Source organism: Spermophilus citellus (genome assembly GCF_964194105.1).
Source record: "Spermophilus citellus genome assembly, chromosome: 9".
NCBI classification, from domain to species: Eukaryota; Metazoa; Chordata; class Mammalia; order Rodentia; family Sciuridae; genus Spermophilus; species Spermophilus citellus.
Genome location: NC_138191.1, coordinates 56,423,373 through 56,539,593, shown reverse-complemented (window position 1 = coordinate 56,539,593; position 116,221 = coordinate 56,423,373). Strand labels below are relative to the sequence as shown.

Below are 116,221 nucleotides of genomic sequence, written 5' to 3'. Positions count from 1 at the left end.
CACCTGTCCTTTGCCATGTCTCAGAAGGAACATTTTCAAGTGCCTTGGAAATCATTCCACTCACTCTAAGACCCTGCATATTTCATGACAACAGCACTTTCCAAAGGAAAAAAAAATTTACCAGTGTTAATAGTTGTTACACACACACACACACACACAGACACACACACACACACACACACACACAGAGGTATACTGTGGTCAGGTCTCTAATGTATTAATGAATACCTCAAGACTAAGAGAGGGAAATAGAGAACAATATTTCCAAAACATATTAAGTGCAGGACATTTCTTTAAGGAGCACTTACAGCTCGGATGTTTCTCATGCATGACACACAAGAAGGATCAGGTCTCCAGAACCATCAAGAATCATTCTAAAGGTATTCAAAAACTAGACCTCTAGCTATTCACTTAAAGGCATAGAAAGAAGAAAATGGTTTCTCAAGAGTGCTACGGACTCTGAAGAACTTCAGCAAGAGGTGTCTGAGAGATGGGTACAAATACTTGGTGCTGGAAAGTAAAACATTTCTTGATGTCATTCATGGGCCTCTGCCCTCCACAAATGTAGGAGACGAGAGAAATGATTATGGTACAAAGGCTGCCCCCACTAATATGGAGCTAACTGTAAATGGTGGGACCAAAGAACCACAGCGAAGTAGACTGACCATTCTGCCCTAGCAGCTCCCGCATCTGATCTTCCACAAAATTTGAGAACTGTGCAATCAGACTGCTCCAAGCTTCTCCATTACATCCAGAAGTCAGCATTATCTTGTTTGATTCAGTTGATGAAGGACCAACCTCGGTTTTGAAACCACACATGAAAAAACAACGTTGAGTGGAAAAAATGTGAGCTGACTCTGCAAATACACCACTGTTGTTTTTTTTTTTTTGTTTTTTTTTGTAACATGCTCTAAAAAGCAAACTAGATTATGTTACTTAAGGAGTAAAATGACAGGAGATTCATATATTTAAGTGAGGGGATGGTGACTAATTTAGAACAGTGGTTAGGTGGAAGGTGTGGCAGAGGTTGTATCTGAGAAACAACATTATGGTCTCATTCTAGCTCTTATATTAGTTGGGGGTTCAGGGTGTTCCCATCACCAGGACTTTTAAACGTCATATATTACGCACAGAACATGCATGCATTACATACCACTTTTATTAAAATATTTCATATACACAAAAGAAATATTAACATAAATAATATAATTCGGTATATATAATCTCTTTAATTAAAAAAAAAAAAAGTAAAGCAAACCAAAGGTCCCTTAGGGCTAGATGAGAACTGTGTTCCAAGGAGCGCATTCAGGAAGGGTACCTGGTGGCTGTATGTCCCCAGTGCCTCACTTCCCCTGAGAGTTTTCTTCACTTGAATCTTGCTGCCCCACCCCAACTCAGCCCCCAAAGTCTCACTCCTGATTTGAGTTCTCTTGGGGCCCAAGGGGAACACAAACCCCTCTCCTGCCCTCTGAGCACAACCAGGGAATACACTTTCCAAATGCCATTCTCCAAAGAAAGGGAGGGTAATTGGGAAAGATGGAGTCACAGGCAAGCACTCCATGTGTGGCAGGCCAGGCCCTCCTCACCTTCCCACCGTCTTCCCTGGGGTTCATCTGCAGCGACACTATGTCACTTGGGGCTCTCCATGCAGCTCCAAGCATCTAGGCCTTTGTCTGTGCTGTTTCTCAGTCTCCTACTCATTCCCCACCACTCAGCTCAGGTGTCCTCTCTCAGGAAGGTTTCCAGAAGCCACGGTGCTGGGCAAAGAACCCTCATCAGTGCATCTTAAAATCAACCACTGAGCATGTCCTCCCTGAAGGGGACAGATGTTCCTTTTTGTTTGAGCCCTCAAGTTGATCCAAGCTCTAACACAAAGTAAGTGCTCAGTTAATCCTTTTTAAATGAAGATAAGCAAAAAAATAACCAAGGTTCCAGAGACCAGATTTCTAATCCAAACATATCAAGAAGAAAAGAAGGATTTTATGAAACTCCAGCTTCTTCATCCTGAAATGACCACAGTCTAGCTCCAGACAGCTGGGACCTGTCTGCACACAGACCCTGCTTGGATTCCTTCCCCCACCTCCTGCTCATCTCTGAGCCAAACAGCTCTTGATGCCACTGGATCTGCCTTATACACCTTGAAGTACTCCTGGACCAACCACAAAGGCCCAAGTTGCATCCTTCATCTCCCTTCTCACTTCTGGTCTGGTGGGTGGGTGGTGGTGGGGGGATGAGTCTTTTTGGCTGACAGGAAAAGCAAGTTGATGAAGAACAGAACCATCAAGCCAGAGTCAATGACCCTGCCCTCCTAGAACCTCTAATAATTGGCTCTTTGAGGCGAGCCTTTTCTTATTCCTGGAAGATAAACTGCTTTATCAGATTAGGGTATCACGGGATTTTAACCAGGAGCAAAGCATGCTGGGAACTCAGCCACAGGAGCTGGTGTGGAGAGGAAGGAAGCTTGAGGAAAGAGGGATGACAGGTGGGGGTCATACAAATATGCTCATAGCCACGTATTTCAAGGATGGGCTATTTCTAAGGTTTTTAGGGTCTGGTATGTGAGGGGCAGCTGATTGTTCTCTGGTTGGCTGGAGCTTTAGTCTGCACCTGAGAGACCTGCCTGAGCCAAAGGAGTAATGGTCAGACACTGGAAAGCAAGATCAGCAACCTGAGTGGTGCTAATTCCATCCTTGTGTGGAGAGATCGGGAGAGGAGTGAGATTCCAGCATCTGTGAAGAGCAGCTGGAAGTAAAAGAAGGTGCCCAAGGCCTTTGGAAGAAGTGAGAATCAGAATGTTAGTAAAGATGAACGGAATCATGAGAAGCTTAGGGGTAGATAGAAAGGACCCTGAGGGAGATGGCGAAGGGACACTGGGAGAGAGGAGAAAATGTCATGGTCCAAGTGCTCCCAAAGCACCAGGTCCTGGATGGGGGTTGTAGTGGGGAAACGGGGGTAGGGAGAGGTTGGCGCCTTGTCTGGAGACACAGGAAGCTAATACCTAGCCAGAGTGCCCTCTCAGTGAGGAATGCATGAAATCAGGCCCCAGTGGCGGATGGAATAAAAAAGGAAAGCAGGTTTGTTCAAGATGTCTGCAGACAGGAGCCTTATAGCATGTCCCTACCTCCTAAGAAGAGGCTGGGGAGGTGGTATGCCTTGCATTTTCTCTGTGTATCCATATACACAGAGAAAATACACATGCACACACACAAGCATGCATGCATACATAAACACGAGTCCACATACATGTGTGCATAAAGTTTTGAACATGCAAAAGTACAGAAAACAGCTTAATGAATCCTCTTGTATATTCCCTCAGCTTCAGCAATTATCCATGAGGGTGAATCTTGCCTGGATTTTTTTCTTTTTCTTTTTAAAGTAAATTCCAGGCCACATATCATTTTATAAGTTTTAGGTCTGAAAATCTTAAAGAGTCCCCCTCCTTTTTTTTTTCTTCCTTTTTGTCATGCTGGGGATCAAACCCAGGGCCTCAGTTTACAAGCAAGTGATCTACTACTGAGCTATACCCCCAGCCAGGACCTTCCCTTTTAAAACTTAACCTTGATGTCATTACCAGACCCTCAGATTCCTTCACAGGAGTTAGTTAACATCATCAAACATACAGTCCGAGCTCACATTTCCCAGAGTGGCCTCTAAAAGTTATTTCTTCCTCCAGTTCATTTAGTCTGGATCTAAACAGTATGCCTATATCATAATGAGTTAAAATCCCTTTCCTTTTTTCTTTTAATCCCTACCGCCACTACCCATTTTTTTCCGGTAATCTTACCACTATTTTGTTTATTGAAACATGGGTCAAGATAAAGACTTTCCCATTCTAGATTTTGCTGGTAGTGTCTCTGTGGGGTGAGTTGGCTTGTTCCTCATTCTCTACATTTCTTGTAAGCTCATAGTCAGATTCAGTTGGACTCTCCCTGCAGGCCAACTTCACAAGTATGGGTGTGCTCTTCACTGGGAGGAGGCTGATATCTGGTTGTCCTGCTTGGAAAACTATGATATCCTGCTTCTATCATTCCTTCTGCACCTATAGGCTGGAATGTGTTTATAAGGAGAAACCTCCCTCATTAAGTATTTGATTATCTCAAAGTATTATTCATGTAGGAGGCAGGAAATGTGTTTGTTTCTTTCCCTTTACTTTGAAATGATGAATTGGCCTCTAGAACTTTCTAGAGGTAGTCAATAAGAATTTATTTTCATTTAGGATTGTGAATTTATGAATATAAATATATTCAATGTATTTCAAGGATGGGCTATTTTTACAAGGTTTTTAGGGTCTGATGTAAGAACGGTTTCTCAATGCAGGGAAGCTGATTCGATTGGGCAGGTTTGTCATCTAGCAGTTGAGGATTGGTGGCCACATCAAGGAGTGGGTTTAGTGAGCCTGGAGGAGCAGAGTGGTGTGGTAACCCAGCCTAGAGAATTATGATTCTGAGGAGGAGTCATCGTCCTGATAAGAGCCATCTGAGTGGTCAATCTATTGCTCCAACAAATAGGTTTTTAGGAAATTCCTAAAACAATAAAAGTACTTGAAATGTCTTCCCAATTCACAAGTGAAATAGTGTGCTGGCTCTCCCTCCTTCCACCTACCTACCTACTTACCTCTCCCACCCCCTTCTTTCTTTCTCTAAGTTTTGAAATGGATTTTTTTTCTTTTTTTATTGTTGGTTGTTCAAAACATTACATAGTTCTTGATATATCATATTTCACAATTTGATTCAAGTGGGTTATGAACTCCCATTTTTACCCCGTATACAGATTGCTGAACCACATTATTTACACTTCCATTTTGATTTACATATTGCCATTCTAGTGTCTGTTGTATTCTGCTGCCTTTCTTATCCTGTACTATCCCCCCTCCCCTCCCCTCCCCTTCCCTCTACTCTCTCTACCCCCTATACTGTAAATCTTTTCTTCCACTTGTATTATTCTTCCCTTACCCCTCACTTCCTCTTGTATGTAATTTTGTATAACCCTGAGGATCACCTTTCATTTCCATGCAATTTCCCTTCTCTCTCCCTTTCCCTCGCACCTCTCATCCCTGTTTAATGTTAATCTTCTTCTCATGCTCTTCGTCCCTACTCTGTCCTTAGTTACTCCCCTTATATCAAAGAAGACATTTGGCATTTGTGTTTTAGGGATTGGCTAGCTTCACTTAGCATAATCTGCTCTAATGCCATCCATTTCCCTCCAAATTCTATGATTTTGTCATTTTTTTCATGCAGAGTAAATACTCCATTGTGTATAAATGCCACATTTTTTTTATCCATTCATCTATTGAAGGGCATCTAGGTTGGTTCCACAATCTTGCTATTGTGAATTGTGCTGCTATTAAACCAGTGACTCTTCATCTAACAGAAGAAAAAGTAGGCCCTAATCTTCATCATGGGGAATTAGGCCCCAACTTCCTTAATAAGACCCCTATAGCACAAAAGTTAAAACCAAGAACCAATAAATGGGATGGAATCAGACTAAAAAGTTTATTTTCAGCAAAACAAATAATCCATAGGGTTAATATGAGGCTGAAATAAGAAGCACTCAGAAAAGCATCTGAAACATAAGGCTCTGAGAATGTAAACTATTATTAGTATTTTTATTTCTGCTATATGTTTCACGTATTTCAACTATTATACTTTCTTTTAATTTCTTCCCTCACAGTCTTTTCTTGCCTTTATTGGATAGATTTTTCTTCTGCTGCTTTAAAAGTTAAGTGTTCTGCCAGACACGGTGGTGCATGCCTATAATCCCTGTTACTCAGGAGGCTGAGGCAGGAAGATCACAATTTCAAGGTCAGCCTCAACATTTCAAGGATGTCCTAAGCAACTTAACAAGACCCTGGCAAAAAAAAAAAGAAGAAGAAGAAGAAGAAGAAGAAGAAGAAGAAGAAGAAGAAGAAGAAGAAGAAGAAGAAGAGGGGAGGCTAAGAATCTGATTCAGTGGTTAAGTGTACCTGGGTTCAATCTCCAATACCAAAAATAAAACAAATAAACCTTAAAAAAAAAAGTTAAATATTCAAAAGTGGGCACAGTGGCACACACCTGTAATCCCAGCTACTTGGGAGACTGAGGCAGGAGAATTGCAAGTTCTAGGCCAGCCTGGTAAACTTAGTAGGTCTCTATCTCAAAACAAAATTTTCAAAAAGAGTTGGGGATATAGCTCAGAGGTAGTATACTCCTAGGTCCAATCCCCAGATTTCTCCCACAAGAAAACACACACACACACACATACACACTCTCACATTCTCCATATATAGATTATATATGTATATAGATTATATACATGTATACCCATATAGATTATATATAATCTATTTTTTCTTTTTATGGAGTTACCCTTAAAATCTAAATTTATAAATATTAAATATTCATTTCTATCAATGTTTTAAAATGATCTATAGTCTCATCTTCCTCCTAAATAAGATAGTAGTCTAACCTAGTACTAGTCAAAGAAAGTACCTTTCTAGGATGAAACAAGGGTTTGAGTGTGAATACAAATCAACACACCCTTTCTTCATAGCAAGAATGTATTGCTATAAAAATAACGTCCAGTGAACCGGAGTTTGCTATGACATAGCCGATTTGTGTCTGGTACCAGCTCCTTATCTCATGGAGAACCATTAACACATACCTGGTGAACCACCCTGTAAGTAGCACTTCTTTAAACCACTGAGGTGTTGCTGTGGCCTTCACTTCTCTCTGAATCCCATACCCTGCACAATATTAGTGCTGCCTAGGATTTTAGTTCTGGGTTGTTATGGATATACTCTTCTTTGTTTCTAAACAATTTTTTTTTTAGTTTAGAAAAGCCCATTCTAATAAAAACAGTGTACCTACAATAAAATGCACCCCTTATGGTGTCTAATTCTGTAAATTTTGACAGATACCACTGGGTAATCACTACATGATAGATTATTTCCATCACTTCAGAAAGTTCCCTCAGGCTCCTCACCCCAGCATCTGACAAGCACTGATCTATTTTCTATCCCTGTACTTTTGCCTTTTTCAGAATGTCACAAAAGTGGGAATCATAGAATTGTTTACTACACCTGGCTTCTTTCATTTGACATGCTTTTGAGACCTACCCGTTTCGCTGCCTATATGTTTGTTCCTTTCTTATGCTGAAAGGCATTCCATCCTACAGAGGTCTCACAGTCTGTGCCATTCACCAATTCCTGCATATTTGTGTTGTTCCTAGTTTTTTATATATATAACTATGAATAAAGCTCCTAGCCTTTCTTCTAAGACAACAGTAAATTTATCCTGAATATTGTGTCGCTCTCTTGCTATATCTATAGTTTCATCCCAAGTTTGTTTTTTCTTCTTGTCTGATTACTTCCTCCAAGAATATCCTCCAACTGGGTCTTCATATGAATATTTTTATTATGTCCTTACATTTCATAGTAGAAGATTATATGTATAATAGAAAATAATGCATTCAAAATTATCATTATTATGCATAAATATTTTTATATGTAAAATATATATGGGGGCTGGGGATGTGGCTCAAGGGTAGCGCCATGCGACGGGCGCTGGGTTCGATCCTCAGCACTACATAAAAATAAAATAAAGATGTTGTGTCCACAGAATATTAAAAAATAAGTATTAAAAAATTCTCTCTCTCTCTTAAAAAAAGATATGTGTGTGTGTGTGTGTGTAGATAGATAGATAGATAGAGTGTGCCCTTTCCATATGATACTGATTTCTTTCTTTCAACTTCAGAATTTATCTCCAGTATATATTCAAGTATTTTCTCCTCTTCACTTTCTTATCACTCCTTTTCTGTTCTACATCTATCCTGGATACATTGGAAAATTTTCAAATGAGCTACCTTATTCAAACTCTGAAGAGTTGTTGAAACTGTTCTTCCAATTACTAATTCATCTTCAGTTGCATCTATTCTACTATTTGTTCCACATTATTAATAAATCAAAGTAATAAACAGTCATTCTAATCATTATATTCTTCATGCCTAATATCTGTTTGGTTTAGTTTCCTGGTATTTTTTCCTGCCTCATATTGCTATTATCGTATGTCATCTCCTTAAAGATATTTATTGTGTATTTACAACTCTGGGTCCATTTGTTCAGTTTCTGGTAGATTAATGTTATTCAGCTGTGACATTTTAATAGTGGTGATCCTTGTCTACTTGTTTGTCCTGTGAATTTGTGTCCCCCTGGATGTTCAGCTACCTCTGTCTGATAAAATGCATCCAGGGACACCCATTGAGTTTGGAGGTGGAAGTGGCAATGAGCACAGAAAAAAGTTTCTGGATCTGCAGTTGGATTTCTTTTCTTTTCTTTTTTAACTTAGGTTTATTTATCTATTTTAACTCTGCTCCTTAATTTAAAAAAAAAAAGCTTGTACTAGAATATTCTAAACAACTGAGGGTGTGCTAAATTTTGTAAATTCAGTCTCATACCTAGTGATCCTCAGCTTGTATTAATTAGGAAAGTAAAACACAAATGAAATCATTGTCCTTGTATTATGCAAAAATATATACATTTTTCTTCACCTTCCCATGCAAATAACTTGTATAAACATTATGATAGATATACAGACAAGGAATCATACATTTCACCAAATCATTTTTGCATTTATTACTATAATCACTGACAATTTAGGGAATATCAGTTTAAATATTTGTAAATACTCAGGAATTTAGTATCTCTATGCTTTTTATTTTTTTCCATTCAGTTTGGCATTGTATAGATATTGTACAAGTCACATTTATATATTAATATTAATCAATATAACCCTTTTTTCCATACCATAGCAATACTGAGTACATTTTCAGTTTATAATGTTTAATTAAATAAGCACACTAACTCTTTAACAGTTAAATTTATACTTTATAGAAGACATGAATGGTGTACATATACTTTGTACACAACCAGAAATATGAAAAAATGTGCTCTCTATGTGTAATATGAATTGTAATGCATTGTGCTGTCATATATAACAAATTAGAATAAAAAATGAAATTAAAAAATAATAATACAAATAGCCAAAGAAAGCAAAATGACCTGAGGCCAGCAGTCAGTACCTTTATATGCAAAGTAATTAGTTAGCTTAGGAATGGGAAGAAAGAACTCAAGGCTCAATGAGTTTTTAATTATGAGAAAAACAAGGGTCATATTGGTAAAAAGACCTGGCCTTGGAGAGCTACTGAAACTGCCTTCCAGAGACTCGTCCACCATTTTTCTAAATTATAACTTTATTCAGCATTTTATATGTCTCATGTCTGTTCCATTTCTGGCTGAATACCAGAGCTATAGACAAATGAGCAAACTAAGTTTGAATGATCTACTAAGAAACTTTTGGTTTCTATAGATTTGACATTGGTTGTACCTGTTAGGTCGGTGGTGGCGACTTAATGGCGACTTAGTGGCAACTTAGAACAAAGCAGCCTGCACAGGAAAAGAACATCAATCAGATGCCAGCGGAAACACCTGTCAATCAGCCAGATCTCCTGACTAATGCCTGTCAATCAGCAGGACCCCCTGGCCAATCCTGGAGTTCAGCCAACTCCCCTGACCAACTCCAAGGGGGCAAGAGACCCTAGAAACACCTTTTCCTGTCCCAAGCCCTTCCCTTCCTGCTGTAAGCCCCATAAAAGTCCAGTCCCCTGGAGCTTCCATGTGGTTTCTCCTCACACCCTTCTCCTGTTCTCTCTGTGGGTCTGATCCAATTCCGCCTGGGAGTGATATCTCAATAAAGCCTCCCCCGCCTGATCTGACAGTAACCATTTATGACAAACCAAGACAAATATCTCTGATACAAATATATGTCAATGTGAAAAGCATACATCTTAAGAACTACAATTTACCTTTCAAGAATATATATTTACAACCCAGTAAAAATGGACACAAATTAAGTAAATATATTACTACAAGAATGTTTTAATAATAGCTGTCTTTAAATCTAATCTAGCTCAACTGGCAAGTTTTGAAAGAAGCACAATATAATAAGTCTCATATAATAAAAATAAAATTTGGACTGTAAGTTTATTTGAAGGAAAAAACTTCATTTCCAAGAAATGCAGTTAGATTTCTGATGCAGCTTAGTGGCAGGCCGCATGCTTAAAGTGTGTCAGGCCCTAGGTTCAATCCCCAGTGCTCGCTTGCTAGCATTCATTCTCTCTCTCTCTCTCTCTCTCTCTCACACACACACACACACACACACACACACTCGAAGAAGCCACACTGAAAGTAAACAATAATCTAGCAGCCCTGAGGGCTTGGAGGAAGGACACAAGTGTTGAGTGGAGAAAGGGGGACAGGGAGAGGCGATCATCTACAGTTGTTTTTATTAATCCTCACCCCAGCAGCACTTCTCTGCTGATCTGGATGTGACCCGGAAAACTGCCCTGCCCTCCCTTGCTTCAGGGGTTGCTGATATTTCAACTGTAAAGTCAGGCAAAGATCAACCCGATGCAATGCAGGGAGAGGTGAGGCCGGAATCTAAAATACTTGGTCCCAGCCGCCTCCCACACACTCAAGAATTAAGGCAGTCTCCAGGCTCTGCAGGTTCGGTTCTCACTGTAGTACTCGGAACCGGCGAATCTCTAGGGTGGACAGTGGGGAGACAGCCTGGCAGCCTCGGGATACACCGTCCTATAGAAACAGAAGCTGCAGGGGAGACACCGAAGTGTTGCTGGAGGAGCCACCTGGAGAGCCTGCCTCTTGGAGTGCTGAGTTCAGTTCTTGCCTCTCTACAACTTCCTAGCTGCATCTCCTCAAATTACAACACCGCTCTTCTGTGCCTCCGTTTTCCTCACCTGTAGATTGGGGGTAACAATAGCTTCCGCCTGGTGGTTATTGAAGAATGCCTGTAAAGCGGGCACAGCAGAATATGGCACACAGTAATTGCTGCTCACCTGTCACACACCGCTCTAACTTCCCCACCCCGCAGGACAATGAGGTGAGACTTCACTTCCTGCTCACTGCCGTGGCAGAGCACCTACATCAGGCCGCAGGAGGGCCCGCCCTGGGTCGTGGCGCGGCAGGCTCTGCCCCAGCCGTGGCGCTTGCAGAGGTTAGGCGACATCCTGGGCGCCGCTGCCGCGCAGGTGGTTGATCTGGCCGGCACGAGGTGTCCTGGACCTCTTCTCCAAACAGGGCAGGACGCCGGCCAACAGCGGAAAGAGCTAAGCAGGAAATCAAGGCAGAGAAAGGGCGGATCTCAACCCAGGGCCGCGGGGGAAGGCGCCCAGGGCCCAGCGCAGGGCGCGCGGAGGCGGCCGCTGTGCAGCACTGCGCCCTCCGCCCCTCCTCGGCGGACCGGCCGGGGCGTCGGGGCTCTGCGCGCACTGCGGCCGCGGCCGCTCGGAGTCCCCAACCCAGCCGCCGAAGACACGATGCAGTGCCTGGGTGCCGAGTACCTGGTGAGTGCCTGCAACTTTGGCTCTCGGCTTAGAACCCGGAGGGAGGAGTTGAGGCTGATTCCTGCAGGCACCTGCCACCTGCCCTGCCGGGACACTGCTGCCCCCAACCCTCGGGGATAAGCCTCTGGTCAGGCACCTCCAAACCCCGAGGGCCCCTGGCCAGGAGGACTCTGGGTCCCCACGCAGGTGCTGGGGCAGAGATGAAGGAGACTCTGGCCGCGGGGTGGGACAGGGGGACTGTGGTCAGGTGCACCTCCAGGTAAGAACTTGGCTGCTGGGGATTTAACATCCGCTCTGGGACGTTGGGTGTCTACCTGGTTGTTTATTCTTTTTCTCACCTCTCCTTTTTTTTTTTTTTTTTTTTTTTTTTTCTGGAAGGTTTCTGAAGAAAGAGCTCCCAGGCCAAGAGAGTGGCGACCCCAGATTTATAGGAAATGCACAGATACAGCATGGCTATTCCTGTTCTTTTTCTTCTGGACCGGTTTGGTAAGCGTAGCTGCTTGGCAGGGAAGAGGCCAATGTGTGTGTTCCGAAATAAAAGTGCCTCAAACGTTAATTGCTTAAAGTTTATGCTTCAATGAAAAACTTATGTCATTAGCCCAGAATGAACCTTAGTTCTGGGGAATTCTTGTCTGGCACTTGCTGTGAAATCTGTCTTGCTGCAGGCTCCACTGGTTAACTCCATTAGGAAACTGAGAATCAGAGTTTGCTCTGGGATCATTGTGTAGTAAGGCCAGTGAGAATTATCTGAGCTCTCTGGAAGTTCTCTTAGTGTCTGTCAAACCCCTAAATCAAATATTCCTCAAGCTTTTGCTAGCCTCTAACAAAGGCAAATCCAGAGAGAGCCTAGAAACTCTGAAATGCATACACACTCTTGGTATATTGTGTTTAGTATCTCAGAATGGGCCCTTTAGGTAAGTAGGTAATAACTGTTCCCACTCTAGTTTCCAGGTAGTTGCTGGTAGACCTTATCTGGCTGTGCCATGTTAGTCCTAAGAGAGTCTCTTGGAAGCTGAACCTTGACACATTTATACTTATTTTAGAGTTGTAAATGCAGCAGAAAAAGTCTCACTCAACTTTTTTTCAAAGGCCATGTTCTTGAAATTTTCCATGCCAGGTTGAGGCAGGCTATTTGCTGCATGGTAAATGATTAATTTATAAAACCTGATAATAACTACCAGTTAGTAACTATCTTTGTTGAAAGAGTTCAATTAGAATAGACCCTAAAATATCATGTTCATTGTTCTAAGTAAGTAAAGCGTTCATGTGTTCACTTGTTGACTTTGCAGACTGGTTTCACAGAGCCAGACTGGATTACAGGTACAGTGGCAGGTTGGCCTGAAAGGCATACCACTTTTATGTTGCTGCTGATGCTGTTTATACCATGGCCTTGAGGAGCTGAGAGAGGCAGTGCACCTACAACACATTCTGCCTCCCTTCCCCACAGATGGCAGGTGCTTTTATCTGGATCTGCTATTGTATCCGTGCAGGGAGCAGCTGCCCTGCCTTGTCCCTGGCAGCTTTGACCTTGGACTGCTATTGTCATTTAGCGATCTTCCCTAACCCCTCTATGGTTCAAAGCTAATACATCCCTTCCAAATCTCAGCCCAACAACTGTCTGTGGGAAGGATTTATAGATGGTCCACTACAGCCTGAAGAATTATGAACCAGCTGAAACATGACATGAAGCTGGAAAGTGCTTTAAAATTACACTGTATTTGCAGAATAAATCTGAAGGTTTCCATATATCCAAGTTCTCTTCACTGAGTTCAGATTTAATAGGGAGAGTCCTTTCTTAGTTGACTTTTTGTAGCTTCTGCAACATTTTTAGCCACAGAACATATTTAAAATACAGAAAAAGGGTCCCCCCCCCCCCGTCTTTGCGGATCTGCTTCTTGTCTTGTGACAGATGTTCTAACGGGTGATATACTGGACAGGATTATTATTGATAGTGCTGCCTTGAGTTTGGGCTAGACAATGAAGGCTTGGGGGAAGATGTCTGCATTACAACTATAGTCTCTTGCAGATAGGAAAAGCACCAGCTAGTGCTTATGTTTGCATAAAATACACAGAACAGAACATCTCAAACTCTGGGTCAACTCTGCTTCTACTTGCCTCCCCATGATACCCTCCAACCTTGTCCTTTTCTATTCATATTTCAAGTTTCCATTTCTCTAATATCCCCATCCACATTGACAGTAACCTCCTTGGTGGTCACAACCTCCTGTATCACCTCTCAAGTGCAATTGCACATGTATGTTTGCAATTAGAACAATGATGGTTTAGGGTACGAGTTGTGTTATGGCAGGGACTCAGGAAAACTCAAATCCTATTCCTACTTCCTCCTAAAAACTTTCCATTCCTCCCCACAAGCTTTCCAATGGAGAGATCACATACACCTTCATGGCAAATGAAAAATGTCACTTCGTAATTAGGTCTCTAGTGAGCTGTGTAGAAGTATAAAACCCTTCTCTTCCCCCTGAGCCCAAATGCAATCAGGACCTTATTTGCTGTGCTGCAAGTCAGAAGGACAGGAGGTGGGCATGTCATTGCTGGGTAAGCTTACCATGCCAGCTTTGTGGGCACAGAGTCATCTCTATATCCACAGCCTTTAAATGAGTGAGACCCTGTCTACTAGTAAGGGGACCTACTCATTCTCAATGAATGACCTATTCATTCTCAAATGTGGTCTCATAGATCATGGAGGACCCTGGAAAGTGGGGAGCAGGAAGCTCAAGGTTTGTAGTTGAAAAGTCCTACTCTTTTCTAGGCTGAGTTTCTTTTTACTTTATTTTTTATTACTTCTAATTCGTTTTACATGGCATAGAATGCATTTTGACCATCATACATAAATGGAGTATAACTTCTCATTCTTCTGGTTGTACATGATGTAGAGTTACACCTTTTCTGTGTAATCATATATGCACATAGGGTAATTATGTCCAGTTCATTCTACTGTCATTCCTACTCCCACACACCTCCCTCTTTTTACTCCCCTCTGTCTAATCCAAAGTATCTCTATTCTTCCCTAGCCGCCCCACTTTATTATGAATTAGCATCCACATATTAGAGAAAACATCTGACTTTTGGTTCTTTGGGATTGGCTTATTTTGCTTAGCATGATATTCTCCAGTCCCATCCATTTACTGGCGAGTGCCATAATTTCATTCTTCTTTAAGGCTGAGTAATATTCTATTGTGTATATGTACCACATTTTCTTTATCCATTCAAATATCTGTTGAAGGGCTCCTAGGCTAGTTCCATAGCTTAGCTATAGTGAATTGAGCTGCTATAAACATTGATATACTATAAATTGTATTACTGATGTTAAGTCCTTTGGGTATAAACCAAGGAGTGGGATAGTTGGGTCAAATGGTGGTTCCATTCCAAGTTTTCTGTAGAATCTTCATACTGCTTTCCAGAGTGGTTGCACCAATTTTCAGTCCCACTGGCAATGTAAGAGTGTACCTTTTCCCCCATATCCTCTAAGCTGAGTTTCTTGAGGACAGGGACTATGTTTTATTCATCCTTAGATACTCCAACAGAGTCTCTGGCACACACTTGACACTTAAAGAATGTTTGGTACTTTTACTTCCAAATTAGTATTGAAAGCAGAATATCTGAAATGTATTTGACTTTGGATGCCCCTTTGGAACATATCTCCATATGGTATGTTACTGAGTGGTATACTCTATACTCGGTCCCGCAATGAGCTTGTTTGCATCAAATACTAAACAGTATTCTAAATAGGTGTTGTATTTTGGGAAACTAGCAACACTAAATTTGTGTTCCAGGAAGAAACATATTCAATATTGGCAGAAGGCCTGGTAATGCATATCAATGAATAGTTTGAACTGAAATTTCAAATATTCCACATTCACTATAAAATTAGATAAAAATGAACATCAAGCCTGGCATGAAGGCCTCAAGCCTATAGTCCCAGCTATGGTAGGAGAACTTCAAGTTGGAAGTCACCCTTAGCAACTTAGTGAAACTCTCAGCAACTTTGCAAGACTCTGTCTTAAAATAAAATTTAAAAATTAAAGGACTGTGCATGTAGCTCAGTGGTCAAGTTCCCCTGGTTTCAATCCCCAGTACAAAAAAAAAAAAAAAAGACTATTGATTGCAAGATGTTGTGTCCAACAGAATTCCTGAAATTCTTTTTTTCTTAAGTTCTCTATTTTGTGAATTTAAGCAGTTACTCCAAAACACTTTTTTTAAGGCAGAGTCTTCTTGTAAATAATATTTTAATCTACTTCAACTGTAACCTTTACAGAGATCACTAAAAGACCCCCCACCACCACCAATTTGTTTTTAAGAAGAAAGGAAGAAAACTTGGGGGAAATAATGAGCCTGGCCTTGATGCACTTAGATAAACCAAAAATCTCGAGGAAAAAAAAAAATTTTTTTTTTTGTCCCAATGAAATGTGTCAGAAACCAAAAATTGACAGATTCCTGAAGAAAGTCAGAAGGTGAAGAGGTAAGAAAATGGAGAGGAATCCACATGTTTCAGGTTGCTACCCCCCCACACACACCTAACCTGCTAAAACCCAGATTCAAATGGCAGGATACTAAGCAGATTCAGTTGTTGCTTCTCAAAGAGGGAATTTCTGGGGAGCTGGAGAGATTTGTGTTTTACCTGGTTCCATCTTCAGGGACACAGGGACAGTGTCTTGCATCCTGTGGGCAGGCCCTCACGTACCCCTGGGCTTTTCTAGATGTTCATCATGGGCTACTCGGCAGTGGCTGGAGCCACAGCAAGACTCCTGTTCGGCTATGACAGCTTTGGCAACGTGTGCGGCAAGAGGAACTCCCCAGTGGAAGGGGCCCCTCTTTCAGGGCAAGACATGACCCTAAAAAAGTAAGTGTCGGAGTTAAGTCCCCAACCAGTAGAGGGACTGTGTTTCAAAGCTGTACACATTTGTCTGGGAAATTAGAGTTTGGAAACTGGTTTTCTGGTCAAAACTGTCAGCCCCTCTCATTAGCAGGAGGGTCGTGTGTGTGTGTGTGTGTGTGTGTGTGTGTGTGTGTGTGTGTGCAGCTGTGCCGTCCCAGGTGCAGCTTCAACCTCTGCTGCTTTTCAGCTCTGTGGCCTTGGGCAGAATCCTTAGCCTCTCTGAGCCCAGTTTGTAATTATTATACCCACCTCACAGCTTGTCTAAGGATAACTGCAATAGCTAGGGAACAATAAAGGTTGTTGCCGTTATTATCCATAATGTAATAGAATCACTAAAAGGAAGGGGATTCCACTTAAGAGGTAGCTAAAGTAGTCATTCTCAGAAACAGGAAAAGCATGGTTTCCAGGGGAGGAGAAGGGAGAATGGGGAGTTACTGTCTATTGGGAACAGAGTTTCCATTTTGCCAGAAGGAAAGAGGTCTGTGATGGACGGTGGGGATGGCAACACGTGGTGGCCACACAGTGAATGTACTTAATGCCACCCACCTGACTTAAAATGACCAAGATGGTAAATTCTATGTCTATTTTAACACAATTTAAAAATTTTTAAAAACAAAATATCTATTTTCCAAACACCCAGGAGATGGGTCCCCCTTCTCTTTGTGCACCACCTCCCTTCCTGCCATCCTTAGCTGGAGGGAAAGTGGCTTCTGAGACCCTTTCTCAAGGCCTCTCCCATAGCAGACAGACTACAGGGCTCTTCCTTTGACATTCCTGATTTCAGCAGCCTGGATATGTGTTAGACAGTGGCCCAAGAGCTGCCACTGCCTGCAAATGAACCATGAATGGTAATACCAGTTTTTTGTTGTTGTTTTGTTTTGTTTGGGGCTGGGGATTGAACCCAGGGGCACTTGACCAGTGAGCCACACCCCAGCTTTTTTTTTTCCTTAGTTTAGAGACAGGGTCTTTCTAAGTTGCTTAGAGCCCCCCTAAATTACTGAGGCTGACTTTGAACTTGTGATCTTCCTGCCTCAGCCTCTTGAGCCACTGAGATTACAGGTATGCACCAGATTGCTGGGCCTAATTTTGTTCTTTGCCCTATCTTACCCAGCCGCTGGGTAGCTGTAGGCAGGGTCTTCTAAATGTCCTGGCTCTTAAAATGCGCTTAGTTCCCAACATTGGCCACTTTCTCCTTTCCATTTGTCACTTCCCTGTATTCTGTGTTCAGCTGTTCTCTGGGGTTTATTTGAACACTCTTGGGCGGGATATAGTTGACAGGGATGCCAGTGAGTAATTTATGCATCCATATCTGGCAATCTATGGGCAGTTTAACTAATGCCTTCTCTCCCTCAGGTACCTCCCAGAATTATGCCATGAAAATGCTAAATCTGGAGAAGGAAAGTTTTGTTAACATTTGAGTATGGTTCACAAGCTGTGCTACTATGTAGATGACCCCTGATTGGCATAATATACATTCAGTGATGCTGAAGCATTTGATTAAAAGTTTGCCTTATTAATTCTCATAGTTGGCAGTATGTAGATACTTTTTAAAGTCTATAGTTAGATCCAATGAGAGGCCATGCTCTAAGACATGCTTCTGCTTCATTTGTCTCCTTAGACATGTGTTCTTTATGAATTCCTGCAAACCGGATATCAAAGATAGGAAGCTTGGTTCCACTGCCCTCTGCGTGTCCAGCTGTCCTGAAGAGCAGCTCAACACCTTGGAAGAGGTTCAGCTCTTTGCAAACACCAGTGGTAGGCACCAAGGGGCAAGTTTGCTCTCCCTGCCACACCTTCCCACAGTGGAGTAAACTGTGAGGACCTAGATGGGGTAATTTAGCCTGACCCTGCTTTCTCTGGAAAGCTACTTCTTTGGAGGTGCCTCATCTTGTGTGGAAAAGGACTTAAACATTTTCTCATGAGCTTATTCAATTTCATTCCAGCCTCTCTGGATTTATGAAACCTAGGCTGTTTGGCGCCTGCTCCCTGCTCCCTGCAGCAAAGTGGTCTTCCACAGAGAGCACAAAAGAGACAGCAGACTCTTTTTTTAAATTATATCTTTTATTAAAAGTTTTATTTTTCGTGGTACTGAGGATTGAACCCATAAGCACTCTCCCACAAAACTACATCCCCAGACTTTTTATTATGAGATGCAGTCTAAGTTGTTGAGGCTGACCTTGAGCTTGCAATCCTCCTGATGAACATCTAGAAACTTGCAAGCCTCTGGAGTTGCTGGGAGTATAAGCATGTACCACTACCACCTGAGAGACAGCAGATTCTTAAGGCCTGAGGCTTCAGGTCGAATTGACTACAAGTTGGTTCTTTGATGAAATTGTTAGGGCCGGTAGATACTTTTGTTGACTCGTTGAATAATCATAAACTGTACCAAAAGCATTCATGTAGCTGAAATACTTGCTCTGGACTCACTGGTTCAGATTTTTGTTTTAAGAATTAAACAAAGGAAGGAAAAGGAATGTGAGGCAGCCCACTGCAAATTTTATCTGCCTAAGAAATACAATGCCAGATTTTAAAAAAATTATTTGCAAAGCCAAATTAAAAATATCAAGCTCCTGCAATAAATTATCTTCAAATATCCTTCAAATCATTTTAGTACCAATCATTTAATGTTTAGTTTTAAATTTGTGGTTTTGAAGAGAGAGAGAAAAGAGGCCCTAACTCAATCTAAAATTGTGTTTATTCATTTTGTTTTTAAGTCACCTGGTTCCTAAATCCAGGTAATGTATTCCATCTCCTTCTGGCTTGGCAAAATGCTGTGATTTCTTTAGTGGTTTCAACCAGGAAAATGGGTCTAATATAGGAAAATAGTACTGTCTGTGTCTTCTGCTTTCAGGGTCTTTCCTGTGCATCTATAACTTGAATTCCTTCAACTACACCCGGAATCCAAATGCAAACTCACTATGCCCCAGGCTACCAGTTCCTCCAAGGTAAAATCTTCTGTACTTCTTTATGTATCAACAATAGCTATCAGGTACTTGTCTTCTACTCTTCTAGGCATGTTTTGTAGAAAACATGAAGGACATATTGAGTAAGCTCTTGCAGGGAGCTTAAGGTCCACAGAAGGCCAGGGACAAACAAGGAGGGATCATTTGCAACACACACAATGGACAATGTACTAGTAACCAGGATAAATAAGGAGAAAATTTAGCAAACAATAAAGATATATGTATATATAGTCTTCCAACAACACCCTACAGCTAGCCATATATATAATATAAATAATACGTAATTTATTACCAAATGAGTGATTTTTATGAAGTAGTTGGTATGTGTTGTTTCTTTTATTGCAAAGTAAAAACATGAACTTGTGCTTTTTCATGCAGCTACACATTGTTCATTTTGTTTTTTGTTTTGTTTTTTGGGGGGTGGTTTTTGGTAGTGGGGATTGAACCCAGAGGTGCTTAACCACTGAGCCCTTTTTATATTTAATTTTGAGACAGGGTCTTGCTAAGTTGCTTAGGGCCTCGCTAAATTGCTGAGGCTGGCTTTGAACTCACAATCCTGCCTCAGTCTCCCGAGCCTGTGCCACCACACCCAACTATTGTCGGTTTTTATAACTAGATTCCTCCACAAGAAACAGCCTGGGAGAGCAAGGCAGAGTGGGTTCCATATATTTCTTCTCAAGGATCTACTGGGTGAACTCCTTGCAGGTTTTATTCCTCCCTATCAACTGTGGCACATCGTAGGCAATTTACAAATATTTGTATAATCAAGTTGGTTGTAATGATGAAGTAGTGATTGCCAGGGCAAACCGGTTCACATTGACACCTTCACAAAGTCTAAAGGGGGAAATACAATTCATTATCACAGTTGGGCTACTGAGATTTGTTAATGGAGAACTTGGATTGGGTGTTGCTATCCTTTTGAAAAACATAAGTATATTTACAATGAGTAAGAACTGAGAAAAAATCCCTGAGAAATAATAATAATTTAAGTGAAGGACTTGTGCCAACTTTCCAGTAGTACAGTCTTTGTTAAACTCTTGGTTGGGACCCACATAAGTAAAATAATATATCACAACCCCAGTGTACCCATACCATCAAATTTACTTAGGTATAGAAAACAGAAATAGAGATCTTGCAGAATAAGACTTCCCCTGCATAGAATTCATAATAATAGTTTCTATTCTGCTGCACTTTAAAAAATAATTTATTGCATGATCTTATAAGTGTAAGTGAAGCTTGAAAAATGCTAATCTTGCAGGCATTCAAAAAATACTCAAATAGGTTTTAATTACATATGAGGCAGAATATAGTTAGCCATTTTGGTGACATTCTTTTCTTTTTATTTGTTCTTTTCAGGTATGCATGACAGTAGAGCGTATTTTGACATATTATACATACATGAAGTATAATTTCCCATTTCTATGGTTGTACTTGATCTGGAGTTACACTGGTTGTGTACTCATATATTATCATAGGAAAGTTATATCTGATTCATTCTACTCTCTTTCCTATTCTCATCCCCCATCCCTGCCCTTCATTCTCCTTTGTCTAATCCAATGAACTTCTATTCTTCTCCCCACCCCCTTATTTTGTATTAACATCCACATATCATAGAGAATATTCAGCCTTTGGTTTGTTGGGAATGGCTTATTTCACTTACCATGATATTCTCCAGTTCCATCCATCTACCATAATTTCATACCAAATGCCATAATTTCATTCTTATTTATGGCTGAGTAATATTCCATTGTGTAAATGTACCACGTTTTCCTTATCCATTCATCTGTTGAAGGGCACCTAGGTTGGTTCCATAGCTTAGCCATTGTGAGTTGTGCTGCTATAAACATTGATGTGGCTGTGTCACTGTAGTATGCTTATTGAAAGTCCTTTGGGTATAAACCAAGATGTAGGGTAACTGGGTTGAATGGTGGTTCCATTCTAAGTTTTCTAGGCAATCTCCATATTGCTTTCCATAGTGGTTGCACCAGTTTGCAGTCCCACCAGCAGTGTATGAGTGAACCTTTTTTCCTACATTCTTGCCAACATTTATTGTTACTTTTATTCTTGATAATTGCCATTCTGACTGGAGTGAGATGGGATCTCATCATTCTAAATGGAGAAAAATTAAAAGCATTTCCTCTAAAAACCAGAACTAGACCAGGATGCCCTCTTTCACCACTGCTGTTCAACATAGTCCTTGAAACCCTAGCCAGAGCAATTAGACAAAAGAAAGAAATTAAAGAGATACGAATAGGAAAAGAAGAGCCCAAATTATCCCTATTTGCCAATGACATAATTCTATATTTAGAAGACCCCCAAAAACTCCATCAGAAAGCTTCTAGAACTCATAAACAAATTCAGCAAAGTAGCAGGATATAAAATTAACACCTGTAAATCAATGATATTCACACACCAATGATGGATCAGCTGAAAGAGAAATCAGGAAAGCTATTGCATTCACAATAGCCTCAAAAAAAAAAAAAAGAAAAGAAAAGAAAAAAGAAAGAAAGAAAGAAGATACTTGGGAATCAACATCACAAAAGAGGTGAAAGACCTCTACAATGAAAACTACAGAACACTAAAGAAAGAAATTGAAGAAGACCTTAGACGATAGAAAGCTCTCCCATGTTCTTGGATAGGCAGAATTAATATTGTCAAAATGACCATACTAACAAAACATAATACAGATCAAATACAATTTCTCTTAAAATTCCAATGACATTCTTTAGAAAAAGTAGTCATGAAGTTCATTTGGAAAAATAAGAGGCACAGAATAACCAAAGCAAACCTTAGCAAGAAAAGTGGTGCAGGAGGCATCACAATACCAGACCTTAAATTATACTATAGAGCTATAGTAATAAAAAAGGCATGATATTGGCACCAAAACAGACATGAAGAAGACACAGAGACAAACCCACATAAATATGGTCATCTCATACTAGACAAAGGCACCATAAGTATACATTTGTGAAAAGATAGCCTCTTCAACAAATGGTGCTGGGAAAACTGGAAAGCTATATGTAATAGAATGGAATTGGTGGCATTCTTTTCTAAAATGAGTACTTGTGTTGTAGGTAACTGAAGGAAGCCATAATTATTTGCAGAAGAGAGTACTCCATCCATGTTTCAATGTTATCTTATTTTTAAAATTCTGGTTGTTGTCAGATATCATAAACACGTCTCAGTGAGACCTAACCCAGGAAAAAAAACTCAGTATATTTAAGTGGGTTGAAGAAAAATTATTTAGTACTTAAAGAGAGAGATTTTTTAGGAATCCCATTTGTACCTGGGCCTGCAGATGGAATCGAAGAGAATGAAATTGTTAAGGTTGCCACTTAAGCAGAGTTGGGTGAAGTCTCCTCCTACAGTAAATGGGATGACAACCCAAATTCCACAGCAAGCCTCTATCTTGATAGTGATGACAATCACAGAGAACATGTACTGAACTTTTGATACTTACCAGGTACTGAGTTCGTGATGTGTGTTAATTCTTTGGGCCTCACAAAGCTTGTGTGCCACGGGTATTTTTTTCATCCCTGTCCTAAAGCTGAGAAGACTGATCAGAGAGAGGGGAAGTCACCCATCCAGCCAGTGGGATGACTGGCATTCACACCCCAGCAGTTTCTGTGTTTGTTTCTAATCCAATCTAAATGTTCAAGGCCAGACTGAACCACCTGGCCAGCGGCCTCCTTAGGCTCCCACCAAGCTAGGAGGGAAACCATCCCTACCTTGTGTCCTTGGGTCACCATCTTTCTGCCTCTCCCGCCAGTCCTAGCCCTTTCCACTCTCAGATTCAGACCTTTCCAATACTAACTTTTCAAGTGAAGACAAAACTGTTGATTGACTGGCCTTTTCTTGGACAGAGTGAGGAAAACAGAAATAGGCTCCAGGGCTCCATTTCCTTCTCCTACACAAGTACGTGTTTGTTTAGGATGGAAATTATCATATTGATCATGGAAGAATGGTGCCAAGATTCAAAAGCTAGAAAACCTGAGAAGTGTGGCTATAGGGCCAAAGAACATTTTCCAAATACCTCTTTTTGACTACACCAATTGTTTCTTCTTCCTCTGTTGATCCTGTGAGGTATTAGCATCCCCTTTTTATGCAAAAGCTGAATATCAAGAAGGTTTGTGTACCTAGGTATGAGCTTTCAAGAGCAGCAAAAAAGTACTGCAGAAGATAACAAGCAGGCATATCTTTTTCCTTTTGGTGTTCAATATAACACTGTATTTTGAGTCTCCTGTGTATTTAAAAATCTAAAAGGTTTGAGACTCCCCCTCCAGCCCCAGTAAATTCTAGTTCTAGCCTCTCACATAGAGGTTCCAGCTGGGCGCTGCTATGTTTGCTCTGAGAATTCCACAGACAGGGTCACCTAAATATGCAGGCAGCTCTCCAGAGAACTTCCTGAAAGTCTGAGTGGCTTTGCTAGTGGTAGGAAGAAAAGGAGACATGGAGAAGAAACCTCAGGCTGTGTCCTAAAGACACTCCCCCGACCACCTCAGTTAATGATATACTCCAGGGGCAACTAGTCAACCACCCAACATGGGTGGCCCATACATCACATGCTTCTCTGTGTTGCCCTCAGGGTAGAGATGGGTCATTCTTTCCCAGTATATGGTCATTAAGTGCCTAAAATCACTATAGTGGACAAAATGAAGGTCTTATGAAGAATTGTGTTTGAGGAAAAAAAAAGTAGCATTAAAGCTGTATCTGAACTTAATGTTCACAAACACTGAATGAAAGCTCAGAAAACATTTGCTTTCATAACATTTCCGGGAGAGTGGGGCTCAGAAGTGTAGCTCAGCAGTAAGATGCTTGCCTAGTATGCATGAGGCCCTGGGTTCCATCCCAGCACCACCACCACCACCAAAACAAAAAAGAAAAGAAAAAGAAAAAAATGAGATTTATTGGTGTTAAGAATCTGTTTAGTGGTAGAAAAAGAAATCAGAGGTTTAAAAATTGAAAAGCAGAATGTAAAATTACTACTCTGCAAATGGTATGATTATAGACCTGGAAACCTAAGAGAATAACTGAAAAGCTCCTATGAACAATAAGAGAACTCATGTAGGTGGCATGCAACACGATTAACACACTGAAACCTGAACATTTGCGCTTTTACCAGAGCAAGAAAAAACACACAGAAAAACACAAAAGTGCCTCGAAGCCCATTTAACAAGGAATCTGCTAGATTCATAGGAAGAAAACCTGTACATGTTCTTCAGATACAAAGAAAACTTGAACAAATGGAAAGGCATACTGTGTTCTTAATAATACAGTTTGCTAATATAAAGAAAAAATGTCAGTTCTCCCTAAGTTGATCTATAAATTTATCATAATTAGAATAATAGAATTAGACCCAAATGCTTACAAAAATTTACTACATGATAAGATTATCTTCCTAAATAAAGAACTATTCAACAAATAGTATTCCACAACCAGTTAACATCCAGGAGGAAAGTACTGGAAGAAGTCAAGGGAAAATTCTTTTATAACCTAAGAGTAGGAAAGCTTCTATCTATGGCTTAAAACTCATAAGACATAAAAAATTCATTAATTTGACTATATAAAAAAGGAATCATTTCTGTCATGCAGAAACACTGGAAGCAAAGTTAATAGGAAAAATACTCATAATTCATATAAGAAAAGAAATTGATTTCTCTAATTTGTGAAAGATCTTGCAAATCGACTTTGAAAAGAACAAAATCTCAGTGTAAAAATGAGGTAGGGCCAGGCATGGTAGTGCATGCCTGTAATCCCAACAGCTCCAGAGGCTAAAGCAGGAGGGTTGCAAATTCAAAGCCAGCCTCAGAAAAAGTGAGGCATTAAGCAACTCAGTGAGACCTTGTCTCTAAATAAGATATGAAATAGGGCTGGGAATGTGGCCCAGTGCTCTAGAGGCCCTGAGTTCAATCCCTAGTAGTCCCTGCCAAAAAATGGGGTAGGAATCTGAATAAATGCTTCACAGAAAAAAATAAAATGTTTCTTAAAGATAAAAGAGGCTGGATCTCCTTGTGATAGAGGACATAGCATCTAAGTCTCCACTGTCTTCACCCAGCAGATGGTCAGCCTCTAAGGGTTTGATAATGCTGTTTTGGGCCAGGGTCTGGGGAGATGAGCAATTTCATAGATTGTTGAGGCAATGCCCCAGGGAGGGCATCCTTGGCCCTAACAAATGTCATGGCCCTTCACTCTGTTGCTAAAGCCACTCTCCCTCCACATTTCCCAGGGTGGTTCAGATCTTAATCTTTGGGCTTCCCTAAGCTCAGTGAGTTTCCCATGAAGCCCTTGTCTTCTGACTTAAGAGAGGTGCCCATGAGTCTCTTCCCCTTGGGGACAGGGATGGGGACACATGACAATTCTCCAGAAAAGAAAAACCTTCAGAATTGCTGTTCTAATGATATTCTGCACTTGTCAGCACCTGAACAGTAGTGAATTTCACTGTATACCAATAAAAAATAAAATCAGCCAAGGTGTTAGGAGCTCTCAGGATAGAACATAGACAATTAAGAATTTAACTCTATTACAAATATTTCACAGCCTCACTGAAGGAGGTGGAGAAGTTGTCCTAAGTGACTTTGGAAAACAGCTTTGTGACTGTATGCTATAAGCTAGAGACAAAAAGAGCCATACATAAACACTGCTTGAGTGAGTGAATTTATCACAGCAGTACCAACTAGCAATCCTTTTTTAAAAAAACTTTTAAAAATGATTTATTTATGGACTTATTTATTTGTTAGTGGGGATTGAACCCAGGTGTGGTCTACTTCAGAGTTAATCACCAATTCTCTTTTAACTTTTTATTTTGCTGGGCTCAGTAGCCCACACCTGTAATCCCAGTGACTCGGGAGGCTGAGGCAGGAGGATTGAAAGTTTGAGAGAAGCTTAGCAAGGTTCTCAGCAACTTAGAACCTGTGTCAAAAAAAAAAAAATAGCCATGGGGTGGGGGACTGGGAATGTAACTAAATGGTAAAGCATCCCTGGGTACAATACCCACTAACAAAAAGTAAAATACAATAAAATTTTGTTTTGAGATAGTTTCTAAAGCTGGTCTTGAACTTGCGATACTCCTGCTTTAGTCTCCCAAGTAGCAGGGATTAGAGGCATGGGCCAACATGCCTAACCTGTCTAGCAATTCTGAATGTGCCATATGGGGGTTGATTATAAGGGGACTTAGAATAGAGATACCTGAGTAACAATGAGCAGGTCCAATACTCATATTTTTGTTTCTAATTGCTATTCTCTAAAGGATCTGTGGAGAAATGAAGGATTCTACAGCTTGGATGAGGAAAATACCAGCTAAACCTGGGTCATTTTGTAGAGCCAGAAAGTAAAGAAGTACTCAAGGAAAAAAATATAAAAAGGACCAGGCATATCAGAAGGACACAGGGGACAACCTTAAATACCTGCTAGTGACTAATTAATGATCATATTATATTTTAACAAAAACAATAGAATAAATACCCATGAGCCTACACTGATGAAAATGAATAATTAAATAAGTAAATAAATGGAGAAAAGAGGCTAAATCTTTACAGAAGAATCCCCGTAAGATAAATACTTCTCCCTTTAGAAGATGGAGCTTAATTTCCCTCCTCTTAAGAGTGGGCAAGTCTTAGCAACTTACTTCCAAAGAATAGAGTATGGAAAGAGAAAAATGTCAACTCCACAGTGGAGAGACATGGCCATCCCACCTTAACCAAGCCACCAAGTTCAATAGTGATGGTAATCATGTTCCCTAACCATGCTTTTCTCTGATCTTTTCCAAAAACGCATAACTGTGGTCTAATTGCATGAGAATACATGACAGAATTCCTACAAATGGAAGGACATCTTACAAAATACCTGACCATAAATCTTCAGAAATGTCAAGGTCATGAGAAACAAGGACAGACCAAGAGATTATCACAGACCAAAGAAGAGATATAACAATTAAATGCACTGTGGGATCCTGTTTGGACCCCAGAACAGAAAAAAAGACATTAGTAGAACGTGATGAAGTCCAAATAAAGGTTGTGGTTTAGTTAATAGCATAGTGTCAATGTTAAGTCTTCATCCTCTCAAAAGCACTGTTTTGTGTAAGATGCTAACATTAGGGAGAAGCCCGTGAGGAGCACACAGGGACTCTCTTTCCATCTTTATACTTTTTCTGTAACTCTAAAATTATTTCAGTATTAAAAGTTTATTTTTTCAAAATGCTCTTCTAACCAACTCCCAGCCCTTTTTCTGTTGTTGGTGTGGGTGTGGGAGTTAAGAAAAATCTAACCCATTACCCCTTCCCCACCCACGCCCTCTTTTGGCAAGCTCAGCATGGCGGCATCTCACATTTTGTTTTTCGAGTATAATTTTTGTTATTTTTGAGCTCAGCTACAAAACTTCTATTTAAATTTCCTGTTACATTTGCATATGCTAAAAAGAATGTCTTTAGACTGATAGGCGAGAAACCAAAACCAAGGGTTCCTGTGAGGAAACAGACTCAATGACTCAGGAATGAGGATGGGTGATTTCTAAAGCTTCAGTCTAGTGTATTTTTTGGAATTTGAGCCAGGTGGCTGTTTTACCCCTTTCAAGACTTAAATTAAATTTTTCTACAGTGTTGCTTCTCTCTTAAATCACTATTTGGTGACTCAGGGACTATTGCTATAATATCGTCACCTCCTAAAGAAGCTCCTTCCACGTTGTGTTCATTGAAATTCCAGAAGCCTTTGCCTTCTTCATTGCATGGAGATGCTTGCATTTGGGTCCTCCTTTGTTTCATCTTCATACATTTCACAAAACAATTAGTGACTCCTTAGTTTTTTAGCAACTTGTTAGATAATTTGGCATTTCTTGGGTTGGTATTATTTCCTTTGTTTGGGAACCATGGAAAGAGAGCAAGCCAGGAGCCTATGAAGGTATTCATGGCCTCATTAAGATTCTTTAGAATTCTTTAAAATCTTCAGAATATATGTTCCCAGGCTATTTTCACATCTCAAGAAAGGATTCTAAAAGATTAGCTTTCTTGGGCTGGGGATATAGCTTGGTTGGTAGAGTACTTGCCTTGTATGGACAAGGCCCTGGGTTCAATCCCCAGCACCACCAAAAAAAAAAAAAAAAAAAGTTGCTTTCTCATTTACCCAAGGTGTCACTCATATGTTATTCTTCATTTTTTAAGCACTCACTCTGAGAGTGCTTCCTGGGAGGATATAATGAAGCTGGTACTGTCACTAACACAGCTTCAGGTTGGTCCAATGCATATCCCTACCAGGGCCTTAAAGAAATCTGATTCTCATGTTAGAGTTGGTATTAGTCCAGGAAGGACTGAGACATATCAGAGTCAAAAATATTGTTCCCCCAAAATAAAATGTGGTGTATATATATATATATATATATATATATATATATATAGAACAGGATTTATTCAATCTTTAAAAAAAAAAGAAGTATAAGGAGGAGGAGGAGAAAATCCTGCTATTTTCAGTATAGATAAACCTGGAGGACATTATATTAAGTAAAATAAGCCAGAAACAGGACAAATACTACATGATCTCACTTATAAAGAAAGTCTAAAAAAAATCAAGTTTATGGCAACAAAGAGTAGAATGGCAAAGAGTAGAATGGTGATTACCAGGACAGAGGAAGGGAAGATGTTGGTCTGGGGTATGTTTCACTTATTAGGAGGAGTACCTTCTAGAGATATAATGTGTAGCATGGAAACTATAGTTAATAATACTGTATTGTAAACTAGAGTTAAGAATAGATCTTACATGTTTCATCATAAAAAAAGAAACTGTAACTATGAGTTGATGGATATGTCAATTAGTTTGTGGTAATAATTTCACAATGTATATATCAAATCATCACATTATACACCTTAAATAATATATACTGTTTTCATTTTTAAAGTATTGTTCTGGCTGGGAGTGTTGCTCAGCAGGAGCACCTGCTTTGTATGCACAAGGCCCTGGGTTTGATGTCCAGCACCAGAAACAAAACAAAAATGTTGTTCCCCAAGTTCAGGTTTCAGGCTTCTGTGGGTCCCCATCACCTGCCTCCTGGCTTCCTAAGGTGTACAGATATCTAAACACCCTTTTAATACGACAGAGCTTAGCCTTTCTTGATTGTGCAGAATTTTAAATGAACATCTTTTTAAAAATGAATGATGAAATAAACATTTTTGCTATCACTTCTTTTACTTTTAGCAAGTCTTTCCCGTTGTTTAACCGGTGTGTGCCTCAAACACCTGAGTGCTATTCCCTGTTTGCATCTGTTTTGGTAAATGATGTTGACACCCTCCATCGAATTCTAAGTGGAATAATGTCAGCAAGAGATACAATCCTTGGCCTGTGTATCTTCGCATTAGGTAATTTTAATTTTATTTTAGCAACTATTTGTGGGATGCCAAAATTTCTACAGCTTAAATATGTAGTGTCTTGAAATTAACTTCTTAACTTAAATAAAAAACTTTATGTTTATTTTCTTTGAAGATATTTTCAACATTTCAGGTTAAATTTGGGAAAGGGACAGTGGGAATGGAAGAAGTCAGCTGGCTATCTGCCAGGAAGCCTCACTGGATTGTATTCACCAGTTTCTGGGAGTTTTTTGTTCTCAGCTCTGCATGAGGGATGGATGCATAAAGCAGAGAGTAAGTTTGTTCTTTGGCTCTGAAAAGTACAACCATCAGGGGATAAGAAAACACATCTTCTGGCCTACGTGCCTTCTACCTGTAGGTGAGCCAGATCAGAGGGCTGTCTGGTGAGCCCGGGAGGAGTGTGCATCCACATTAAGAGGGTCAGACTGCAGTGCCCGTGAATCCAGCTCTTCAAAGGAACATACCTGCTTTGGGTTGTAGGCAGAAGAAGTCCTTGGGCCAAGACATGCCTCTCTTGGGCATTTCTGGAGGCAGTGACCCACTCTTGATCCTTGACTTCCCACTCTCTCTCTTTCCACTTGCTGAGCCCCTGGAGCCAACTGTCTCTTTGAACAGGTTAACACCCTCTGCAACTTTAGACCATAGCAATAACCTATTATCTAGTCCCTTCCCAGTTGGTCATCCATTAACATATTTTGGCCAGTTCCACAAATTGAGTTTTCCTTAATTTCATTACCAAAAGGTTACTAATTCCCCAGGGCTTGGGGAAACTTAAGTAATCACCATATATAGGGTCCAAACATTTTACTTAGACTGAGAATAACTTCAAATGACCCAAATAGTATTTTCTGACTCTAAGACACTGACGTGGTAACCACAAATACCAAAAAAAAAAAAAAAAAAAAAAAAATCCAGGCTAGTCCTGATATCATATACCTCAACCTAATGTCCCCACAAGGGCTGTACTTGTTAGATTCATAATGGCATTAACAGCTGTTATTTCCCAAGCAATTCTCAGGTACCAGGCACTGTGCTTATTATCACATTAAGGCTTTAATGTGATAAACCCCATTCCGCTCAGAGTAGAGGAACCTGAGGCTTAGAGAGTTTAAGTGCCTTGGCCAGTAGTAGAATGGGTGGCAGCTAGTAGAATGGGTGACAGAGCTGAGACTCAAACCCAGGTCTGTCTAATTCCAAACTCCATGTTCTCAGCCACCACACTGAAATATCTTTATGTAATCCTGATTTTCTGTTTAGTAAAAAAAAATAAAATAGCATTTATAGATTCACTGAAATATTTAGAAAAATTCATAAGCATACAAGCTCAAATATTGGAAAGTGAAATGCAATGCTTTTTATACAGCTTACTTTATATACTTAGACTCAAAATTTTCATCTTAAAGGCATGATTCTTTTAGATTTAATAAAAGTACCTAAGGACATTTAAAGTCAGAACTTTACACACGCTCAGTATGAAACTTAGTATAGTAAAATTTTTAAACAGTTCAGTTAGACTTGTAAGGAAAAAAAATAACTTGAGCTTTTGGGAATAAAATACCTTCTTTTTAATTTTAACTCAGGAAGACTGGCTTTGTTACAGCCTACTAAACCCCACATGCTTCAGAGGGTGCCCTGATTATATCCTGTATTTTCCTTTAGCATTTAGCAGGTGTCCCAAGACATTTGGAGATGGAGTAAAACCCTGGGCCCTCACTTTTCCTGCTTCTGCTACCATCACTCTCACCCTTTGCTGCTGTTTGGGTTTATGTGTTTTTCTTGATTTTTCAGCCTTGTCCTTGACCATGATGTTCACCTTCCGATTCATCACCACTCTTCTGGTTCACATTTTCATTTCATTGGTTATTCTTGGATTGCTGTGTAAGTATGTCTTCTTGATGGATTTCTTTTTGATTAAATGAAAAGCCTTTCCATTAAGTACAGAACTTAAAAGTTGGTATTTGTGAGATGAATGGAGTCTCAGAGAGTGTCTCATCCAGCCCCATCATTTTGCACGTAAGAAAAGCCAAACCCAGGGAGATTGACAGGAGTTGCTCATGTCTCACAGATCATGGCAAAGTTAACGCCAAGTCTGTTGTCGCTTCTAGTATTTTTTGCGGGCCTGAGATGAGCCTGGTACCCATAATACTAAGAGAGAGTTCCAGTGTCATCACAAGCATTTTGGAGGATCTTTTCTGAACCTGCACCTCACTCATTGGCATGTTGGTGACCACAGTTGTCAGGCAAAGGCTCTGCAACCTGAAGAGCAGGCCTGAGTAGGCATAGGGTTCTGAAGGCCCCTGTGGGCCCATCATCAGTTGCTGGATTGTGGATCTTCCTAGGATCATTGGGAAAAGGGTATCAGTGTTTTTTAGTTTTAATGAGAGACAGTAGTGTTTCATTCCTCTGAACTATCAGCTCTGCCCTCAGCATCGGAGCACCCCAGAGCCCTGTGCTGGATGGCAGCACTGACTTGTGAGGGGTACTTTCCTCACCTACACTTAGTGGATGGCTGTGACCTCTATAGAGTTCCTGTGGAAGTGGCTTATTGTAGTGTTTTATAGCTAAATGCAAAGTATTTGCAATGTCAAGGTATCCTCAGAGTAGGCCTCTGATATACGTGAGTCCCACAGCCTGTGTAAATTGCCTGGCTTTGGTGGGTCAGAAGCCAGTGTCCAGGCTCCTGCAGCAGAGATCTCCAGCAGAGTTTGCCTGAACATTTTAGTCTTTGGACACTAACAGAGTTCCCCTCACTATCCTGTTGATGTAGCTACTTTCCTGTTCACACTAGACCAACCTGTGGGCTAGGCATCTGTATTCTGGGGCCACCTCCTGGGTCTCCCAAAACCAAAGGCTCTTATGGGTTGGGGGTACTCTGTGGGCTACCCTGGCTCTGCCCAGCTCCGCCAGAGGGCAGCTGCTGGCTATAAATGCCCCAGGAACTTGGGACCCACCTCCTAAGCAGGGCCACCCAGGGGGCTTACAGTGGGAGGACGTTACCCCAGGGCGTGTGTGCTGAGCCCTGCTGGTGTTGTTTTCTAGTTGTCTGCGGTATCTTATGGTGGCTGTATTATGACTATACCAACGACCTCAGCATAGAATTGGACACAGAAAGGGAAAATATGAAGTGTGTGCTGGGGTTTGCTATTGTGTCTACAGTCATCACGGTAAGAAACCCCCTTCTACTGGGTGTGGTGGTGCACACCTGTCATCCCAGTGATTTGTGAGGCAGGAGGATCACAAATTCAAAGCCAGACTCAGCAATTTATCGAGGCCTAAGCAACTCAGTGAGACCCTGTCTCAAACATAGAAAGGGCTGGGATAGGGCTCAGTGGTTAAGCACCATTGTGTAGAATCCCGATACTCACCCCTCACCCTTCCCCCCACAAAAAAAAAAGAAAAGAAAAAGAAAACCCTTTCAGCAGTGGGTTGAGTCACCAGTCAGAGCTCTGAAACCCAGATCATTGAATTTTAGTCAAAAACAACTAGCGTTTGTTTTTCTTTTACCTCAGAATGTGCCTACATGATGGGGTACCTTCTTTGGATTTGAGATACCTATGTAGGAATAAATCAAAATCTTCAAAAAAATAAATTCTTTCCAAGTCATTTCTGTTGTCCTCCAGAGGCTGATTCTATATCCTTGCTGTTAGACCATTCCTACCCAAGGGGCTCCAACAGTGGACCTTTGGGGAGGAGGAAGCAGTTTATGACAGCTCTCATTTCCTGTTTGTGAGCCAGTGGGTACTGAGCTCTCCCCGGGTGTGCCAGCTCTGCTGCCCTGAGCACACAGGGCCCTTTGTCTCCACACCTGCCAGCCACTGAGTTATTTTGGTTTGCAGACAACCTGCTGCCTCCTCAGTGAACTCCCTAGTTAAAAACAGGAGAACTGGGAATATTGAGGCAGGGGATAGTGGTTGTTGGAGGAGGGTGACTGGCAACCAAAAATCATTTCAGTCACTCCTCAGGTGGCATAGAGGTGCTAGAATCACCAGGCTCTGGGGTTGGGGGGTGTTGAACCTCTGGTAACCCCAGGTCAAGTGCTAGCTGTTGCTCACTCATCATTGAGCAGAAGAGAGGCAGCCAGGGCCTTCCACAGCCCATTAAACCTTTCTGCAAATGCAGATTCTCTCACCAGCTCCATTCTCTCTTCTGAGGAAATCCTTCAGGTCTCATATTGGTTATAGGCTTCACATTTTCTCCTTTTCACAGTGAGTTTTCAGGTTTATGTTCTTTACATAAGATGTGTCAGGGAGCAAGTGGCATCCAATAAAGCAGCTGACTCCTTCCTCAGTCAAGGTCCAGGCTCACTGCTAAGCAGGACTGTGAAGGAGGCTGTAGAGGAAAAGGCTCCCCAGCAGCCAGGCCTGGGCTTTGGGGCTCAGGGGAGGAGGAGCAGGGCCCAGAGCTGGAGAGAGAGCCAGTCCTCCCCAGCCCTCCACAGGGCCCCCTTTGTCCTCACACACTGCACTACTCATGGCCACCATATCTCAGGGTCAGGGTTGACTTCTTCTCTTCACCTAGTATGAGGTGAGGGAAAGGTGAGTCTGTATCACCTGTCCCTGAGTGTCACAGGTGGCTGTACAGAGGGCAGAATCCAGCCTTGGCTCATGTGCCCTCATTTGGCCTGGGTTTCTCTCCTGTGCTGGCCCGGCTGGGTCTACTCTTACCCTCACAGGAGCCCAGATCCTTTGTCTCCGTCATCAGTTACACGCAGCTTCTAACATACACAGGACTCAGCAGCAAACAGTGGAGCTAGAGAGGCACTGACACAAGCCAGCACAGCCTGTGACCAGGTGAAGTGCACAGCAGGCAGTGCCCTGGCACAGTGCACAGGAAAAGAGCCCAGTCTTGGTGGTCCCAGGCCTGTGCCCAAATCCAGGGCCCACCACTGAGACATGGGAAAAATGACTTGGCCTCTGAGGCCCTGGTCTCCTCATGCATCACATGGGAATGCTGTTGCAGAGGTGTGGACCCCACTCCTTGCTGAGAGGCAGATCTGCCATGGAGGCTCCGCATTCACCAGAGAGCCACCCCCATTACTGCCTGGCAGGTGACCTGCTCACATGCTCAGCTGAGAACTGTCTGGGTAAGCCACTGCCTGCCCTGCTTGGTCCCTACACTAACCAGCTCCCACAGACACCTGCAGACACCTCCCACAGATACCCTGGAGCTGATCTCCAGGGGTGGGGGGAGAAGTAATTAGAAGCCCCTCTTCCCTTCTCTGACTCTTCTTATCTCAGCTCTTCTCATTAAAGGAGAGAAAGGAGTAAACTGACATTATCAGGAAAGGAATAGATGGAGAAGGGGGGTCACTTCCCTCAAACCTTATCCCTTGTTGCTTACTTCAGAGCTCCTCCCCCTTTTGTGGTGGCCTTCGTTCCAGAAAAAAAGAGCCCAGCCTCTGTAGTCCCAGGCCTGTGCCCAAATCCAGGGCCCACTGCTGAGACCTGGGAGAGATGACTTGGCCTCTTAGGCCCTGGTCTCCTCATGCATCAAATGGGAATGCTGTTGAGAGGTATGGTCCCCGGGGACCACCGAGGACCTCCTAGGCAAGGATGTGTTCCTGTCTCCTGGAGTTCTTAGCAGGAGGCTTACAAATAAACTTGAGCACATGTTCTGGGAAGATAGGGGCCAACTGTGAATATCACTTAAGGAGTTTCAATATAATCATTTGCAACAATGAGGAAAATGGGGTGAGTGGCATTATATGTTCACTTCAGACAATACTCTAGGATGATTAGCAGAATGCAGCTCCCTGCCACTTAGGAGTGAAGCCTGTGTGGTGAGCTCTGCCCACCCACTCAGTCCATACCCGCAGCACTGGGTGGTGACACTGATCTCCATCCAGATTGGGGAAAGGAACAAATTAGAGTCAATCCTTTCCTTGTGATGGACATGCTCACAGTGTACTCTAAGTGTGAGCAGGGCATCACCTGGATATTTCTAATATAAGTTGTAACACACACACACACACACACACACACACACACATTTAAATACTTACCTATATTAAGGTTCCTCTTAGGAGCCAGAGCCAAATTTATTTGCCTAAAGATTATATCGCTTTGCTTCCTGAACAGTGAAACAGTCCCTTCCTTGTTGATTGTGTTAGGCATTGATAGCCCTTTGCAGTTTAAAGGTCTCTTCTGGGCTTGGCTTCTCAAGAACCCCCCACAGTAGGGGTGTGCTCGCAGATCCTGGAGTAGCTTCTGCACAATTTATCCTACTTTCCTCTGACGTCTTTCCTCCACTGTGTGTGAGATCTTTGAGGGCAGAAATACTCCAGTCCAGTTGGAAGAGAAAGGGCAGCTCAGGCAAGGAAACAGAGTACACAGGGTCACATGGAGAGGTGCCCTCCATGAAAGTCTGATGCAGGTACAGGGAGGGCTCATTTCTGGAAGGTCCGGATCTGTGATAATAATGAGTCTGATCTTTATCCAGATGTTCTGAAGAACCATTGATGGATTTTTAGCAAGGAGATGACACCCTAGACTTCACCCTTTAGAAAGGTCCCTTAGCTGTGAGCTAAGAGGAGAAGGGATTGAGGTGGGGGCATATCAGGAAAATTAAATGCAGACAACTAATGAGGAGACCATTGGGGGCCAGATAAGAGATGATGAGACTTGACCTGGGACATCATCCATGGTTTTAGAGAGGAGAGGATGACTTAAGGGATATTTAAGAAATTGAATCAGAGGTGACAGGGATTATGCTGTGTGCTAGCCTCAAGGAAATCAATCTAAGGGGAGATTCAGATATAAACATGTGCAGTGGAAAATGCCAAATACTGTGGTTAGGTAACCATAGGATAGAATGGGAACATACAAGAAAGGAATCTTGGAGTCCAGAAAAATTAGGACCACTAGAGGTAGGGAATACAGGGAAGAAGAGATTTTGGAATAAAGATAATGAATTTGGTTCAGGACAGGGTGAATTTGAGACATTTAAGATGTGTATGGCCTTTTTAATATCTAATATGCTTCGTCATCCATTGCTTAGAGAAAGGTGAGGCTGGGGTTTTTATTTGAAGGTCATCAGCATCTGGGAAGGATGCTAAAACCACAAAGGAGCAGAAGATTCCTTCCCCCCAAAGATCCTAAGAAGCAATAACTGAAATAGTAGAAGAGCCAGAGAGATTGTGGAAGGGACCAGAAAAGGGAGTGAACAGTAGATTCAAATGCTATGCTGTGGCCAAGCAAGACTTGGAGGGACTGGGGATGTGGCTCAGTGGTAGCGCAGTTGCCTGGGTCCTGGGTTCATTCCCAAACACAGCAAGGCAAAAAAATTAAAAAAAAAAAAAAGACTTGGAATGTAGAATATTTTATGGGATCTAGCAGACTTCACATGAAGTGACCTTAGGGGGAGAAGTTTCAGGAGAGTGGGGGGGGGGTCTAGGGGTTTGCAGGTGGTTGGAGATGAGTGTAGATGCCAGTGTAGACAAGCTAAGAAACTCAGCTATAGGGAAATGGCTGGACCAATGTGGGGTGAACGAGGATTATATCTTTACATGAAAGACTCAGAGGTACTTATATACAGGGCAGAAAAAAAGCAATAGAGGAGAAGGCACAGAGGCTGCCTTGGCACATACTCACTGTCCTTTTCCTTCACACTCAAGTTCCCTTGTCCTTTGCTGTCCTTCTTTGAGCACCTTGGGTTCTGGGTGGAGGGAGAGAAGATGGTTCCTGACTCTAGAGGACTTAATTCTCATTTGCCTTTGCTTTATGACCATACTGAAAGCTCCTTTGGGAAGGGACTAAGCAGTGTTCACTGTTCTAGCTACAGGATCTAGAAAAGGGACCAGTACATAGTAGGTGTTCAATTCATGCCTGGGAATTGACCTGTTCAGTTATAACAAAAGTCATGTATGACTATCTTAAAAGAGCTATTTGCTGAAATGTCAGTAAAATAATAGGGCTTGCTTTAAGCTGTACCCAGTTCCCCCATTATTTTGAAATAATTTACTCTGAACCCTTTCTCACCAGGCAATTCTGCTCGTCTTGATTTTTGTCCTCAGAAAGAGAATAAAATTGACAGTGGAGCTTTTCCAAGTCACAAATAAAGTCATCAGAAGCTCTCCTTTCCTGCTGTTCCAGCCACTATGGACATTTGCCATCCTCATTTTCTTCTGGATCCTTTGGGTGGCTGTGCTGCTGAGCCTGGGAACTGCCGGTAAGGGACAGTGGGTGCAGGTTCCTTCCCTAGGAGTCACACGCAGGAGACCTCACCATTGTGAGAACTCTGGCCTGCTTCTGTGGGCACCAAGCCTCTCATGCAACCAGCGGCATCTGATGACAGCAGTAATGGTGCCAGGGCTCTGTTATGGGAGTGGGGGACACGGAAGTTCCCTTCCCTCTTTTGTATTGACTTTGAAGAAGCTGGGCTTGTGTTTCATGAGAGAATAAATTCAGTCAGGACTGAAAGCGTTAGGAAAAATTACAATCTGAACGAAGGCTTGTAGAAAGAATATTATCAAATGTCTCCAAGTTTAAATTTTATCCAAGATAATTTGTCAACCCCTATCCAATCAGTAGGTGATAAAGAACCCAGGAAGACTGTCAAAAGTTTGTTGTGCCCAGCAGGGCCAGCTGAAGTTTAATATGGGTGCATGCAGAGGTTCACCCTTTGTGAGTTCTGAAAGATAATTCTGCATCCTCCCGTGGTACCCAAACACTGGTCTCCTCCAGGAGCACTCCTCAGAGTGGACTGTGGTGCTTTTTTATAATACGAATACATGAACCCCATTCTCAGAGATTCTAATTTTATTGCACTTGGGGTAAGATTGTATGTGTGTGTGTGTGTGTGTGTGTTTGTGTGTGTTTTAAATGTTCCATAACAGGGCCACCATATTCTAGAGCAGTGGTAGTCAAAGTGCTCTGAAACCAGACACAGAGCTTGTGCCTGGAATGTGTACCATTCCATTGCTATGAAAGAAAACAAGACTTGCTATGAAAGAAAAAAAAAAATCAGCTGAAGGAATCATTGTGCTCTTGATGCCATTGATCTTCATTCTGGCACAAGCCCGTCATCTCATTGCAGACTCATGACAAACAGTGTGAGGGCAGGCAGCTAATCTATGAGCCTCACTTTGAATGATCCTACTCTAACTCCTCTACTTGATTTGGTGACAGTCCAGAATCATGCCCTGATGTGAATACAAAATAGAAAGTTGTTTTCTAAGACTATCACCAGGCAGATAAGAACCACAGCACATGTCAAGTTAACAAGACTGATGCAATTCCTTAATGTTTTAGCAAACTTATTCTGCTCTTCATTCACTCCAGTGAAAGGAGCCAATATGTGTGATCTTGCATGTCAGAGCAACTGCTGTGGTTGTTTCTTAGTGAACCTGGTACCCTTCCCTCTCCTCTGGAGTGAACTGACCCTCAGAATCAAGGTGGTCAGCAGACCTGGGAAGCCCCTATTTCTGGCTTTAGAGATGCTGTAGGGATGGTGTCTTCTGCTGCAGGTCTCTGGAAGCTTCCTGAAGGCCTGCAGTGAACTTCTGATATCCAGGGAGGAACCTTGGTCAAACAGACTGACTAATCAGGATTAGGATTATCTGGAAGGTATAGAAAAACTCAAAGCAAACATTGGTTCAAACAAAGTGTCAAGTAATTTCCCTCCCACATAGATGATGTCCACAAGGAGGATTCCTTGCAAGCATAGTCTTCCAGATTTCAAGGACTCAGGTGCCTTCTTGTTCTGTACCTCTACTACTTGCTTCTACTTCATAGTTGAAGTGGCCACTTGGGCTCCAGCCACCATGTCTTATTCCGGCCTGTAGGAAGGTGGCAGGAAGGAGGATGAGCATGCACCCTCCTGGAAGTCATAGGCTGCATTTCTCCCTCCACCCCACTGGCCAAATCCTAGGTCGATGATAACTCATCTATCTGGAAAGGAGACCAGGAAATGTAGTTTCATTTTGGTCAGTCTTGCACAGTTTAAAACTTAGAGGTTCTATTTCCAAGAAAATGTGAATCAGTGCTAGGGATATAGCTCAGTGGTAGAGTGCTTGCCTAGTATGCGTGAAGTCCTGGGTTCAATCCTCAGTACCACCAAAAAAAAAAAAAAAAATAGGGAAGCAGTTATTATGGGACAGTTGGAAGTCTCCCCTAGCACAGAACTGAACAGCCTTTCTCTAGCTCACTGGCTTGAAGTGCTCTCAGTCCTGGTCAGAAGGGAGCATAGGGGTCTTGGTACATGCTGTTGAAAATGTTCTGGATTCTAAGCTCTGTACTAGGTTCTTCTTTGTGTGCTCCCCTTTGAGCATCTTAATTCTCTTGCAACTTAATGTGCTATTCTTAAATTATAGGCAAGAAAACTGAGTTCTGAGCTAGTCATTTGCTGAAGGCCACACAGCTAGGAGCCCAGTCTGAGACTTAGGGGACTGAAGTCAGAGGGGAACAGCCCCAAGGCTTGACTTGGGGTGAGCTACCAGCACTGTGCCTCTTAACTTCCTCCTGTTTGGACCCTAGTTGGGCCCAGGGCCTACAAGGCATCAGACAGCCTCAATCTCAGGATTGAAAGCAGGAGGGCCAGGAAACAGGAGGTTATTCCTCAGGGCCGAAGGTAGCAGGCATCTCAGAGGGTCATGTATTGAAGCGTGGCAGTTCCCTATCAGTGGGAGAAGCAAAAGGAGCAAGAATGAGAGGAGTAGAAGGCAGGAAAGAAAACAGGTGCCCAGGACCTACTGTAGAAGTCTACAAGCAAGACTATCTTAGGCTTTACAGGAGAGAAATTTCCTCACAGGACACGCCCAGCTCTCTCTGGAAACTTGTTATGGTTTGGATGTGAGGTGCCCACAAAAGCTCATGTGTGAGACAATGTGAGAGGGTTCGGAGGGAAAATGTTTGGGTTGGAAGAGGCTTAAGCCTATCAATGAATATATCACCTGATGGGATTAATTGGGTGGGCATTGAAAGCAGGTATGGTGTGACTAGAGGAGGTGGGGCATCGGGGGTGTGGCTTTGGGGTATGTATTTGTATCTAGCAAGTGGAGACTTTTGCTTCCTGATAATCACGTGAGCTGTTTCCCTCTGCCACATTCTCCCGCCATGTTGTTCAGCCTTACTGGAGACCTGAGGAATGGAGCCAGCTGTCAATGGCTTTGTACCTCTGAAACTGTAAGCCCTCAAATAAACTTCTCCTCCTCTAAAGTTGTTCCATTTGGGTCTTTTAGTCACAGCAGCAAAAAAAAAAAAAAAGCTGACTAAAACAGACCTGCATCATGGAAACCAGATTTTTAGCCCACTCCCTCACGACACCTGACTGCCCTTTCCACACACCTGTGGACTGGCCAAGTGCACAGAATCCCCTTTGTTCTCAAATGCCTTTTCAGTGCCAGAGTGACCCTGCTCTGGGCTGGGCAGGTCAGCAGCTGCATCACTTTTTGATCTTCAGAAGATGCCCCAGCTGTACTTGGGGGAGGCTGTGAGCAGCTTTCACTTCTTATGAAACCATACCCACCAGGTGATGAGAGCTGAGTGCCCTTTTCACAGAGCCGGAGGGTCTCACCTCTTGGGCAGCTACAATGAGGACAGGCTCACTCTTCAGTCTAGGGTCTAGTTGTGTATGTGGGGCTCCTCACTAGGTAAATAGTTGTGTTTTTTTTATGGGGGGGGAATAGGAGTGAAGTTAGGTGACATTTGTTAGGTCACATTTGTCCAGATGAGCTATTTCTCTAGTGACTGTTTATCAGTCTATTAAGAAGTTGACAAATTGTGGATTGGGTGCAGGTTATTTCAGCAGAGCATGTCAATCTCAGCCCCCACCCTATCCAGAAATGACATTTATTAGTCCACTGGGATTTGTCTATGACAAGCAATGTGACAGATATTTTTTAAAATTCAGTGGGGGTGCGGGGGGGGGGGGGACAAAAGCTATAGGAACCATTGGGAATCCAGCAGGTGCTATTGGTGAGTGGGAAAGAACCCAGATATTCTGAGCACCCCCTATGGTCACTAAAGTGGTCTGGAAGCCTCAGTCTATAAAATGGAGAAGTCCTGTGGGTGGAGGTGCCTCCCTCCAGGTCCTTGCTGCAGTTAGAAGAAGTAGCTGCAGGATGTACACAGCAGGCTTGGAACAGGCAACGGGCTGGAATCTGCTCCCCACTTTTACCCCAGCTTCCCACCCTGGCTGCTTCAGAAATCAGCCATTCTTCAAGATTCATTTTCATTATTAGATTTCTTAGAAAAGCTACAAATTTCTCAGGTGTACCTAGATATTTTTTCTTCATTTCTTAAATATTCTTCATTCACTCAACAAATATTCATTGCATGCCTATTATGTGCTCAGCACCAGAGTTGTATTGTGTGCCACCTACTGTGCGCTCTAGGTACTCAAAATACAACACGGAGCAAAAAAACAAAGGCCCTGTTTTCCAGGCACTTAGTTTCTGGTGGGTGGTGACAGTGGCATAAATAAGTTGGCTTCCCATGGTGATAAAGTGCCCTGAAGAACAATAAAGCAAGATGTGCTGTTACCCACAAGAGCAAGCAGGCCCAAGGGTAGAGACCATATCTTTCTCTTGTTCTCCCTGTTAGAGATGCTGGAGATATGGCTTTCCTTCTAGTTTGAGGGAGATAGGTATAAATAAAATAATTGAGTGAACTGTATAGAACTTTAAAAATCTACAAAAGTCTATAAAGTCTCTTGGCTTAGTGTGTCATGCTGGTGTGGGTCAACTGACTTGGAATTCAATTCACCTGTCATTGAGTATTGATTAGGTGTACAGGGAAGAACTTGATATTTTGTAGACTCTGTCAATGAGATACTTCTCTCTCTCTCTCTCTCTCTCTCTCTCTCTCTCTCTCTCTCTCTCTCTCTCTCTCTCATCCTCAAGCTGCCAGAGCAGAGGCAGAAGCCAGTGGAGACATAGACAGGGGGGAGGTTAGCAAGATGGAGGGTCAGTAGCATCCTTGGAAGGGGTCCAGGGAAGTACACACAATGTGCTAAAAAATAGAGTCCTTTCAAGTTGGGCCTGCTCTTTTTGGATATTATGCCAGCTGGACTGCTTTCCTTAAGAATCTGCTATTTGCAATGATCACTAAATCACCTTAGTCTCTTAAAATGCTAAAGACTGCCAGTAATGTCCAGATTTACAGCCAGGTGCATGGTGACTATCCTCCAGATTATTCTGATGCACTTATAGGGAGATCTCTAGAAAGCTGTCTCATGCCTCTTTGATAAAATGTATGATTTGTGATTAATTCATTTATTCATTCAACAAGTATTCCCTGAGCATTTACTGTACATTAGACCCTGTTAGATATGCTGGAGATATAGCTTTTTTTTTTCTAGTTTGAGGAGGGTAGACTTAAATAAAATAATTAAATGAATTCTATAGAACCTTGAAAGCTTATTAGTGATATGAAGGAAAATACAGCAAAGAGGAATAGGAAATGCATAAAAGGGCAGGAGTACAATTGGAAATTTGGTGATAGGGTGAGACTTGAAGGAAAGAGCCACAAAGTATCTAACCAAATGGGACAATGTCCTAGCTAGAGGACATTAAGAAACCAGGGTTCTAGGACACAACAAGGAAGCCCAATCAACCAGAATAGAGTGGTTGAGGGAGAATGTGGTTCAGAAGGGAGGTCAGAAAGGGCATAGGTTCAGAATCTGTGGATTTAGTAGCCTTTGTAAGAATTTTGGCTCCTGGTCTGAGATGGGAAGTCCTGGTGGGGTTTTAAGAGAATAGAAACATGACCTGATATGCATCTTAATAACAGTGGCCCAAGGTGGATGTGATGGTGGTACAGGGGAGGGTAGTGTGACATGTTGGATTCTACCTCTACTTTGGAGGTGGAGCCAACAGAATTTCCTGACAAGGGGTATGAAAGAAAGAAGAGCTAGCAATGACTCTGGGCTTTTTTTTTTTTTTTTTTTTTTGGTCTAAGCTACTGGAAGATAGGATGGTCATAAACAAAGATGGAGCAATAAATTGAGTGGAACTTTTTAGGAATAGATAAAAAGTTAATTGTGGTTGTATTGAAATATCTTTTAGACTAACAAATGGAAATATCCAACAGGCAGTTAGTTATCTGTATATGTCTGAGGTTCAGAGGGAGGTCCCCAATAAATTTTTATTTGGGAACAGATAAGTAGTATTTAAAACCATGAGATTAAGATGAGTATAGATAGACAGGGAAGAAATCCAAGGACTGCTTTGAAACACTTCAATGTTAAGATGCCCTGGAGGGCTAGGGGTGTGTTCAATGGTAGAGTTCTTGCCTAGCCTGTGCAAAACCCTGATCCCCAGCACTGAAGAGTAAAAATGAAGAAAAAAAGAATGTTGTGTCCTTGAATTCAGATGAAGGGTTTCAAGAGGATTCGAATGGTCCAGTGTCTCAAGGACTGCTGATAAGTAAGGTGAGAACTAAGGATTCACTATGGAATTTAGCAACCTGGAGGTGAGACAAAATAATTTCAGAGATGAGGGGAAGGAGTCATGATTAAAGTAGGTTAAGAGAAGGTGGAAGGAAAGGAATTGGAAAGAGTAAATATGGCTAATCTTGAGAAATTTGGCTATAAAGAAGAAAGAGAAATGGGGAGGAAACCAGAGGAAAAAAGACTTCAGAATAGGTTTTCTGAAAGATGGGACTCCAAACAATTCAAGGGAGAGGAAGAATTGCTGAAGAAATATCTTCAAGTAGGTAAGAAAGGTGGCATTTAGTGGAGAGGTTGGCCTCAGGATCATGGACAACTTATCATATTAAGGGAAGGGGTCAGATTGTGGAGATGTGTTGATAGCAGGTAGATGTGGGGTGGGCATTAGCAGAGGTCTGTTTTGTTGGTACCAGGGATTGACCCCAGGGGCACTTAACCACTGAGCCACAACTCCAGCCCTCTTTTACATATTTAGAGACAGGGTCTTGCTGAGTTGTTTCAGGCCTTGCTAATTTGCTGAGGCTGGATTTGAACTTTTGATCCTTCTGCCTTGGCCTCCAAAGCTGCTGGGATTACAGGCATGTACCACTGAGCCCAGTTTAGCAAAGGTTTTCTGGTTGCTTCATTCTTCTCAGAGCAGCATCAAGTGAGGTCATTGGCTGAGAGTAAGGGTGGGAAAGAAACTCATAGGTTGGAGAAGTTATAAAACAAGTTATTCAGAAGAAGATTAGAAGATGAATAGACCAACATGGTAATATGTGAATTCTTGTCTCACTCAGACAGTATCTTCTTTCTGATTTTTTTATCTCTTTTATTTTTCTAATATCCAACATAGTGCTAGCATGCAGATGCTCAATAAGTGTGCAAATTAATTTCACAAATGGAATCATTTATAACTAATCGTGCATTGCACTTAGTATTCTAAACACCACACCCATTTATTATACTCATTCTTAGTGGCTACCTGATTGGCATTTGGAACCACACTGAGATGAGATCCTCAAGAGAGTGAAAAGTAGGTATTGCTATCCTCAGGTGACAGGTGAAGAAACAGATTTTGTATTTGGTTTCACAACTTGCCCAAGGTTGGCCAGCCATCACAGGATAGTGCAGAGATGTGAATCTCAGCCTGTGTGACCCTCAAGCCCAAGCTGTAACCATGGCCCTGGCACTCATCTTGCCTACCTACTTTACCTTTACCATGGGAACTGTGGCCCAGATTGCTTTGCACATGTGTCAAAGCTGAGCCTAAAACCAAGACTTATCCAAGTATGGGGCCTTTTCCACTACCATCTTCCAATGTCCATCATATCTTGGGATCTGTCCATAGTTCAGTTCCCACTATCACTTGCTGGCTACCCTTAACAGTAGTTGTAGTGTACAGTCCATAGCCATGAAGCACCTGGTCCTTTGGAGAAAGGATCTTGCCTGCACTGACACAGTCATCCAGAAGGGGGCGGTCATATGCACAGAAATGCTCCTGCCCCACCCACGGGCTCTGTAACCCACAGGCTCTGCTCCTGTTTTCAGCCTTTCCCTGAAGCCAGCCTTTTCCTTTCAGCTTTTCCCTGCAGCACCTGATTGCTCAATCGAGCAGTATTTCTCCAAGAGTGATTTCCCCCAGGTGGCATTTGGCAATATCTGGAGATGTTTTGGGTTGTCATAAGTGGTGCTTAGAAACAAAGCATGCCCCTAAACATTCTATAATGCATAGGACAGCCACCCTCCCCCAACAAAAAAGTATTTGGTCCAAAATGTCAGTTGGTGCATTGAGAGGTTGAAAAATCCAGCCCTAAACGAAAACTTGTAAACAGTCTGTAAACTGACCCAGAGGAACAAATGGAAAATGACTTCAATATCAAACAAAGCAAGTGATAAAAAAAAATAATTTGTGGGAGTTGTCCTTCTTTGGGGAATGTCAAAGATTTTGAGGGCTAAGTGGATCTTGACCTATCACTGACTGTTGCCAGCAGTGCACTGAACCAGAATGTGTGTGAAGATGTGCTGTTGACCACCTGGGGCAGCTGAGAGAAGAGATGGTGCCCCTTACCATCCAAGAACTACATACTGTCCTGTGTCTCTCTGAGGAAATGATCCTTCCTGTTTTGTGGAAACATTCTCTGCCTCCAAACCTTCTGTGATGTTGAAAACCTGTTCTTGCAAAACCATAAGCTATGCTTGGAACTCAGCAGTGTGCTGGTCCCTGGCCCGAAGCACTTCAGAGAGTCCTGAGAGTGGTTGTCAAGGTCCGCCAGCCTGATCAGCATAAACTTGCATTCCAGTTGTGACATGCTACCTACCTCTCTGGAACTGGGAATGCTCTTCTGAAACATGCCCATTTTGGAAAGCCCAGGCATTTACCCAGGCCTTACCTGAAACAGATTGTCTCCAAGTCAAGAACCCAGTGTCCGATAAAATATTCTCTGTGAATCAAGCCACTCCACTATTTCTCACTATGTAACTCTTGTTCAGCAGAACACAGAGCAGAAGCAATGAAGACCAGTCCTAGGCCTTGGTCTCAGTTTTGTTCTACAGTACAACTATCTTCCTCTCTTTCCTTCATGCCTAGAACCTATTATGAGTGTCTAAAAACACATGAACTATAAACCTAAAGGCAGTTTATGACAGAAAATATGAAACCATCTTTAAATGATATCCAACCTACAGGTTTCATTGGAAACCAAAATAGTCACCCTCTTCCTTATAGTAGTTTATCTGACATGCAAAACGGGAGGACATCTAGGAATCAAATACAGCCACAAAACTGGGATTTGGATACCAATATCTACACAGCTAATTCAAGGGCTTTTTTTTTTTTTCTCCCAGTACTCGGGATTGAATCCAGTGGCACTTTGCCACTGAGCTATATCCAGAGCCCCTTTTTTATTATTATTTTGAAACCAGGTCTCACAAAGTTGCCCAGGCTGGCCTTTAACTTGCAATCCTCCCACCTTAGCCTCCTGTGTAGCTGAGGTTACAGGTATATGCCACAGTTCCTGGCTCAGGATCTGCTTCAGATAAGGGGAAAGAAAGCCAGGTATAGACATCTGAAAGGCAGAGCATTATTAGTGCTTTCTTGCTGACTTCAGTTTAATAGACTACTGTGCTCCTGAAATTTAATAATAATTATTATTATCATCATTATTATTATCACTTATGGAGTGATAGTTCTGTGGACCAGACCCTACACCCAGCACTACCCAGGTAATCTATCTCCATACCTAAAGTACTACCAGGAAATGGGTTCTCTAGCCAAGGATACTAAAACTTTAAGAAGTCAAAAAATGTGTCCCAGACTACCAGGAAAGGATAAAGCTGAGATCTGAACCATGGAAGGCAGATATTTTAAATGTGCTAAATGAGTTTGCTCTTGATGAAATCTGAACTGAATCTCTGACCAAAAAAAAAAAAAAAAAAAAAAAAAAAAGCTCCTTGTCTCTCTTATAAAGTCTTAATTTGAGTGAAGTTAGGACCCATAACATGGTCCTATGGCTTTGTGTGCTTTCATGTGCATAACACACTTGGTTTGCATCGCAAAGTGAATGGTATGAAAACCATGGGATTTGAAGTCCAAGATGCCCTTCCACTGATCATAAGCAGTGAGACCACAGACATCACTTGACTCTCTCAAATCTTAGTTTTCATACCCTCAAAGTGCAGTGAGTTTTAAAGTATATGTCAAGTGTCTTGCAGATTGCCTACTGGTCAGTCACTGAAATTATTGTTGTTGATATTATTTAGATATGTTCTTTTTGGTTTTTGCTATGGAGATTTCAAATTACACTGGGTGTTTCAAACTTTTCTCTGGCATCTGTGTTTCACGGATTGCCAAAGACCAAGAATGAAGAATCATCTTTACACTTAGGAAAACACTGGTGTAAAATATGTTTGTGTTTAAAACTTTAGGAACTGCCCAGGTCATCGCAGATGGCCAAGTGGAATATCAGCCTCTTTCAGGCATTCGATATACGTGGTGGTACCATTTAATCGGCCTCATCTGGACTAGCGAATTCATCCTTGCATGCCAGCAAATGACGATAGCAGGGGCAGTGGTTACGTGCTATTTCAACAGGTAGGTCCAGCCTTGTCTCTTACTGGAATGTCTTTGTGCTCCACGTTGTGTGTCTCAAAGATGTTTGGGAGTTTTGACCTGACTCTCTAAAAGGGGTTGACAAGAGTAAATGGCTAAGCTAAACACTTCGGACTTAAAAAAGCTACTAGGGGCTGGGGCTATAGCTCAGTTGGTAGGGTGCTTGCTTTGTATGCCAAGGCCCTGGGTTCAATCCCCAGCACCAAAAAAAAAAAAAAAAAAAAAAGCTACTAGTCTCACCAGGTGTGGTGGTACACACCTGTAATTCCAACCACTCAAAAGGCTGAGGTGAGAAGATTTCAAGTTGAAAGCCAGTCTGGACAACTTAGTGAGACCTTGTCTCAAAATAAAAATTGTAAAAGAGCTGGGTTTAATCCCAAGCATTGCCAAAAAAAAGAAAAAAAAAAGTTGCTAGTCTACTTTGCATATACTTCAATAATTCTGGGTTTTTTGTTTGTTTTGGGTTTGTTGTTATTGTTGTTGTTTTAGTGTAAAATTGGCAGAATATTTACCCGGAAAATAATTTTAAATCCTAAAGGAATCAAGTGTAACTATAAGCTATACTCATGTCCATGTAGTTAAGTACTAGTGAATGAATTAGTTGCTTCTATGTTAAAATTATAGACATTACCTCACGAAAATAATGGAAGACACACACACACACACCCTACACACACCTGAACCCTTTGCCTCTCTTGTGTGTGACTTTACCAGCAATGAGACTGCAGCCGGAAGAGCAGGCCTGGGACAATAACAGGGTTGGACTCCCAACAGGAAGTTTACTCCCGATAGGGCTGATCCTCCTCTAATCTCTCAGACCAAATGAGTAGATAAACATGACTTTTTCCTGAGGTAAGAAAGTCAACCAGGGGTGATTCATGCCATTGACAGTTACCTCCTGACAATAAAGAGCACTGTGGGTTTTTAATATAATGGTGCTGTTTGGGAGCCCCATCATTAGGGACTTTGGAGGACCCACTAAGGGGCTGTTGCTCTTGGCATTAAGACTCCCCCCAGCAGCTGGGGGTGGAGGAGCTGCTTGCTCCTGAGTAGGAGAGCAAAACTCATCCTAGCCAAACTGGCCAGTGGTAACAGTTGTCAGGCAGAGAGATCCTGTGTTATCTTAGAATAACAAAACCAAAGCATTCTCCACAGGGGCTTTGATGTGGAGCTCAGTGAGGCAGACACATTCTCGGAGTCATCCCCCCCTCGCCAACCCTCCCCCCAAAAAATAAAATCATGAAAGAATGAAAAAGGAGTAAACACACAACCACAGTGAGAAACAGAGACGCAAGGAAAGTGGATAAGAAACATGACATTAACAGAATGGCCAGGGCAGCAAGGGGTGACTGGCCATGTTGGGCAAAGCTGAAAAGGCCTCCGGCATGTGTTGGCTTTTGAGAAGGTGCAAATAAGATACAGGCTGAAGTGAGTCACAAAAAAATCCAGAGAGGCTCAGGAATTTAAGTGCAAAATGTAACCCTGGAGATTAGTTGTAAGTTCTCCTGAGGAGCAGTTAGAACCCAAAGTCCCTCCTCCAGATGCGCAGAAGAGACCTTTGCTTTCTGGACAGATCAACTAGAGAGGGTCTGGACTTGGGGTGTCTGGCACAGCCGAGGCTGGGGGCAAACTCAGTAAGGAAGCGGGGCGGGGGGGTAAGTGAGAGTCTAAATGCTGAAGAGGGATAATTCCCCCACCACCAACACCCCACATTCCATAGCTCAGTTCCCTGTGTGTTGGCAGCGAGGCTGATCCCCTAAGGGGAGGCTAGGGGAGTCTTCTGGGAGAAACTTTCAAGCCCAAGGCACAGGCCCAAGATAGTACCACATGGGGGCCCCCGGGTAAGATGGATTTCCTGACTCCTAACCACTGACCCTTGCCAGGCACCAGGCTGCACTCCTCACACGGTATCCAAGCCATTCTGAAACTGGAATTGTTAACCAGTGACTATTACACATTGGATGAAAACCACTAAAATAAGAAAGAAAGAAAAATTAACAAAACAAACAAAAGGGATTTAGAGAATTTAGCCTATACAGTGTCGGCTGCAAAGTAAAACAAACAACAAGAAAGCCCTGTAATATTATCAGAAAGAACAGATATATTGCAACCATAAACAAAGCCCCTTCCCCACATCCCCCACCAAAAAGGAACATTGAAATATCAAGGAGGACCCTTTAATAATTAAAAATTGCAAAAGTGAAATTTTTCCATTGAATGATCAGAATATAATGTTGAAAAATTCTTTTAGAGGGCAGAATAAGACACAATTAGAAAATGGCAGAAAGGGGGAAAAAAGTTGGAGTTATTTAGGAGAGTCACCATCTGACTAATAGGAGTTCTAGAAACAGAGAACAACAACAAATAGAGAAGTAAATAAAAAATCAAAGAAAATCTCCCAGAACTGGGCTGGGGCAGTAGCTCAGTGGTAGAGAGCCTGCCTCACACATGTGAGGTACTGGGTTTGATCCTCAGCACCACATAAAAATAAATAAATAAAGATGTTGGGTCCATCTACAACTTAAAAAAAAAATTCCTAGGACTAAAAACATAAGAAAATATCCCAGAATTTTCTCTCGGGGGGAAAAATAAATAAAACATGACAAAAGATCAAGAACTAAAATGGGATCTGACCTTCAGTAGCAACTTTGAACCAGAAAATCAAAAGAGCAAAGAAAAGACTATTTCCAAGTTTTATTTTATTTATTTCCTAGTTTTATTTATTTATTTCCAAGACTATTTCAGAGTTTTATACCTATTCCCACCATCAATTCAGAGTAAAGGAGAATAAAGTCAGGTTCATGAACACAAAATCCCCAAAGGTCTCCTCCCCCCACCCTTTCTAGGAAGACAGTTCCCAACCGAAACTCATGAGTAAGCAAAGGAAGAAAACATGAGTTTCAGAAAAGAAGGGAAGGGAATTCCCTAGAAGGTAGTCATGTAGCCATTGTTGAAGAAGAAGAAGGAGGAGGAGGAGGAAGGAGAGGAGGAGGAGGAGGGGGAGGAGGAGGAGGAAGGGGGAGGAGGGGGAAGGGGGAAGAGGAGGAGGGGGAAGGGGGAAGAGGAGGAGGAGGAAGGGGGAAGAGGAGGAGGGGGAAGAGGAGGAGGGGAGGAGAAAGAAGAGGAGGGGGAGGAGGGGGAGGGAGAAGAGGAGGAGGAAGAATGAGAGGAAGGAAAAGGAAAAGAAGAGAGGAAGAGAAAGAGGAAGAGGAGGAAGAAGAAGAGGAGGAGAAGGAAGAGGAGGAGGAGCCAGTTCAAGATGGAACTGGAAGACAATGGGAGCAGTGGTTCCAGGAGAACTCTCCAAAAAGACAATGTCTTTAAAAACACAGTGACACTTAGAGGAGACTAAATGTGCTTGGATATTTTGATGAAGCATTCAGTGAAATCCATGGAAAACAAAGGGAATAAAAAATGTGATGCCATTATTAACTCCAGGAAAAACTGAAAGTTATTCAGGGAACAAAATAGAATTGGAATATGCTTCTTGGGTAAGTTGTGAATATTATTCACCATACATTTTACTTTTGTACTAATAGTGTGAACATGAAGCATTAACTAAAAATTTCAACATAACTCTATTAGGAAGAAGTTCAGGGTGAAACATGAGTGTGTTGGGTGTGGGCACCAAAAAGAGAAAAAGAAAAATGAAGAAATAGCGGTAAGAACACAGGATTTTAAAGTGTGGAGTTGTATTATGGTAGAAATAGCTAGATTATTATCTTTAGGGAAAGATTTAAGGATGGGTAAAGAAAACTACTCTTTTTCCCATTAAGCCCACCAGTATTATTTGGCTTTTTAAGATGCTTTGCCTATTATTTTCATAAAAATAAATTAATTTAAAATAAAATGTGGGATAATTTCTTTGTAACATTACTATTTCATTTATTAAGAACTTCTGCTTTCTTTTGGGCTGTCTGCCTAATTTTGAGATCTCAAGCTTTTTGCTTATCTCAAAGTTCACAATTCCGTGTCTGCCCTGCACAGTGAGGATAAATACCACAAGAGCACATTCACCTTTGTTACTCTTTTAAGCCCTAAAAGGTCTGAAGAGTTCATACAAAGACCACCAAGTACCAGGACATGGGAAAGCCCTAAAATTTACCTTGTACAATCATTTGCTTGAAAAGGGGTCAATAGAGACCCATAAAGATGCTACTTAAAGCCAGCACAGTGGTGCACACCTGTAATCTGTGCTACTGGAACAGTGAGACAAGAAGATGGCAAGTTCGAGGCCAGCGTTGGCAACTTAGAGAGACCCTGTCTCAAAATAAAAATGTCTGGGGATGTAACTCAGCAGCATAACAATTGCTTAGTATATGCCAGTCCCTGGATTCAACCCCCAATACTGAAAGAAAAAAAAAGAAAAAGAAGGAGAAGTACTGCTTAGAGATGTAGTTGGAAGAAGCTAGAATTGTTCAACTTGGAAAAGGGACATTGGAGGCATGACTTCATCATTATTTTCAAATACACAAGAGATGGTTTCCAGCTGCTCTGGATCTGCTGGTGAAAAGGTGAGGAAATGCATTCACAGCAGAGCATAAAGAATTGAGGTAGAGATGGGTGAATTTCTAACCCTAACAAGAATTGCCCAGCAGAGCTAGGGGAAAAAAAATCTGTTCTTCATAATAAAGCCAGTTTCTATTTTTCGTAGGACTGGAAAGATTAACTCTATAGCCTCCCAGTCCCATCTTGCAGTGATTTTGCTGAAAGAGACATCAGGAAGGGACAGGGTCTTTGTGAAAGTCACACTGTTCAGCTTCACTCAGAAGCTGAGTGGGAGAGGCCAGTCATCTCTTGCAGCCCGGACTTTGTCCAGGAGACTTAGACAAACTTAATTTTCCATTACATTTAAAGAGTGTTTAGTGCACTGGGCTGGATCTAACTAGAACTAAAACTTGTTTCTAGGACCCTGAAGTTGCTTGATTGGTTTTAGGCTCTGTGTTGTCTGATTCGACTCCAAGTTGAAAAATGGTACTTATATATCATGACCTGAAGGTGCTATAGGACTTGTGTGGGTGGGACCATTAAACCCTTTGCCCAGCAACGTGGACTGGTGTAGTGTTCTGAGGACCTGGCTCTGCTGTATGGGGCAGGAGACCTTCAGCATTCAGGCAGACATGGCTTTAAAAGGAGAAGGAAGCTGGACTTCATGGGAAACATCCTGGAGTCCCCTTACCCTCTAACACTGCCTGAGTCTTCCTTACTGCCCTCTCTCATAAACTTGGGGGGATGAAGCCCAGTCAGAAGGTTCCCAGCACATGCCACCTATACCCCCAACCCCTAGAGACAGCTGAGTGAGCCTGATGGGAGCCCTGGTCCAGCCTCCCCAGCCTCCTAAGGAACTCATCACTGAGTTACTAGTGTGCTCAACACTGCAATGTCAATCCTTGAAATACAGTGAAGTCCAGAGCTAAACATTATTTTAAGCTTAATTCAATTCAATTAAATCAGGTTTTGCTGGTTGAAAGGGAGCTGACATACACCAGGAGAGGGATGACAGGATGCTGTAACTTGTTAATATAGAATAGAGTCTAAGGAGAGAAGGTGGTGGCCTCAAAGACACTCCTCTTAGGCTTTTTTTTTTTTTTTTTGGTAGTGCTGATTCTAGTTTAGAGGGAAGGTATTGAATGACTCCTGGCACAGTGAGTTGGCTTGGGTTAAAAGGACCTTCTTTTTAAGTTCCCTCTCTCATCATGTGATAACCCAGCTGCTGGAACCTCTGTATCTTCTTCCAGCCAAGCTCTGCAGAGCCTAGAGTCATAACCAGGGTATGTTATGGAGTAGGGAAATAGAGGCAGTGCAGGCTCCCCTCTATTTGAAATGGCTCATATCACCACAGTGACATATTCTCAAAAAGCTCACATCCAATCCCACACTTCAATACCTTGAGGAGCAGACCCTAAGGGCCCCATTCACAGAGGCCTGTGAACCATTGGGTTCCCTCCCAGATGGAAAGTAGGTGTCCTTCTCTTCTCCCCAACCCCATCCTAATCTCTTCAGCACCATAATAAGTTCTAAGGCGCATAAATCTCAATAGAAAAGTAAACATTCTTCCTTTAAAAAAAATGAGGAAAGGGGAAAAAATGTGTCAGATTTTCCTGGCCTGTGCTACTCTGGTAGTTTATCAGATCAGAATGAATTCCTCTCTGTGACAGCTTCCCTGGTCTTTCCATCTCCAACAAGGCTGGGTTGAAACACGGCACCCCTTTGTGGACAACTGGGTTACAGTTCTTCTGCGCCCAGTATTACTGTCATGTTCTCTTTTTCTTCCTGGATGATTTAAGTAACAGAGAAATGCAATGGTTGCCAACTCTTGAAACATTTCTGGCTGCAGTTCTTTCCTCTCTCAAAACCCAGGCTGTTGTCAAAACCTTGATTCATAGTGACTTATTAGCAACCCGGGCAAGTTGTAGAATGATCTATTCTGAAGAAAGCCAGCTTCACTTGCAATCCATGGCGTTGCTTCTCAGAAAGGGCCTCATTTTCTAGAGCTGGTGTCCATGGGAATTCAAAAGGTCTCCCCCAAGGTCTCCTCAGCCCTCCTTTGTTTTATCCCGTCAGGTTCAGGGCAGAGGAAAAACTGTGCCCATTCTGTTCTTTTTTACTCTTTTTCTCTGCCCACGAAACTGACTTGGACACATTCTTGGGAGCTGTGTCAGGACAAGTCCTGTCAATGATTCACACTAAAGTGACCTTTAGAAAGTAGGGAGGAAATCAGCTGGATTTCAGGAGCCCAGAGCTGTGCAGAAGCCAAGCACCCGGGAGCTCTGTGTCCCTTCCCTTTAAACTTGAACTCACCGTTAACCTCACTGGCCCTGGTCCTGGTCATGTGATTTGGCCATGATTTTAATCATCAATCTGATGCTGGCCAAATTTACATATGCGCCTGTGTAATTGAAACCTTGGAGATTGTGATAGAATCAAACTTCCGAAAATGAGATGAACGGGCTACTTGAAGGGTTGGTGGAAAGAGTAGGAGCTGTAAAGAGGGAAAGTAGTTCATTTTAACTCATCACCATTTTCAAAATAGTTTTTTTTTTTCTGTTCTGTATTTGTTTGTTACATTGAATGCCACTGAAAGGAATCACATTAGTCCAGAATATAATGAATGCCACCTTAGCAACCAAGGAGTATAAAAATTTTGCTGAATGCTTATTGCATCATTGCTTTGAAAGTTGTTAGTGCCATTGATAATTTGAACAGAGAAGGGTTTTTTGGGTTCCTTTTTAACAATGGTTTTAAAAATACTCTTTTTTTCTTTTTTTCTATTCCCAGAAATAAAAATGACCCTCCTGACCATCCAATCCTTTCATCTCTCTCCATTCTTTTCTGGTACCATCAGGGAACAGTGGTGAAAGGGTCTTTTTTAATCACTGTGATGAGGATTCCAAGAATCATTCTCATGTGCATTTATGACACCCTGAAAACGAAGGTAAGGCTGCACCTAATAGAGAAGAGCTGAGGACTGGGCGGCTGCAGAGGGTCCCAGGACAGGACCCCTGACAGTGGCCTTTCAGACTCCCCCTCACCCCCACCCAGATCTTGTTCCCAGCCTCTGCTGTGCCGTGTGGTCTTGTGTGTTGGGTGGAGAGGGTGGGCAGGGAGAAGTTCTGGTTAGCTGGCTTTCCTTCTTATTTAAATGCTGAAATAAAAGGACTGAATTCTGAAGGCGAAATTTAAGCAAGGTTTTGTGGCTATTTATCATGCTTTTTTTTTTTTTAAGTAAGAGAATACTTTATAAGATAGGAATAACATTTCTTTCAGTTTTATTTGTTTGCACCAGGGATTGAACCCAGGGGCACTTAACCACTGAGTCACATCCCCAGCCTTTATTTATATTTTGTTTAGAGACAGGATCTTGCTGAGCTGCTTAGGGCTTCCTAAATGGCTGAGGCTGGGTTTGAACTCTCCATCCTTCTGCCTCAGCCCCCTGATCTTTCAGTTTTAATGCTCAAATATTCCTCGCCTGTTTTGTTTCCAAGAGGGTGTCCTAGGAACTTCCTGGTATGCATGAGGAAGAAATGAGGGGGGACAAGGGAGTTAGAATAGTGTGTGAGAGACAAAGTATGTGTATGCAACTGTGTGCAAGGGTATGTGAGTGTGTTGGTATGTGTGTGAGAGTATATGTATGAACACACACACACCACACACACACACACACACACACACACACACACACACTTGAAAGTGAGAAATGGGCAAGCTGACCTACATCTCAGCTCAAAGGACAGAAAACTGTAGGGCTTTTGTGCTGGGGTCTCCTCCCTGGTTTTTATTTCCATGCACATTTGGGTATGAATGCCAGTGGAAACCAGAACACCAGGAAAACAGCTGTTCTCATGGTATTTCTGTCCTGCCAAACAAGGGAAGATTGGACTTCCCCCAACTTTTTGGTTCTCACACAATGCTAATCTCTCCCCACCCCCACCTCAGGGTTCCTGATTTGGCCAGAGTTTCACAAACCTGCCTGATCCCAACCCTTTGTGCATAGTTATGTGCCCTTAGTATATTGGGGGTAGTTTTACACATGGGGTCATATGATACTTTAGAATTATTTTTGTTTGGGTCTTTTAAACAGAAATCTGAGTTGTTGATACTTTTCAATCCATAATCAAGATTTAAGGTTAGTCTATCACTTAGGAGCAATGGATTCAATTTCACATAAAATTGTCTGGCTTCCTTAATCTTGAGATGGATGCTAAGCAGCTGCCCACTGATTATATTTTCTTCTATTTCCATGAAAATCTTGCCTGGTGACTTAAAGAGCCATTTCCTTATCCAGGACAAATCTATCCTGGCTCCTGAATTTTGAAATTGTTCCTTCAATCTTAGGAAACTTGGAAAAGGATTTCTTGAGGGACAGAACAGCTTTTTATTTTAACTATATTGTATTTCTATGTATATTTACATAGAAATATGTATTTATATCTTTTGTGAATACACATATTTACTTATATATACATTAATAGAAAATCAAACAAGACATCCTAAACTCTCTGGGGAAGCCACTTTCTATAAATCTAAAAGAGACGTCAGTAGAAGACCCATGGTCTGTCTCACAAGGTCTGAAAGTTTTTATCACTCCTCAGATCCCATAAGGATCAAGGATCAAACTCCCTTTTAATGAAGTCGCTGTTGGGGAAAGATGTCCTTTCTTGGGTTAAAAAAAGAAGAAAAGTGAAAAAGCAGTCGTCTTACAGCCCAGTACAGTCTGCAGTTCAAACATTTCACACAGCTACCGGTGATCTTTTTTACTTAAAGAGCCTCATTCACAACCGCTGCCAGGCCCAAAAGTATCCAGATCAAGTTTCATCCAATTGAATTAACACTGGGACAAGAAAATGTCCATATAAGGCTGAGTTATTCCTGGGGTCTTCATAGTAGGCTATTTCAGGATTGTGAGCAGGGATTGTTTTACTCTGGGCCGTGGGTTGGTCACCCCTCCCCCAGGCAGCTCATTCAATTATTCACTCTTGAGTTATGCACAAATTCAAGTTGTAGTTCGAAAGACTGATTTATACATTGAAATTTAGTCCCCAAAGTCTCAGGATAGGATTCATTTTCCCTAAGGTTAAGCTTGATTCTTTCTTTATGTGGGCCCACTACTAGTATCTGCAAATGTGCTGTTTGCTTGCTTGCTTGCATTTCTTTTCTTTTTATTTATCTATTTATTTCTTTTTCTGTCTCTGGGATGTGAAATTTTCAAGAACATAAACTTTGGGTTCAAAAGGCAAAGTGCACCATTTGAGACACTTAGGGGCAGATGGAGAGGGAGAAGAGAATTTTTTTTACTAGAACCAAAAGGCTCCCTTTTCCCTTGCTATTGGATATGGACTAACCATTTCCCTTTCTGTTGAGGTTGATAAGCCCAGGAGAGAATCTGAGTTCTTCCCATTAATAGTAATCAGAAGTATGCACAAAACAGAACTTCTCCCATCTTCAGTGAGGACTGCTCTGGCTTTTCCCTGGGTACAGAAGTCCATGGGGGAAGCAAGCATACCTCTCCAAAGCTGCCTGCTTACCTTCTATCTTTTGTTTTCCATTTCTCCTGTGGTCTGGACTGATCCCAGCAGCACGGCAAATGGTCAAGGGGCACATTCAGATGCTGCTACTGCTGTTTCTTGTGTCTTGACAGATACCTGCGCCATGTCAACCAGGTATGTGCCCTAACCTGTACCCCAGGAAAACACGGAGGGCTTGGAAGTTAGTCTCCATCATTTAGGTCAGGGATTGGCAAATTGTTCCATAAAAGACCAGATTGTGGGCCGAGTGTGGTGGCGCACGCCTGTAATCCCAATGGCTTCAGTGGCTGAGACAGGAGAATTGTAAGTTCAAAGCCAGCCTCAGCAACAGTGAGGCGCTAAGCAACTCAGTGAGACCCTGTCTCTAATAAAAATACAAAATTTTGCTGGGGATGTGGCTCAGTGGTTGAGTGCCCCTGAGTTCAATCCCCAGGTAACAAAAAGAAAAAGACCAGATTGTGTAAATATTGTAGACTTTGGGGCCATATAGCCTCTGTGGAAACCACTTAACTCTGCCAGTACAGCGGGAGAAGCCATTAACAAAGGTTGAATGAACGAGTATGGCTGTGTTCCAAAGAAACTTTTTTGGTGGATGCTGAAATTTGAATTTCATGTGACTTTCACATGTCAAGAGAGCTTCTATTTTTCCATCTATTTTTTTCCAACCATTTTAAAATTGTAAGAATCTTTGTTAGTTCCAGCCAGAGGAAAGCAGGTAGTATGATAGACTGGCCACCGAGTTGTAGTTTGCAAACCCCTGCCATGGAACTTTAGGCATAAAAGGCATTCTTCAAATTCTAAAAGAAATGTGTTTCTGTTTTCCAAAATAAAAAGGAAAAGGAAGTCTTTAGAACCCCAGCCTAGTGAATACATATCAACTAAGAGCTAATGTGCAGGGTCTTCTTTAAGAACTATAATTTTCCTGAGCTAGGAAAAGAATTGCCTCCCTAATTTTTATATATTTTGCCAGGCTTTCCCTTTCAAGCTATAAATATTCCTTTAAAATCATAAAAATGATATCCTGCAATTGTTTGAACTTTAAATTATTTTCTCTCCTGAATCTTCCAAATTGGTGGAAATTTAAATATATGTTTTGTTTTCCTGTAGATCATTTAGGAAAGTTTAATGGCCCTTGTCAAATTTACACAAAGCGGTATTTTTGTAAGAGAGCAGGCTGCTTTAAAATTTAAATGTTCATGCAAATCTCACTTCGAAATTATAATAATAGTACTTCTTATTATTACCCATCTTTTTAATAAGTGTACCCTTAGAAGTAAAGGGGCTAATTAGACCATCCATGTTTATGTCTTAAGTAGTGTTTAAAATATCTTTCATTATTCAGGGAAAGTGTAGACTTCAGTACTATAATAGAACTTACGAGGAAGCTCTATTTTTAAGGCTTTTCTTAAGAATCTTGGAGTACCCTTTAGAGTGTGTTTAGTTTTCATTTGCATTGCCACAAGCCAGCACACATAAAGCACAATAAAATCCCATATCACCTTTGAAAATAGTGGATCCAGAAGCAAGTCACGCCAAACCTCAGGAATACATTTGTCATGGGGTAAGATGCCACACCTCTCTTCCCAGAGCTGTGTGTAGGGCACATCTGGGCACCAACTTACTCCATGAAGATTTTTGAGACGCATTTCAAAAATATATTAACAATGGCATGATTTTTTTTTTTTTTTTTTGCACAAAAAGTCAAGACTAAGAAACATATAGGGAGACTAGAAAGACAAAAACTATGACTATAAACACAAATACGTTGGCCATAGGGTCCTCCTGGGCTCCAAGCTAGAGTTGCCATCCCTTTTTACCGCTTTATGAAATTCAGGTTCTTTCTGCCTCCCTCATTCAATCCTGGTTTCCAGCCTGCTCCAGGAAAGCCTAAAGGTAGATGTTGCTGACATTGAGAGGTCAAGAGGGCAGAGAAGCAGGTGAGGAGGAGGAAAGGTGGCCTAGTTCCATGCCACCCACCATGCCTGGCCTTTCAGCCAGAGAGTTCCTCTCATGTGGGTGAGGTGGGGCGTCTCCTGAAGCTTTCCTTTGAAGATAGGATTCTGCCACTAAATATATTTGAAAACCACTATCTCATACCAGCATTACATTTGTTCCCTCTTCCCTGTTATCCTGAGGGACATGTTTTCTGCTTTCTGAAATTTCACCTCTTTATATGAACTCAGGACCTTTTCCCTTGGGGGTTCAGGGTGTTTATATTAAATCGTGTTGATATTAACCCCACTCTAATTACCATAGTAGAGGGGGTAAAACCTTGTAACAGGCATAGGGTGAGAGTGATCTCGAATCACAGAAAGGCTAAGCTGGTCTTGACCCGGCTCCTGTAGTGATTCAGTGGTGCAAGCAGGGTAGGTCTTTGGGATTCCAATCACGGTGGCTGAGCACCAGGCTGTGACCTACACCAGCTGTCGCCGTATCCTTACATGGGGGTGACATGGTACAACTGACATGAACACTTCAAGGACTCCCGAGGTTTAGGAGATTGAGGAAGAAGAAGAGGAATAATGAAAAAGACAAAAGAACTGATGAGAATGTTGGCAGGGGTGGGGGTGGGGGTCACCTCTGATCTAAAACAACCACCAGAAAGCAGAATGAAGTAAACATGTTTAAGGAGAAATATGGCAATAGTGAAATGGTGACCAGAGCTATTGTAGGTCTCATCTGGAAACAGACAAAGCAAAGTGAGCTGAGAGAGAAAAAAGGAATTCAGATTAGGCTTTTAAGAAATGTCCCGGTGTTGGAATGAGTGGCTAGGGGAGGCTTTGGCATCTGTGTCTGAAAGTCAGATTTTGAAGGGCCGAGGGCCTACTTTATTTTCTTTGTTTTATGGAAGGGAAGCTGGGAAAAGAAAGCTACAAAGGGTGAGATGCATTTGTCACCCTTGGCACACAGATGTTCTTCTCTCTTTAACATCAAGGAGCTGGCTGTGACTCACCAATGCTTTTGAAAAGCCTCATCCATCTTCACTGTGCCCTGTGAGGGGAACAGGTGACAGTTGTCACATTTTGTAGACACCCAGCCTAAGATGGCACAGTAATTCACTTGCAGAGTGCGGAATAAAACCTCAAACTTCATCATTTCTAATCTACTTCTCTCTGCATCATAAATACTAAACATGTATAAATTTTTTAAATTGTGTCGCCTCATGTGTTCATTTCTGTAACAACCATTTGCTTATTTACACTGGATGTGACCAGCTGAACCTGGCATTGTAAGTGGGGGTGACGAGGATTCAGAGTCAGTATCAAGCATAAGCTTGGCCTTCATGTAGTTGATAGGCTATTTGGCGGAGAGAGGGGTGCAGTAGGGGGTATATGCATGAGACACTTATGTAAGTGGTACAAAAAAGTGCAGGTTTAGTGCTGGAATGAGGGCTGCAGAAGTTTAGAAAAGGAGAATCTTGGTAGTTAAAGGTCTTTTAATGCAATAATTAGGGTAATTCATAGAAGAGATTGGACCTCAGTGGAGCACTCAACAGAGAACAGCAGCTCATAAATCCCAATGATAGCTGTGGGAAGTTGGTGCTTGCTATACTGCCAGTTGTAGCCTAAGCCCTTTTCCTACATTATATGGATAGCATCTCCGGTTCACAGATAAGGAAACTGAGGCTTAGAGAAAGCACACGGTGACAGAACTAGAAGTTGAATCCAAGCCTGTTTTGCATCCGGGACCAAACTCTTAACCCTAAAGTGTTTTTTCACCAGCCAGAGGATCCTGGACCACCATCCAGGGCTGTTCTCTGCAGCCAGCACCTTTCCAAGCTAGGACCAGACAAGCTAGTTTGCTGACAGACAAGTCTTGTTAGTGGCTGACTGAGGGAGGACCGGAAAGGCATAGGGCTGTCAAGGGCAGTGAACTCTGAATCATGCAATTGTAGAGGAGGAAAGCCATGTCAGGTGGGGCGACCCCACCTCCACTCCTCAGGAAAGCCAGTGGTCCAAGCCTCTAGCAGTGTGGGCTAACTCATTTCAGAGACTTACAGGCAAGGAGCCCCTGTGTAGCCTCTCTGCTCCCTCCCAGCACTTTGGTGGGTCCTGTCTGAGAAGTCCCCTGTGGGACTGTGCAGACTAACCACTCAGCAAGAAGGACATGCCTCTTAGTGTTTCATAAAGTGCCCACCTGCAGTTCCTTGTGGCAGTTCCTCCCCAAGTACACACAGGCATCTGTGCATCAGTATTCTTCCAAGTGTGAAACCTGCTGCTGGGCACAGCACTCTTCCCAATGGTTCCAAATTGATCTGAGCACTTCAAGAAAGCTCTTTCTCAATTTTTATAGGCAAATAGCAGAATTCTGTAGATTTTCATGTTTTTCTATTTACCAATAAGTAAACTAAAGAGTGTGTTTTTTTAAAAAAACTTATTGAAATAAGTTTGATAAACCCAAATGGGTGTTTCATGAGAACTCATATTCATTATTCTGTTAAGATATAACACTGCTGCCGAGGTGAGGCCTCCCTGCGAAGTTTGTGAATGTGCATGGGCAGAGAATTGGGATTTTGCAAATTGGGGGTAGAACACCTTGCTACAACCAGTGTTGCCTTGAGTTGGCTGTGTTGTTTGATCGCAGTCATTCCTGGCATAATGAACATTACACTTCCATTGATTACTTGGTTCTTATTTATTCATTGTATTTTTGTCACCTTAAGCTTTGCCTTCCTTTTTGATCCTTTTTCCTTCTTCCAGAAGAAGTGGGAATAGGTAGGAAGTGAGCTGTGGGTTGATGTCAAAAATATTTGAGATATCTAGGTGTAGTGGCACATGCCTATAATCCCACCCCCTCAGGAGATTGAGGCAGGAGGATCCCAAGTTCTAGGCCAGCCTCAGCAATTAGAGAGGTCTATAGCAAGTTAGTAAGACCCTTTCTGAAAGTAAAAAATAAAAAGGACTGGAGATGGATGTGAAACCCTGGGTTCAATCCCCAGTTAAAAAAAAAAAAGTTTAAGAATCACCATTTCTATCCAGTCTCCTGGGGGATGCTCCCAGAGGAAGATGACCCATTAGTCAAGTGTAGCAGCAGTTTGCCTCTCTGCCTCTTCCTTTGTGTAACTTAGGTGAGTCACTCAACTTTACTGAGCTCCTGCAAATTGATAGGGTAGAATCAAATAATTCCTAATGCCTTTTTGCAGCTTTCTGCCCTGTGTTGGGGTGCCTAACCCAGGGCTGGGGCATGTGGGTACCACCTGCTCCCCTGTGTGGGATCAAGAAGAGGGGAAGACGGAAGAGACATTTCTTTTCCTGTTGTGTTCCAAAATGACAAGGTCCCTTTTTCATGTTGTGCTTCTTATCCATGGCAAGGCCTTACCCTAGAATCACAGAGATCATTGATGCTTTATCATGTCCTGATATCAGAGCCTGGGAATGTGAAAGGATGAAGGGAAGCCATCTATCTGTACCCACTTAGGAGATTCTGCCGGTAGTACAGCTCGGTGGTGATAAATAAATGGTAGTAAGATTCAGGTAAAATGATCACCTTAGTATTCTCAACAGAGGAAGAGTACCATAATGGCCAGCACCTTTTACATCTATTTCTCTGTGGGCCTGATAAACTAGTGCTACATCTCCTTGAGGAGGGAAGAGGGTGAATCAGATGTACCTTGGTGCAGGCTGTGAAGCATGTGGCCTACTTTCCTTTGGCCCCCATTACATACAAGCTACTGAGCCAGTGCCCTGATTGTTGCCTCTTGGTGTTTGCTCAGAATTGCTGGTGGCTTCCTGTCTTCCTGATGAACAAATATACTGGCAAAAAAGTCCCAGAAAGTCTCATGGAGTGGAGCGCAGAGAAAAACTTGCTGCTTCTGGGGAAATACACGCAACTCTCCCTCCCTGCCTCACAGTCCCCCTCCACCTGCCCCCTCCACCAGTACTTTTTCCAGTGGACATAATGTCAGTCTGTCTTCTAAGCCTTTGTGGTAGACTTGACCTTGTACAATCTCAGAGCCTTCTCTTCCCCTCATCCCTACTGTTAGCTCTATTTCAATGACTCCCTTTCTCTCGGTCCATCAATAGCAGCAGCACCCAGTGACTTTTCCATGTCAGGTTTTGCTTCATCCCCAGCCAGTGGGCACATCTCCAGTTTCTCTTCTCTCCCTGCCCTCAGAGTAGCATGTGCATCTCAGGGGAAAAAATAAAAAGTGAATAGTGTGAACTTTCTCTAACTAGATTATAAAAAATAATGTGAAAGTTCTTAAGAGGAGAGTTCTTCCAGAATTGGCAGTGCCATAATAGGTGATCTTGTTGTACAGTATGCTATCAGTCATTTTTTTTTCCTATGACAGAGTTGGTCCTGAACCCTGCCTCTCCCACCAGCTGGTTTAGAGCTAATCTGGGGCAGCCAGCTGATGGTGAGAGCCCTAAAGAGATGCATCATGTGTGCGTGTTTTAGAAAGAAGCTCACATTTGTGTCAATATGATAGTTTGCATTAAGGCTCATTTATAGACGAAGGTAATCCCCTTACCCAGCTGTTTCATGGCAAATGCTCCTACTATCCTGGCTTTAAATAGAAAGGAATTAAGGTACCTCTTTGTCAGAGGCCCCAGACTGTCTGAGAGAAAACAAACTGAGTCCTCATGTTTCCTGGTGCATGGCTGCAAAGCTGGGGGCATATGACCAGGTCTTTGTGTGGCTTTCTTGGGAGCAGAGTCTTGAGAGCCTAGCTCCCACCTGCTGTGGGCATGTTGCAAGGGCCATGGCTCAGGAGGGGGAGGCCCTAAAGCCTTCTTCCCAAAGTGAGCCTCAGCCCCCTCTTCCCTTTAGGGTAGGACCCAGTGAGCAGCTGCCATCTTAGACTAGACTCTGAAGCGTTTCCTGACTTGAAATTCTTCTACCTTCTGGGAAAAGCAATTAATGATGTTCAATGAATGATTGCATCACTATAAGCAAGAGAGGGAAAGTTATAAAAAGCACTGGGACCATTAGGTCACTCTCTAGGGAGGCAACTGAGTGTTCACCATGAATTGCTTTGACTTCGCCAAAGTGTGTGGCTCCCCAAGACAGGCGTACCTGCCATTTATCACGCACTTTCTATATGCCAGGTGCTGTTCTACTTTATATGTATTAACTACTCATATACTCACAAGTCACCCTGGGAGGGATGTACTATTATTATGTTTTTTTTTTTAAAAATAGATGATAACACTAAGGTTCTGAAAGGTGAAGTAGTAATCTACTCAAAGTGAGAGGGAAGAAGAGCAGCAGGGCTGACTACTGAGGTTTTTGAGGAGCCTGTAAGGCCTCCCTCTTCCTTCTCCAAGTTTGGAACAACCGAGAGGCAAAGTGTCAAGCAGATGAAGATTTAAAATATCAGCTTGAATACCAAATTGGCTGGTTGTACAGTGCACCACAGGATCAGCTGTAGGCGAGTAGCTTGTCAATGTTTCAGCCTTAAGTTAGAAGGACTGAGTCCTTCTCTCCCAGGCCTGACCAACAAGGCAGAAGCTGGGTCTGAGAAGGTACAGTCTTCATGACAGGTGGATCCCTAAAGAGTGAGGAAGGGACGAGCTGTCTTGGTCACCTAAAAGCCCACATCCCCGGAACTCTTTCACTCCTGGGCAAACCAGGACCAGAGGAATGGCCTTGGAAGAGTCGTGCCACTTATCCATATTCTGCAAATACCAAACAGCCCTGGAGCCATGGTTGGAACACGGACCTCTGTTCTTAGATCTCCTAAACCCAGGAAAGTCTCATTTTCTATTCTGCAGGTAGAGGAAGACCTGCATTCTTACCCCTTATTCCCAAACATTCTGCTCATACTGGGAATCCCTTACCTTCACCTTTCTATCTCTGCTCCTCCCTCCAAACTCACCCAGTCCCTTAAGTCTGCCTCTTCCCCTGGGACCAAACAAGGGAGGTATTACCACAGAAGGTCTCTTGCCTTGGAAATACAAAGTCAGGGAGATCGAGGTTACTCTCACACCACTATTCAAGCCTAGGTTTCTCACCCATCCACCGGGATCCTCCTTCCACAGACTTGGAACTCAGAACCCCAAAACTCTGTAGAGGTCAGGGACGCCCTTCCCTCCTTGTAGCAGAGTCTGTGGTGTGGAGAGCCCCACCGGGCTGCATGGTGGGCAGTGCTCTTTCTGATTCACCTCTTCTTTATCCAGTGTCTTCTCTTCCCCTGCCTTCCCCACTTCACTGAGAAGCCTTTGCTGACCAGTCGGCCACATTACACAGTGTCTTCTGCAGAACTAAATAGATGTCCCCCATCCCTTGAGCAACATGGAGGACAGGCACTTGAGGGACAGAAGGGTGAGGGGCTTTGGGTCCTGGGAAGGTCAGGATCTTACCTTTTATTAATGGTACCAAACTCCCAGCTTCCTGTGCCTTGCCTGCCCTATTCTCCTGACATTCAGCCCTTCCTTTCTTTCAGGAGACAGTTACCCCCATCTGTGAGAGTTCCCTCTCCTTCATTCCTTCCCCCTCTTTGAATCAAGATTCATATGCCCTTTTCCCAGCAGTGGGATACAGGGGGAGGGATGCAGACTTTGAGGCAGACAGGTCCAGGTCTGAATCATACTCCTTTATTCAGGGACCTGGGATAGGATTCTTCACCTGTCTCACCTCTATTTCCCCACTTACAAAGCAAAATTCTTAACACCTACCTACAGGCAGTTGAGAGGGTTAAATAAGCTAGTACATGTAACTATTAAGGCTTGGTGTCTGACTCTTAGTACATACTCCAAAAATAGTTTCTTGGAGTGGGGGAGGTTTTAGCCATCCTTACTTTTTGATTCATCAAATACTGGAAGTCTCTGTGCCAGACGCCTTTGTTATAAAAGCATCTGTTTCCCAGGATTACGATAAATAAATAGAGAAATTCTGGAAAGCTCTTAGTTTTGTGCTTGGCATGTAGAAGTACTAGCTGAGTAAATGAAAGTTATTCTTATCAACCCACCACCCAGTGTGTGAACTCCTGGTGAGATGCTGTGGCGCTTGGAATCACACTTGTTGGCAAGGCTGTGCATCAAAACTGCTCAGTCAGGGCTTCGTCACATCCACCAGGAACTCTTCCAGATATGCCCTTCTCTTCTCCACCCTACCCCCAGTCAGAGCCACTACGCTCGTCACTTGTTGGGTAGAGCTGAACTGCTGAGAGCACCACTTCTGCCCCTGCAGTCAAGTAAAATGCCCAAGTTTCCCCCAACGTGAAGGGCAACGAGGGAAGGGCCGGCCCTCAAGTGCAAACCTGTGAGCAGGAGACAGAAAATTACTGAAGACTGGAAAAAACAAAGATTATAGATTGGTTTCCCCCACAGCCCTCAGTCCTCAGGTGGTGACCTCTGACCCCCCTCTCTTTTGCATCTGGCCCTCATTTTCTTTTCTTTCCTCCCATCTTCAGCCGTCAAAAGTAGTTATGTCACTGCTCAGCAAAGGCAAATGGGACACTTTCCAACAACACTGATTGATCCAAGGAACTGCCATTTTTTTTTTTAAATCATGAGATCCCCTTCACACACCTGAGCTTCACATAGCAGGCACGATGCAACACCTTTATGTTCTTTGTAGCTTCCCGTGGTGACCTGTTCTAGGTATGCTGATAATAGCTGAGGGAGACTGCGCATGTTTTTAACTTTGATTCCACTTTTGGAACCAGCAAAACCCAGTTTCCTCATAAATAAGGAAGGAGGTGACACATGTAAACACCTGCTGTGACAGTGTTTGGGTGTGAGGACCTGGCAGCCACAGACTGGACTCCTCCACAGTTCTTCCTTTCTGAAGGTCTGCGTCTGCAGTGGGTGCAGGGTGTACCTGGAAGCCCAGGCTCTGCTGGGCTGTCATCGGTGACCACAGCCAAGGTGAGGGATATACGAGGAAACGTTCACAATCTAACTTATCAACATTACCTCATATGCTTGGGAGAGGCAAAGATTATAGATTGGTTTCAACATTTCCCAAATTCATTTAGTGTGGGAAATGAAATTAAATCACCAAGTAGCTCTGACTCCAAATCTAATTTTCGTCAGGAGGGACAGCAGCTTCCTCCAAGGCATTTCTCTGTGTCTCTTCTTTTCGTCTTCCGGAGCTAGGTTGTTGTCACAGGACTCCCACTCCCCACCTCTGAAGCCCACAACCCCCACTCCCTTCCATGCCTTTTCTAAGCAAGGCACTGGCCGTGGGTACATTCCTCAACTGTCATTCTCCAGGTGTCTTTGTCTTAGATATTGAGACTTGTTGAGAGAAGGAAGTGACTGTTGGCTAGAAACTAAAGAATTCATTCCTAAAAAGAAACAGCTAAGAGAGAAAGGAGATGTGTCATTGTGGTTAGGGAATAAAAGCCAGTTCAATGTAGCAGTCACTAATTCCTGTTCTGTTGTGAACTGGAATGTAATGATGCTCCCGGCTGCCACCAACTAAGTCCCATCTTGGAATGGCTTCCACATGGATGTGAATCTCAGCCACCGATGCAGATGTGCAAGAAACATTGTATCACGTCTCTCCACTGGATTTCTGACTTCAAGCTCCATTCCACTGGACTGGCAAGAAATTTAATCTGTTATTTTTGGACTATTCCCCCATAGAGTTACACAAGATTTCAGGTATCCCCAGACATTAATCAACACAGATTGTCGAGTCTACCCGCCGGCAGGAAAGACGACAACAGCAGGATTCTTCTTTAACACACTTTATTGGAAGCTTCCATGAGGTATAGATGAGAGAAAAAGGCCCCGGGCCCGAAAAAACCACCCCTTATATACTTCAACTGCAGCCCTGCTCGTACACCATTGGACAAAGAGTGCATAGCAACACAGCAGCAGCCAATAGAATGATAGACCCAGCACTTGCACATAATGCAAGAGACACCCAGCTCCAGCTTGTGCAAAGCAACAAGCACTTCTTGAAAACAGTTTGTTCCAGGAGCTGGACAATTGATACATTGTATTCTAGGGAGTGGCTGAAAACAAAGAACTGGGTCTCAGCCCAAGAATTAGGCTCACGCCCACACAAGGCAGCACAGCAAAATGGCTCTCTACAACAGATCACTCTTGAGACATCCATCTTCCCATCTTCATGGCTCTTCAAACCCTGATTGGCAAAATGGAAATCTTTTACCAGGCCACCTACAGTCCTATCTGCCTGGATGTGGTAGTAGTAGGTGACCAACTGTCTTGGTCACCTAAAAGCCCACATCCCTGGAACCCTTTCACCCCTGGGCAAACCGGGACCATAGGAATGGCCATGGAAGAGTCGTGCCACTTATCCATACTCTGCAAATACCAAACAGCCCTGGAGCCATGACTGGGACAACAACCTCTGTTCTTAGTTCTCCCAAGCCCAGGAAAGTCTCATTTTCTCTTCTAGGGGTAGAGGAAGACCTGCATTTCTTACCCCTTGTTCCAAAAACATTCTGCTCATACTGGGAATCTCTTTCCTTCACCTTTTCCACTGTGGCTAATGGCTCAAAGAGCTTAAAAGTTTGGATAACAAAAGCCAGTAGGAGTTGTAGACTGGGTATCTTCTTTCCCTGTAACCTCACACCTGGGAATGAGCACAGAGCCTGAGTTCTGCTTGAATGGGGAGTGGAAAGAGGAGAAAAAGAAGAAAATACATGAGGCTGGAGAAGCAGAAGTCAAGAGAACATCACACAGGTATCAGGGACAGCTGGACAGCCTTCCATTTGGAGTCTCATCTCTACAGACTTTGAGAACAAGTGATCTAAAAAGTCAGAGAGGAAGTGATGTTGATAAATTTGGTTTAATTAGCTTTTGTAGGTGGGGCTAGAAAGTTCCTAAAATTTTGTCAGTTGGCAGCAGGCTTTGGCAATTCTTCAAGTGGTTTCTTCTCCTCCTGTCGCCTTTTATGGAATGCCTCAGTTGGTACTGGGTGGGGTAAAGAGGGCAGGTGCTAGCCTGCATTCCTCCAGCAGCTGAGACTCCGTGACTTCATCAGGACGCACTCCATGTGGGTGGAGAGGGCTCTCTGGGCTTATTTGCCTTGTCCATATCTCGCCTCCATCAAGGCAACAAAGAAACTTGGAGAGGTCCAAAGGAAGGAGAGGCTGCTGATCTCACCTAGTGCCCTGTCCCCACCGTTCAGCCTGAAACTTTACTAAGGGAGCCCTTCCCTGCATGTCTGGGGATTGAAGGATGAATATGAGCTGCCTACATGGCTCTTGGCGTCTGCCAAGAGTAGCAGGGAGGTCATAAAGAAAAAGGAAACACTAGTAAAAACGGTTGCCCTACTAGGTGCATTGACATACGCCTGGAATCCCAGAGACTTGGGAGGCTAGGACAGGAGGAGGATGCAAGTTCAAGGTTAGACTCAGCAACTTAGAGAGACCTATCTCAAAATAAAAAAGGGCTGGGGATGTATCAAGTGGTAGAGCACTTGCCTAGCATGTGCGAGGTCCCCGGTTCAATCCCTGGTACTGCAAAAGTTAAAAAAAAAAAAAAAAAAAAAAAGCTGAGCTTTCTTATTCAAGCTGCTCTAACCACACTTAAAACTACAAGAAAAATTGATTTCTAAGCAGAAATGCCAGTGGAGAGAGGAGGCTAAAATGAAAAGGCCAGTTGTCAGTCTTCTAAGCTTCAAAAAGAGAACTATCACACCACAAAGTTATAGTAAATAATATGTATGGTTCTGGCATAAACATAGATATAGCCATGTCACATCTATGTATATAGATCTTATGGATATATAGAGCCCAGAAATAAACCCCTGCTATATATAGCCAAAGAGAACAAGACCACAGTGAGGAAACGACAATCTCTTCAATAAATAACCTTTGGAAAACCAGATATTCACATGCAAAAAAATTGAGGTGGACCCTTACCTTACACCAGATGGAAAAATTAACTCACAATGGATTTAAGACCTGAAAGTAAGACGTAAAACTATAAAACTCCTTTTTTAAAAAAATAAGGAAAAGTATCCTAACATTGGACTTGGCAGTGATTTCTTGGATATAACACCAAAAGCCTAGGCAACAAGATAAAATATAGAAAAATGTAACAAAAGTTACATCAAAATTAAAAACTTCGACAAACCCAAAGGAATCATTCACAGAGAGATCCACAGAGTGAAAAGTCTGCCTATGGTTTGGGAGAAAATAATCATAAATCAAAGATGATAAATGGTTAATGTCAGAAACAACAAAAAGAAGACCCAATTTTTAAAATGGGCAAAGGACTTGAAGAGACTTTTGTCCAGAGAACTTACACAGATGGCCTATGAGCACATAAATGATATTCAATGTCGCTAATCATTAGTGACATAAATCAAAACTACAAGATATCACCTCATACCCATCAAGATGGCCACCATCTAAAGATCAGGAAATGGCAAGTGTTGGTAAGGATGTGAAGTTGGAGCCCTCATGCACTGTTGGTGGGAGTGTAAATGGTGTAGTCATTCTAGAACACAGTTCAGAGTTTCCTCAAAAAATTAAAAATAGAAGCAGGAAGGGAGGGGAGATGGAAATAGGAAAGACAGTAGAATGAATCGGACATAACTTTCCTGTGCTTTTATATGAATACATGACCAGTGAAACTCCACATCGTGCATAACCACAAGAATGGGAAGATACTATACTCCGTGTATGTATGATATGTCAAAATACATTCAAACTGTCATGTATATCTAGAAAGAACCAATAAAAAATGAAAAAAATAGAACTACCATACAATCTGATCTAGCAATTCTGCCTCTGGGTATAGGTCCACAAGAACTCAGAGCAGGTCTCAAAGAGATATTCGCGCAGCCATGCTCATCATGGCATTATCCACAATAACCAAGAAGTGGAAGCAACTCCCATCAACAGATGAATGGACAAAGAAAGTGTGGTGTATACATATGGTGGAATATTATGCAACTTTTAAAAATAAGTAAATCTTATATACTAGGGCATGGATGAACCTTGATGATATTATGCTAAATTAATAAGCCAGTTGCCAAAGAACAAATACTGTATGATTCCTCTCTTACAAAGTGTCTAAAGTGGTCAAAAATACAGAAACAGAACATAGAAAAACAGTTGCCCAGGGCTGGGGCAATTAGTGTTTCATGGGTATAGACTCTCAGGGTTGCAAAATGAAAAGTTTCTAGAGATCTGTTACACAATGCGAATATCCAACTGAGCCTCTATACTTAAAAATGGTTAAGACAATGAATTTAATATTATATTTTTACCACAATAAAAAGAAAAAAAGATGTGTTATTATGGGAAATATCTTTTAAGCAAATCCATTTTTCTAATGAGAGACTTTCACTATAAGATAGACTAAGCTGTGGTTCAGAGCAGTAGGTATTCCCAGCAACTAGTGTAACCTTTTGATTTCATGATGCTTTGGATCTGGAATGTCCCACAAAGGTTTGTTTCAGAGCGTTGCTGTCTTGGTCCCCAATGCAGCAGTGTTCAGAAGTGGAGCTTTAGGGAAGTGACTGGATCGTGAGAGCTATAACTTCATCAGTGAATTAATTCATTGATCAATTCATAGCTGAATGGACTACTGGGGAAACTGTGGGAGGCAGGACCTGGTTGATGAGAGTGGCCCTTGATGGTGTGCCCTTGGGGCCTATATCTTGCCCCCACCCCTTCCTCTTTCTCTCTCTCTCTTTCTCTCTCTCTCTCTCTCTCTGCTCCCTGGCCTCCATGAGGGGAGCAGTTTTGCTCCCCAGTGATCTCTCTGCCATAAAGTTCTTCTCATGCCAAAGTAATAAAACCAGCCAACCAGAGACTGAAACCTCTGAAACCATGAGCCAAAATAAATCTTTCCTTCCTTAAGTTGATTTTCTCGGGTATTTTGTCACAGCAATGCAGAGCTAACAGATTTATTGCCAGATTCTCTTAGGCCCTTCTCATGTGACCTAAGAGGTCAGCTTTCGTTTTGCCAACCCCAGGCTCACCAACAGTGTGACAGACACCTGACTTAAAATTATTTTCCAAGATCATGAAATCCATGAAAAATGTGAATATTCCCATTCATGCTCTTCATCTTCCTCTTATCTATTCCACAGTTCTGAGCTTCCAACCATAGATGTTTGACATTCTCTTAACCAAAGAACCAATCTTCTAAAGTCTTAAATACCGTGGCCATGTGTAGAGGTTTTACAATATGATACATGGTACATATTTTGCACATGCTGTCTGAGGTTATCCTCTCAAGGAGTCTGTATTAGGTAGATGTTACCCCTTGGTACAAATGAGGAAATAGACCCAGAGGCTGAAGAGCTTATCTAAGATGATAGCATTACTATGTGGTAATCTATGTGACCCCAAAAGCCATGGCCTTATGGCTTCATTGTGCTGCCTGGAATTCCTTGTCAAGAATAAGGGTCAGGAGGAGGAGACCAGTGGTCTTCGATCTACGAGTCTTCCTAATAAAGCCTGAAGTCAGTAACTGTATAAGCACTCCTCAGGCCCTGCATCTCCCATTTCACGGGTCCACAGTTTACTTTTGCCTTACAACAGACCAGGCCTCCCTTTTGGCTTGCTCATTTCCTCTACTGATTATGCACAGGTCAAACGAGATTAGTGGGTGTGAGAGTACTCTGTAACTGGGAGAGAGCTTATTGGACAGAGTCAGCACTTCTATGTGGTCCTGTATCCTGGGCCTGCAGGGCATTTGGAATTGTTTTGTTCTGCTGGTCTGCCATTCCTTCTCCTTTCTGCCTGTGTATATTTACAGAGGAATGTTGGGATGAGGTCCAGGTTGATGTTAGCAATGGTTATTTCCTGGTGGTGGTAGTGGGGTATCGAAGTGATTTTCTTACTTTCTTCTTTTTCTCTATCTGGGTTCCTCGATTTTTGATGATGAGCATGGAAATAATAGAGCCATTCTTAAAATTAAGCAAAACACACACACACACACACACACATACCAGGGCTTGAACCCAGGGGCACTTAAACACTGAGCCACATCCTTCGCCCTTTTTATTTTTTGAGACAGGATCTCACCAAGTTGCTTAGGGCCTCACTAAGTTGCTGAGGCTGGCTTGCAATCCTCCCAAGTCACTGGGATTACAGGCCTGAGCCACTGCACCTGGCTAAAATACAAATGAAATTTAAAAAGAGCAAACTAGACAGCACCGCCTTACCTCTGGCTTTGCAAGCAGCAGTGGCTCTCAGTTCAGGCGAGAGAGTTCCTCCTTCCACCCACCTCTACCCTGGCCCAACCTTTGAGGGGACTGGCAGGTTTCCCAATCACAGTCTTGTTGGACATTGGTTTGCAACCTTGGGTCCAGTGAATTCCTGAAGGGATATGAAGGGTGGATGCCAGGCCCTGGAAGGCCCAGAAGCTTTTGTGCTCTGCCCGCCCCTCTGCATGTGTTTGTGATAAAAACAGCTCAGGATGAAACTACTTTGGGGTGGTTCCTGCAAGTTTTACTGTAGGGCCACAGAGGACCCTGGATGTACAGGGATGTAGCCGGACTCAGATTTCACTGTATTTCTTTCATTTCTGAGGAAAGTATGAATATCACCAGTGTGTAGTTTGTTCATCATCCTGTTTGTCAGTTGGTTTTAATAGATCTTGTTTTATTTTGAGTTAATAAATATTAGAACTCTGTTGGGAAGCCATCCGAGAAATAAAGCTGAGTATTCACGGCACATGGTTTTGGCAAATACTTTCTCTCTTTGGAGGAAGGGAACTCTGTTTAACTTTTCAAAGTCAACAGAAACTCAGGTTCACAGTTCTGCCACCAAAAGAAGAAACCACTTCAGCTCAGGGGGAGGACTGCGGCTGCGCTCAGCTGACGCGGGACAGAGGGCTGAACTGTGTGGGCTTCGGTTTTGACTTAGGGAGCAAAAAAATGTTCTTTCTATCTAAAAGCTGTGATTAACATTCTTGGAAACTCTCAATGTAAATTAAAGAGCTAATCTAGCTTTTTCTGGTACCTAAAAGAACACTTAACTCTTTCATTTTTCTTCGATATTTAGAATTTTCTGTAAAATGAGAATTGTAGGACTTATGGTGATCATTTCACTGAGCTGTGGTGAGAGGTAGAGAAAATCAAATAGGAAAGTGCCTGGTCCACTATAAAGCACTGCACAAACATGAAGCATCTTTAACATAGGACTCTGGAGCTGGCAGGCACCTTAGACAAGCTGTGAGACAGGGTGCCCGAGAAGCAATAGACTTACTGGAAGCCACTCAGCAAGTCTTTGAAGGCAACAGGATTGGAGCCCAGTCTCTTTCCACCAAACCATCTTGCCATGTTCTTGGCTCTTTGTAATGGTACATCTTATGAGAGCATCACTTTATTATTTTGAACCTTTTGGAAGGAGAAGCACAAAGTGAACATTTTTCTGGGATGGGCCCGGATGAATCAGGCCTACTTGGTATAATAAGGGTACCACACCAGTTGTGTGCTTGTGTCCAGGGACATGATGCTTAGCCTCTCTATGCTTTGATTTCCTCAGTTACCTATTGGGCTGGGTTGTTAGGAGGATTAGATGAGTTAATGCATTCAGGCAGACACAGCCTAGAAGTTGGCACAAGGTATATACACTCACACAGTGACCATGCAGTTACATATAGAAGTTGTGTACCTGCCTAGTGACCGAGAAAAATTTAAAAGGACATAGATACAAAATCAGGAGGCTTTTGTCAGGTCTGTGCCAAGCTATTTAGAACATGTGACACAGCATCTCCTGAGGTGAGGATCTTGGGGAGATAGACTACCTAGGAAGACTTACAGTTCCTTCTATTTTCTCCCAAAGTAAGAGTCTGGCCCTTCACTAGAGCAGATTATGCTAAGTGAAGCTAGACAATCCATAAAAAACAAATGCCAAATGTCATCTTTAATATAAGGAGAGCAACTAAGAACAGAATAGGGAGGAAGAGCATGAGAAGAAGATCACCATTAAACAGGGTCGAGAGGGGGGAGGGAAAGAGAGAGAATGGAAATTGCATGGAAATGGAAGGAGACCCTCATTGTTATACAAAATTACATATAAGAGGAAGTGAGGGGAAAGGGGAAAAAAACAAGAGAGAGAAATTAAATACGGTAAATGGGGTAGGGAGAGAAGAGGGGAGTGGAGGGAAGGGAGGGGAGGGGGGATAGTAGAAATAGGAAAGGCAGCAGAATACCACATACACTAGTAAGGCAGTATGTAAAAAAGTGGATGTGGAACCGATGTGAATCTGCAATATGTATACGGGGTAAAAATGGGAGTTCATAATCTGCTTGAATCAAATGTATGAAATATGATATGTCAAGAGCTTTGTAATGTTTTGAACAACTAATAATAAAAAAAAAACTGACAAAAAAAAAAAAAAAAAAGAGTCTGGCCCTTGGCTCATGGCTGCTAATGGGGCCAGTGTGCTCCATGGATGTATGGTCACAAATTGATCTTACCTCTGCAGAGCCCAGTGGGTATTATGGAGGTACTTAGGGGCTCCCAAGGTTTGAGTGGGAATCAGTCTGGGGAAGTGTTGATATCATGTCATCTGTATATTTTTCTTTGATTTCCGTCCACAGTCCCTGGATCACTACTACCATAGCCCTTGTTATTTCCGAAGTGACTAGATCGATGTCAGGGCATTTAGGCCTCAGAGGCAGGCCTCACAAAGCAAAGTCTCTCTAACCATCTCCTGCCCTCCTTTCACCTACTCCTTTTTCTTCCCAAGGCAAGCCATTGAAACTCTAACCTTCAATTTTCTGATGTATTTTGCTTGATAGTAGATGATAAGCCCCCTCTGTTATGGTTCAGATTTGAAGTGTTGCCCAAAAGCTCATGGGTGAAAAAAATGCAAGAATGTTCAGAGACGAAATGATCAGATTAGGAGAGCTGTAAGCTAATCAACCGATCCACTGATTAGATTGGTAACTGTAGGCAGGTGGCGTGTGGCTGAAGGAAGTAGGTGACTGGGGACATGCCTGTGCAGCTTTCTTCTACTGGGCCCTTCCCCCATGATATCTGCTTCACCTTGAGCCCAGGGGAATGGAGCCTGCCATCTACGGACTGAAACCTCTGAAACTGTGAGCCCCCAATAAACTCTTCCTCCTCTAAGTTGCTCTTGTTGGGTATTTTGGTCACAGCAATGCAAAATCCAACTAAAACACTCCCATTTCAGAAAAGGGTCCTGTCCCATACCTCTTAGGAAGAAATGCTGAAGATCTGAACAGACAGGTCATATCCTTTATGTTCATGTTTCAGTCATGGCTTTGCAATGAAGTCCCCATAAAAACACAAAAGGACAGAGTTTGAAAAACTTCCAGATGGTTCCTAGAGGATGGGTATGCCCAGAGAGGGTATGGAAACTCCATACCCCCTCTCCCATACCTTGCCTATGCATCTCTTTGTATCCTTTGTAATACCCTGTATAATAAATAGTCAAGGTAGTGTTTCCCTGAGTTCTGTGAGCCACTTGAGCAAATTAACTGAATCCAAAGAGGTGGTTATCAAGAATCCCAACTCATAGCTAGTTCATCAGAAACAGGTAAAATGACCTGGGGGACTGGTGAATGGTATCTGAAGTCTGGTAGGGAGCAGGTTTGTGGGACTGAGTCCTCAACCCGTGGCATCTGATGATACCTCCAGGTAGACAGGGTCAGAACTGAATTGAAGGCCATTGAGCTGGAGCCTGCAGTTGCACCATGGCTTGCTTGATGTCAGAAGTATGTTGTCAGAGTTTAGTAGAAGAAACTGATTCTGAGTTTGAGTTCATTTTTGCTTCTCAGAGGTGCATGCTTTTGTGGCTCACAGAAGATGGTGATAAGGAACATCTGCCCTGAATGTTCCCAGGGCAGCCTGGGAGAGCCTCCTGAAGCACGGGGTAAAAATCATGAGTCCCCAAACTTCTTGTTGATCCCTGAATGCATAACAAGGCCTTTCAGCTCCCCCGAGTGTGGTTTGTGACTCTTCCAGATCCATTCCCCGTTGCCCTCGTCTGCTGTCCTCGCAGTGCCTGACAGGTGTGTTCGTGTTCACACGCACACCTGTCTCACTTGCTGGCTCCCAGCGCTGCCTCACTCCCCACCAGAGACAGCCAACACCAGGACCAGCTCCAATGCCCCATCCATGAAATATCCCCTAATCCCCCCCAAGCCCCACTTCCCTCACCCGCAGTTTGTTGTGCTACTTCTTGCTGCTCTCACTTTTGTGCTTTCCAGCAGCTTAGGACAGTCCCAAGTGGGCGGTCCAAGAAAGTCTGAGATCTGTTGGCCTGGAACTGAGAGTCATCTTAATCCCAGGCAAGGGAATGAGAACAGGGACCTCGATACTGTTCAGGTGTGACCATTGTCAAGCTTTAATAGCTTTCAATATCAAGGCACAGAAATATCCATGTTTTGTTGTTTGGTTTCTTGGGTAATAGGGATTAAAACCCTGGGGTGTTCTACCACTGAGCTACATCCCCAGCCCTTTTTATCCTTTTATTTTGACACAATATCTCACTGAGTTGTCCAGGCTGGACTCAAATTTCTGATCCTCCTGCCTCAGCCTCCCCAGCAGCTGGGATCACAGATGTGTGCCACCATGCCAGGCTATCCACCTGTTCTGAGATGCTAAAGAAGCATACCCACCGAATTGTGCGTGGTAATACATTGGAAGCCAGAGATCACCACTCTTCTTGCCTCCTTGCTTGAAGATGAGCCTTGGGGTCTCCCGATTAACTTTCATCACAACACCGTGTGCTTCCTAATCCTCACCACGGCCAGTTCCTTCCAGGCACTGTCAGGCTCTGCGGATGACTCACACATACCCGTCCCCCCGCCCCAGGGTCTACAGCCCAGGCACATACACACTCTCAGAACAGATCGACAAGATGGAAACTTCAGCACAATTCATCTTCCAGCTGTCTGATAAGGAAGCAGCTTCTCCTCCGAATAAGTATGAATTAGCTAATGCTGAGCTGGCGGAAACATTCAGGCCATCTCCTGCCTTGAGTGAGCCTTCCCTCCTCCACCTATTCATGCAGACATTAATTCTAGGTCTCTCTGTGGCACTCAGGGTTGAATCCTGTGTTAAAATGCCGGTGGTGTAACAACTGCAGGAAGGCACATATAATTTCCCTGTCAGAGTGGTTTTAATGTCCTCTTTCAGTGGCACATGAGACATTAAAGGAAAGATAAATGGTTATGGGTCCCCAAAAATCTGTGGAGTCAACACATGCATGAGAAACTACCACTTTAACCTTTAATCCTGTTAGCCAAGGAGCAAAATCTATTTTTATTGCTCATGAGCAATGGTCCTAAATTGATTATAAGGCAGTGGGCTTCAGGAAAAAGAAGCTCCCCCACAAACTGCAGTCCCCACAGGGCTCAGGAAGTACACTGAGGACTTCAGTGTAGAGGGGGAATGTGAGGGGGTTGAGGGGCTGGGGACAGAGCTTGAGTGAAAAGACAGGAGGCAAGAGGCTTGTGGCGTGGTGACCACACTGGCACTACCGTCCTGGATCTGGGAGTGTGAGGGACTCAAGGCTGAGGATAGAGGAAACCCGGGTCCTTCCCACACCTCCCCAGGGGTGCAGGGAGTTGCTCTGTGTCGCTGTTGTAGGTGAGGTCATCTCTGGTGAGATGGCGAGCTAATTACAGCCTTTATTGCTTGCTTTCCATTGCCGGGTGCTTTGCTGAACACTTTATAGGGAGCAAATATGTCCTTTAATCCTCCTGGCGTCTCTGTGCAGTAGGTGCTCTCCCTCCCTTTATAGACCAGGAAAAGGAGATCTCAGAGAGGTTGAATCACTGGCCCAAGACCAGCAACTCCTCACTGGGCTTGAAACCCAGAGACAGTCTGGTTCCAGAGCCTGCGCTCACCTCAGCCACCACACTTTTAATAGCATTTTGGCCTAATGAAAACTGCCAGTGTAATATCCAAAAGGTTAGAATAATAACAACAATAATAAAAGTTCTCTGTCTCACTGATTCACTAGGGATCTGAGGAAAATGCCCTTGATCTTGGTTTCTAGTCTATAAAAGAATAAATATGCCACTCTTCACCCACCCACCCCTCGCGTGTGTACGCACACATGTGTGTGTTGTTATTGTGTTGTTGTCTGTTTTGCAGTACTGGGGATTGAACCCAGGGCTTCACACATGCTAGGCAAGCTCCCCACATGAACTATGTCCCCAGCCTTTTTTATTTGATTTTGAGACTCACTAAGTTGCCCAGGCTGTCCTGGAACTTGGGATTCTCCTGCCTCAGCCTCCAGAGTAGCTGGGATTCCAGGCATGTACCACCACTCCTGGTGTTTTGAGGACTCAAAGAATCTTAGATGGTTGAAGATGTTTAGTTAAATTATGTGTTCAGTCAGACATGGTGCTGCACACCTGAAATTCCAGCAACTCAAGAGGCTGAGGCAGGAGGATTCTCAAGTTCCAGGATAGCCTAGGCAGCTTGTGGGGGAAACTGGTCACCAGCCTTTTGCCTTTGAGAACCAAACATTCTTCTCCAGTTGCTGTGGTGAAGAGAGAATTTGGTAAATTGGGGCAATTAGTTCTATTTCCTTCATCCCTACTAGTTACACCTCTCCCATTTCCTCTTCTGCTTTTTTTTTTTTTTTTCCTGGATCTTTTCCACTAGAAGCTGGAAAACAGCAGTGGACTCCAAAATGGTTTCCTTATGAGGTTCTGGAAGGGTGTTCCAAAGTGTCGATTTGTAGACCATGGGCTAAAAAAACCTTTATTCTTTAAAGAAATGTCAACCACCGAGGCATGTGTAGTAACCTTGTGTGTTTTCCCAGGAAAGTGATAATTCTTACTGTGAACTGCAGTACCAGGTAGCATTTTGAAAGATTAAAGAGAAAATGGTCTTGAAATTACATAGAGCCATAAGGAAAAGGTATTGTGAAAAATGGTCCCGGAAGTCTTTCTGGAACCTCCACTTCCTTTCCTGTCCTCATACTGTGCTGTGCCCTGAAGAGTAATTTATGCTTTATCCATCATTTCTACGTTTGTCATGGGATGTTCAACCCACCGTATGGACCATATTTTACCTTTTCCATTTATTGCAACTATATGAAAATATTTTTCGAACACCATCAGAAACTGAAAGTGACTTTGAAAATGAACGGATTTGTTATGGGTAAAGATAATGGCTTCATAGTCACCATCTTTCTGTACTTCACCCATATTCTGTGTTATCACTCTACTGTCTTTACAACAATATTTTAATGAATCATTATATTTTTTACTGTTGTCTTCTGTTTCAGAATGCTTATACTACCACTGCCATTAACGGGACAGATTTTTGTACATCAGCAAAAGATGCGCTCAAAATTGCATCCAAGAATTCAAGTCATTTTACACCCATTAACTGCTTTGGAGACTTCATGATTTTTCTAGGAAAGGTGAGATGTCTTGACTAAATAAAGAAACGTGGGATTCCAAAAATTAAGTCACACAGCAATCTGAAAGGAATGAATGTTTCTTGTATACTTGCTTTATAATAAATGCTGTGCTTCATTGTCTCATTTATTCCTCAATCCTGCAAGGTAGTCCTGTTTTACAGATGATGAAACTAAGGATCCCATATTGGTATGGTCAGGATTTAATTCTGTTCTTGCTACTTTTTTTTTTTTTAACTGTGACCCATTGTCTCTATCATTCTGATTCTCACTTTTTCAAGTCTAAAATGAAAATGCTGCTAACTTCAGCAAATAAGTATGTTTTTGTGGTTTATAAAAACACAGAAATAAGGGAGCTGGCAATATAGCTCAATTGGTAGAATGCTTGCCTAGCATGCACAAGGCCCTGAGTTCAATCCCCAGTGCCACAAAAAACAAACTAACAAAAACAACAACAAAAACTAATATTGATTTGATGAAACTTGTACGTCATTTAACAGCAATAATTCTATAAATAAGGTAGATTATTAATATCACAATTGGAGCCAAAATTACATGTCTATTGTCATCTGAATAATTTTTTAAAAAGGAATTTATCATAGTCTGTGGAGTAAAGGAACATCTTAGAGCTCCAAAATTTTATGGTGCAAAGGACAGAGCCCTGAGCTTGGAAGCTTTCACAACTCAGAAGTTCAGTTTTCAGATGTATCACATAATGATAACCCATGTTCTGGGCTATAGGGAAGAGTCACAGAAATGATTATGAAAATGGCACAAGCCTGCCCCCATGGCCTGACCACAATGTTTCGTTAGGTTTTTCTGGCTGTGCAACACAGTATGTCTCTTTCCATGTAATTTTCACTCAGTGGGTCTGCACAATCTCAGGTTGCCTGATTCCACTTCCTCTTGACTACAGTTCAGATCCTTAACTACAGACACTCACCCAGTCCTCTCTAGCCCAAGCTAAGCTCTCTAGTCTGCGCATTTTCCAACCATTCCCTCCACATGTGACATGAATACGTTGGTTTTCAGCAGTGCCCACAAGTTAACAAGGTCTTGGTCACCAGTTGTAATCTGGCCAGTGTCAAATATGGGGACTGTGTTCCTCATTTAAGATTTTGTGCTTCTGTGGTATTTGGTTATGTCTCTGTTACCATCATAGTTACCTATCAGTAACCAGTTGTAACTTGCTTGGCTTTCACAGGGGTGTTAATTGCATTTATATTTAAAGCTCAGCAAGGCCTCAGAGACCTTTCATGACAGTAGCAATAGAAGCACAAAATAATTATGCCTTTCAAATCAGCCTACGTACAATGAACTCTACAGTTGTATGTGTGCTTGTTTTTTTAGCACTGGGGATAGCCCTTTTTGAGATAGGTCCTCATTAAGTTTCCAAGGCTGGCCTCAAACTTGAGATCCACCTGCCTCAGCCTCCCAAGTAGCTGGGATTACAGTCATGTGCCACCCTACTCAACCTTATAGTATTTAAGTGGATAATACTGTTTATATTATGCTGACTTGGTAGGATTGTGGGTTATATAGTTTCTATAACTACTTCCGAAAACTTTAGGAATGAGGTCTCATCTTTTTTAATAGACTCGTTCTATTTTACATTAGAATTTATCTTCTTATATTTTCCATAAGAAATATACAATGACCCATGAGTTTTTAATAAACATGTGATATCTGGTGATTTTTAGGGTTTTGTTTGTTTTGCCATCCTGATCAAATCTGGAAGCTTGCGTACAATTCTTTGTTTTTTTTTTTAGTGAAGTAGCATTCGGGCATCCTTGATCATCCAGGGACAACAGGACCCTAGACAGACTCCATTACAATCAGTAAATGAATTAGGTACATCATGGCCTATAATTATATGCCTTGAAATGTAATAATTGCATATCATAAAAGCCTGAAATAATCCTATTATCTCTCCACACCAGCATTGGAAAACCTACTTTAATCCCTGGGGTGGGGGGTAAAACTAATAACTTGTTCAATTACAGTGCATCCACTCAGTGGATCGTTGCACTGTTTGAAAGTTATATTTATAAAAAAAAAAGCTCATAAGTAGAAATGCTTATTGGGATATTAAGAGAAAAACCAGAATAAAAATTTGGAGTATTGTTACATCTGCATAAAGATTAGGCATGGACAAAATGCTGGTGTATTTATCTTCCAACCCACTCCCAATAACCTTTTTTTTTCTAATCATAGCTTTCATCTTTATTTTCTATTTCATTCTGCCAAATTTTCTGGCAAGCTCTCTTTACAGTAGGGCACACCTAAACACAAATCACACACACAGAAATGATGACTTGGAACTGGGGGAAAAAAATCATTACAAAAATATCCTAATCAATTTATAATTTTCAACAAACTCTCATTTCAAACAGGTGTTGGTGGTGTGTTTCACCGTTTTTGGAGGACTGATGGCTTTTAACTACAACCGTGTGCTCCAGGTGTGGACAATTCCCCTGTTATTGGTCGCCTTTTTTGCCTACTTAGTCGCTCATAGTTTTTTATCTGTGTTTGAAACTGTGCTGGATGCACTCTTCCTATGTTTTGCTGTTGATCTGGAAACAAATGATGGATCCTCAGAAAAGCCCTACTTTATGGACCAAGATTTTTTGGTAAGCAAACGGTTCATGTTGTGTTGAAATCTCCAGCCTCACAATCTCAAAAGGCTCACATACAAAGGAGGCTCATCAAGCCTCAGTTCTCACCCAGAGGGCTCTGTGGGCTTCTGCCACCATAGCTTGTCCATCCAGAGTTGAGATTTTGGCTCAGCTTTCCAGGGCTGAACCATTTCTCTTACTGAAACCTTCTCCCTAGAGAAAAATGAGGCTGACAACAATTAACACGGATTGGATAGGTTCCTTGTAGGAACAGTACCTAAGGACCTGGGTAGAAGGTATCCTGGACACAGCTGTAGTCCATGTACCTTTCCTGTTCGTGGTGTGGACTGGCCTCTTGGGCAGTCTAGGAAGTTTAGCAATGATAGTTTTCTAAAGCAGTTGCATATCCCCCCATGTCACATCATATGCACTGAGCTTTAGGGAGAGCTGGCTCCAATGTGGACTAATCACCTTCTGTGCCAATATTGACAGATCTGCAGCCCTCAGGCCCTTTATTAACCAAGGCACGCCCTCTGTTCACCTCCCCCTTCCATGCCGCTTATATCTGGAAATAGCAGGCAGCTGTTTCCAACAGCTTTTCAACACAGTTGTTGCTGGTTTGCCTTATCCTGTGTAGACAGGGATGTTTTAACAACCGAATAATGCCTCATCTTTTTGTTGTCAAGGTCATGTGACCTTTTAATGTAAATTTTCTTTCCTTCTGTTGACGTAAAACTTAGGTTAAAGCCCGGTTAGCTTTCAGTGGTGCTCAAAATACTCAGTTCTAAAGGCACTGAAGTTTAACCAGCATTTCTATAGTTTTAAATTTATCTCAATTCTAATCCACATAAAAAATATAATTTTTACTTGTTTGACTTATTTGTATGAGCTCTAAAGGAAGTGCTTCTGAAGATGGTATGAGGCTAGCTTGGTCTTTCCCTAATTTTATACTGTTCCAGTTAAACATTCACTCTGAGCCAGGCCAGTAGCACCTGTAATCCCAGAAACTTGAGAGGCTCAGGCAGCAGGATCAGAATTTGAGGCCAGCCACAGCCAAGTCAGAAAGCCCATCTCAAAAATAAAATAAAAAAGAGGTGGGGATACAGCTCACTGGTAAGAGCTCACCTGGATTCAGTCCCTAGTATGGGGGTGGGGCGTCACTTTGAAATCTATCCCTAAAATATGTTGATTCAGTTCCCTCAAGCTTTATGGCCAAGAAACCTAGTAAATGGCTACCAACAGTGCAGATACATCCGCTGGTCTCACTCACTGTTTTGTTTTTCAGAGTTTTGTGAAAAGGATCAACAGAGTTAACACTGCAAGGGCTCAGAGAGACATGGACTCATTAAGGACTGAAGAAGGAACAGAACTCGGGCCCATTGTGAGATAGCAGCCTAGGAGACCTTTGTACCTGGAGGAAGTGACCTTCAGAATCACTGACAGAATAAAAAGTTAAGACAGACCCTATTCTTCCTCATTGTTTTTGCTTTTGTTTGACCACATTACATTTCAATACTGTAACCATAAAAGTTAGTCTTTTTTGTACCATGTAGGGCAGAAAAACTATTTTTATAATGCATCAATTTAAAAAGCACAATATGTATGGGCTGGGGACAGTTCTTGCCTCGCATTCACAAGGCTCTGGGTTCAATCCCCAACACCAAAAAAAAAAAAAAAAAAAAAAAAAGGCACAATATGTAAACATGCATCTGAGTTTATGAGGGTTTACCTGTAAATAAAAATTTAAAGACTGAATGTTATCAGAAATCTCTGGAATGTTGCTCTTATACAGGGAAGGACCTTCCCCTACTCATCTAATCCTGGAAATGAGTATGATTATTTTCAGAGTATAATTATTAGTGACATAAAAACCCAAAGTTTGAACTCTTAATTAGAACAGGGCATACACAGGAGACAAGGCAGAGATTTAACCAGATATAACTTAGCTGGTTAAAAGCACTAGGCACTTTTACAAATTAGCACACATTCTGGAAAAGCAGTTTTCAACCACAGTCCCACCTGAGAATTGCCTGAAGGAAGATTTTTTTGGGTTACTTATACCTGCACCCCACCTGAGATTTAGATAGGGTTAGGGGAGAGTTTTCCCTTTTTAAAGCTTTCAACAAATAGGAGCACTTAACATGTTGATTAGCAGCTTCATTTTTTACATGACTAGGTAGAATTAATCACCCTCCTAAGAGGATGCTCAAACTGATTTAGTTGGCAGGGCAGGTAGGAAGATGTAGGGCTTCCTTCCCTTCCCTAAATGCCTCTTCAAAGATGACAAGAAACAGCCTGACTGATCAGGTCTACATTAAATACAATTTTTTTTCTTGTTAGCACTGAGTTAATTTAGTTTAGAAGTCTCCTTTATGAAAGGGATTTGAAGAGCAGTTTCTCAGAAACATTAAACTTGGTCATTAAGAATTACAAGCAAGTAAACTTCACTTTTATGGATTCATCAAAACATCCTCTCCTTATTTGCCTTAGCAAAAAATAGACAGGCACTTTTTACCCCCAAGCCTAACAACCAATTCTATCAGAAGTCACTTGGCTGGGACAGTGTCAGAAAGTGTGAGTTTCCAATTTCCTTTAGTGACTATATTCTTGTCATTTTGACATTTCACTGTTGTCATGACAGAAGGTTTGACTATAAATCCTCGGTTATTATCGAACAACACATCCTGTTTCTGACCCAGAATGTTTCTTATTTTCCTTAGGATATAATAAAATTCCCCCCTGCCCCCATCATAATTTCTGAAGATGATTTTAAGATTATTCCAAGTTGAATTTAAGATGAAATTGCACCTGCCAATCACAGTGAAATCAATAAGATCAGATACTTCCTGGCAGTCATTTACTATGTGCAATGGGCAGGTCCCTTTATTTTTCTAAGCTTCATTCTCCTGAAGCACGGAGTGCAGTGTTATGTGGATTAACTAAAGTACCTTATCACAGCAGCTGGGAGGGAATATTTTTTCCCCAATTTAACTCTGCCTATCAGGAAGCTAGCCAGAAAATAATCAGCCTGTGGTTCATATGAATGTTCAAAAAAAATATTTATTTATAAAAAATACAATGGGATAAGTTTATGCTGAGAAATGCAGCAATAAATACAGTTGGAGAAAACAGAGCAACTCTACATTGATACATTGGCACAAACGAAGATTTTGCAACTGCACCACCCAGACCTAAATGTCTGTAGGCCGTTTTCTTACATGCTCCTTTAGAAACACCACTCTGAAAAGATCTTGTCAGCTTAAAAAAGAGAATGAGTACACATATAATCACAAATGCACACTGATCATGACTTTATTTAAAAATTAGCAAACAATACTGTAGAAACAATGATATGTAAATTTCTAAAATGCTGCATCTTAGATTTAGTTGGCAAAGACCACATTTAGCAATAAGCATGAACTTAAGTCTTCCATGTAGAAACCAGATACACTAAACTGTAAAAAAAAAAAAAAAAAAAAAAAAAGGTTCCCAATAGTTTGAAAATACAGTAAGATTGTAAAAATGTATAGATCTTTAATAAAAGAACTGGCTGTACAAGAGTACTCCCCTTTCACAGTATTCCTTTTTACTTCATATGCAAGTTATTGGTTATGCTGTAGGATTTAACTGTTACAGCACTAAAAGGCAACTATTTAGGGAAGAGGCAGAAAAAGGAATGTATGTAAGGCAAGTTTTTTGTTTTTTTATTTATTTTTAAAAGTACAATAAGCATAATAGTGTTTTAGGAAGACAAGATAAAAATTACTCAAGGCTAGCTTGGTTCTCACTGAATAAAAACAATGGACTAAATACTGAACTCCTCCACGAGAATCTAGTAATCAATGCCTTGGTCACCATACTGGTAATCTCTGGGGTAGTCATCTTGATACTCGCCATGGTACTCATCTGGGTATTCTGCCTGATAATCACTATCACTGATTTCTGACCCATTTGTTCCTGTGCCTTGGCTTCCATTGTGAATGACAGGTTCTGTCGGAGCAGCACAGTATTTGGGATCATACACTTGCCGCCCAAGCCCATACACACTCATGCCTTTCTGGGAAGCAACTTTGTTGGTACCCATCTGTAGAGAAATTGTCGAGTTGTCCACTGGCTGTAATGTCAGCTTTTGATCGTAGATGTCTCTTCTGGTACCTGGTGCTAACATCCCCGCCTGGTAGCAGAACATAGTATTAAAAGTTGAAATGGTAACTAAAATCTATTCTTGTCAATATTTTATAAATTATGAAATTTAATTTGGTTCAGAGGTAAACCTAGCTTGCCAAACTAGATGTCAAATCACTATTTTATTGCCATATTCACTGCCTTTTAAACAAGCTCAGACTGTCCTTTGAATCCTTGCTTTACTATAGGATTGCTATTGGCCTCAACTAAGTTTACTTACTTTTAGTTTTAGGTTCTCATCTGCAAAATGGAAACAAGACTACCTACTCTGGGCCCAGGAGAGGATAAGACAAACAGAATGTAAAATCAAAAGCATAATGCTGACACACCTCAAAGTCATATTTGAATGCGTATTATGACCACATACCCTGTCCAGCTTACCAATTTGTAGCATTTACAATTCATTCAACAAAAACTATGCTTCAGCAGACCTTGAGGACTTCAGTCTCTTCAAAAGGCTCTGGATCACAGAAAAGCCAAGCACTTCAAAACAGCTTGCCCCCATCTTTTTCAGGATAATATAACTCATACCTCAGTTTCCCATTTAGGTTAAGCACACACTTTCAGATGTAAAGTGGGTGAAAAAGCAAACACTTGAGTGGTAGCAATGAAAAACTGTGGTGGGACATGTATCATTTAGGGCAAGTAAGTCTCATCTTGGGGTCAGGGAGAGAGGATTTTGTTGCTTGTGGAATCATCTGAGGTGCTGTAATTTATTTTTAACAAGGAAGTACTTTATCTTGGATGTGGGGTTTGAATGCTGGTGTTTTCACTATGCTGTATTCCCATCTACTATTTACGAACTACTTTATTACTATTTTAGGAACTATTCAGCATTTCATAGGAATGCTAATTAAATAGCACTTAGTAGAAAGAACATCAGGTAATTTTATCTATCAACTTAAAAGGGACCCTTTAAAAACAAAAGGCCAGCACTCAAATGAGCAATCTTTTACATGGATTTTTGAGCAAGAACTCTAATAAACATAACTTTTTTTTTTTTCCTGGTTAGGTAGAAAGGTTGGTGTTTTAATTGCCAACAAAAAACATAAGCCAGACCATACTTTCTTTGCTGTTGTAAAAGCCCTTTATGTTGCTTTCCCAGCAAAATCTACTTTCTTGATGCATACACTCTCAATATACCAAATATATCTACTTTGAGCTTTTAATTACTAAGGCAAGTTCTCAAATAAAATAACCCTTTTTTACTCTTTGCTATAAGTATTAAAAGTTATTGCTTACCTGGCTGGCTCCTTTGTTGGTGCCCATCTGGAGACTGATTGTGGTCTGGTCAAAAGGTTTGTCAGTTTGCATTTTAGGATCATAAAGGTGCCTCCTAGTCCCATAGGCTGTCATGCCTGCCTGACTGGCACATTTGTTGGTTCCCATCTTTTAAATTAAAAATAAAATTAGCATTAGTTATCAGAAGTCATCAATATGAACACAAAACTCTGTGGTACTAAAAAGATGGAAAGTGGACTGGGGGGTGTAGCTCAGTAATAGGAGTGCATGCTTAATATGTAAAGGATCCTGGATTAAATCCCCCCCCCACACACACACACAATGATGAGCTCTTGAGCCTAGTCTGTGGTCAAGTAGATACAAACTCTCCTTTATGCTTTTGCAAATAAATTTCAAATAATTTTAAAAAGAAAGTTTTCAAAAAATTCATAGTATCTAGAACCTCATAGCATAACCATAAACTTGCACAAATGAAAACACTGAAGGATGTATGTTATTAAAATGGCAGAATGACAAATTCCTCCTATTCTCTGTAGCACAGATAACCAAATTAAGGGGTATCTGCTTTAGTCACAGAAGCAGACAAAAGGCCAGGCAACATGCCTTCCTACTTTAGCTATGATTTACATAAAACTGAAAGGCAAATGCCGGTCATTGTCTCTGGGAGCTTAACAAGTACTTCTTTAAGTTTCAAAACTGCCAACGTTTTCATGGGAAAGCGATCACGTTTTACTCCTTTAACTCTCATTCACTAGCCAGAGCAGGAAAGAGGCAGAATGAGGAATCCTAACTCTACCAAGTTCAGAGGAACAATAATTAACTTCTCCCCATAGACTATATGGCTTCAGGACCAACCAGTACACCCTGTTCTACTGGCTGGAAACAAGTTTCTACCATCCCCCCCGCACCTTAAAAATAATACTGAATAAAGAAAACCTTTATCACTGAAAGTAAAACCCATTCATTAGAAAAGATTCAGAAAATATATATTAGCAAAACGGAAAAGGAAAAAAATATTATTGTAATACTACCATCCACACATTTGCTGTAATTTGTGAATGACTTTTAGCTTTTCTAAAAAAAGGCCGGGAGGTGTCTGTGCATATATCTATAGCGATGATACAAATAAGCACACACATTTACATATAAGAATATGCATGCATATTTTTTACTTAAAAAAAGCCACACTGATCATAGTATTTTATCACCTAATTTCTTTTCCTTAGGCAAGTTCCTTTATGGAGTTATAATTTAACCTACTATTATACTATTTAGAAATTGAGGTTCCAATTTCCCAACACTTATACAATTATGTACTTTATAAAACTAAATCCACCTCACATAGATTCAATTGGGCAGTGCATTCAGCAGGTATGAGAGAGTGAAGCCCATAGTATTTAGGCAATGATGCTTCTGTGACACTCAGGGGACAATGTGATGAGAAAAAAGACATCTTAACCAAGTATTTACCAAGAATTAAACCAATAACAGGCCTTAGTTGCTGTATGCTTTCCTAGGGTAAATAAATGACTCTGGCATTAAGATTTTGTAAAATTGCTTTATTTGGCTGATAATATTTAGGAATTAAAAAAGTACATTTTCTTAAAAATAATAATATGATCAGGAAAAAAATTCTTTTCGTGGAGACACCATTTTCAAGTCAGATGACATACCTTAAGTTTCTTTAAAAACCATCATCACGGTCTCAAAGACTTTAAAGAGATATAAATTGTATAAACACATTACATCCCAGAAATCCACATTATAGTACTTCTATCTAGGCTTTACTTATGAGAGATTTAACTTTTGCACGGCAAGGATTAATGGCATTGAACAAGTAACTGAAAAGCAACACCACTTCACTTACCTGCAAACCAATCACACTCTGGCCAGCCTTTAACTTCCCTTCATCAAAACGCCTTGTTTGTTTTTCTGCATACTTAACTCCAATGTCAATGGATGTATGGAATCCTTTTGTTTTAGCCTAGGCAGAAATATAGTACTGAGAAGCAACCCTCAGATATTTTGCTGGCAATGTTTTATAGAAATGATATGTCTTACATTCTACAAAAAATGGTATGTCCACAGACACAGGCTTCATTTTTGTGAGACCAAACAGAAGGTGAGAAACATATGTAAGACTATTCAGCTGCACTGTCCCCTCTGATCCCCAAGGGCTCTAATTAACCTATCTAGTATAAGGCAGCTGATGTCAGCAGCATTCCGTAAAGCTAACAGTTACAGAAGAGACAGCCCCTCTCCACCTGGTCTGAACCCCAAAGGGAGTACAATGATGCAATTCATCACCCATGTATGGGGGATTCTTTTTTAAATGAACATTGAAAGTCATGTACGTACCAGACCTGCTAAAGCCACCAGTGTAGTCTGAACCTGGGTCATGTTTCCATTCTCAAAAAGATCATTTGCTTCAAAAATGTCATGTGGCTTCATACCATATGCCTGAATAGCTTTAATAAAGTTGCCAATATTCTCCAACTACAAAGAAGAAGAGCAAGATATCTTTTAGAACTAAATGTTAACATTTTTAAAATCCTGTTATTGCCAGGTACAATAGCTCACTCCTGTAATCCCAGCTACTCAGGAGGTTGAGGCACTTGGTGAGACATTGTCTCTAAATAAATTAAAATGGCTGGGGATATAACTCATTAGTACAGCACTTGGTAGCATGCACATGGCCCTGTGTTCAATAACCAGCACCTCAAAAAAAAAAAAAAGAAAGAAAAAAAAAAAGAAATCCTAAGTCTATGACTAGTTAGAAGATGCCAGACAGAAAGCTACTTGGCAAGTATTCTTAACCACATACATACTAAGCATAGTGTTCTCTCTCGCTCGCTCGCTCTCTCACTGGAAAAGGAGTTATATAATGGTTTAATAATTTTAAGGCTTCTAATGGCAAAATCTTCCATACATATTTTTAAGACTTCTGTCAAAGCTATCCAGACCTGGAATTTTCTTTGTTAAAAGTTACATAATACCAGGTATGGTGGCACGTACCTGTACTAAGTGGTTCAGGAGGCTGAGTCCCTAAGCAACTTAGTGAGACCCTGTCTCAAAATAAAAAGGGCTAGGGATGTGGCTCAGTGGTTAAGCACCCCTAGAGTCAATCTAGGTACCAATCAATCAATCAATATGGCTACTAATCTCCTGTTCTCTCATCTCAAAACATACACAGATCAAATAAATTTCCATTGTTACATGTACATTCATGAGCTGAGATCATGTCTGACACAGTATTCTGTAGTCAATCAGTAGTTATGTTAAATGCCTTGCTTTCTCCTTCACTTATTCTTATGGTCTAGATTGTATTTCTCTGTGTAAATTGTGTCAAATCCTTTCTAAATGCATACACATTGAATATAGGAAAATTTCTAGGCTAAACATCTACTGATATTAGAACCAGTTCAATAAGTAATTATGGAAACCCTTATTTAAACTGCATAAATAAATACAGCCACATGAATAAATTTCTGCTAATATCTCTATTTTAAAATTGTAATATAAAACAAAACAAAACAAAAAAAACCCTAAAGTTTTCCTCTACATAAAGAGAAACCAACCAGGACAAGAGAGCGCTAGTTTAGCTGTTACCTGAGGCCAATTTAACGAGGACTCGTTGACCTTCTTCACGGAGCCTGGCTGTAGCTTGTTTATAAGTCTAGAAACAAAAATATAAGTCACCTTACCGGCCACACATAAACAAGGACTGAAATATTACACTGGCTCCCTTAATATCAGTAAAGCAAAACCATTAAACACATTCGCAGAATAACAAGATCTGACACCCTGGACCAGGAAGCAGGGTCAGACCGAAGCCTGCAGAAAGGACCAGAGGAGAAGTGGACTCCTGGAGGTCTAACTTACTCGCAGAGTATGATGCCATCCTTTAGGCCCAGCTGGAAGTTGGTGCCAATGCTCATGCCTGTCACCTCTTCTATCCAATTGCGAAGATCCTCTTCCGCCTGGTGATCATACTTGGAAGCAATCTGAAATACATGTGAACTAACTTCAGAACACCATCTCCACAGCATCACAGACTGCTGACTCACAATGCGCTCTGCTTTCCTTCATTATCCATCAAGACCACATCTGTGACAGGCAGTAAATTACACTCTATTTAGAGTTCATTGGTGAACTTAATCAACGGTTACAGCTTCAGGAACTAAGCACAAATTGTGAAGACAGTATGATACAAAAATCTGAAGAGCAAGCACATATAGAGAAGCTGGGGCTGAGAGCAGAAAAAGATCCATCAAGATAAAACAGTCCCATTCAAGATGCAGGGCAAATGACAAAAAAGTGACAAGGATTTAATAGTGCAGTACAATATGGCATCCACCATGGCTTAAACTTTAAAGATTAAGTCATTAATCATCACATTCCCAAAAAGGAAAAACAGATGGGAGAGGATTCTGATGCATGCAGCTATTTCACACAGCAACTCAGCTGGCTGAAGCATATCATTCCAATCATTGTGTTGCCTGGAAAGTACTGGTGTTTGCCTTTTATTCAACCTAATACTTGCTACACACTACACACTACACACACACACACTTTCCTCAGTACTAACTGTACTTATGATATCTAAATTCTGTTAGTGTAAGTTAGTCTCTGTCTTATTAGACTCCTCACAGGAAGGCAAAGCATTTAATTCACTTTTGGTACCCAGCACAGTGCCATGACACTCAAACATTTATTAAAACTAAAGAAAAAATGGTTATTAACTTTTACAATAACGTCAACTTACAAACACAGACACTATGGTATTATTACACATGTTAAAACTACCTGCTAAACACAGGTTTTAAAAGATCCCTTCATAATAAGAATACTACAGAACTCAAATTTAAAAAAAATAAATTTTATGAAAAAAAATCACATACTCAAGTTCTTAAGCTATTCTTGTCCTACAGGCTGTCCTAGAGGCTGGTCAATGAGTTATTAGGAAGAACACAGCAGGGGACAAGGAATGATCATGTATCATTTGTCTCCATTCATCACAGGCAAAAGTGCCAACTACATACACATAGGTGAAGCCCAAGGGACAGAGTTCATGGGGGAGTCAACTGTAGCATTGCTGGAAATGGAAATGAACAGAAGAAATGTTTGCTGTCCGTAAAACATAATTAGGTTGGATTACTGAATGAAATGGCACTATGACATTTGGTCACGAGGAGGCCCTTCCAGCCCCAGTGTAACAAGTCACGAAATAACCAAGCACAACTAAAGGAAATGCTTAGTTAGGCTCCTGGTGCCAGAGCGCAAAACTGGAGGCTACTCTCAGGTTCTTTTCAAATGTGAGAATTATGGTCAGCAGGAGCAGGACAGGCATTAAGCAGGTGGCCAGCTTACTTTCAAGTCACCCAACAGTGAAAACCAGCACTGAGTCTTAAAAGCAAACTGTCATACTTGATTACAGTCCCTGTTCATGTGGGTCCACAGTCATGATAGCCTAGTTCCCAAGATAGGAAAAATATTCTGTTTCTCAAGTCACATAAGTGGAAGAGTCATGTCCCCCTTTTGCAGGCTCACTATGTGCCTTCACAGGCCCTGAAATGTTATTAGACTACACCTGAGGTTTTCAGTGATACTCTCTCCATCCCGCACCATCAAGAATGAGGTTCTACTCTTGAGATAGAGAGGAAATGACTTCACTAATCACTGTCATTTTGAGCCAGTTCTTTATCCCCTATACAACTCACTCCCCCAAATGAGAGAAATGACTGTACAGTATAATGAATAATTTAAACTGTAGATTTACTTAACCAGGAGTACAAAAGGAAACCCAGCAAGTTGGTATCCCCCCCCCCTTTTTTTGGGAAGTACTGGGGATTAAACCCAGGGCCTTTCACAACTAGGCCAGTGCTCTACCTCTGAGTTATAATCTCAGCCCTTTCTATTTTTGGGGACAGGGTCTCACTAAATTGCCCACGCTGGCCTCAAACTTGCAGTCCTCTTGCTTCAACCTTCTGAGCAGCTGGGATTATAGGCATGTTTCACCACGCCCAGAAAGTTTATATTTTCATACTAATATAACCAACACTGCAATTTGCATGAATCAAATATTCCCTGGAAGTTAGTTTATAGAAGAGTGCTCAGACACAATGCAAAGCTACCTAATGTGTGGCATTATTCCTGGCCCCCTCATATCTTCATTCCCTGAAAAACACTTGTATTTTTAAATTTTGCACCAGTTTGGGTTAAATTGACCTCTGGATGGGGGATCAACAAAGGGGAGACAGGGATGATTTTGCCAGAGATATACCTCGTCTCTGGTAAAGAGGAAGCAATCACAGATAAATATTCTTGGATAATTTATCTCCTCCAACATATCAAACAAATTCACTTATGTTATGGTACCTTTAGAAAATGAAATAGATATTAAGTTGTAGACAAACTTTTAACTCTTGACTATATTCACACCAGAGTATTGTTCTAGGTGGAGAAAAACTCTCCATATAAACAAGAGGCACAGACAAGAAGGAGAAGCCAGTACTCCTTAAGCACTAGCTACAGAAGGCAAACTCTGATTGTAAGTTGATTTATTTGAATAGTGAAGGAGACACTCTCAACTAGGAGATGTGTTTCAATAGATCTGAAGAAAGATATAATACGGTAGGGTGAGGAATTCTGCCTTGATGCCAGCTGTCTTTGCTATGGATCAAATTTGTCTAACTTTGGATCCAATTCCTGGCTATCTGATAGGAAGGCTGAATTCAATGAGTCCACCAAATCCCTTCCTACTCTAGCTATCTACACAATTTGGTCAATCATCAAAAATTGTAAGGAGCCATGCATGGTGGCACATGCCTATAATCCCAGCCTCAGGAGGCAGAGGCAGGAGGATGACAAGTTCAAAGCCAACCTCAGCCAACTCAGCAAGGCCCTAAGCAGCTTGGTGAGACCCTGTCTAAATAAGAAATAAATAAGCACTGGAGGTGTCGCTCAGTGAACGGTTCAATCCCCTTTACCAAAAAAAAAAGAAAAGAAAATTTTGTGAAGAATTATTCTCAGTTTTTCAAATATAGAAAAATAAAAGTATGTGGCAAGTTTTTTTTTTAATCATGATGGTTTGTATACCAAATAAGGCCAATGTTATTTAACCAGAAAAAAATGTATAAAAGCATATTTATATTCCCTTTGTTTAAAATGTATCCAACAGATTTGGTACCATGCCCCAAACCACAAAGTGATTACAGACCTGACTCCTAGATCCCAGTGAGAAATTTCCATCTTGCCTTCACAGTTCTCCTCAAGGGAAATACAAAAAAATCAAGTGATGGAGTCAAATGGACCTGCTTCACATCTCAGCCTTAACAGTAATGGGTTGTGGAGTGGGGGCTCTGGCAGGCGATTCTGACTCTGACACCCACTACAACAGCATATGCACAGAAGCAATTCCCAAGTACATCCATGCAAAGCTTGATGCCTGATAAACTAAAACTCAAAACTAGGATTGCATCAGGTTCATAGTACTGTTGGTTTTGACTCACAGTTTCCCTTTAACTAAAGGAGTAACAAAGATTTTTTTCACTCAAGTACCACTAATATTTTTCTAAAAAGTGGAGATTCCTACAGTCAACCTAGCTAAATACTATTGCCCATTAAAATCAAGGGACTGAAGACAATAAAAAAGTAAGCCTTGAGTAGGGTATGGGGCACACACTTATAATTCCAGGCTACATAGGAAGCCTGGGGCAGGAGGATCACAATTTCAAGGCCAGCCTGGGCAATTTATTGAAACCCATCTCAAAATAAAAAAAGGATGGCAATATAACTGAGTGGTGAAGTACTTCCCTAGCACGTGGGAGGCCCTGGATTCAATTCCCAGTATTAGGGGGTAAAAAGGTAAGCTTTGGCTAAGAAAATTTATTCACTAGTTACATCTAAAAAGCTTTCATATTTCTGAAGATAGGGCAGAAAATGATGGTATTTTCTTCCTGTAACAACAACAAAAATGTTAGCTTTAACAATCTTACACTCATAGCTCATGGAAATTTCACTCTAATTTTTTTGAATGGAAAAAAGTCACCCTTTGAGCTGTTTATTTTCATTATTCTTCCAAGATTTATTTTACCTAAAGTTCTAAAGCTACTTTCTCAGACTTCCAGCCTGAGTCCAAGCAACAAGTCCACAGCAGCCCCTTTGTTTATATGCCCACTTTTCCTTCACAAGTTCTCCACAGAGGTGCCTCCCAACCTTTTTCATGTCAAAGCGTGGTCCACAAGTGTGCTGAAGGCTCCTCACTGAAGCTCCCCCACCTCCTCTTATCAAACACCCTCAAGACCAAGAAGGTGAAAACCAAGGGAAAGGCCTCAGAGCACTGGATGGGTTGACCATCCTCCCTGTCACTCAGTGCTAGCCTGTTCTGCTCTCACTCCAGTGGCAGTGCCAACTGTCCTTCCTACTCTTCCTGAGGCTTCAGGAGGTCCTGGGCTCACCCCAGGGGGCTTCTGGTTTCCTCACAGCCTCTGCAGTTTGCTCTCTCAGGATGGCACCAGTTTGGAGTCATGCTTCAGTTCAAATGCAAATCAGCCATTTCCAGTTGCCTGGCCTTTCTTTAGACCTCCCTCGCTTAATCTTTAAGAGCTCTAAAATAACATTAATTTTTAAAGAAAATTAAACAGCTCATAAGAATGTAGAGCAGGCATTCTCAGCAAGCTTAACTTGGGGGTGATACTGACCTAAATGTGGCCCCAAACTGGTCCTTGTGGATGGTGAAAAGAAAATCAGATTTTATAAAAAGCTTGGCACCCTCCAAATAAAGGAATATTATTCCTTTGTGTTAAATCTGGCAGGGCTGGGAGGCAACTGGGGAAAAGATCTAAATTATGAATTACTCCTGGGGACAGTGATAATGAAAACAAGGATAAGAAAACATTAAGAATAATTAAAATGTACTGGTCTCTCTTCTCTTGGTATCCTTTGGCCACGTCTTCCTGACCATATTTTCTATAGCTCATCGCATATTAAACAGCACTGGCGTAAGATCCTCTTCAAAAACACAAGTCCCAAGGGCTTGTACTTCCTGATAGTAACCAGGGATCTGGTGTGTCTCCTACTAAGAAACAGTCTTCCTGGCACTAAAGGGCAAGTTTCCTTCTCAGAATCCTCAAAAAGGGAGACACATTAAAGGGGAGAAACTAAGTAAGTTTCAAAAATATCTCAACTACAAATTAAAAAAAAAAAAAATTTCAACAACTGACCTGAAACCACTACTCTTACACTGCTTTTTGGTGCTTCTTGGTCTAAGTAGAAAGCATTCAATGAAAATGCCATTCAGTAAAAAGATGGCTGGCATAAGGCAGGGTGATGATTCTCATGTACAAGAACTGTCTGACGGCTTCACTCACACTCAGGAACATTCTAGAGTGGACTGAACAATTAACACTACTTATCATATATCCACCATAGGGAACTGTTCCAGGATCCCAGTGGACCCCAAAATCCATGGATGCTGAGGTCTTTTAAATAAAAGGGCACAGTGTTTACATATAAACTATGCATACCCTGTATATTTAAATCATCTCTAAATTACTATAGAACTTAACATAATGCAAATGCTATGCACATTTGGCATACTGTATGGTTTAGCAAACATCAAGGAAAAAAGGGCATGTACATGTTTTGTATAGACACAATCTTTTCCCTAAGTATTTTGGATTTGTGCTTGGTTGAATTCACAAACAAAGCATCCATGGATATGGAGGGTCAACCTGTATATTCCTTTTCACTGTATATTCTTATCAAAGAGCTTATTAAAACCTAGAATCACAATTCCAGGTTACCGTCTCTGATGATTACAATACAATCTCGAAATCTCATGAGACAGCCTGGTTTTGAGCCACTAGGATCAGTCAGCATTTTCCCAACCTTTCTAAATAAAATTCCCCTCAATTTCAGCATCTTTCTAGTGTCTCCTGGATTCTTCTTGCAACTTCTCTCTCCATTACTAATTCTTTCTGTCCTTCATTCATTCAAATGGCTAGTACATACAAGGCATGGTTCAAAGGCAAAGCTCTTGCCCTGAAAGCTTCCATTTTATAAAAGAGATAAAGAAGGTATGTTAAAGAAATTTGAAAAAATAAAGATATTTAAAATAAAGGGAGAAGAGGATAATGCAGGCTAAAATAGGAACAATCTCAAACTAGGTAACAAATAGATTTCCACCTCAATATCAGATTCCCCTTGCCATCCTTTTTATTATCACTTGTCATTCTTACTGCAAGGACAAAAGACAAGCTTTAACATTTCTCACCAGCTTAAATATCTCCCACAATAGATCTTATAAACCTTTGCTTTAGGGAAAGGGGGATGTGGTCTTGCTAACTTGCCCAGGCTGGCCTAGAACTTGAACTCACAATCCTCCTGCCTCAGCCTTCAGAGTAGCTGGGATTACAGGCATATGTCAGTCCACCAGGCCCTTTGAAATATTTTTAGGTATTCTCATTGGGGCTACAACAGACTAAAGATCACATGTTGAAGTCAGATTTCAAAGATCTGTGTTCCCAATTCCATTGAGACCAAAGTGAGTAACTTAACCCTGGTCACCCTATTTCCACCCAGGGGAAAAACTGTGATCATCCCTCCAGGGCCACTACAGGTAAAGGAGCCTATCCCAGCATGTGACACATCTCAGAATTAATACCCTCCCCTTATATTAGCTTAAGAACAGAGGCACGAAGCTTTCTGTTAATGAAATCCTACTACAACCAGTTTACTTTATTGTCTACAACCAAACAGACAAGCTCAGCTGGGATGCTGGTCTTCTCTACGGTGCAGTCCCATGGACCTTCTGGATGCTCCTGCCTGCTTCTCCGTCTTTGCTTGAACTCTCCTCTCAACTGTCTTGGCATCCCCCACCCCACCACCACCCCCTCTCTCCACCCCCATAGCTGGGGATTAAACCTAGGGCTTTGCCCATGCTCAGCAAGCCTCCTGCCACTGAATATACACCCAGTCTCTCTACTTAGAATGTCTCTGCATCCCAAATTCTCATTTTTTAAAGATTGTTGCTCATGAAAAGGATGAACTCTTTGTTAAAAGCAGTTTTAAATCTTACAGGGAGTGAGAGTAGGCATTCTATAGGAAAATCACTTTACATTTGGGACAATGTCAGGAGAGACAGCATATACATTTCTCATGGTTACTACAGGATCCTAGTCATTCTCTGGTGTGAACATGCTAAAGATATTTGAAAGCCACAGAAAATTCTGCTTATGGCAGGTAAACAAGAGTGAAGCTAAGAGCACCTTAGAGTCAGGCCTTTTCTTCAAAGGCATAGTATAACTTCAGATCAAGGTATCTGCACATGGCACCAGCATGATTGTTTTCCTCTAAATACACAAAGTCAGTGTATTAGTCAGCTTTCTGTCACTATAACAAAATACTTGATTAAAAAAAGGAGGAAAGATTTATTGTGGCTCCCAGTTTCACAGGTTCTAGTCCACAGTCACTGAGCCCTGTTGCCTTTGGGCCTGTGACAAGGCAGAACCTATTGATGGGGAACCCAGTGGTGAAAAGTGCTCACTGGGAAGGGAGAGAGACACCAAGGGACCAGCATCCCAACAAACCCTTTAAGGACACACTCATACTGACACAACTTTCTTCCATTGGGCCCCACTTGCTTAAAGTTCCACCACCTACCAATAATTTCACAGGCTGGTAACCAAGCCTTTAGCACGTGAGAATTCTGGGGGACAGTCCAGCTCCAACCTATTACAGGCAAGCAACTATAAAACACCTGATGTACAAACACTTGAAACTTACAAGAGGTTAAAGTTTTAAAGTAATCTAAAAGGAAGGCTGGTGCAATGCCTAAAACAAATATTTTTAAAAAGTAGGAAAAATGCAAAACAAGGTCAACTTTTGTCTTCTCTCTCTAGAAAACAACCTTCAGACTATGAAGCTGAGAACATACACTGTCTAAAGTGAATTTTGAACATTCAACTCTAAACAAAGAGGGAATAAGTATGGAGGAAATAAGTCTTCTGAATTCCCAGAAGACTATTAGAAATAGTTATAGGATGTGAATGTTGAACAGCTCACTGCAAGGAATCCTGGTAAAGAGCTATCACAAGAACCTAAGAGGGACCTGTTCCCTCCCTACCCCAAAAGCAAGGGTCTCTAGTACAGGCAGGAAAAGAGCCTAGCTGACCTGGAGCAGACTCCTTGGGGGGGAGGGGCAAGTGAACAGCAGCCAGCAAGGCACACAGAGCATGCCCAAGAACACCTGCCCATGTCCTGTCTTTGAAGTTGGGACGGGTACTTGTGTACTGTTTCCCCCCTCCACCAAAAAGCAGTGAACAGGTATGTTAGATCTGTTCTCTTCTGTCTTTTTAACTAATGATTTGGAAACTCTGGGGTATAATTAGTAAACATAAACTGGGAATCAGAAAGATCTTTAATGTAATAAATTATTCGAGATATATGTAAAATCCTGCCCATGCCTGTGCACAATGGGTACTCATAAGTGAGTTTTTACCCACTGATAGGGTCACCTGACTAGGGAAATGCCTCAGACTCAAAAGAGCTATCTCCTTACAGAAAGAAATCTGCATTTGAATGCTACTGACATCACATCTTCTTGATCTGCCAATCTAGTAATCTTAGATGGATCAATAAGGACACATTTGTTTCACTCTCTGATAAGAGTCTCTTATGTTTACTGCACTCCTCCAGCCCAGCATAGCAGTCCTCACAGAAGTCCGATCCTTCAAAAACACCAGGTCCACTGAGCTATGTTGAGGTAGGAAGAGCTTGAAGTGATATGGACCAGGGGGGCCTGGTTTTAGGTCTGTTCTCTTCTGTTCTGGTAACTAATGATTTGGAAACTCTGGGGTATAATTACTAATCATAAAGAACCTGGGAATCAGAAAGATCTTTAGTATAATAAATTATTCAAGATATATGTAAAATCCTGCCCCCAAGTTTTAGAAGTAGCTATGTGTTATGGGTTGGATCTGGATTGTCCCTCAAAGGCTCATGTTTTGAAGGCTTGGTCCCCAAAAGCAGCAATGTTCAGAGATGGAGTTTTGGGGGAAATGACTGGATCATGAGGGCTCTAACCTCCTCAGTGGCTTAATAATTTGATGGCATTGCTGGAAAGTGACGGAAACTGTAGAAGGTTGGCCCGAGTTAAAGTAGTAGGAACTTGGGGTTATGCTATAGGTGACTATATCTTGTCTCTGGACTCTTCCTGTTCTCTCTCTGCTTCCTAACTGCCAGGAGGTAAGCAGCTTTCCTCTGCCCCCACTTCTGCCATGATATTCTGCCTCACCTTAGGCCAGGAGCAATGAAGTCAGCCAGCCATGGACTGAAACCTCTCAAACCATACGACAAAGTAAATCATGTGTTAAGTCGTTTTTCTCAGGCATTTATCACAGCAATGAAAAGCCAACTCACATAATAACTCAGTGAATCGAGGACATTAAAAACATCCCTGCCTTCAAGAACTAATGCTATATATTGGTCTGTACAGCTACAAACTCTTTGCTTGTATTATTTGCTTGAATCCCAACATCTCCATGAGATATTCAAGGAAAGCATTATTTATAAAAGCAACAGGTGTGAGAGCGGGATGTGAGCTGTAAAACCTACGCCACTATTATCACCCTACTTTACAGAAAGGGAAATCCACTCGCCAAAGCAAGGATTAGAACACTCCATCTGCAGGAAGATGCCTCATCTGCCTCACCAGGTCCTTACATTGACCAAAGCAAAAGGAATTAATGCTTTGTAGCCAAACACAGGAAGTGAGTTAACCCCACCATACCTGCTAGGTTAACGGTATCTGTGGCATTACTATGGTCCATTCTGAGAAATGCATTTTAAAATAGGACACAGACAAACTGACATCAGTTTCTAGAAAAATCAAACTGGGTAGTAAAAGGATTAGAAAAATCAAGATACAGCCCACTAGGAGAAACCAGCTAACCAGAGGTGGCTATATACCACCTAGAAGGAACCTGGAGGGGGTAGAAGAACCAGGCTAACTACCATCTAAATATTTAGATGTAAGCCATACAGAAGTGGGAGTTGATTTACTCTGAATGCCACAGAGGACAGACCCAGATAAACATGTAGAAATTCCAGGGAAATGGATTAAAAGCAAAGAGGAATGAAGAAATACCCTGGGAGTGCCAAAGGAGCTCAGGTGGGAGGACGAACTTTGCAAAGGCTGGAGAAGGAATCTCTGGTAAAAAGGTTGGCCAGTCCTGAGTTTTAGAAATCTGTAAGATTCTGCTGAAAGGACCTAGCTGAAGCCCCATAGCTAAAGTGAATGAAAACAGAGATGCTCTTCAAGTTGTGTTTTCTTTTGTTCCACCATTAGAATATACACCACATTCCTAGCTAGAGGTGCCAGCTTTTGGCTGTTGTCTAGATTCCCAAGCACTTGATGCTTCAGCAGGACCCTGGGTGCATGGTAGGACTGAAGTCACTCTGGAACGTGGTGGCTGCACCATGTCAGTATCTTTGGAATGTTCATATATTCATTCCTCAACAATTTTTCAGGAAGCTCCTCTGAGTATGGGTCCTCACAGTCAACTGTGATTTGAGGAGGACATGAAGTCCACCTCACCACTGTGGGCCCAGGAGTCAGCTGTGTTGACCTGGGAAATCTTCCGCATGCCCATATCACTGACCAGTCCATGTGCTCCCATCAGCCCACCAGGAAATGGAGCCAGAACACCACACCACTCCCTTACCGTGAGCTACATATAGGACAAGTTGTGGTGAGGAGGCCAAGAAGAAAAGGGTCTCACAGGACTTCAGTCAGTCCTGGGTAATTCTGGAACTCCTCTAGGGTACCCAGATCTAGGTCTAAGACCATGAATGCTTTTTTGGCTTCCTACAAAGAAGTCCATCCATTTGAGGGAGATGGCTTTAACCAACCAGCTACAGAGCCAAAACATCTCATTTTAAATGCAGGACAGATGCTACTAGTGGGATTACACAGAAGTATTGCAAATATATTAACTCTACAAGATAACACCACATTTTTTCCTCCACAAAAATTAAAGATATGAAGTTTCCATTAAATAGTAGGATGGAATTTCCCATTTTTAAAATTTGTACTCTACTTATGAAATGGTATATAAAGACAAAATACTTTCTGAGGCCTTAAGTAAAGGGCTTTGGGCTTATTTTTATTTAATGGTATCGTGAAAAAAGATTAAATCAGTGTTAAGGTTCACACACCCGTATGCCACCAAGTCCTACACTAATGCTACCCAAAATAGGTTAGAGGCCTCCTATTGTCTAAGCTTCTTACCCACCAAGACAAATAAATAAATAATAAATTATAAGATTTACAGAGTTCCTGGGGAGAGTGGGGAGCCTGAACAAGGCTCCCTTTTCAGTCCTGAAGCTGGAGAGGTCACTGATGAAGGACCCTGCATCAATAGTAAGGGCAACTCCACTTTTCACATGATTGTAATGCAATCTGAAAACATGAAAGAGGAAAGAATGAGTTCCCCAGAAGCACTGTGCCTTCCATCCATGTTATGCCCAATACAAAGGTCTCTAGGAGATGATGTGGCAAAGGCCTACTATAGACAACCAGGCACCAACATGATAAACCCAGCTTCCCATCCCTTCCACAACCAGAGCCAAGGGAGTCAATGGGCAGAGAGAACAAGCATCCGGGCTACAAAGCGGCCTTCATAGGACTCAGCAGAGAGAAGCTGCAGAATCAACAGTGTACACACTACATGCAGGCATTAGCCCAGGTCATCTCTTCCTGCTGCTGACCTCATTTGCCCCAGAATACCAAGGTCAGGAGCCAAGTAACACCTCCATTTCACATGAGAAGAGGAACACAGCAAGGCAAAGGACACATTCTATTTCCATCAGTTCTGCGTTTCCACAGTCCTCTTCTTTATCTTCGCCTGCTAACCCTGTTCCTCTGCTCTTTGCTCCTACCCTGTCTGTACTGAGCCCTTCCCTCTACTGACTCGCCTATAGGCCCCGGCTAACCCATCTTGACTGACCTGCTGCTAGCCTCAAACACGGACCTGCTTCTCTTATGTCATGCCAACTCCTTCCATTTCCTCATTTAGTATTCCCTCCTAACACTCTGGAAATCTGTTCCATTGAAGATGATCTCTCAAAAGGTCACCAGTGACTGCTCAGCAGACACCTCCAGTAACCCGTTTCCAGTCCTCCTGGCCTCCCTGCAGCACCAGCTTCCTAGGGGGCCACTCCATCTCTTCTTTCCTCAGCCTTTTGTTAAAGGATACTCTCTTGGGGCTTCACCCTCTGGCCTGCTCTCTCCAGATTAAGTACCCTTTTTCTCCTTGCTTATTTTCCCATTCCCCTCACAACCTCTTATATGTAATTTTGTATAGCAATGAGGGTCTCAGTACCCTTTTTCTCTTCCCCTCAAAAGACATCAATTCTCCCTGAGCTCTGGCCTAGGATTAAAATGGTTAGGAATATGGGCTCTGGAAACTGCTTCCTTGGGTTAAAAATCTGATCTCCACCATATACCGAGTTTTCTTTGCTATAAACCAGACATCACTAATGGCACTCACACGGCAGGGTTAATCCATGTACTCTACTAAGAACTTGGTGAGTGTCAACACGGTCCTATCTATGCTTCACTGGGCCATTTCTAACCAGATACTGGAAAGATTTCCTCCTTCAAATTGAACACAACTGTCTCTAAGTATCAAGGAGAGATTGGATCCAGCACAACTTTCCCATGAAAACCAAAATACACAATGCTCAAGTCCTTTACCTAAGGCAGTAATTAAAATAGTATTTATGCTGGGTGCAGTGGTGCAGTTTGTAATCCCAGTGGTTCCAGAGGCTGCGGTAAGAGGATCACGAGTTCAAAGCCAGCCTTCTTCTCTTTCCCCTCAAAAGACAGCAATTCTCAAAGCCAGCCTCAGCAAGGCCTTAACAAGGCCCTAAACAACTTAGCAAAGCCCTGTTTCACAATAAAATAAAATAAAAAGGGCTGGGGATGTAGTTCAAAGGTAAAGCATCTCTACGTTCAATCTCCAAAACCAAAATAAATAAATAAAAATAGTATTTCCACATAACCTCTGTACATGTATGCTAAGCAGGTGCTTGACTTCTGAATTCCATTTAGCCTCCCTCCCCTATACTTTAAATTATTTCTAGATTACTTATAATACCCAATACGATGTAAATGCTCTATAAACATTTTTATCTTTATCTTATTTATTTTTAATGTGGTGCTGAGGATCAAACCCAGTGCCTCATGCATGTGAGGTAAGTGCTCAACCACTGAGCTACAAGCCCCTCTATAAACATTTATTACACTGTGTTGCTTAAGGAATAATCAGGGGGAAGTTTGTACATTTAAAAATTATTATTTTGTTTTTAATATTTGCAATCTGCATTTGGTTGAATCCACAGATGTAGAACCTTCAAAGATGGAGGACTGTCTATATGTCATAAAAGCCAATTACTCCAAACTGTTTGGTTGCCATTTTGATGCTGCCTTAAGCTTTCCACTTTAAGAACTATTTATATTATCAAATAATCTATAAAGGAGATAACCTCACCCCTTCCCACTGCCAGCTCCCACATAAATCTGATAGAGGTGAGATGGAGCAGGGATTACAGATGTCAGTGACTCAAGGCATTATAAAAAAAAAAAAAAAAAAACAAAGCAAGAGACTTAAACTTTGACAAGGCCACTTGGATATAATTTTGGACTTTTTAAAAAAAATCATCCAAGGAGATCTTTCTCCTCTTTCACATCCTTAATAATAATTATAAATAGATTTTTCAAAAGAGCAATTTGATAATACCTAATGACACCAAAGTGTTAGGTCCAGAGTTATACACTTTTGCACATAAATACTTTGAAAGAAATATCCACCAATAGGGATGTGGTTAATAAATGCTGAAAATTCAAACAGATTGTAATTCTGTTTCTAAAATGATTGATAACTCAGTTATACAAGTGGTTAGGGTGGGGTGAGAAAGAGAAGATTTTCTTTTTCTTTCTTTCTTTTTTTTTTTTTTTTTTTTTTTACATTTTGGCACCGTTTACACTTTTTACAACAATTATTCCATTCATAAAATGATGATACAAAGAAAGATTTTCATAAGCAAGGAAGATGACAGGCAGAGGTAACCTGTCCAAAAGTTGTAGGCTCAGCAGGAATCTGGACCCAGATCTGGCTCCAAAGTCTGACTCTTTTCCACTACTGGCTGCTCCCCCCACCCCATCTCCATCCCCACCAAACCCCTGTAGCCCCCTGCCCAGCCTAGGCAGGAACTCCACAACTGTGCCATATGCAAATCTTAAAAACAACAAGCAGGGAGAGTGGTCCGCTTAGGCTCTGGGGCTGAGCAAAAACTCCTTTTCAATTCATGAAGAAATTAAGGGATAGCAGATCCCAAAACACCTCTAACTACTGGGAGGGGGGGCTGAGGTGGGAGGATCCCTAGGAAGTTAGAGACTAGCCTGGGCAACATAGTGAGACACTGTTGCAAAAATAATAGTAACAATAAAGTGGCTACCACTATTGATACATAGTATCACTGTGGATACTTTGAACATGTACATATGAACATGTTGCCAAGTTAAAGAGCACTGATTCAGCCCACCTCAATCTGCAGTCTCAAAGGTCTTTGCCAGCATGGTTCAAAAGCTCATAAGATTATTTGGCAGAGATGTCTCAGACTAACCCCTCTAAAAAGTAGCCTCCTGCCACATAGTTGGAAGATTCTGTAAGACCAACTGCAGGAAAGGCTGTTCCACAACCTGTGAAAAGATAAAGAGAAGGGGAAAGAAATCAAGACCAAAGAAGAAAGTTAAAAATGAAAAGCTGGCCAGGCAAGGTGGCTCACACCTGTAATCCCAGCAGCTTGGGAGGCTGAGGCAGGAGAATCACAAGTTTTCAAAGCCAGTCTCAACAACTTAGCAACTCAGCAAGACTATCTCTAATAAAATATAAAAAAGGGCTGAGGATGTGGCTCAGTGGTTGAGCACTCCTGTGTTCAACTCCCAGCATGCGTGCATGCATACACATACACACACACACACAAAAAAAAAAAAAAAAAAAAAAAGGCTGGCTGGCAAGGTACATGCCCGTGTGTGAACACAGTGGGAAGTGAAGGGTTTTTAATACAACATTCAGGTCTCTGAAGAAAGGTAAGGGTAAACCAGGACCAAACTTCAGAGCATTCCCATTCAGGGGAAGGCATCTAGCCACATGTGGGCTGAGGAGCAGCCCAAGGGTTCCAGCTCTGCTGCTTTGGGGCAGGGATCCCCAAAAGCTCACAATATGAGGTTTCCTGTACACGTGTGCTTTCTATACTTGATCAGTAGTGTGATATAATTGTTGTTGCTATTTTTGCTTTCAAAGTAGAATCACATGTTTGAATTAACCAACAGTAAGAGAGATTTGCCACACATGGAACTCATTATTTTCTCTCCTATTTCCTCCCACGTGAAACAAAAGGAGAGAGGAAAGTGCAACAATGAAGCTTATACTACAGCCACTGGTGCAGCCTGTGCAGCACCAAGGAGGGCTGAGAAGCTGCGGATAAAGAAGAAGGAAAGACCAGTGTCCAAAGATTCAGAGAAGAAACAAGGCAGGAATCTCAGTTCAGTCCAGCTATTTCACAGCTACTTTTCCCTTAAAAAATTATTAAGAAGAGACAGGGAAGTAACTATCCATGCTTAGGTTAGGTCTAGCCAGAAAAGTCCTTGCTAACACAAAGGGATTCTACAATTTCCCCATCTTCCCAGAGACTGCAGATGCTGTAACTAAGAGTCACAGCCACACCCTAAAACTTCCCAGTCCTAGGGGCAGAGAGAAGATACAGAGGAAACTCCCTCCCTGCCTCATGAAGGCAAACCAGGAATGTACTCTCTAAGCATAGAGTTGCTTCACAGGCATTGAGGTAGAGACTTTGGCTTCATAAAAACATTTAAAACTGAAAGCTTCCAGTAACAAGCAAGATGCAAACACTCAAAGGTACAAAAAGTTTACCAGTGAGCTGAGAAGGAAAACAGCCCTATATAATCAAGATATGAAAGATTATCTTGTTTAAGAGAAATCAACCTTTTAGGGAAAAAAAAAAAAAAAAAAAAGCAGAAGATTACCATGCCCAAATCAAAGACTCGGGCTTTGTAGAAAGTTCCATTTGTTAAGGGCAATGTGGACAGAAGGGAGCACTAGCAGAGATCCTGGGTTTTCACTGTGAAATGCATCATAAGCTGTCAGGTAGTAAAGTCCTGGATAAGGACACCAAGGGCAGATCACATTCCTGACACAAAAGTGAAACACCATTGCACTGGTCCTCTACCTGCCAGAAGCCTCACTCAGATACAACAGATCTGAAAATGAATGTTCAGCTTCTGGAGATAGCATCAATAATTGCAAGATAAACAAAGCTCAGAAAACAAGACAAAACCTATAAGCAGAGAGGCAGCCAGCCAGCAAAGTTGAACAATGGTTATTTTTATATGATCTGCATTTTTGGTTCCAGGCATTACTCTAAACACTTTGAATGAATTATCTTCATTATCTATATCTCCCAACAACCCTGTCAAGGTGAGCATTACCATATATTCACTTCACAGATGAGACACACACTGGTTGTCACTGGCCCAAAGACGACATCAAGGCAGAACCAGGATTCCCACACAGTGACTGTGTTCCAGGATTCCCACACAGTGACTGTTCGTAGCCACTGACAAGAACAATGGATGAGAGCAGCCATAACATCTTCCAGTTCACAGGGATTCGTATGGTGATGGTGGTGTGTGTGCGCATTTTGCAGTACTGGCAACTGAACCCAGGGCACTTTACCACTGACCTACACCCCAAGCCCTTGTTATTTTTTTGAGACAAGGTCTCACTCAGTTACCCAGGCTGGCCTCAAATTTGCAACCTTCCTGCCTCAGTCTCTCTAATAGCTGGGATTACAGGTGTGCTTTGTTTTCATAAAGCTTGCAAGATATGTTTGCATTTATTACAATGAGGACCTCAAAAACTGTATAAGCCTGAGTCTGCCTGATTTCTGCTCCAGAAATCCTTAACAATAACCTAAAGGTACAAGAAAACATGATTAACAGTAAGAGTTCACTTATAGCTAGAAAATGTGTTCGGAATTAAGGAAAACCAATACACAAGCCATAGGAGGCTAATGTCTAGAATAAAGGAGAACCTGCGAAAAATTCTAAGGACAAGCTTTCTCCCACTACCACCTAGCCATGATGAGAAGGAATGTATAACATTTGCTCACTCTCCTTGATAAAAGGGTAAAAACATATTGAAAAACAAACAAGCCCATTCAATTGTGGTTTTTTTTAAGTCAGATAATATCAATCATAGCTCATTATTAAGTGGGGTGGGTAGGTTGGGGGTGGGTAACCATTCACTAATTCTTGTGTTACCACCTGGAAGAGAAACAGGCATAGGGGAAAAAACAGTATATTATCTCTGGCGGACGGTAGTATCAGGAATGTCTTCACTGTGAAGCCTATTTCTGAAATCTATCTAAAAAAGTGGATAGAGGCAGAAAGTATAATTTCTACAAAGCGGGGAATACAAAAAGCTGTAGATCTCAGGACACTGAGCACAAGGATCCTCATTAAAATTCCAAAGTCTGAATGAATACATCTTTTCAAATGTCAGCAAAGTGTATATTCTTTATCTGCTTTGATCCAAACGGGTTAAAAAATAAACAACAAAAACAACAACAAAACTCAAGCAGACAAACTTCAATGGCCAGTCCCTGCCTGGAGCAAAGATGCTGACCTGGGAAATCCCTTCTCTGGCAGTCCTCTAGGAGACTGCAATGCAGAAGGGCCCTCCCCCACTTCTCCCTAACTGAGGAGTCTAGGAAAGAACCCAGACAAATCAGCAACAAAGACAGAATTATCAGTGATAAAATGTCAATGTAATCTTAAAATGAAATGCTTAAGAAAAACAAGCTATAAAAATTATTGTGACCTGCAAAAGTATCCTACATACACTATAGAATCGTCTTATGTAGAATACTTTAACAGGGTTAATTTTTAGTTTCTAAAGATCTCAAATTCTTTTCATGGTAGGTATATCCATTAAACCAACAAATGTTTATTGAGCAACTACCATGTGCCTGATTATATTCTAAAATATAGACCTTGAAATATATCAGTGAATATCTCTAGTGGAAAGAGATGAACAATAAACAAAAACATTTTTTAATTCTATGCAATTTTTTAATGGATACTGGCACTCCACCTTAAGATATAATTTATAGCTGGAGTCACTTTGTGTTTACTCTCACTCTCAGCTGTGCAGACAGCTGGGAGGACCTTGTAGAGCACCAGTTTATTAATATAAAAGGAACACTTACTCTATATGATTGTTTAACTTGTTCTGCAATGACTTAACACTTGAGTAATATGTCTTCCAAAGTGGTTTTCAGGTGGTTAGGAATATAATTTTGTAACTAACAAGGTTCTGCAAGCAGCTACTTTGCTCAAATAAGATATTTAATGTGAACAGAAGACTGTAAGAATGTATAATCCAATTTCATTTTTTAAAAACACTTCAATTAGCCTCCTCCCCGAAAACATACTGAGGAAAGGCCACTTGAGGTCCCCTGCAAAATTCTTTCCACCCCAATTTATTTTCTCTACTTTCCCTGAGACCTATAAGAAGAGTTCCTGTAACATTGGCCCTGACTGGTGAAGGCATGCTTCCTTGCATCTTCAATTTTCGGACATACCCTGACTCCAACATTTTGTTTACAGCCAACTGTCAGGAAATGTTGTGCTTCTCCTGAGAACATTTTACATTTGGTTGTTATTGTTGTTTTTATAGCTTATTAGGCACAGAGCTGATTCTTTTTTGTATTTAAGCCCCAAGAAGCATTTAAGGGCCTGGCTCAACTTTCATGATATAAAGCATATCACTTTATGAGTATTTTCATCCTCCAAGAAATGATCTGAAAAGCTTCTACTCTCTCCTTGGTCTTCTTATGGTACTTTGTAGATTGTAAAGTATTGGTCCTTTTGTTGTTGTCTTCTTTTGTAGTTATTAAAAGAGACTTTGTACATATTCTAGGTTAAAGGAATCAAGTTTCTTGGACTGGTTTCAACATCTTCTTGCTTCATTAAAAAAAAAAAGTTAATTTGTATATTCAGCTAGATATCATCAACTCAACCAGAAAAATGTCTCACGTTTAAAGATTTTTCCTGAAATGATGTTGATTAAAAATATTTAAGATCAAAGCCTCCTTTAATTTATTGATGAACTGCTTTCACAGCTAAACTGCATAAAGATCAATGCTTATTAATATAAACTGGATCCTTAGAGGTGGCAGAGACAAATCCAATTAATGTAATACTGAAACTAATTTTCCATTACTGAGTTATTAGTTACAATATAGCACTTAAATAACTTAAAACTTAAGTCAGATGCACCTCAACAATGCAGTGATTTGGGGGTGGTAACTATTTTTCTCCCCATTTTACAGTTTAGGAAACCAGATGACCATAAACAATTTACCAATGCCATACAAGGCAGTAAGTTGGGGGGGGGGGGGTATTAGAACCCCCATTTGCTTGATTCAAAGTCTACTCTACATTGCCTCCCCAAGATGTTTATGCTTGTTTCCTTCATTAAGTGAGGTTTTTAAGAAAAATAAGTCTGACATTTAATCAACACATGAATTATGCAATAAACAAGCAGCAAGAAGGAATTGAAAGGTGCCCAAACCAAGCAACGTCAAAGTTCATGTTTCTATATAGCCACTCTTTTATCCAACAGTCCTAAACCATTAGTTGAAACGCAACACCTGACATAAAAGCATAGCAAGCATGGATATTTGCTTTCCATTGCCTAGATTAGAAATAGCACTACACAATTAACCACAATATCCAGAAATGACAGGTGTACAACCAAAATAGGGAGAAGGGGCAAATAATAGTGACTTGTGGTAGAACAAGTCTAAGTCCTTCACTAAACTAAGACATAGTTTTTAGGATTGAAATTCTTAGAATATTCCAACTTTGTGATCCTGAGCCCATCACACCCTTTCTGAGCTTCAGCATCCTGATCTGTAATGATGCAGGATAATCCCAGCAGTATTCCCCACCTCACAGGGTTGCTCTGCTGTTAAGATCAAAAGACTTCCTATGAAAGGATACTGTATGAAAGGACCACATTAATGAAAGGGGTTATTAAAAAGTGGGTTTGGTGCTTAAAGGGATAATCCCACAGCCTTTATAACTAATTTTCCAAAGGTTCGGGAAACTGAGGTTTTACTGTTTTTATTCTTTAAAAACACTTATAATTATAGTGATCTAGCCCCAGCCTGTGCATTTCTTAGGGGTCTGCTCAATAAGAAGTAGAAAGACAGAATCTGCTACCTTAGTCAGCAAAAAGAAAACTAATTTGGATATTAACATCCAAGAAGTCAGTCATCTGAAGGACAGCCAAAGTTATCAGTACCTTATTTACAATACAAAGGTAAAGAGGCTTAACTGCTCCCAGTTGGAAAATCACCAGAGGAATTAAAATTAGTGTATACACGGAGTGAGGGGGTTGCATCCAACACTTTAGATATGCTGATTCCCTCAAAGGTTTCCTAAAGTTGGTTTGTAAACTTTGTTGCTAAGTATTGAACCTTCCTACCAAAGTTTTCAGCTGATGAGGTGATGAGGTTAATACTCAATCATAAAAGAACCACTCACAAAACAGTTTAGAAAAAAATGTTTTCTAACATGGGCAACATATTTGAAAAGGTAAAACAACTAAAGAATTCAACTTTATATACACGGGACTCAAAAATCAACTCCTTGTTCCAAAGATTGTTCAAAATCTATTGGTTGATTAGAATGCGGGAGAGAAGATTCACAATTCTTGCTTGGGTTTGACAACGGTGCGCTCCGTTACCTCTTTGTAATTCACACTGCGGACACCCGCAGCCCTGGGACCTTACCACTATGCCAGCGCCAGTGTATTCTACCAGCGGTGGGACGGTGCGGTGGCAATCCTGACATGCCTGGGCTCCCGGGAGGTTAATGGGAATTAAACCACAGCAGTCCTCCTTTGTGGCGCTTTGGCCGGAACAGCAGAAAGAAGACAATGAGCGGTCTGTGCGCAGTTCCACGCCGATTGGCTAGTCTCTCCCCCCCAGAAACCCCTTATGTCATGGGCTTGGAATGCAGGCAGGGAGGAAGGAAGGAGAGGATTTGGGGAGGGGGACGCCTCTCATCTCTTTCCCAGGCCAAAAGTCCCAAAGATAAACCCGACGCATTCTTATGCTCAGAGGCAAAGCTGAGTGTCACCAAATCTCAGACACTTCAAACTATAACCCGCTTCAGCAAATAAATCCTTCACAAAAGCAACCCACAAATATATTCTTTTGATATCTTCGACAGTCTCTGGTACTACAAACTTCTCAGGGTTTTACAAAAAGGCTCAAGTCTACAGCAGATACCACTCCCAAAGCGGCGCTCTCAAGGCTTTGTCTGAGTTTTCTACAGAAGAAATAATTTGCCCCAAGGTACATGGATCGGCTCCCGATCTTCTGAGGGGCCCAGGGGTCTACGCTACGCTCAGGTCTCCCGCCCCAGGAGATGGCGAGGAACAATGAGGGGCCCCCTTTGGCCACGTAACCGGCCTAACTTCGCTCAAGACACAATTCAGTGGGGAAGGAGGGGGTCGAGGTGGGAGGAGGCACAGGGTCCCAGCGGACGGTGGGGGAGCCAGCGGCTGCAAGCTGGGTCCCAGGAGCGCGGACTGGCCCCGCCTAAGAGCGAAAGACCACGCAGGAGCGCCCTCTTCCCAAAGGGGCGCAACCTACAGCCACCGAACAGCCCCCGCAGCCAGAGAGGCCGGCGCTGCGGGATTCCAGACACCCGGGAGCCCACAGCCCGCCGCTAGTCCCGGCCCTCGGCGCAGGAACAAAGCCAGGAGAGAGCCCGGGAGCCAGCGCCTGGAGACAGGACGCCACGGGAACACGAAGCAACTCTCAGGCCGCCTCGACGTCCCCTCTCTGCAAAGCCAGAGGGCCAAGGCACTCCGGGCGACTCACAGCCCAGCGTCGTCCCCAATTGGTGGGGTGCCCCGGGCAGGGTCTCACCGCCCACCCGTCCCGGGCATACCTTGTTCTTAACCTCGGCCGAAAGCCCGTAGGAAGGGCCCTTGTTGAAGTGGGTCATGGTGGTTCGGATGGCGGGAAGAGGCTGCGTCGGGGTTCGGAAGTCTCTCGCACTCGGCTTCCCGGCTCTTGGCTCGGAGGAGTGGCCGAGAGAGAGATGCTCGGATCTCGCTCCTTTGGGCCTCGAAGAAGGCGCCCGGACTCGACGGTGGGGCGCGGGAGGTGCCTCGCAGACTCGGTCCGGCTGGAGCCTCCGGGTGCGCTTCGGAGTCGCGCTGGCCGCCTCTCTCGCTGCCGGCACCGCAGCTCCGCACGCACTGCCCCCAGCCTGCTCCCCCCGGGCTCTCGGGGATTGGCTCGCGAGCCCGACCAATGGAGGGCCGCCTCCTCCCGCCTCTCCCGCGAGGGGGCGGTGCGGCCAGTTGAAGGGCAGCGGGCGCCGTGCTCCCTCCCCGCGCGGGGCCCGGGCCCCCGCCCCAGCCCTCACGCCACCGAGGCCCGAGACGAAGCGGCCCCTCCTCCTGGCCCGGCCCCGCGGGCTGGAAGCGGACGCTCCTCCGCCCCCGCGCTTGGCGCCTGGGGCTTCCGAGCCGGTGGTTCACAGCAACTTTCAGGCTTCCGCTGCTGTGTTTGGGGGCCCTCGGAACTCAGACGTAACCCACCCCGACTGGCCCGAGGCTGACCGCCATCCCTGTCTGCCTCCTCTCGGGATCCCAGCAGCC

At 42.1% G+C, this 116,221-nt stretch overlaps 2 protein-coding genes across 6 annotated transcripts; one reads left to right on the top strand and one right to left on the bottom strand.

Moving 5' to 3' along the window:
- The first annotated feature begins 10,824 nt into the window (after window positions 1-10,824).
- On the top strand, window positions 10,825-85,390 carry SLC44A3 (solute carrier family 44 member 3). Of its 5 annotated transcripts, none has more exons than XM_081307798.1 (15): window positions 10,825-11,394; window positions 11,773-11,880; window positions 16,113-16,255; window positions 17,910-17,950; window positions 19,143-19,236; window positions 29,433-29,593; window positions 31,391-31,480; window positions 32,642-32,766; window positions 37,582-37,768; window positions 47,894-48,059; window positions 55,356-55,512; window positions 58,154-58,237; window positions 81,211-81,348; window positions 83,739-83,975; window positions 85,246-85,390. In XM_081307798.1, exons 1-15 carry the CDS (start codon window positions 11,368-11,370, stop codon window positions 85,348-85,350), a joined length of 1,863 nt encoding a protein of 620 aa, XP_081163924.1. In that variant the 5' UTR covers window positions 10,825-11,367; the 3' UTR covers window positions 85,351-85,390. The 5 variants fall into 5 exon arrangements, with proteins under 5 accessions (XP_081163924.1, XP_081163922.1, XP_081163923.1 ...); XM_081307796.1 differs by having other exon boundaries at window positions 17,910-18,046; XM_081307797.1 differs by having other exon boundaries at window positions 17,910-18,046; window positions 58,151-58,237.
- Window positions 85,391-87,302: 1,912 nt separating this feature from the next.
- Window positions 87,303-115,961, bottom strand: CNN3 (calponin 3). The gene is made up of 7 exons (XM_081308616.1): window positions 115,504-115,961; window positions 93,270-93,391; window positions 92,997-93,063; window positions 91,746-91,883; window positions 91,255-91,371; window positions 89,388-89,534; window positions 87,303-88,134 (listed from the first exon to the last, which is right to left on the bottom strand). The coding sequence occupies exons 1-7, from the start codon at window positions 115,558-115,560 to the stop codon at window positions 87,793-87,795; spliced, it is 990 nt and encodes a 329-aa protein (XP_081164742.1). The 5' UTR covers window positions 115,561-115,961; the 3' UTR covers window positions 87,303-87,792.
- Window positions 115,962-116,221: the final 260 nt, after the last annotated feature.

What these genes read in the sequence shown, in the direction of transcription:
- CNN3 (XM_081308616.1), bottom strand. Translation starts at nt 115,560, where the DNA reads ATGACCCACTTCAACAAGGGCCCTTCCTACGGGCTTTCGGCCGAGGTT. An exon ending in TGGTGGCTTTAGCAGGTCTG is followed by an intron (nt 91,372 to 91,745) that starts GTACGTACATGA and finishes ATTTCTGCCTAG; the next exon opens with GCTAAAACAAAAGGATTCCA. An exon ending in CCAACAAAGGAGCCAGCCAG is followed by an intron (nt 88,135 to 89,387) that starts GTAAGCAATAAC and finishes TTCTGCTACCAG; the next exon opens with GCGGGGATGTTAGCACCAGG.
- SLC44A3 (XM_081307797.1), top strand. Translation starts at nt 11,368, where the DNA reads ATGCAGTGCCTGGGTGCCGAGTACCTG. An exon ending in GTTACGTGCTATTTCAACAG is followed by an intron (nt 48,060 to 55,355) that starts GTAGGTCCAGCC and finishes TTCTATTCCCAG; the next exon opens with AAATAAAAATGACCCTCCTG. An exon ending in TTATGGACCAAGATTTTTTG is followed by an intron (nt 83,976 to 85,245) that starts GTAAGCAAACGG and finishes TTTGTTTTTCAG; the next exon opens with AGTTTTGTGAAAAGGATCAA.